The sequence below is a fragment of the Eleutherodactylus coqui genome, chromosome 8 (assembly GCF_035609145.1).
Source record: "Eleutherodactylus coqui strain aEleCoq1 chromosome 8, aEleCoq1.hap1, whole genome shotgun sequence".
NCBI lineage: Eukaryota > Metazoa > Chordata > Amphibia > Anura > Eleutherodactylidae > Eleutherodactylus > Eleutherodactylus coqui.
In genome coordinates, this window is record NC_089844.1 from 160166998 (window position 1) to 160302938 (window position 135941).

Genomic DNA, 135941 nt, shown 5'->3' on the forward strand with positions numbered 1-135941 from the left:
AGGACTTGAAATGTAAGCCCTTCCCTGAAAATCATCAATAAGTGGTTAAAAAAAATAATAAAAAAGTTACTCACCTCTCCTGCTGTCAGCCGCGTCCTCCTCCGGCTGGCTCCCCGGCACTGCTACTGAGCTCTATCAGCAGATGGGGAATTAAAAATCCCCGCCTCCTGAAAGGGCTGTGCGGATTGGCTGTGGGCTCAGCCAATAGCAGCTACTGCTTAGCTATTGGCTGCACGCTCAGCTAAGAGCTATCTGTCATTGGCTGAGCGCTCAGCCAATAGCTAAGCAGTAGCTGCTATTGGCTGAGCCCTCAGCCAATCTGCACAGCCCTTTCAGTAGGCAGGGATTTTTAAATCCCCCTCTGCTGAAAGAGCTCAGTAGCAGTGCCGGGGAGCCAGCCGGAGGACGCGGCTGACAGCAGAAAAGGTGAGTAACTTTTTAAAAAAAATGTTAACCACTTTTTTATAATTATTGTGGAAGGGCTTATATTTCAAGCCCTTCTCTGATAATCATTCTGCGGGGCTTGTCAGAAACCACTGCTTTCAATGGGATCGGCAGCATTGAAAGCAATGGGATAGCATGCCGCGGACTTCTGCCACAGCTGTGAAAGCTGTCACAGCTGTGACAGAGGATTCCTTCATCCCCGCGGTCCCCGCGGGAATGAAGGAAACTCCTGCCACAGCTGTCACAGCTGTCACAGCTATGGCAGAAGTCCACGGCATTCTCCATATCTTTTCAATGGGGCTAGCGCTGCTGCCGCTGGCCCCATTGAAACGACTGGCGATGTCGCAGCGATATCCAAGCAATTTTGGGATATATGCCTGCGTTTTTCTCGCAGTGCGATGCGAGACTTTAACTTTAGAATCGCATCGCAGTGGAGAAAAAAACGCCAGTGGGTGGGAGCCCTAAGGGTGACTACCCACTAGCGTTTGCGAATTTGCTGCGTTTTTTTTTTCAGGTGTCTGTGGGACTTTCTAATGTTAAAAACGCATCACGGCAAAATCACAATTTACCGCAAAATCGCGATTTTGCGCGATGCGATTTTAACATTAACAAGACCCCTGGAGAAAAAAAACGCTGCGAATTTTGCAGTGAAAAAGAACTGTATTGGGTAGTCACCCTCAATCTAGATTTTTGACTCTTCAAAGTAGCCCCCTCTAGGGGATATAGCAGACTTTACACCATTGAGGCATTCTTTCTACAATTGCATTCAGTTATTGTTCAGAAATTTCTTCCCAACATTGTTGCAGAAGTTCCCACAAATGTGCTGCACTTGGAAGTTGTTTTGCTTTCATCCTTCTGTCCAATTCATCCCAAACCAGGCACTTGACTGAAGGACATTTGGTCTCACAGCACCCATTACATTTATGGTCTTTGACACCCACCTTCACCTTTGTTTACGATGAAACTGGACTACTACGAAGTGGAAACGGGTTGTCTTCTGTGATTAATTCAAGTTTATTTGGGGCACTGACAATCGCTGTGTTCATGTCTTGAGACCTAGGGCTGTGCGCCTCAATCCTGCTTTTGCTGTGCAGAAGCACACTGCCCCCACTGCTGGTGTGATGGTCTATGGGGCCATCACATACGGCAGTATGACGGACAATGACAGCTCAGCGATATGTTCAAGACATGATGCAGCCACATGTGTTCCTCTCATGGCATGGTTTCCAAGAGGCATATTCCAGCAGAATAATGCTCGGCCACGCACAAGGTTGTCACAAGAATTACTCAACAATATTGGCACACTTTTGTGGCCTGCCTCGTCACCAGATTTATCGCCAATAAAGCATCCTATGTGTTTGCATAACCTTGAGGCTCAGTTACAGCAAATGTGGACCAATATGTCACAGGCTATCATACAGAATCTGTATGTCTCCATGCCCACCTGTGTCGCATTTAACATCCAAGCTAGGGGCGGCCTAACAGGGTATTACAGCCTCCATGCCCGCCTATATCACATGTTGTATCCTAGCTAGAGGCGGTACAGCAGGGTACTAGAGCCTCCATGTTACAAATTTGTGTATATTTATTAAAAGTACCAATATTGGAAACATTTTGAAAAAATTGTCATTTTTTCACATTTTCAACTGTAATATCTCAAATATGTCCAAATATACTGTACAAATTTTTGATCAGATATATATTTCCATCTGTTTACTTTATTCTGAATGCACATTTGAAAAACGTTGGTGTTTTTTTTAACCATTTAGATGACGTACAAATTTAACATTACTTTTCAGCATTTTGAGGAACACTTTGTTTTCCTGCACCAAGCCAAGTTTGCAAAGGCTCATGAGTGTCAGAATAATAGATACCCCCCCCAAATGACCCCATTTTAAAAACTACACCCCTTAATGTATCCACTGAGGGGTGTCATGAGTATTTTGACCCACAGTTTTTTTCAGGAATTAATTCAATTTAGAGGAGAAAAAATAAAATTTCATATTTTTGCAAATATGTCATTTTAAAGACAATTTTTTTTCCCTATAGTGCACATGAAAATGAGGATTGACGCCCCAAAATGTATACCCCTGTTTCTTCCGTGTTCAGAAATATACCTATTGTGGCCCTAGTCTTATGTGTGGATGCACAATGGGGCCCAAAACGAAAGGAGTATTCAGTGTCTTTCAGAACATAAATTTTGCTTGAAGGCGTTTTAGGCCCAATAGCACTTTTGTAGAGCTCTTGAGCGGCCAAAACCAAAGAGAACCCCAACAAATGACCCCATTTTGAAAACTAGACCCTTAACGATTTTATCTAGGGGTGCACTGCCCATTTTGACCCCACGGTTTTTGAATGAATTCAAGCAAAGCAAAAGGAAAAAATTGTGATTTTCGTTTTTTTGTCAATTCTGTCATTTTAAAAACAGGTTTTTTTTGTACAGCACACACATGAATGAAGACTTGCACTACAAAATGGATACCCCTGTTTCTCCCGTGTTCAGAGACATACCCATTCTGGCCCTAATCTTATGTCTGAATGCACAACAGGGCCCAAAATGAAAGGAGCAGTCGGTGGTTTTCAGAACAGAAATTTAGCATGAAGGTGATTTAGGCCCCATTGCCCACTTGTAGAGCCCTTGAGCGGCCAAAACGACACAGAACCCCAACAAATGATCCCATTTTGAAAACTAGACCCCTTATCAAATTTATCTAGGGGTGTACTGTGTATTTTTACCCTACAATTTTTGAATAAATCTAAGCAAAGCAGTAGGAAAAAATTACAATTTTCATTTTTTTTGCAGTTGTATCAATTTAAAAACTGTTTTTTTTTGTACAGCACACATATGAATGAAGACTTTCACCCCAAAATGGATACCCCTGTTTGTCCTGTGTTCAAAACCATACCCCTTGTGGCCTCAATCTACTTAAAGGACCCATGGCTAGGCCTATAATGGAAGGAGCACCCGTTGGATTTCAGGGTACAACGGAATAAATTCCAGGCCCCATTGCCCACTTGTAGAGCCATTGAGCATCCAAAACAATAAAGAACCCACACAGATGACCCTATTTTAAAAACTAGACCCCTTAACGAATTTAGCTAGGGGTGTATTGCGTAATTTGACCCTACAGTATTTGAATGAATCTAAGCAAAGCAGAAGGAAAAAATTACAATTTTCATTTTTTTTGTCAATTTAAAAACGTTTTTTTTTTTGTACAGTGTACATAGGAATGAAGACGTTCACCCCAAAATGGATACCCCTGTTTGTCCCGTGTTCATAAACATACCCTTTGTGGCCCTAATCTACTTAAAGGACACATGGCAAGGCCTAAAATGGTAGGAGCTCCCGTTGGATTTCAGGGTACAATGGAATAAATTCCAGGCCCCATTGCCCACTTGTAGAGCCATTGAGCATCCAAAATGATAAAGAACCCCCACAGATGACCCCATTTTGAAAACTAGACCCCTTAGCGAATTTGAAAACATAAGCTTTTTTAACTTTTTTTACTTTTTAAAACTTTTTTTTTACTTTTTAAAACTTTTTTTTTAAACTTTGTACACTCTTTTTTTACTTTAAATGATCACTGTTATCCATAGGATAACAGTGATCATGTCTCCAGTGCCATCCCTCTGCTCCTGGCTACACATGGCAGCCAGGAGCAGAGGGATTTTGAATTTCCCGGGGCTTGAGCCCCTTTGTGCACGCGCCCGATGATTGACCAGGACATCGCGGAGGACCTGAGGTGAGTATTTTCACCTCCCCTAATGGATCCGATCCGTGAGGGGAGGTGAAACGGAGACTTCTTTAAACTTTTTAAAAACTTTTTCGCGATTGCCGCTATCCACTGGATAGCGGCGATCGTGGGCCGGGGACCACTCACCACGGTCCCCGGGAACATCCCCTGGTTACCGGCTACCTTCAGGAGTCGGGAGATTTTGAATTTGCCGGGGACTCCCGGGCTTCTGCGCATGCGCATGACGTCATTCATCTGGCGCGCATGCGCAGAAGAGTGGCGGCGGGTCCGGGAGGACTAGATCTTCGGGGGACAAAGCGGAGAAGGCGGGTGAGTATTTTCAGCTGTCCTGATGGATCCGATCCATCAGGGCCGCTGAATCTTTAACTTTTTTTGACTTTTTTTTCACTGTATTGCGATCGGCGCTATCCATTGGATAGCGCCAATCGCAATGCCGGGGGGAACTGCCCGCAGCCCACGATGATAGCTCCATGCTGTCGGCTACCTGCGGGCACCGACAACATGGAGCTGTCACGTCCTCACTTAAGAGGGCATTAATCCTAAGAGGATGCATATTTCTACGTCCTCTAGGATTAAAGCCCACTTAGTGAGGACGTAGAATCCCGATGGGGCCGTCACTAAGGGGTTAAACCTCCATCCATGTTGTTGTGCGCAATGCACATAGAACATGTATTTTAATAATTATGAGCACAACCCATATTATACAACTATTCACCATCAATCCCTAACTACATAGCAACCCTGTCATGAATATGTGATCATCTAAATATAGTATATATTCAACCTCAGTTATAACTGATACATAAGATGCCTAGGTCTTACTCTATCAGTGCATCAATATTATATTTGTGGTACAGAAATCCCAAAGCTTGTTTAAAAAGAGGGAAACTTTATGAGGTGCAAATTTTTATTTATTAATAATTTAATGCCATATTAAACAAACATAGCCACAATTTAATGCCGAGGGGAAGCGGAGGAGATGGGCGATGGAACACATGGAAGGAAGTACACCGAACACACCTAAATATATATAAATAACAAAACATATAGACAATATTACATAATATTAAAATAATATACATTAACATATTCCAATATGGGTACACTAAAATTCATTCATATATGCGGCATGTATATATACTCTTGATTTAGCCCTTTCGGGGACATCGTGTCCAGTTGATAGATCCACTTGAGTTCACATTTTTTCAAAAGTGTCTCTCTATCCCCTCCTCTGGACAGTACGGGAATATGGTCAATAACTCTGTATTTAAATTGACCGATGGTATGTCTATTCTCAACAAAGTGTCGTGAGACAGGTAAGTCCATATTCTTTGTCCTAATGGTACTCTTGTGCTCTTGTCTGACCTGCTCGGCAAGGAGCGCCGCGTCTGCACACATTTCCGCAAGTCCACAAGGGACGCTGCCACCCTGAAGACCCTGCAACATCGGTTTCAGCTGCCAGAGCACTGACTGCTGTGCGACTTACCCACATGCTGGAGTTCTATGCTGCACATGTTGGCCAGGCTGTATGAGCAGCGTAGAGCAATAGTGGAATACCAGCTGCAACATGGGCGGCGTAGTGGTAGTCAGCCTCCGCAATTCTTTACTGAGGATTGGGCATGGGTGGCAGATATCTGCCAGGTCCTTGGAAACTTTGAGGAGTCTACCCAGATAGTGAGCGGCAATGCGGCAATCATTAGCGTTACCATCCTATTGCTTTGGCTGCTGAGAAGTTCGCCGCAAAGCATAAAGGCGGACGCTTTGCGGTTGGAACAGGAGACGGGGGTGACAGTATGTCGCTTGATAGCCAGACCACCCTCATGTCTATATCTCAGCGTGTTTTGGAGGAGGGGGAGGAGCAGGAGGAGGAGAAGGAGGGGGGAAGAGACACCTGGCCACATTGCAGAGGGTACCCATGCTGCTTGCCTCTCATCTGTTCAGCATGTATGGACTGTAGAGGAGGAGGAGGAGTAAGGTCAGCGATGTGTTGCATACTGGTACCCTGGCACACATGGATGACTTCATGTTAAGCTGCCTTTCTCGTGACCCTCACATTAGACGCATTCTGGCCAACACAGATTACTGGGTGTACACCCTTCTCGATGCACGGTATAAGGAGAACCTTTCCACTCTCATTCCCGAAGAGGAAAGGGGTACGAGGATGATGCAATACCACAGGGCCCTGGTGGAAAAAGTGATGCTAAAGTTCCCATCTGACAGCGCTAGTGGCAGAAGACGCAGTTCCGAGGGCCAAGTAGCAGGGGAGGCGCGAGGATCAGGCAGCATGTCCAGCGAAGGCAGGCGAACACTCTCCAAGGCCTTTGCCAGCTTATGGCTCCCCAGCAAGACTCTGTCACCACTCCCCAGTCAAGGCGGAGTCGGAGTGAGCACTGTAAAAAGATGGTGAGGGAGTACATCGCCGGCGGAGAGCAGCGGAACCTAATGATTCTTTTCGCTGCAACCCGAGAAAAAAGCATTCTCTATCACCAGAAAAAAAGGGGGAATTAGCTTTGTCAATCACTCGGATATTATTACTCCTTCTCCTACTACTCCTCCTCCTAAAACAGCATGTCATCATGCTGAACTGCCAATTTTTCTGAGGCCCAAAAGGCTCAGCTTAAATTTTTTTTACAATTTTTCAAAGTTTCAAGAGTATTGATACTTTAACAGAAACCAATTTTTTTCACAGGGCTGCCTCCAGGCTCTGTTACAAATTAAGCAACCGCGAGCTGTATCTTTAAAAAATGTTTATGGGTTTCACCTGCCCACGCGGTTGAGCAATTTTTCAGGGGTACACTTGTACTCTTGGTACACCAATTTTTCTGGCCCTCGCCTATACTGTTATCTAACTAATTTTCCGGCCTTCGCCTATACTCATGGTACCCCAATGTTTCAGGGGTTCGCCTATACTCTTGCTACAGAAATGTTACAGGGGTCTGCCTATACTTTTGCTACAGAAATGTTACAGGGGTCTGCGTATACTTCTGCTACAGAAATGTTACAGGGGTCCGCCTATACTTTTGCTACAGAAATGTTACAGGGGTCTGCGTATACTTCTGCTACAGAAATGTTACAGGGGTCCGCCTATACTTTTGCTACAGAAATGTTACTGAGGTCTGCCTATACTTCTGCTACAGAAATGTTACAGGGGTCTGCCTATACTTTTGTACAGAACTGTTACTGGGGTCCGCCTATACTTTTGCTACAGAAATGTTACTGGGGTCTGCCTATACCTTTGCTACAGAAATGTTACTGGGGTCTGCCTATACCTTTGCTACAGGAATGTTACAGGGGTCTGCCTATGCTGTGGGTGCACAAGACTTCCCATCACGGTGTTTTACCTATCTGGCACAAATACACTGACTGACTAGAGCAGAAATGTGGTCCGAGGCCAAGGTCCTTGGCCGGGTTAAACTCTCCCATGTTTGGGCACTCTGATTTCTTCCTGTGTAATACCATCTTTGTGCACTGACAGCATAGGCGAGCCCTAGGAACTCAAAGACTTCCCCTTGCGGTGTTGAGCTATCTGACACCTACACAGAATGAATTGTGTGGGAACACATGGATTTTTTATTGCTATGTAACTCAGGGGACCTTGGGTCACACAAGGTGGAGGCTGGGACCAAGCCTGACCCAGGGCCCGCTCACATACTTCCCATACAGACTATTGCGGGTCCTACCTCAGTCATGGTTTCTGGGCCTTGTTATGCCTCCTCCTCCTGCTGCTTGGGATCAGGGGATCAGCACTGGGCAACATGTATTTTCTCTCGTGTTACCACAGTTATCTGAGACACTGGTTTGGGCCAAACAAAAGGAGCGTTACTGCATTAATTTATACCTACGATTGCTGAGGGTGTGGGCAGAGGACAAAGTCCTAGGGGAAATGCAACTGCGCCAGGTTTGGCACATGGAACTTCTTCCTGGTTCATCCAGTCTTTGGAGCGATGAAAGCAACCGCAACTAATTTAATGAGACGTTCACAGCTGCACTAGCATCGGAATGATGATCGTACGTCAATCTATTATCAATTCTCAACAGCATAGTGGGCTATCGCCCACACTTTCAAAGAGGGTCGCTGCCTGGCCCTGCCAACCCTCTGCAGTGTGTGCATCTGGTTCCTCCTCATCGCAGACACACTTATAAATAGACATGAGGGTGGTGTAGCTATGAAGCGAGCGTGTGGCATGAGGGCAGCTGAATGCTCTGCAGGGAAACTTTTGGGTGTGCTGTGGATGCAGGGTCGTGCGGGGGGTTGGACAGCAATGTCAGCATGTAACCCAGGAGAAGAGGCAGCGGTGTCACCCGCAGGCAGTGATTGTCCTTGGTTGCAGGTAGTGTGGTGCTTGGCTAAGATGTGCCAGCGTGTGTGCCTTGCTAATGAGGGTTTGTCCCAAGTAAATTGTTAGGGGGGTGACCGCCAGGCTCTTGCCCCCATTTTGGCTTAATAGTGGAACCTGGGAGCCTCAGATGCAGCCATGCATGCTGCCCCTGCCCTTCCCTATCCGTTTCTGTGGTGTTTCCATGACTTTCTGATGTTTTCTGGTGTTTGACAAGTCATCAACTATGCGGAGCATCGGTCCCATACAAAAATGCTCGAGTCCCCCATTGACTTCAATGGGGATCGTTACTCAAAACGAGCTCTCGAGCATTACGAAAAGTTCGACTCAAGCAACGAGCACCCGAGCATTTTGGCGCTCGCTCACTTTTTTTCCCTTGCGTTTCATGAAGGGTACCTCTCCCCCTCCATTTTTTAAACTGCCATAGACTTCTACAGCAGCTTTCTGCATAAGACACAGAAAAATAGGGCAAGGCCTATATTTTCTCATACAGGATTTGCATGCAGTAAATATGCTTGTCAGAAAGAATCCAATGAAATCTATGGCTTTCCATCATTGCATTATATGAGCATGATTTTCACTCGCATAAAAACATATGCAAACACATTCCTAAGTACCACTTAGGCCTTAGTCACACGGGCGTTTTTTCGCGCGATTTGCGCATCGCATGACGGATGCGCATGCGCAAATCGCGTGACCGGCGCCGAAAAATCGGCCGAAAATCTGCTCCTAGCCGCGTTTCATTAGAAATGGGCCGGAGCTGTCCAGCGCATTGCATTCAATGGAGCCGGCAATGAATTCATGAATGGGTGTGACTGAGATCAGCCTCTGATTGGCTCAGGCTGAGCCAATCAGGGGCAAGTCTGAGTCACACCCCCTTCACACCCACTGCAGGACGGCCGCGGGGATCTCAGGCTGCCGGGAGCAGGTGAGTACATACATTTTTTTTTATTTAAACACTTTTCTGGATGAATTGCAGGGAAGGGCTTATATATTTAAACCCTTCCCGACAATTCATCCAGCGCTGTCCGGCAGCCCATTGCTTTCAATGGAGCCGGCTGTATTGCCGGCTCCATTGAATTCAATGGGCAAACATCGTTCTTCTCTGCCACAGCTGTGGCAGAGAAGAATGATTTGTCTTCCATATGTTCTCAATGGGGTCGGCGCTGCTGCCGCCGGCCCCATTGAGCGCATATAGAGAAGAGAACAGGAATCGCAGATAGGTGCGATCTGCGATTTCTGTTCTATAATTTATCGGACGAGCGCATGAAAAGCGCTCATGTGTCCGATACCATTGCAAAGCAATGGTTTTGAAAAAATAGCCGGACGCATGCGCATGCGCAAATCGCGGCTAAAAACGCCCGTCTGACTAAGGCCTAAGAGCCAACCCAACCCCAGAACAATGGGTAGGTGCTATGTCCCTCAACAGAGGCTACAAGGAAGTGATTGCACAGCAAGTACAATAATCTTATTTTATTGGCTGTTACACTAGTGGACACAGAAACAATAAGAGGTCCCAAAGCAGCCCCTGGAGTGGGAGACAAAAAGTAGGAAAATGTCTAGAAAGTATGTCTTACACTGCTTTCACAACTGCATTAAGGTCAGTTCAGGGTTTTCATCTCTCTGCTCTGTTTTTGGAGGAGAGAAACTAAAAAAAATCATCCTTTTTTCCCCTTTGACTTCATGGGGCTTCTGCAAAATGGAACGGCTTCTGCATACTTCCATTCCGGCAGGATTCAGGATTTTTTTTGGCCATAAAAATATTGCTGCCGACTGCGCTATTCTCCTGTCCGAAAAACTGAAAGTAAACAGAAGCCCTTCTATTTGCTTTTTTTTTTTTTGAAACCCCATTAAAACTAATGAGGAAAAAAACATCAATTTTTTTCAGTTTTATTTCAGTTTCTCTCCTACAAAAACAAAAGCAGAGAGACAGAAACCATGAACTGACCCTAACACAGGTGGGAAAGCAACATTACCCATATCATGTCTATCTTCTACTGAATAATCCTTAACTTTATTTGGTTCTAAAGAATATATCTGCAGTAAGCACAACTATTGGTGAGGTTTATCATGGTGGCCTTATTGCCCCCGACAGATGGCACCTACACATAATAATGGTGGTAAATGGTAGTTTTGTCAAGTTTGTGATGCCAGTCTGTATACCTGTGCCAGACAAAATAGTAAAAAAGGGAAATCTGTCCTTTCCCCTGGAGTGTAGTGTGGTACCTCTGTGTAAATGTTACAGTGGTGAGAAGGGACTCCAAGAGGCAGGGGTTGAACTTTAAATCAGGTGAAAAGAATTTATTTAACAAAAGGAGGATCTTCCAGACTTGATACATTTTTCCATACTTCATTACTTGAGAGAAATAAACACATCCAGTTACATACAGGAATTTAGGTACAGAAACCATGCCTGTATGGTTAGGGCACTGTGAGAAGTGAGGAGCATGGGGATTCTTTCTATCCCCTACACATTGCTCTACTGCTTTTCTCTCTGTCTTATGCCTTCTATGACTTTAAGTTACAAATCCTCTTCTTTCTCTAGTTACTATTCTATTTAGCTGATACTCTTATTCTTCTGTAATTACTATTACTGATTTTTTTCCCTTTCTCTATAATCCTGATAACTCCTACTCTGTTTGTATTCAAACTTGCTTCTTCTCACCGCACTATCCTCCTTGATGTTGCTTCTAACACTCCATCTTGTCTAAAACTGTTCTCCGTGTTCTCTTACTAACTTAAAGCCACACCCCTCTCTCCTTTTATCTGCTCTCTCTACACCAACCCGTGTGTGAGATTTACCCTCCAATCCCAGGCAGCTGTCTCCTAGCTATCTACCATGTTTCCCCCCAAAAATAAGACACTCTTTTATAAAGGGCACAGTGTCTTATGTTCGGGGGGGGGACTTATACTTACCTGGTCTCCGGCGACCCGATGGTGTCCGGCGGCAGCGCGGCATCCTCCTCGTCTCACAGCTGCCTTCTGCTGGAGACAGGGTTTTGAATACCCCTCCTCAAGCCAATCACAGCCATTCAGTGATGTAATTCTCAGGTGAGTATTGCTTTTTCTCTTTTTTGGGGGGGGGGGGGGCACCTGAAATAGGTCCTATTTTCAGGGGAGGCCTTATATTTCAAGCCTCCTCCAAAAACCCAATAGGTCTTACTATCGGGGTAGGAACTTTTTTCGGGGAAACATAGTAATCCACTGATAAAGCCAGGATTGGGTTTCTAGCATGAAATGAGTGACAAATGACCGAAGTTTATCTTTTTAAAGTGATACATACAATAAGGCAGTATGCACATTGCTTTTATAGATTGTATAACTCCTGTACACTAAATTTCCACCTTTTTTTTTTTTTTACCAAAGCCATCCCTGGTTTTACCTAGATAGAGAAGATCAATAAACAGTAGGATGAGTATGGGTATAAATTTAAACTTACTTACTCCTTTTTTAGCATAGGTGCCTAATAAGTAGAAAGGATAGGAAGAAGTCTGACTCTTTCCTGAGCATGAGGTAGCGCCACCTAGTGACTCACTACACTTTCCGTCTTTGTTGCAATTCAACCCACTCCGGCAATAAGGCAGTATTTGCATTGATTTTATGGAGTATACAACTCTTGTACGCTATAGTTCTATCTATATAATATAGCAAGTAACCGAATGCTATGTAGTTTATATCTGTGTCCTATTTTACTTGTAATTTTGGACTTTAGTATTTGGTATTCTTATCTAATGTCAAAAACCTTATACTATGTCAGATTATCTGATAAAGGTCTTGAATTGACTAAATCATAAAATGAATTCTGACTATTAATTGTGTACATGAAATAAAAATTAAAATAATGTTTCTGCAACATTGAAGAGACAGATTTTTATTGAAACTATCTGAGCACAAAAGGTCTCCTATTTTTGTTTTCTTTTTGTACAAAACTAATTTTTAGTCTAATCTCATTCTTAAGGAACCCACAAGCTCCTGAAGCCCACCAGCATTCCTGTATTTGGTCTTATTACCCAAGAACCCACAGATCCTGCTGCCCCCTCGTACTGAAGCCCACCAGCAGTCCTGTAATCGGTCTTATTACCCAAGAACCCACAGATCCTGCTGCCCCCTCGTACTGAAGCCCACCAGCAGTCCTGTAATCGGTCTTATTACCCAAGAACCCACAGATCCTGCTGCCCCCTCATACTGAAGCCCACCAGCAGTCTTGCACTCGGGTCACCCTCTACTTTCTTGCACAAAGACTGAAGTGTATTCATTACTCTGTAGAATTAATCCACATATTAATCTTTCTGGTTTAGTGGCCCAGGGGTCCTACAGGGTAGTCACCCAGTCACCAGTCCTGTACCACCTAGCTTTGTGCTCCTAGGAGTCATAAAAGGTGCCATATGTCAGGAAAAACCTGATTTCCCCTTTCTTCTCAAGCTCCAAGTAAAATGCTTGGCAACAGCTGGCTCCATATTGGCTGCTTCTCATGCAAACCTTGATTGGTTGAGGGGGATGGTGAGAGCCAAGAGCACGGAAAATAGCAGCAGAGCAAGACAGGATGTGGGGAGTGGTTGGAAAAAGTGCAGGAGTAGAGACAGGAAGAGAAAGGAGTTAGTTGGTAGTGAGGAGGAGTTGAAGAGAGGAGTTTGCAGTGAGCAGTCGGAGGAGTAGGACAAGAGGGGAGATGCAGTAGCGTGGGGTTAAGGTGGTCCAGTGGAGAAAGCAAAGACTTTACAAGTTTCCTAACAAGCTGCAGTGTGGAACAGTGAGTTACACAAGCCCCTGTTAACAGTGAAGCCAGGTAAGTGTAAAAAGGTCCATTACTAAAATAGCTTTACTAGTGGCATAGCAATCGCCAGAGTAACCTTACAGATAACTAGGACTGTGGGAATTACTCCGAGTAACCTTTAACCCCTTAGTGACGGCGCTATCGTAAAACTACATCCTGCTGTTGCAGGACGTGTATGGAGGGAGGTAGTGCCGCTATCTCCCTCCGTACAGCGTGGGCATCAGCTGTTTATTACAGCTGACACCCGTGGGCAATAGCCTCGCTCGGCCGTTCAGCCGATCGCGGCTATTAACCCTTTAAATGCCGCCGTCAATTCTGACAGCGGCATTTAAATCCCCCGAACGCCCCCCCCCCCGCGGTGAGATCGGGGGAGCCGTGCAGGTGTCATGGCAGCTGGGGGCCTTTAGAAAAGCCCCAGGGCTGCCTTAGCAGACTGCCTATCAAGCCATCCCCGTATGGTGGCTTGATAGACTGCCTGTGAATAAGCAGTATGACGTAATGCTATAGCATTACGTCATACTGCAGGAGCGATCAAAGCATCGCATGTTAAAGTCCCCCAGGGGGACTTCAAAGTAAACTAAAAAAATAAAAATCAATAAAGTTTTTTTAATTGTAAAAAAAAAGTTATAAAAGTTTAAATCACGCCCCTTTTGCCATATCTATTATTAAAAAATCTAAATCATAAAATAAAAATATGTTTTTGATATCGCCGCGTCCGTAAAAGTCCGATCTATCAAACTAGCACATTATTTTTCCCGCACGGTGAACGTCGTCCGAAAAAAAAAAAGAACGCCAGAAATACACTTTTTTAGTTACCCTGTCTCCCAGAAAAAATGCAATAAAAAGCGATCAAAAAGTTGTATGTATTCCAAATTGATACTATCGGAAACTACAGGACATCCTGCAAAAAATGAGCCCTTGCTCAACTACGTCGACTAAAAAATTATTGCGCGCACAAAATGACCGCGGAAAATTGAAAAAAATTAAATATCTTAAAAAAAAAATACAAGTACTACAGCAAAAAAAATACTATATAAGTTTGGTATTATAGTAATCGTACTGACCCATAGAATAAAAATATCAGGTCGTTTTTGTTTCAGTTTGTGCGCTGTAGAAACAGGACTCACCGAAAGATGGTGGAATGTTGTTTTTTTCCCCATTTCTCTGAGCTTAGAATTTTTAAAAAAGTTTTTCAGTAAATTATATGGCACAATAAATAGTGCCATTGAAAAATACAACTCATCCCGCAAAAAACAAGCCCTCATACAGCGACGTCGATGGATAAATAAAGGAACTACGATTTTTTTAAAGGGAGTAGGAAAAAACAAAAATGGAAAAAAGCAAAAAATCTCCATCACTAAGGGGTTAAGAGAGTGTTGAAGTAGAAATTGTCTTTGCATCATAAATGAAAGTGTGGAGCAACATTAGTTTTGATTATCTCCAGTTTTCCCATCAAGGCTACAAGGACTCGTGTCAATTATTTTTACACACATTCCAGGAGTCTGCGAACTTAGAGATACTGGCATCATGTGACACACCACCATGAGCAAATTCAAATTGCCATAACTCTTTTGCCACTGTCTGCCACCGAGCCAGGCACTTTGTTGCCATTGCCGGGAGAGATCACAGAGCCACCCTTGACATCCATCTTGTTTTCCCCATGGTCTCCCCCACTTCGGCGCGCCCCGCTCAGACGCTGCAACGGCACTTTGGCTCTGACAGATCATTGGTCTCAATTGTGGGAATCCATACATCACGCACAAACATCAACTGTGTTCTGTAGAACTGATTGGTCAGACAAGAATGACATTAACTTCCATTGTCTTTCTCAGGAGTCAGGTTTTCTCTTTCTTCTTGAGGATCTTCTTATATATCGTCATCTACCCCATGTGCTCGCTGATCCACTACAAAAGACAACGCCGATTATTTCTCCTTTTAACCCAATTTCCAAAGCCATAAAGATCAGGATGTTCCGTCATGTCGTCTGGTTCTGTATACTGGAGACGTCCGTCTACGGATCAGCTGCTCTTATTAATGGCCACAAGTCCTATAATAGTCAGGGGGCACAGAGGTAACTCCCTGGTCATTGGGGACTGAGAACAGGAGATCCCTGATGACTGTATATACCAGGAAATACTGAGCGCTGCAGAAATCATACAGTCACTCGGGACGCGGTGGGAATGGACTGTACATGGTGTAGTGGTAATAGTAATAACCTTTATAAACTGATACCAACATGATCCATAATACCGACACTCAGGGCACAATAGCATCTCACAGTAATGGACCTGACCCTAAAAGCTTACAATGTAAAAGAGGAGGTGATGTGGACTATACAAACACTCACTATACAGGGATTCAACATAAAGCTCAGTTCATGGTCGGCTCAGTAATCCCCTAACTGGAGAAGTTGTGGCCCCCCGCTATAGACCACCAGAAACGTCAGACAGTATCCCACTATAGAATCAGTGATGTCCGTGTAGAGATGTGACCGGTCAGTGATGGCATCCTCACCCGCTGTGACCTATATCACTCATCACACCGGACACCACTTACTATATAATAACTGCTGGATTAATAGAATGACTTACCTAATTGTGCCGATTTTAGTAAGTACACTTTATACACCTGAAACAGAAGGAGATGATTTAGTAGGAATTAGACATGAAGGTTATAATGTGACATAAGAATATTCCAGAAGCTGGTGATGCTGATAATTACTGGACTGCGGGGGGGATTTTGCTCCGTATGACCTGATCCCCACAGATAACCCCCCCATAAGACATCCCACCGTCTCCCTGTAATGTCCCCATTATACAGCACCGACATACTGGGATTATATAGTCATTACATCCTCGGGGACGGACGTCTCGCTGCGCTGTAGTGCGAGGCTGGAGATATCATCAGTAATCTCATATACTGCCAGTATGATTATATAACAGTTGTGTCCCCCTTTAGTGACAGACTCAGTGATACATTAGGGCCCATTCACAAAGCCGTATTGTCAGGCCGTGTGCGGTCCGTGTATTCCATGCTCAGCACACGGCTCCATTACAGATCATGAGGCCGTTCACAGGAATGATTTTTCACACTGACCAATAAAAAAATTCACATGGTGGGGAGTGTGATATGAGGGTGGGCTTCACAGCCCCTTGTCGCGCTCGCCTGTGTGAAGTTAGCCTTAGGGTGGCTTCAAACGGGTGTATTTTTGTGCATTTTTTGCACAAATGAAATCTGTGTGCACAATGTGCACGTAATAGAACCGTTGATTTCCATGGATTTGTGCACGTGACAATATTTTGCCTCGCATTTAGCACAGGCTGAAAAAACGCAGCATATTATACTTTTTGTGCGCACTAAAGATCCCGATGGAAGTCTATGGGGGAAGCGCAAATATGGTACAATGCACAACTGGATGCATGAAACACCGCGCCATTCTATGGCAAAAAGAGCAGATCTGGAACTCATTAAGATGAATAGTCATTTAAATCGGGCAATGGTTGTATCCGTGCACAAAAAAATGCACTGTGGGCGCAAAAAGTAAATTACGCAGATACATGCGCAAAACAACCTCGCTCAAGGCACAAATAACTTTGCACTGAGGTATGCACAAAACAGCACATACCCGTGTGAAGCCGCCCTTACTCTGTTTTTTTTTTATGAAGCTCCTGCAGTATTGGTTTTGTTAACTTTTAGACGGCCTGTCCACGGCCGAGGTGGAATATTGCTAGCGATATTCCGCTGTGGGGGAACAGGGGGGAGAACTGACAGGTCTCCGTAGGCTGACTGCGGAAAACCGCGGCATGCTGCAATTTGAATCCTGCAAGCGGAGAATCACTATGATTCTCCGCTCATGGACGTCGGGCTATGCTTTCCATAGTAAGCCTATGGAAAGCATTCACTGCGTTACCCGCAGCCGGATTATCGCGGGTAAGGCAATGACATATCGCCCGTGGACAGGCAGCCCTAATCGCATTGCTATCAATGTAACAGCAGATAAAAACTGATTTATTTGTCATTCTCTCCATAATGAATTTGCATAATGCAGAATAGACCAAGTTGGTGAGCAGGTCCTACATAAGTGTGCGGAGCCGGTACGCCATGGGTATTACATAGAGCAGAAGTAAGCATGAGGCACAGAGCGCTACAGACATTGTATATGTGGGGCTTATATTGTGTAACTGGTATATATACCGCACACATAAACCACAGGGCTCCTAGCGCACATCTCCATCGCAGTGTGGGACCCGTCTGCCAGCCACCTCTTGTAGATGGGACCCGACATTAAACATTCACCTCTCTTCAGGTCCAAGCCTCCAGATGAAGTCAGGGAAAGTGGGCTGCAGCTTTCTGCTACTGTGTGCCTCCTGTTTGTGTCTACGGCATGCAGCAGCCCTGGTGTACGAGCGCTGGCGCATTGATGTAGGAAGCGCTGAAGATCTTGGTCTCTTTAGCAGTATGCAGGTGGCGGAGGGCTGCCTTCTTTTGGTCCTGTCCCCCCATCTGTCCCAAAGCCTTTTCATTATAGTATCTTGTAGCCAGATCCAACTTTCTTTGAGTTGATTTGGAAACTTAGGCCTCATGTCCATGGGCGGGCCGGACTGCACCTGCGGGAGCCCACAGCAGAATCCCACTGCGGCCGAGGACACAATTACCTGTGCGGATCCCGTGCGGGTCTTCTGTGTCCCGGACGGATCTTCTTTCTTCTGCACAGCAGACATGTGTCGGCGCGCCGCATGCATGCGCATTACATATATTTTTTTTTAAAATCTCCTGCTTTCCCGCTGATCTGCGGCACATCTGAAGGGTCAGCTGCGGGTGTGCTGTGGATCAGACGGCTTCCATTGACTTCAATGGAAGCAGTACATGGGAGAACCTGCAGTAATTGGAGTATGCTGCAAATTGTATCCTGCACTTGCGATCCGCAAATTGGGAAAAATGACATCCGCAGGTATTTAATGACTTGAGGATGCCCAATGCTTCTCTATGGGCAGATTGAACTGTGGATCGCACACACGGGAGAGATGCTCGGATTCCGCAATTCAACTATCCCTGTGGACATGAGGCCTTAGGCCTAAAGAGAGGCGAGTCTGTTTAGTGCAGGGTCCCATCTATATAGGGTGACCTGGTCGCTGGCAGCTGATGGAGATGCGCACTACTAGCCTTATATATTATAAGCGCAGTAAATATAATAGCAATGTACTTTATGAACCAACATGTTCAGTGTTTGCAGTTTGCTTCTACGAGGGGGTGCTGATAAGTCTTTGGCTTTACCCAGAAAGAAACAAGATAAAACTTTACATTTATTCCACATACTCTCCACTGATGCCAACACACTTCTTACATCGGGATTCCAAGTTCTGTAAGTCTTGTAAACAGAAGGATTTCGGTTTTGCCTCAAACCAGTCATCCGTAGCAGCCATGGCATCAGAAATGGTGTGAAATTCGGTCCCCTTGAGGTGTTTCTTCAGGTTTGGAAACAGATGATAGTCAGAGGGAGCTAGATCTGGTGAATAAGGTGGGTGGTCAACCAGCTGGAAGCCTAGCTCCACCAGTTTTGCCGTGATCGCTTGTGCAGTGTGAGCGGAGCCGTCGTCTTGCGGGAACAAGATTCCTTTGGACAGCTTGCTGCGCCTTTTGGCCTTCAGAGCTGCCTTCAATTGGTCCAAAAGTTCAATGTAATACCTTGCATTGATGGTGGAACCATTTTGAAGGTAGTCCACTAGCAGCACGCCCTCCTTATCCCAGAACACAGACGCCATCACCTTAGTGGCTGAACGTCTTTGGGCGAGGAGAACCACTGTGCCTCAACTCTTCTGACTGCTCCTTGGTTTCAGGGTCATACAAATAAATCCAGGTCTCATCCATAGTGACCAGTCGATCCAGAAAGTTCTTATCAGTCTGGAACCCTGACAAATGGACCAGGAAGTTTTCACTCGCATGCTTTTCTGATCTGTTGTCAAACATTTGGGGACCCACTTTGCAGATCGCTTCTTCATGTTCCAATGTTCCTGGATAATGACGTTCACCAGAAATCCCCATGATGTCTGCCGATTCTCCAGTATGAGGTTGTGCACAGCATCGATCATCTCCGGAACAACACCCTCTCTCAGTCGTCCAGGACGTTCCTCATCATTGGTGCTGAAGTGGCCCGTTTTAAATTTGGCAACTCAGTTCTTAACTGTAGAATATGAAGGGCATTGATCCCCCAATGTCTGCGACATATCACCATGAATATCCTTCGCGGACTTTATCACTCCTCTGCTCTCATTTGCTGTGAATATCGCCTTAGACTCCGCCATGTTGTTTTCCCGCGTGCCTAGATCACTGCTGCCAAAAGCTACAAACACAACATTTTGAAAACATATATTAGACACATAAGGCTTTCATGTGATGTAACATTCGTTACCATAGAAACATAAAAAGAACACAAAGCCAAACACTTATCAGCACTCCCTTGTACATGCAGGTTTGCAGTTCCACTGACGTCGGGCCTCATTCACACAGGCATAGGCAACTTTACTCTCTAAAAAACGCCCCATTTTTGTTGTTTTTATGTCTGCGTTGCATCCGACTTCACTGCGTTTTTTACTCATGGCAAAAAAAAACCCAAAACACAAGATGCCCAAGCAATGCCTGTTTTTTTAGCGATACATGGAAGAAAAAAATAAATAAAAAAAAAAATAAAAAATCGCACATCACAGAAAGATAGAGCATGCTGCGATTTTTTTAATCTCTCAACATCGCATTAGTGAAAACATCACTGATGGGAAGGAAACCGTTGTAAATCATTGGTTTCCTAAATTGCCTTCTTACTAACACATCAGGCGAAAATGATTTTCGCGCCCATGTAAAACCACCCTTGGACTTTAACCCCTTAATGACATGGCCTATTTTGGGCTTAAGGACGCAACAATTTTTGGCGGATTTTCTTCTCCATTTATCAAAAGCCATAACTTTTCTATTTTTACGTCAACGCGGCCGTATAAGGGCTTGTTTTTTGCGTGGCGAACTGTAGTTTTTATCGGCGTTATTTTTGGGTACATTAACTATATTGTAAAACTTTTATTTTAGTTTTTTATGATAGCAGGGAGAGAAAACACATCAATTCTGCCATAGATTTTTTTTTTTTTTTACAGCGTTAATCATGCAACATAATGGAGATATTCCATTTTTTCTGCGGGTTGGTACGGTTACAACGATACCAAAATTCTTAAATTTTTTTTTAGGTTTTTTCCCTTTTCTGCAATAAAAAACCCTTTTTTTGGAAATCTTTTTTTTCTAAATCGCTGCATTCAAAGTCCTGTAACTTTTTTATTTTTTGATGTACGGAGCGCTGAGGGCTTATATTTTGCAAGACGAGCTGTAGTTTTTACTGGTACCATTTCAGGGTACATACGGCTTTTTTGATCACTTTTATTGGGTTTTTAGTGAGGCAAAATGCTAAAAATTAGCATTTTGCCTCAGTTTTTTAGCGTTTTTTAAAACGCTTTTTTCTGTGCACAGTCAAAGGCATGTGCAACTTATTGTATGCGTCGTTATGGACGCGACAATACCAAATATTTGGGGGTTTATTTTTTTTTTACCTTTTTTTATGCTAATCTGAGAAAAAGCATTAAAAAAATGTTTTTTTTTACATTTTTTTTAATCTTTCTTTTTTTTACACTGTTTGTGTCCATCTGAGGGACTTTCACCACAGCCCTGATGATCGCTGTGGTGAAAGTCCCTTATAAAGCGATCTCAGGCAATGGTAACACAGGACGCCAGAAGACACAGAGGGAGAGCGCTCCCTCTGTGAACTCTTTCCCTGTCGCGATCTACTTAGATCACGGCAGGGAAGGGGTTAACAGCGGGGGGCGCATCTCCGACTGACAGCCGGCTCCCGCTGCAGGATAGCGCGGGATCATATGTGATCTCGCTCTATCCCCAGGACGTAAGTTTACGCCCTGTTGTAGGAAGTACCCCCGCTGCCAGGACGTAAACTTATGCCCTGCAGCGGGAATGGGTTAAATCCTTTCCAATGCAGGGTGTACATTTACATCCTGCAGCTTTAGGTTATGAAGGGAGTTAACGTGGCGATCTCCCATCATACACCACAGGCGCCGCCTCTTTCTAATAGCTGACTAAGATGGCGACAGCTCTGATCAGCCATGGGGCTGATCAAAGCTGTTAACCTTTTAAACGCTGCTGCTAATTCTAACAGTGGCATTTAAATCCCCTGAACATCGTTTGGGAGTTCCGTATGGCCCAACACCCGCAGTGAGATTGCAGGGAGCCATTTGGGTGTCATGGCAGGTGAGGGCCTTCTGAGAGGACCCAGGGCTGTCTTAGCCGAATGCCTATAAAGCTGTGCCTGTGGGGTGGCTTGATAGACTGCCTGCCTGATCGCAGCATGATGTAATGCTATGATCCAAGCCCCGCAAGTTGCTGTCCCTTAGTGTATGTTCACACGAGCGTGTTTTTGTGCATACTTAGGTACATACATACGTCCGCACCTAGGTACGAGCAAAAACACGCGAGAACACAGATGCGTGCTTGTTGTCAATGGAGCCGCGGCTGCCAGCGGCTCCATTGAAAACAATGCTCTGCCGTCCCCCTGTATTCTTTTTCAGGGTAGGGCTTTACATATAAGCCCTTCCCTGAAAAAGAAACATTTTAGTGCAAAAAATAAAAAATAAATAAAATTACCTCTCCGCCGCTGCCATGACCCCCGTGGGCATGAAGAACACATCTCCATGCGGCAGATGTTTCCTTCACCCCTGCTAGTTAAAATAATTGCCTGCTGCTACATCTGCCACATCTGTGGCAGATGCAGCAAAGGGAATTCTTCAATTCTCAACCGCAGCTGTCACATATGACAGCTGCGGTAGAGAATCCTGCTGCTGGCATCCCGCCAATGGCTTTTCAGAGAAGGGCTTCATAAGCCCTTCCCTGAAAAGCCATTTAAAAACATATATATATATATATAAAAAAAAAAAAAACAATACTCACCTCCCTTCAGCCAATCACAGTGCTTCAGCCAATCACAATCAGAGCTACCAGCAGGCGGGGATTTTAAATCCCCGCCTGCTGATAGCTCAGCAGCGCTACAGAGCCCTGGCAGCTGTCAGTGGCTTTGCAGGGAAGGGCTTCACAAGCCCTTCCCTGAAAAGCCCTTTAAAATAGTTTAAAAAAAATAAAAAAATAAATACTCACCTGCGGGGGCTCAGCGTTGACTTCTGCCGCTGTCCCAGTCTCTGTAGCTCTCAGCTACCAGCAGCCGGGGATTTAAAATCCCCTCCTGTTGGTAGCTCTGATTGTGATTGGCTGAGCGTTTCAGCCAATATCCGCAATGTCAATTACAGATGGGACGCAGGTCGAATGACTTCCAATCTGCACAAAAATAGAGCATGCTGCGATTTTTCCTCTGTTTATGGAAGTGTGTAGGAAAAAGCGATTTTACATTGCATGCTCTGATTGGTATTTACTGCGAATCCGCACTGCGGACTCCGAAATGCAAATCTGTTTGGGTGCCACCAGCCTTACTGTTTATGAACGCACAGCCTGTTATACTTTCCTCTACAGCAGATGCCCCCAATAAACACATAATACATGGTTTACATTTTGCTTCCAACATAAGGCTTATGGATGATTATTAGAGATGAGCGAGCGTACTTGTCCGAGCTTGATGCTCGTTCGAGTATTAGGGTACTCGAGATGCTCGTTACTCGAGGAGAGCACCACGCGATATTCGAGTCAATTCAATTTCCTTCCCTGAATGTTTTGCGCCATTTTCTGGCCAATAGAAACGCAGGGAAGGCATTACAACTTCCTCCTGTGACGTTCCAGCCCTATCCCACCCCCCTGCAGTGAGTGGCTGGTGAGATCAAGTGACCCCCGAGTATTTAAACAGTCACACACTGGGAGAGATCAGGGAAAGTGCTGCTGCTTATTAAGGGATAGTGTTAGTGTAGGATCCTGTCCTCAAGAACCCCAAAGGTCCTTCTTAGGGCCACATCTGACCGTGTGCATTACTGCTGTGGCTGCTGGTAGCAGTTTTGCACTTTTTTTTTTTGTATATCGTGCGTGCAAGCTATATCGTTCTCAGGCTGCAGTCTGTACTATATAGTATAGTGACAGCGTTGTTGAGATAGGGAGAGTGATAGTGTAGGATCCTGTGTACAAGAACCCCAACGGTCCTTCTTAGGGCTACCTGCGACCATGTGCATTTTATAGGTTGTCTGCTGGGAGTTGTAGTCCATCATTATTGCACAGCTAGGCCTGTCTGCAGCCTTCCGTATAATTTTTTTCTGGCTGCACTTAGCGTTACATAGCCGCTGTTAGCCTCCAACTGTACGCCAATGATTCCAAAATTTTTTACACCGCTCTGTGTCTGCCGTCAACTTCACGCACAGCGTACAGCGACAGCCCCTGATAGAGGGAAAGTCATACACGCTATATAGCTAGCATTGTATTTCAAAAATTTTTTAAAATAAAAGCTCCTTCTTACGGCTACCTGTGACCGTGTGCATTTTACAGGTTGTCTGATGGGAGTTGTAGTCCATCACTATTGCACTTAGACCTGTTTGCGGTCTGTGTCTGCAGTGAATTAGAGACGCACAGCGTAAGGCCACAGCAACTGATAAAGGGGAAGTAATATACACAGTATATAGCCTGTATTATTTTACCAAAATAACTAAATTTCCTCAGTTGGGCTACCTTTGACCGTTTAAATTTCACTGGTTGTCTGATGGGAGTTGTAGTCCACCCCTATTGCACAGTTAGGCCTGTTTGCGGCCTTCCTGACTATTTTTTTCTGCCTGGAGTTTGCTTACTATACCGCTCTCAGCGACAAAGTCTACACACATAATTCCAAGATTATTTACACCAGCCTGTGTCTGCAGTGAATTAGAGACGCACAGCGTACGGCCACAGCGACTGAAGGAGGGAAGTGATATACACACTATATAGCCTGTATTTTTTATACCAGTCTTCTACGCAGTCCACTGCTGAAACTCTGAATCCTCTGGCTGCTGCTCCTCCTTCCTCACAGCCTTTACTGCTGCTACAAAAATGGTACTCGGGTCTGCATATGCTTCTGCTACACAAATGTTACAGGGGTCTGCTGATACTGCTGCTACAGAAATGTTACAGGGGTCTGCGTATACTGCTGCTAGAGAAATGTAACTGGCGTCTGCCTATACTTCCACTACAGAAATAATACTGGGGTCTGCCTATACTGCTGCTACAAAAATGGTACTGGGGTCGGTCTATACTTCTGCTACATAAATGTTACAGGGGTCTGTCTATACTGCTGCTAGAGAAATGTTACTGGGGTCTGTGTATACTGCTGCTAGAGAAATGTTACTGGGGTCTGACAATACTTCTACTACATAAATGGTACTGGGGTCTGCCTATACTGCAGCTACAAAAATGTTACAGGGGTCTGCCTATACTGCTGCTACAGAAATGTTCCTGGGGTCTGTTTATACCTTTGCTACAGGAATGTTACAGGGGTCTGTCTATACTATGGGTGCTCTAAGTCTTCCCGTCGCGGTGTTTTACCTATGTGGCACAAATAATACAGTGACTGACTAGGCCTGAATTGCTGGCCGAGGCCAATTTGCTTGGCGGGGCGAAACTCTCCCATGGTTGGGATTTCTTCCTGTGTAATACCATCTTTGTGCACTTACAGCATAAGCTAGGCCAAGGAACTCAAAGACTGCTCCTTCCAGTGTTGAGCTATTTATGCTGCGACACATGGATTTCCCATTGCTACGTAACTCAGGCCACCTTGGGTCACAAAGGTGGAGGCTTGAAACCAAGCCTGAACCTGGGCCCGCTGAGGTGCTTCCCACACAGACTATAGCGGGTCCTGGTCATGGTGTCTTGGGCTTGTAATGCCACCTCCTCCTCCTGCTTGGGGTCAGGGGATCAGCACTGGGCATCATGTATTTTCTCCCGTGTTACCACAGTTATCTGAGACACTGGTTTGGGCCAAAGAAGAGGAGTGTTACTACATTGATGAGACCTTCACAGCTGTACTAGCATCGGAGTCCGCTTTATGCCCACAATTGCTGAGGGTGTGTGCAAAGGTCTGTGTCCTAGGCACAGTGAAAGTCTGGCATGTTTGGGCACTATCATTTCTTCGTGTTACTGTCTTTGGGTTCCTTCGGCTCGCCTACGCTGTGGGTGCACAAAGACTTCCCATAGCGGGGATTTCCCTGTCCGTCACAAAGTCACTAACTGACTTGGGTAGGGGGCATAGTGCAGATGGATTTCCCCTTGCGGTGTCGATAGAGCTATCCGACACCTAGACAGAATGAATACTGTGTGGGCACATGGACTTCCCATTGCTATGTCAGTCGTGGCACCTTCGGTCTCACAAGGTGTTTGCTGGGACCGAGCCTTGCCAAGGGCCCGCTCACATCCTTCCCACTCAGGCTACAGCGGGCCCTGGTCATGGTTTCTTGGCCTTGTAAGGCCACCTCCTCCTCCTGCTTGGGGTCAGGGGATCAGCAATGCGCATCATGTATTTTCTCTCGTGTTACCACAGTTATGTGAGAAACTTGTTTGGGTCAAAGGAGAGGAGCGTATCTGCATTAATCTTACAGGGGTCTGCCTATACTGCTGCTACATAAATGCTACTGGAGTCTGCCTATACTGTTACTACAGAAATGTTACTGGGGTCTGCCTATACCGTTACTACTGAAATTTTACTAATACTGGGCTCTGCCTATACTGCTGCTACACAAATGTTACTGGCGTCTGCCTATACTGTTACTACAGAAATGTTACTGGGGTCTGTCTATACTGTTACTACTGAAATGTTAGTAATACTGGGCTCTGCCTTTAATTCTGCCATGCAAATGTTACAGGGGTCTGCCTATACTTCTGCTACAGAAATGTTACAGGGGTCTGCCTATACTTCTGCTATTGAAATGTTACTGGGGTCTGTCTATACTGTTACTACAGAAATGTTACTGGGGTCTCCCTAGACTTCTGCAACATAACTGTTACTGGGGTCAGCTTATACCTTTGCTACAGGAATCTTACAGGGGTCTGTGTATACTATGGGTGCACTAAGTTTTCCCATCGCGGTGTTCTACCTATCTGCCCCCCCCCCCCCCAAAAAAAAACACTGACTGACTAGAGCATGGAGTGTGGGCCGAGGTCAACATGTATTTTCTCACACATTACCACAGCTATCCGGGGCACTGCAATTGTATTTCTTTATGTGCCGTCTCTAGGTTCCTGTGAGCCACCCATGCTGTGGGTGCACACAGACTTCCCATAGCGGAGTTGTACCTGCCTGGCACTTAAAAAAAAAAAAAAGACTGACTTGGGCATGGAGTGTGGGTCGAAGCCAACATGCATTTTCTCTCATGTTACCTCAGCTATCCGGGGCACTGCAATAGCAATTCTTTATGTGCCTTCTCTAGGTTCCTGCGAGCCACCCATGCTGTGGGTGCACACAGACTTCCCATAGCGGAGTTGCACCTGCCTGGCACTTTAAAAAAAACCCAGACTGACTAGGGCATGGAGTGTGGGCCGAAGCCAGCCTGTATTTCCTCTCACGTTACCTCAGCTATCCGGGGCACTGCAATGGGATTTCTTTATGTACCGTCTGTGGGTTCCTGGGACCCACCCATGCTGTGGGTGCAAACAGACTTCCCATAGCGGATGTGTACCAGCCTGGCACTTAAAAAAAAAAACCCAGACTAACTAGGGCATGGAGTATGGGCCGAAGCCAACATGTATTTTTTCTCACGTTACCACAGCTATCCGGGGCACTGCATTGGGACAAACAAGAGGAGCGAAACAGCGCTAATAAGACGTTCACAGCTACGCTAGCATCGGAGTCCGCTCTATGCCCGCGATTGCTGAGGGTTTGTGCAGAGGCCTATGTACTTGGCGCAGTGAAAGTCTGCCATGTTTGGGCACTCTGATTTCTTTATGTGTACTGTTTTTGGGTTCCTTGGACCCACCCATGCTGTGGGTGCACACAGACTTCCCATAGAGGTGTTTTACCTGTCTGTCCCCAAAACACTGACAGACTTGGGTAGGGTGCAGAGTGTAGATGATTTACCCCTTGCGTTGTCGATGAGATATCTGACACCTAAAGAGAATGAGTAGTGTGTTGACACATAGATTCCCCTTTGCTATGTCACTCGTAGCACCTTGGGCCACACAAGGTGTTTGCTGGGACCGAGCCTGGCCAAGGGTCCGCTCACATCCTTTCAGCACAGGCTACAGCGGGTGCTGGTCATGGTTTCTTGGCCTTGTGAGGCCACCTCATCCTCCTGCTTGGTGTCAGGGGGTCAGCATTGCACATCATGTATTTTCTCTCCTGTTACCACAGTTATCTGAGAAACTCGTTTGGGCCACAGGAGAGGAGCATAACTGCATTAATGAGACCTTCACAGGTGTACTAGCATCGAAGTCCGCTTCCTCCTTACGATTGCTAAAGCTGTTGGCCGAGGCCTATGTCCCGGGGGAACTGCAACGGCGCCAGATTGGGCCTGTGGAACTTTTTCCTGGCTAATGCAGTCTTTGGAGCGGTGAAAGAAAACGTAACGGATTTACTGAGACCTTCACAGGTGTACTAGCATCGAAGTCGGCTTCGTCCCTACGATTGCTGAAGCTGTTGGCCAAGACCTATGTCCCGGGGGGAACTGCAACGGCGCCAGGTTGGGCCTGTGGAACTTTTTCTTGGCTAATCCAGTCTTTAAAGCGGTGAAAGAAAACGTTACGGATTTACTGAGACCTTCACAGCTGTGTACTAGCATCAAAGTCCTCTTAATGCCTACGATTGCTGAAGCTGTTGGACGAGGCCTATGTCCCGGGGGAACTGCAGTGGCGCCAGGTTGGGCCTGTGGAACTTTTTCCTGGCTAATCCAGTCTTTGGAGCGGTGAAAGAAAACGTAACAGATTTAATGAGACCTTCACAGCTGTGTACTACCATCGAAGTCCGCTTCATGGCTACTATTGCTGAAGCCGTTGGACGAGGCCTATGTCCCGGGGGAACTGCAATGGCAGCAGGTTGGGCCTGTGGAACTTTTTCCTGGCTAATTCAGTCTTTGGAGCGGTGAAAGAAAACGTTACGGATTTAATGAGACCTTCACAGGTGTACTAGCATCGAAGTCCGCTTCATGCCTACAATTGCTGAAGCTGTGGGCTGAGGCCTATGTCGTCGGCGCAGTGTAAGTCTGCCATGTTTGTCCACTCTGATTTCTTTATTGTTCATGTCTTGGGTTGCCTAGGACCCACCTATGCTGTTGGTGCACACTGACTTCCCATCGCGGTGTTTGACCTGTCTGGCACAAAGACACTGACTGACTTGGGTAGGGGGCAGAGTGCAGATGGCTTTCCCCTTGCGGTGTCGATTGAGCAATCCGACACCTAGACAGAATGAACACTGTGTGGGCACATGGATTCCCCATAGCTACGTAACTCATGCCCACGTTTGCAGTTCCTGACGCAGGTGGCACAGGATTGGTATGAAGATCGAACATCAATTTCTCATTGATTCTCTACAGCATTGTGGGCTATCACCCTGCCCCTTTTAAAGCGGGTTGATACCTGGCCCTGCCAACCCTCTGCAGTGTGTGCATCCGGTTCCTCCTCATCGCAGACGCACTTATAAATAGACATGAGGGTGCATTCACATGACCGTATATCGGCTCGGTTTTCACGCCGAGCTGATATACGGTGTCCTTGTCTGCGGAGGGGGGGGGAGGGTGGAAGAGCCAGGAGCAGGAACTAAGCTCCCGCCCCTTCTCAGCCCAGTAGCACTATTTGCAATGGGAGGGGCGGGATGGGATGGGGGCGGAGCTCCAGACTTAGCTCCGCCCTCATCACGTCCCCTTCTATTGCAAATAGTAGCAAGGGGCAGAGAGGGGGCGGGAGCTCAGTTCCTTCTCCTGGCTTTTCCATCCCACCCCCCTGCAGACAAGGACACTGTATATCAGCTTGCCATGAAAACCGAGCCGATATACGGTCGTCTGAATCCACCCTGAGGGTGGTGTGGCTATGCAGTGAGCATGTGGTATGAGGGCAGCTGAAGGCTGCGCAGGGACACTTTTGTGTGCGCTGCGGACGCAGGGTCGTGCACGCGCGCGCGCGCGGGGGGGGGGGGGGGGGGGGGGGGTTGGCAGCATGTAACCCAGGAGAAGAGGTAGCGGTGTGTCCCGCCGGCAGTGATTTTGCTTAGCTGGAGGTAGTGTGGTGCTTAGCTAAGGTGTGGCTTGCTAATGAGGGCTTGTCCGAAGTACAAATTGTTGGGGGGGGGGCACTCTTGCCGCTATTGTGGCTTAATAGTGAGACCTGGGAACCTGAGATGCAGCCCTGCATGTTGCCCCTCACCTGCCCTATCCGTTTCTGTGTCGTTTCCATGACTTTGGTAGGTTTTCCCGATTTTTACAAATGAAAACCTTAGCGGAGCATAGGTCATATACAAAAATGCTCGAGTCTCCCATTGACTTCAATGGGGTTCGTTACTCGAAACAAACTCTCGAGCATCGCGATAAGTTCGACTCGAGCAACGAGCACCCGAGCATTTTGGTGCTCGCTCATCTCTAATGATTATACGTCTGTGTATTATATTGTGGCAATCATTGAGGCTTTATGTTGGGGCATAGGTTGCAAGATTTTCCTGACATGTTTTCCGGACATAGAGTCCAAATACAATGTGAGTAGAGCTGGACTCTGGGGGTCGTTAAACTGAAGGATATATAAAGAGATATTTTATTTTAATTTATTTACTAAAAATGAATGAATAAAACTGATCCTTTTCTGTAAAGCTGGAGGCAGCTATATATGTCTATAAATGTATATACACTTACCGATGACTTGTAGCCTCCCTGTGCTTCTCTTTATGGGATCCTTCAGAGTAGGATGGAACACAAAACACACATATTCTGCCCCTTGATGTTCCTCCAGTGTGGGGGTGATGGGCAGATGGACGGTACAACTGTAGATAAAACTGTAGGTGTTATCGACTGTTGTCCCGGATATCACATCAGGGGCAGAATCTAAATAGAACTGCTGTCCAACATGTCTCTGCCATTTCACATCGATTGCATTGGGGAAATACCCTGAGATATCACACTGCAGGACGGCCGGGACGCCGTGAACTAGACGGGGAATCTGAATCTCTCCTACAACCGGACGCCATCTGTAATCTGCAGAACAGGACAGAGACATGTTTTATAATTTTAAACCAACTTTACCAAAGAAAAACCATCCCCTACATAAATATCACCCAGGTATGTAGTGTATGTAACATGTCAGGATGTGATGTGTAACGGCAGCTCATATTACATAGAAGTGGGGGGCAATAAAATATGTTTTACCCTCCGTTAAACCCAATTTCTGCCTCATTCTGCTGCAAAAATACCATCTCTTACTGCTGATGTCTTTAGCACAGGGATATAATATATGTAGAGTGCAATGAAATGTTGCAGCCAAACTAGAGCTCTAGTCTTCATGTGCCGGAGAAAGTTTCTTGGGTTTATCCTGCGCTTTCCATATATCTGTGCAATTTTTCGACTGAAAAAAAATAGTCTGAAATCAAAAGGAAATAGGGCAAGTTACAGGCAGATGGGTGCCATATATTTTATACTCATCCGCTTCCTGGTTCCTAACTAATTGAAAATCCAGAGCCCTCCCATAGACTTGTATAGGATAGCATAAGCACGACATTCTGGAAAGAGTCAGATTTTAATGCCGCGCGCTGACTTCATAGCAAGACACCACTGGATCAAAGGAGCGGGCGAGAAAATACATTACCCCTTTCATATCCCATAACAGCACTACAATTAGGCAGGTCTCACACTACCAGATTTGAATTCTGGATTCCACGATTGTACGATACGCGGTATTACGCTGTTCAATCATATGCATTGGATTACATAATTTCGCTCACATTAGAAAGCTTGAATTGCGTAATCTGCTAGCGGAAAATAGAACTCAGCATGTGTAGTGACCCGGAGGGTCAGACAGAGTAGGTAAAGGAGTATTAAGTCCTGGGGACCTCGCTATGTGACCTTAGGGGGACAAAGGAGGCACCCTTCAGGGGAAAAATACAGCTTTTTCCTGAATAAAGGGCGAAAGTTGATCTATCCGGCAACGGCGCTCATGACGATTGGCTAGCTTGCAGCTACTTTGCTGATTGGTCATCCTCTCTTTCAACAAGGATTTCTGTGATTGGAGGATACTGACCACGGGACACAAAGGGAGGGGTCATGTGCAGCTCAGGAAAAGTGGAGTCAGGTGGTAAAGAGCATAGAAAGCGGGTGAAAGTAGAGCAGTAGGGGAGGAGCAAAGGCGAAGAGGAGCGAGTGAGTTCTAAAGAGAAGCGGCAGCAGAGAGTCACAATCCAGCAGAGCCAGGAGCGACACCAGAGTCTCTTTAAACAATGTCAGAAGGAACCTGAGCTAGGGCAGACATGGCAGGGTTTCCTTCCGCGTAAGCTGGAAGTTAATCAGCCATCGCAACCAACTCATGGTTGCGATGGCTGGACCAGAGACAGTGTGTCCATACGAGAGCCTGCATTGTCCTCTCCATTCCTTCTCAAATAACTTTATAGTGCAGCAATCACTTAAGCTAGCCTAGCAGCCCCACCCTATTTAGCACGAGAGGCTCAAGGGATAAATGTATGTCACTCCAAATGCCTAAGAAGTTACTGTTTGTTGCAAGACAAGTGTAAACATTTGGTCTTCAAGAATTAAGTAAACTGTGTGCCTTCGGTTTGAATTATACTCTTATGGACTTGTCTCTGCATTTCGATATCGCAATGCATTTTCAAAGACACTGGCGTCACAACGAACTTACACAAACCACTCATTACTCTCGCAAACAACCCCTTTGCAATCCCACCTGCTGCACGATCCACCATTTCAGGCAGAGTAGTCACCACTGCGACCAGGACAGATTAGGAGCACCCACTTGAGCTACTCCTGCGAACTCCTGCTTGCTGCAGTACAGGATTTTTTGTATCACAAACAGGATTGAGACCCTTGTGACCCTTCCTGAGATTGTGTGCACAATTTCAATATTTAAAGGAAATAAGATCAATAGAGCATTCGGTGGTCGAGGTCCCAAATGGGGATGCAGATCATGTGGGAAGTGTGTAGCTTGTACCAATATCGACAGCATAACTCTGGAGGCAGACGTAGTTATGACATCACTCACTCTATGACTTGTACTATGGTGGGTGTTGCATATTATGCCACATGTCCGTGTGGTTTGATATACATTGGTGAGACCTCCAGAGAACTTAGAAGAAGGGTAAGAGAACATATAGTAAGTATAGAATCTGCAAAAGATGAGGAATGTGTTGATTATCTTAAAACCATTCCTAAACACTAAGGCCTCATGTCCACGGGGAAAATCAGGCCCGCTACAGATTCTCCATGTAGAATCCGCAGCGGGTCCCTCCTGCCACGCGGACATGAGGCATTAAATCAGAATAAACTTACCCGCAGCGGTCCGTGCAGGTCTTCTCTTCTTCCCGGCCGGATCTTCTTTCTTCGGCCCGGCGGATGTGCTCAGCACGCCGGCTGTGTGCCGCGCGCATGCGCCGGGCACATCCGCCGGGCCGAAGCAAGAAGATCCAGCCGGGAAGAAGGGAAGACACGCATGGCCCGCAGCAGGTGAGTATATTCTTATATTCTGATTTTAGGTTTCCCGCGGATCCGCACGGCTTCCATTGGCTTCAATAGAAGCCTGCGGGAGCCGTCCGCACGGGAGACCCGCACCAAATGGAGCATGGTCCGGATTTTTTCCTGCACGCGGATCCGCGTCTGCAGGGAAAAATGACATCCGCAGGTATTTAACTACCTGCGGGTGTCTAATGCAACCCTATGGGGCGCGGATCCGCGTGCAAGAAAAACGCTGCGGATTTTAAATTACAATTTGTAAGTGGACATGAGGCCTAAGATCCGCCGTGCATGTGACAGTTCTGCCTTCAGGGTTAGGGGAATTGATCACGTTGTCCAAAGTCCACGAGGAGGAAATTGTAAACCTCTACTGTCCAAAAAGGAATGTCGATGGATTTACCAATCTCACCATTGGGTCTTAATAAAGGCAATAGTTTTATATCATTCTTATAGAGCTCTGAGTGCTGCGGGTGTCCTTGAACATCCGCATATGTGCTTTATATATTGTTTTTAACAGTCTATTATCAGTGTGTATTCATTAGCATTTTCTCAATTTTCTCCTCCTTAGAATGCCAACGACCTCTGCAAGAGATACAGGTATATATAGAATGCCAACGACCTCTGCAAGAGATGCAGGTATATATATGATTAGAAGTAGAAAGAAGAAAAAATATTTTTTTCTTTTTTTCCCTCTACACTTCACATGGAGTGCACTTTTTACTTTGTCACTTATATCTCATACTTTTGAACTGTTTTGATGGTATATATACTTTCTATATTCAGCTGTAGGTATCTGGACTTGTAGTACAATAGATAAACACTGTGATCATGTAATGCTGGGGGACCTGGTTTGAGTCTTGCTAGGGATGTCATTGGATTTTTTAATTTTTAATTTTATTTTGATAATGTATTTTTGGAAGGGGTTAATGTGTGATAATAGACCTTTGGTCTTGTTGATATTTGTGTCTATACCCCCGTACGATAAATATCTACTTCACTCTTGACGTGGACAGATGAGAACTGATCTCAAGAAGATATCGTAGACTTATAGGAACATATATGTCTCAGTAGGAACCCTTGTTCATGAATTTGTTTTCTGTAGGGAAATACTTGGAGGGGACACAATTAAATCCCCACTTCCGTCTTACAATTTAGAAATATCTGCCCCACTTCCTGTAAGGGCGAAAAGAACAACTAATCAGTTCTCATGTGTGAGGTGCTGGCTGCAACAATGGACTGCTGGGGCAAAACAACAACTGCTAATGATGATTATTAGAGATGAGCGAGCACCAAAATGCTCGGTGCTCGTTACTCGAGTCGAACTTTTCGTGATGCTCAAGAGCTCGTTTCGAGTAACGAACCCCATTGAAGTCAATGGTCGACTCAAGCATTTTTGTATATGACTGATGCTCCGGATAGGTCTTCACTTGTGAAAAACCAGAAGACATCCGAAATCCATGGAAACACCACAGAAACAGGTAGGGCAGGGCAGGGGCAGCATGCAGGGCTGCATCTCAGGCTCCCAGGTCCCACTGTTAAGCCACAATAGGGGCAAGAGTCTGCCCCCCCCCCTCCCCTAACAATTTTTCAATTTTTACTTTGGACAAACCCTCATTAGTAAGGCACACTTTAGCTAAGCACCACACTACCTGCAACCAAGCACAATCACTGCCTGCATGACACTCCACTGCCACTTCTCCTGGGTTACATGCTGCCCAACCCCCCCCCCTCCTCCCACACGACCCAGTGTCCACAGCGTATACAAAAGTGTCCCTGCGCAGCCTTCAGCTGCCCTCATGCCACACGCTGGCCTCATAGCCACACCACCCTCATGTCTATTTATAAGTGCGTCTGCCATGAGGAGGAACCGGAGGCACACACTGCAGAGGGTTGGCAGGGCCAGGCAGCGACCCTCTTCGAAAGGGGTGGGCGATAGCCCACAATGCTATTGAGAATTGATGAGAAATTGACGTTCGATCTTCAAATGAGCGGGCCCAGGGTCAAGCTCGTTCCCAGCCTCCATCTTGTGTGACCCAAGGTGCCGTGAGTTACATAGCAATGGGCAATCCAGGTCCCCCCACACTATTCATTCTGTGTTGGTGTCGGATAGCTCAATCGACACCTCAAGGAAAAAGCCATCTACACTCTGTCCCCTACCCAAGTCAGTCAGTGTCTTTGTGCCAGACAGGTAAATCACCGCAATGGGAAGTTTGTGCACCCACAGCATAGGTGGGTCCTAGGCGACCCAAGACATGAACCATGAAGAAATCAGAGTGCCCAAACATGGCAGACTTTCACTGCGCCGAGGACATAGGCCTCTGCACAAATCCTCAGCAATTGCGGGCATAAAGCAGATTTCGATGCTAGTTCAGCTGTGAACGTCTCATTAAAGGGGTTGTCTCGCGGCAGCAAGTGGGGGTATACACTTCTGTATGGCCATATTAATGCACTTTGTAATGTACATCGTGCATTAAATATGAGCCATACAGAAGTTATTCACTTACCTGCTCCGTTGCTAGCGTCCCCGTCGCCATGGATCCGTCTAATTCTGATGTCTTCTTGCTTTTTTAGACGCGCTTGCGCTGTGCGGTCCTCTCCCCTTCAGCTCGGTCCAGGCATGAGCGGCGTTCTGGCTCCGCCCCCTGCTACGCGTCATCGCGTAGCTCCGCCCCGTCATGTGTGCCGATTCCAGCCAATCAGGAGGCTGGAAACGGCAATGGACCGCACAGAGCCCACGGTGCACCATGGGAGAAGACCCGCGATGCATCGTGGGTGAAGATCCCGGCGGCCATCTTGGTGAAGGAAGAAGTAGGAAGACGTTGCAGAGCTGGGATTCGGGTAAGTAATAATTTTTTTTTTTTTAACACATCCCTTGGGGTTGTCCTGCACCGAACAGGGGGCCTATGGAAAAAAAAAAAAAAACGCTTCGGCGCGAGACAACCCCTTTAAGGCAGTAACGTTCCTCTTCTGTGGAAACGAGTTTCTCAGATAACTGTGGTAACACGAGAGAAAATACATATTCGCCTCGGCCCACAATTCATGCCCTAGTCAGTGAGTGTTTTTGGGCCAGATAGGTAAAACACTGCGATGGTAAGTCTGTGTGCACCCATAATATAAACAGACCCCTGTAACATTCCAGTAGAAAAGGTATAAGCAGACCCCAGTAACATTTCGGTTGCAGTAGTATAGGCAGACCCAAGTACCATTTCTGTAGTAGAAGTGTAGGCAGACCCCTGTAACATTGATGTAGCAGCAGTATATGCAGACCCCTGTAACATTTCTGTAGTAGAAGTATAGGCAGACCCCTGTAACATTTATGGAGCAGCAGTGTAGGCAGACCCCTGTAACATTTACGTGGCAAAAGTATAGGCAGACCCAAGTAACATTTCTGTAGTAGAAGTATAGGCAGACCCCTGTAACATTTACATGGCAGCAGTATAGGCAGTCCCCTGTAACATTTATGGAGCAGCAGTATAGGCAGACCCCTGTAACATTTACGTGGCAAAAGTATAGGCAGACCCCTGTAACATTAATGGAGCAGCAGTATAGGCAGACCCCTGTAACATTTACGTGGCAGAACTATAGGCAGATCCCAGTAACATTCTTGTAGCAGAAGTATAGGCAGACCCCTGTAACATTTAAGTAGCAGCAGTATAGACAGACCCCAGCACCATTTCTGTAGTAGAAATATAGGCAGACCCCAGTAACATTAACGAGGCCGAAGCATAGGCAGACCCCTGTAACATTTATGTAGCAGCAGTATAGGCAGACCCCTCTAATATTTAAGTGGCAGCAGTATAGGCAGACCCCAGCACCATTTCTGTAGTAGAAGTTAAGGCAGACCCCAGTAACGTTTCTGTACTAGAAGTATAGGCAGACCCCTGTAACATTTCTGTAGCAGCAGTATAGGCTGACCCCTGTAACATTTCTGTAGCAGCAGTATATACAGCCCCCTGTAACATTTCTGTAGTAGAAGTATAGGCAGACCCCTGTAACATTTATGGAGCAGCAGTATAGGCAGACCCCTGTAACATTTACGTGGCAAAAGTATAGGCAGACCCAAGTAACATTTCTGTAGTAGAAGTATAGGCAGACCCCTGTAACATTTACATGGCAGCAGTATAGGCAGTCCCCTGTAACATTTATGGAGCAGCAGTATAGGCAGACCCCTGTACCATTTACGTGGCAGAAGTATAGGCAGACCCCTGTAACATTAATGGAACAGCAGTATAGGCAGACCCCTGTAACATTTACATGGCAGAAGTATAGACAGACCTCTGTAACATTTATGGAGCAGCAGTATAGGCAGACCCCTGTAACATTTACGTGGCAGAAGTATAGGCAGACCCCTGTAACATTAATGGAACAGCAGTATAGGCAGACCCCTGTAACATTTACATGGCAGAAGTATAGGCAGACCTCTGTAACATTTATGGAGCAGCAGTATAGGCAGACCCCTGTAACATTTACGTGGCAGAAGTATAGGCAGACCCCAGTAACATTCTTGTAGCAGAAGTATAGACAGACCCCAGCACCATTTCTGTAGTAGAAATATAGGCAGGCTCCAGTAACATTAACGAGGCCGAAGTATAGGCAGACCCCTGTAACATTTATGTAGCAGCAGTATAGGCAGACCCCTGTAACATTTATGTGGCAGAAGTATAGGCAGACCGCTGTAACATTTTTGTAGCAGCAGTATAGGCGGACCCCTGTAATATTTAAGCGGCAGCAGTATAGGCAGACCCCAGCACCATTTCTGTAGTAGAATAAAGGCAGACCCCAGTAACATTTCTGTACTAGAAGTATAGGCAGACCTCTGTAACATTTCTGTAGCAGCAGTATAGGCTGACCCCTGTAACATTTACGTGGCAGCAGTATAGGCAGACTCCTGTAATATTTCTGTAGCAGCAGTATAGGCAGACCCCTGTAACATTTACGTGGCAGAAGTATAGGCAGACCCCTGTAACATTTATGCAGCAGCAGTATAGGCAGACCCCTGTAACATTTACGTGGCAGAAGTATAGGCAGACCCCAGAAACATTCTTGTAGAAAAAGTATAGGCAGACCCCTGTAACATTTAAGTGGCAGCAGTATAGGCAGACCCCTGTAACATTTACGTGGCAGAAGTATAGGCAGACCCCTGCAACATTTTTGTAGCAGCAGTATAGGCAGACCCCTGTAACATTTACGTGGCAGAAGTATAGGCAGACCCCTGTAACATTTTGGTAGCAGGAGTATAGGCAGACCCCAGTCCCATTTCTGTTGTAGAAGTATAGGCAGACCCCTGTAACATTTACGTGGCAGTAGGATAGGCAGAACCCTGTAACATTTCAGTAGCAGCAGTATAGGCAGACCCCTGTAACATTTACGTGGCAGAAGTATAGGCAGACCCCAGTAACAATCTTGTAGCAGAAGTATAGGCAGTCAGACCCCAGTAAAATTTCTGTAGTAATATTTTGGCCAACCTCTGAAACATTGTGGTAGCATGAGTGTAGGAAAAGGCCGGGAAAATTAGTTGGATAAGAGTGTAGGTGTGGACCCGAAAAATTAGTGTACCTAGAGTACAAGTGTACCTCTGAAAATTTATCAACCGAGAGGGCAGGTGAAACCCATAAATATTTTTGGAAAGATACAGCTCGCTGGAGGCAGCCCTGTGAAAAAAATTGGTTCATGTTAAAATATCAATACTTTTGAAACTTTTAAAAATTGTAAAATATTGTTAGATGAGCCTTTTGGGTCACAGAAAAATTGGCAGTTCAGCACGAGGACATGTTGTTTCTGGAGGAGGAGTAGCGGGAGGAGGACTAATATCAGAGACAGATTGACAAAGCTAAATGCCCCGTTTTTCCGGTGATAGAGTGCTTTTATCTGCGGTTGCAGCAAAAAGAACCTTTAGGTTCTGCTGCTCTCCGCCGGTAGAGAAGAGAAGTCTGCGGAAATCCAGGCTTTGTTAATTTTTATGAGTGTAAGCATGTCGGCACTGGCAGTTGACAGGTGGCTACACTTATCCATGATTATTTCCCCAGCTGCACTAAACACCCTCTCTGACAAGACGCTAGTGGCAGGGCAAGCCAGCACCTCCAGGGCATACAGTGTAAGTTCGCGCTACGTGTCCAGCTTTGACACCCAATAGTTGTATGGACCAGACGCATCATGGAGGACGGTGGAACGATCGGCTACATACTCCCTCACCATCTTTTTACAGTGCTCCCTCCGACTCAGCCTTGACTGGGGAGTGGTGACAGAGTCTTGCTGGGGAGCCATAAAGCTGGCAAAGGTCTTGGAGAGTGTTCCCCTGCCTGCGCTGAACATGCTGCCTGATCTCCGCGCGTCCCCTGCTACTTGGCCCTCGGAACTGCGCCTTCTGCCGCTAGCGCTGTCAGATGGGAAGTTTAGCATCACTTTGTCCACCAGGGCCCTGTGGTATTGCATCACTCTCGTACCCCTTTCCTCTTCTGGAATGAAAGTGGAAAGGTTCTCCTTGTACCGTGAGTTGAGAAGGGTGTACACCCAGTTATCCGTGTTGGCCTGAATGCTTCTAACGCGAGGGTCACGAGAAAGGCAGCCTAACATAAAGTCAGCCATGTGTGCCAGGGTGCCAGTACGCAAGACATGGCTGTCCTCACTAGCAAGATGACTTTCAGGATCCTCCTACTCCTCCTCCACAGCCCATACATGCTGAACAGATGAGAGGCAAGCAGCATGGGTACCCTCTGCAGTGTGCCCAGCTGTCTCTTCCCCCTCCTCCTGCTCCTCCTCCTCCTCCAAAACGCGCTGAGATATTGACATGAGGGTGGTTTGGCTATCAAGTGACATACTGTCATCCCCGTCTCCTGTTCCAACCGCAAAGCGTCGGCCTTTATACCTTGCAGCGAACTTCTCAGCAGGCATAGCAGCGGGATGGTAACGCTAATGATTGCAGCGTCGCCGCTCACCATCTGGGTAGACTCCTCAAAGTTTCCGAGGACCTGGCAGATGTCTGCCATCCAGGCCCACTCCTCGGTAAAGAATTGGGCAGGCTGACTACCACTACGCCGCCCATGTTGAAGTTGGTATTCCACTATTGCTCTACACTGCTCATAGAGCCTGGCCAACATGTGCAGCGTAGAATTCCACCGTGTGGGCACGTCGCACAGCAGTCAGTGCTCTGGTAGCTGAAACCGCTGTTGCAGGGTCCTCAGGGTGGCAGCGTAAGTGGTGGACTTGCAGAAATGTGCGCAGACGCGGCGCACCTTGCCGAGCAGGTCAGATAAGTGCGGGTAGTTTTTCAGAAACTGCTGAACCACCAGATTGAAGACGTGGGCCAGGCATGGCACGTGTTGAGGCTGCCGAGGCGCCACCTGGTTACGGCCGTTGTCACAGACGACCATGCCCAGTTGGAGGCTCAACAGCGAAAGCCAGAGGTCGGTTTGCTCTGTCAGACCCTTCAACAGTTCGGGGGCCATGTGCCTCTAGTCACCTAGGCTGAGTAGTTTCAGCACGGCCTGCTGACGCTTGCCCACCGCTATGCTGCCGCGTCACGCCACACCGACTGCTGGCGACGTGCTGCTCACATTTCTTAATTGAGAGGTAGAGGTTGCATAGGAGGAGGAGAAGGGGGATGGTTTAGAGGAGGTGGCATAGACCGCCGCAGATACCAGAACCGAGGAAGGACCCACTATTCTGGGTGTAGGTAGGATGTGTGCAGTCCAAGCTTTGCCTCGGTCCCAGCCTCCACCAAATTCACCCAATGTGCCGTCAGGGAGATATAGTGGCCCTGCCCGCCAGTACTTGTCCACGTGTCCGTGGTTAAGTGGACCTTCCCAGTAACCGCGTTGGCGAGGGCACGATTGATGTTGCGGGAGACGTGCTGGTGTAGGGCTGGGACGGCACACTGGAAAAAATAGTGGCGACTGGGGACCGAGTAGTGTGGGACCGCCGCCGCCATCATGTTTTTGAAAGCCCCCGTTTCCACAAGCGTGTATGGCAGCATCTCCAGGCTGATTAATTTGGCAATGCGCATGTTTAAAGCTTAAGCGTGCGGGTGCGTGGCGGCGTATTTGCACTTTCGCTCCAACACTTGCACTAGCGACAGCTGGACGCTGCGCTGAGAGACATTGCTGGACGGGGTCGAGGACAGCGGAGGTGGGGGTGTGGGTGCAGGCCGAGAGGCGCTCGTGCCTGTGTCCTGAGAGGGGGGTTGGATCTGAGTTGCAGGTTGGGGCACAGTGGAAGAGTCAGTGGTGCGACCCGGAGGCAGTGAACGGCCTTCGTCCCACCTTGTGGGGTGCTTGGCCATCATATGCCTGCGCATGCTGGTGGTGGTGAGGCTGGTAGTGGTGGCTCCCCGGCTGATCTTGGCGCGACACAGGTTGCACATCACTGTTCGTCGGTCATCTGCGCTCTCACTGAAAAACATCCACACCTTTGAATACCTAGGCCTCTGCATGGTGGGTTGGCGCGAGGGGATGCTTTGGGAAACAGTTGGGGGATTCTTCGCTCTGGCCCTGCCTCTACCCCTGGCCACCCCACTGCCTCTTCCAACCTGTCCTGCTGCTGCACTTGCCTCCCCCTCTGAAGACCTGTCCTCAGTAGGCTTAGCAAATCAGGTGGGGTCAATAACCTCATCGTCCAGCTGCTCTTCCTCCGAATCCTCTGTGCGCTCCTCCCTCGGACTTACTGCCCTTACTATTACCTCACTGATAGACAACTGTGTCTCATCATCATCGTCCTCCTCACCCACTGAAAGCTCTTGAGACAGTTGCCGTAAGTCCCCATGCTCATCACCCGGACCCCGGGAACTTTCCAAAGATTGGGCATTGGTCACGACAAACTCCTCAGGTGAGAGAGAAACCATTTTTTCCCAATCATGGCAGGGACCCGAGAACAGTTCCTGGGAGTCTGCCTGCTCATCAGAAAGTGTCATTTTCATGGAATGAGGAGGCTGGGAGGAAGGAGGAGCAGCCAGAGGATTCAGAGTTGCAGCAGTGAACGGCGTAGAAGACTGGGTGGTCGATACATTGCTGGATGCATTTTCTGCCATCCATGACAGGACCTGCTCACACAGCTCTGTTTATAATAAAGGTCTACCACGTTGACCCATAAATTGAGATATGAAGCTGGGGACCCCAGAAACTTGCCTCTCTCCTAATCCCGCAGCAGCCGGCTGGGATTCACCTGGACCAGGAACTCGGCCTGTGCCCACACCCTCACTTGGACCTCCGCTTCCCGCCCGCGTCCACGGCCACGTCCTCGACCCATACCCCTCAGCATGGTGGATTACGAATAGAGCAGACACAGAGCGGTGTAAATAATTATGGAAGTATTTGCGTACACTTTCACGCTGACAGCGGTATGGTCACGCTAACTCCAGGCAGGAACAAAGAATACGGAAGGCTGCAAACAGGCCTAGCTGTGCAATAGTCATGCACTACAACTCCCACCAGACACCCTGTAAATTTCAAACGGTCAGAGGTAGCCCAACGATTGAGTTTTTTTTTTTCCTTTTTGAAAAAGAATACAGGCTATATAGTGTGTATATGACTTTCCCTCTATCAGTGGCTGTGGCCATACGCTGTGCGTTAAGTTCACTGCAGACACAGACCGGTGTAAATAATTAAGGAATTATTGGCGTCCAGTTTGAGGCTGAGAGCGGTATTGTAACACAAACTGCAGCCAGAAAAAAAATTATACAGAAGGCTGCAAAAAGGGCTAGCTGTGCAATAATGATGCACTGCAACTAGAGATGAGCGAGCATACTCGTCCGAGCTTGATGCTCGTTCGAGTATTAGGGTACTCGAGATGCTCGTTACTCGAGCCGAGCACCACGCGATATTCGAGTCAATTTCATTTCCTTCCCTGAATGTTTTGCGCCATTTTCTGGCCAATGGGCATGCAGCGAAGGCATTACAACTTCCTACTGTGACGTTCCAGCCCTATCCCACCCCCCTGTAGTGAGTGGCTGGCGACATCAAGTGACCCCCTAGTATTTAAAGTGGGGCCGCCTGCGGCTCGCCTTAGACACACACTAGGAGAGATCAGGGAGAGTGCTGCTGCTTATTAAGGGATAGTGTTAGTGTAGGATCCTGTGTACAAGAACCCCAACGGTCCTTCTTAGGGCCACATCTGACCGTGTGCATTACTGTTGTGGCTGCTGGTAGCAGTTTTGTACTTTTTTTTTGTATATCGGGCGTGCAGGCTATACCGTTCTCAGGCTGCAGTCTGTACTACATAGTAAAGGGACAGCGTTGCTGAGATAGGGAGAGTGGTAGTGTAGGATCCTGTGTACAAGAACCCCAACAGTCCTTCTTAGGGCCACATCTGACCATGTGCATTACTGTTGTGGCTGCTGGCAGCAATTTTGCACAATTTTTATTTTTTTTTATATCTGGTTGTGCAAGCCATTACAGCTATAGCGTTCTCAGGGTGCAGTCTGTACTACATAGTATAGGAAAAGTGCTGCTGAGATAGGGACAGTGTTAGTGTAGTGTAGGATCCTGTCTCCAAGAACCGCTACTGTCGTTCTTAGGGCCACATCTGACCGTCTAAATTTTACAGGGCTCTGCTGGGAGTTGTAGTCCATCACTATTGCACAGCTAAGCCTGTTTGCAGCCTTCCGTATAATTTTTTTCTCCCTGGAGTTCGGTTTACAATACCACTCTCAGCGACAAAATGTACGCAAACAATTCCATAATTATTTAAATCGGTCTGTGTCCGCAGTGAATTAGAGACGCACAGCGTACGGCCACAGCGACTGATAGAGGGGAAGTGATATACACACTATATAGCCTGTATTCTTTTACCAAAAAAACAAAAACCCTTCTTAGGGCTACCGCTGACTGTTTAAATTTTACTGGGTATCTGGTGGGAGTTTTAGTCCATCACTATTGCACTTACGCCTGTTTGCGGCCTTCCTGACTATTTTTTCTGCCTGGAGTTTGCCTTACTAGAACGCTCTCAGTGACCAAGTCTACGCACATAATTCCAAGATTATTTACACCGGCCTGTGTCTACAGTGAATTTGACGCACAGCGAACGGCCACAGCGACTGATAAAGGGAAAGTGATATACACACTATATAGGCTGTATTCTTTTACAAAAAAAAATAAAAGCTCCTTGGTTGGGCTACCTTTGACTTTTTAAATTTTACTGGTTGTCTGGTGGGAGTTTTAGTCCATCACTATTGCACTTAGGCCTGTTTGCTGCCTTCCTGACTATTTTTTTCTGCCTGAAGTTTGCTTACTATACCGCTCTCAGCGACAAAGTCTACGCACATAATTCCAAGATTATTTACACTGGCCTGAGTCTGCAGTGAATTTGACGCTCAGCGTACGGCCAACAAAGGTACTTAGAGGGAAAGTTTTATACACAGTATATAGCCTGTCTTTAAAAAAAAGCAAAAAAAAAAAAAAGCTCCTTCGTAGGGCTAACTCTTACCGTCTGCATTTTAATGGGTGCCTGGTGGGAGTTTTGGTGCATCACTATTGCATTGCCAGGCCTGTTTGCGGCCTTCCTTCCATTTTTTTCTGCCTGGAGTTAGTGTTACAACTCCGCTCTTTGCGTGAAAGTGTACGCATATAATTCCATAATTATTTACAGCGGTCTGTGTCTGCTCTATTCGTAACCCACCATGCTGAGGGGTGGGGTAGGGGTCGAGGACGTGGACGTGGGTGAGGATGCAGAGTTCCAAGTGAGGATGTGGGCACAGGCCGAGTTCCTAGTCCAGGTGAATCCCAGCCGGCTGCTGCGGGATTAGGAGAGAGGCAAGTTTCTGGGGTCCCCAGCTTCATATCACAATTTATGGGTCCACGTGGTAGACCTTTATTGCAAGCAGAGCAGTGTGAGCAGGTCCTGTCGTGGATGGCAGAAAATGCATCCAGCAATGTATCGGGCACCCAGTCCTCTACGCCAGTGTTCCCCAACTCCAGTCCTCAGGGACCGCCAACAGGTCATGTTTTCAGGATTTTCTCAGTATTGCACAGGTGATGTAATTATGGTCAGTGCCTCAGACATTGCCACAGGTGTTCTCTTTATAGGAGATCCTGAAAACGTGACCTGTTGGTGGTCCCTGAGGACTGGAGTTGGGGACCCCTGCTCTACGCAGTCTACTGCTGAAACTCTGAATCCTCTGGCTGCTCCTCCTTCCTCACAGCCTATCCTGCTGCTACAAAAATGGTACTGGGGTCTGCATATGCTTCTGCTACATAAATGTTACAGGGGTCTACTGATACTGCTGCTACAGAAATGTTACAGTGGTCTGCGTATACTGCTGCTAGAGAAATGTTACTGGGGTCTGCCTATACTGTTACTACTGAAATGTTACAGCAGTCTGCCTATACTGCTGCTACAGAAATGGTACTGGGGGTCTGCCTATACTTCCACTACAGAAATTGTACTGGGGTCTGCCTACACTGCTGCTACAAAAATGGTACTGGGGTCGGTCTATACTTCTGCTACATAAAAGTTACAGGGGTCTGCCTATACTGCTGCTAGAGAAATGTTACTGGGGTCTGCGTATACTGCTGCTAGACAAATGTTACTGGGGTCTGCCAATACTTCTACTACAGAAATGGTACTGGGGTCTGCCTATACTGCAGCTACAAAAATGTTACAGGGGTCTGTGTATACTGCTTCTACAGAAATGTTCCTGGGGTCTGTTTATACCTTTGCTACAGGAATGTTATAGCAGTCTGTCTATACTATGGGTGCACTAAGTCTTCCCATCGTGGTGTGGCACAAATAATACAGTGACTGACTAGGCCAGAATTGCTGGCCGAGGCCAAGTTGCTTGGCGGGGCAAAACTCTCCCATGGTTGGGCACTCCGATTTCTTCCTGTGTAATACCAGCTTTGTGCACTTACAGCATAGGCTAGGCCAAGAAACTCAAAGACTGCCCCTTCCAGTGTTGAGCTATCTGTGTTGCGACACATGGATTTCCAATTGCTATGTAACTCAGAGCACCTTGGGTCACAAAGATGGAGGCTTGGAACTGTGCCTGACCCTGGGCTCGCTAACGTGCTTCCCACACAGACTATAGCGGGTCCTGGTCATGGTGTCTTGGGCTTGTAATGCCACCTCCTCCTCCTGCTTGGGGTCAGGGGATCAGCACTGGGCATCATGTATTTTCTCCTGTGTTACCACAGTTATCTGAGACACTGGTTTGGGCCAAAGAAGAGGAGTGTTACTGCATTGATGAGACCTTCACAGCTGTACTAGCATCGGAGTCTGCTCTATGCCCACGATTGCTGAGGGTGTGTGCAGAGGCCTATGTCCTTGGCACAGTGAAAGTCTGGCATGTTTGGGCACTATCATTTCTTCATGTTTATTATTACTGTCTTTGGGTTCCTTCGGCTCACCTACGCTGTGGGTGCACAAAGACTTCCTATAGCGGTGATTTACCTGTCCGGCACAAAGTCACTGACTGACTTGGGTAGGGAGCATAGTACAGATGGCTTTCCCTTTGCGGTGTCGATAGAGCTATCCGACACCTATACAGAATGAATACTGTGTGGGCACATGGACTGCCCATTGCTTTGTCAGTCGCGGCCCCTTGGGTCTCACAAGATGTTTGCTGGGACCGAGCCTGGCCAACGGCCCGCTCACATCCTTCCCACACAGCGGGCCCTGGTCATGGTTTCTTGGCCTTGTAAGGCCACCTCCTCCTCCTGCTTGGGCTCAGGGGATCAGCAATGCGCATCATGTATTTTCTCTTGTGTTACCACAGTTATGAGAAACTTGTTTGGGCCAAAGGAGAGGAGCGCAACTGCATAAATGTTACAGGGGTCTGCCTATACTTCAGCTCCTGAAATGTTACCGGGGTCTGCCGAAACTGCTACATAAATGTTACTGGGGTCTGCCTATACTGTTAGTACGGAAATGTTACTGGGGTCTGCCTATACTGTTACTACAGAAATGTTACTAATACTGGGCTCTGCCTATACTGCTGCTACTAAACGTTACAGGGGTCTGCCTATACTGCTGCTACACAAATTTTACAGGGGTCTGCCTATACTGCTGCTACACAAATGTTACTGGGGTCTGCCTATACTCTTACTACAGAAATGTTACTGGGGTCTGTCTATACTGTTACTACTGAAATGTTACAGGCTTCTCCCTGGACTTCTGCAACATAACTGTTACTGGGGTCAGCTTATACCTTTGCTACAGGAATATTACAGGGGTCTGTGCAAACAATGGGTGCACTAAGTTTTCCCATCGCGGTGTTTCACCTATCTGGCCCAAAAAAAACCCCACTGACTGACTAGGGCATGGAGTGTGGGCCGAGGCTAACATGTATTTTATCTCCCGTTACCACAGCTATCCGGGGCACTGCAATGGGATTTCTTTATGTACCGTCTGTGGGTTCCTGGGAGCCACCCATGCTGTGGGTACACACAGACTTCCCATAGCGGAGTTGTACCTGCCTGGCACTTTAAAAAAAAAAAACCAGACTGACTAGGGCATGGAGTGTGGGCCGAAGCCAGCCTGTATTTTCTCTCACGTTACCTCAGCTATCCGGGGCACTGCAATGGGATTTCTTTATGTACCGTCTGTGGGTTCCTGGGAGCCACCCATACTGTGGGTACACACAGACTTCCCATACCGGAGTTGTACCTCCGTGGTACTATGAAAAAAACCCAGACTGACTAGGGCATGGAGTGTGGGCCGAAGCCAGCCTGTATTTTCTCTCACGTTACCTCAGCTATCCGGGGCACTGCAATGGGATTTCTTTATGTACCGTCTGTGGGTTCCTGGGAGCCACCCATACTGTGGGTACACACAGACTTCCCATACCGGAGTTGTACCTCCCTGGTACTATGAAAAAAACCCAGACTGACTAGGGCGTGGAGTGTGGGCCGAAGCCAGCCTGTATTTTCTCTCACGTTACCTCAGCTATCTGGGGCACTGCAATGGGATTTCTTTATGTACCGTCTGTGGGTTCCTGGGAGCCACCCATTCTGTGGGTGCACACAGACTTCCCATAGCGGAGTTGTACATCCCACCCCTCTCCAGGCTCTCCATATATAACAGTATTAGAGGTCAGCAAGGAGGTAACATCCTACTCCTCACCTGAATCTCTGATAGACAGATCCCTGGATTCCGGGCTCTCCATATATAACCGTATTAGAGGTCAGCGAGGAGGTAACATCCCGCACCTCACCTGAATCTGAGAGACAGCTCCCTGGATTCCAGGATCTCCATATATAACAGTATTAGGGGTCAGCGAGGAGGTAACATCCCGCTCCTCACCTAAATCTGTGATATATATGGAGAGCCTGGAATCCAGGGAGCTGTCTAACACTATTAGGGGTCAGCGAGGAGGTAACATCCCGCTCCTCACCTGAATCTGTGATAGACAGCTCCCTGGATTCCGGTCTCTCCATATATAACAGTATTGGAGGTCAGCGAGGAGGTAACATCCCACTCCTCACCTGAATCTCTGATAGACAGCTCCCTGGATTCCAGGCTCTCCATATATAACAGTATTAGAGGTCAGCGAGGAGGTAACATCCCACTCCTCACCTGAATCTCTGATAGACAGCTCCCTGGATTCCAGGCTCTCCATATATAACAGTATTAGAGGTCAGCCAGGAGGTAACATCCCGCTCCTCACCTGAATCTCTGATAGACAGCTCCCTGGATTTCAGGCTCTTCATATATAACAGTATTAGGGGTCAGCAAGGAGGTAACATCCCGCTCCTCACCTGAATCTCTGATAGACAGCTCCCTGGATTCCTGGCTCTCCATATATAACAGTATTAGAGGTCAGCGAGGAGGTAACATCCCGCCCCTCACCTGAATCTCTGATAGACAGCTCCCTGGATTCCAGGGTCTCCATATATAACAGTATTAGGGGTCAGCGAGGAGGTAACATTCCGCTCCTCACCTGAATCTCTGATAGACAGCTTCCTGGATTCCGGTCTCTCCATAGATTCATGTTCCCAGGTCACTCGTACTGTGAATCCTGGATCCTTGTGACGATCCTCAGGGATTTGGACCTCACTGGAGACGCTGTAGGTTCTGTCAAAATTATCGGCCAATGTGGGTGATTTAGTGGGTGATATCATGTCTTCTGAACCTCCCACTCCGCACCTCCATGTAATCCTGATGCTTTTAGGATAAATGTTCTCCAAGTTGAGCAAATACGTCATCTCTCCATTGATAAACAGACTTCTCATCACCGGCTGTGACAGCCTGGGCTTCGCTGAAATGTGAACACACAGCCTGTTACACTTCCCCTACAGCAGACGCCCCCAATAAACAAATAACACGTTTTTTTGTTTTTTTCCAACATAAGGCTTATGGATGATTATCCACCTGTGTATTATACTGTGGCAAACATTGGGGCTCTATGTTGGGGTATAGGATGCAAAGTTTTCCTGACATGTATGCCAGACATAGAGACCAAGCACAATGTGAGTAGAGCCGGACTCTGGGGGTGGTTTAACTGAAGGATATATAAAGAGATATTTTGTTTTAATTTATTTACCAAAAGTCAATGAATAAAACTGATCCTTTTCTATAAATGTATATACATTCACCGATGACTCGTAGCTTTCCTGTGCTTCTCTCTATGGGTTCCTCCAAGGCAGGATGGTGCACCTTACACATATATTCTGCCCCCTGATGTTCCCACAGTGTGGGGGTGATGGTCAAACGGGCGGTACAGCTGTAGGCAGGGGCGTTACTATAGGGGATGCACCCAGACCCATAAGCCTTAGGGGGCCCATCAGGCAAATCTTCTTGATAAATTAAACCTAGTGCAGATGAAAAAAGCATTGTAGTTGGGGGCCCTATTCCAAAGTCTTCATAGGGGCATGGAAGCTTCAAGTTACGGCAAAGGCTGTAGGTGTTATCGGCCACTTTCTTGGATGTCACACTCTGGTTAGCAACACTATCAGCTACCTCATAAATCTTACATCCAGCACTTCTCTGCCATTTCACAGCGATTGCTTCCTGGAAATACATTGAGATATCACACTGCAGGACGGCCGGAATGCCATGAACTAGACGGGGAATCTGAATCTCTCCTACAACTGGACGCCATCTGTAATCTACAGAGCAGGACAGAGAAATGTTTTGTAATTTTAAACCAAGTTTACAAACCCCCCCCCCCCACACACACACATAAATATCACACAGGTATGTACTGTATGTAACATGTCAGGATGTGATGTGTAACAGCAGCTAATATTACATACAAGTGGGGGGGCAGTAAAAAATGTTTTACCCTCCATTAAACCCAATTTCTGCCTCATCCTGCTGCAAAAATACCATCTCTTACTGCTGATGCCTTTAGCACCAGAATATAATATATGTACAGTACAATGAAATGTTGTAGCCAAACTAGAGCACTAGTCTTCATGTGTCAGAGGAAGTCTCTCGGGTTCATCCTGTGCTCTCCATATATACATACAATTTTTTGACCAAAATAAATTGGTCCGAAATTAAAAGGAAATAGGGCAGGTGACAGGGAGACGTGGCCATAAATTTCATACTTAGCTGGTTCCTGCGTTGCCTACTTCGAAAGTCTGCATGCTAACTGAAAATCTCGAGCCCTCCTTGTAGACTTGTATAGGAAAGCATGCGCACGGCACTTTGAACAAAGTCAAATTTTCATGCTGCGCGCTGTCTTCAACGCAGGATGCCACTGGATCAAGGAAGCGGGCGAGAATAAAAAATACATTACCCCTGTCAAATCCCATAACAGCCCTATAACTTAGGCTGGCCTCACACTACCAGATTTGAATTGTGGTTTTTACGATTTTATGATCCGCGGTATTACGCTGTTTAGTCGTATGCATTGGATGACATAATTCCGCTCACATAAGTGGGTTGGAATTGTGTAATATGCTACCGGAAAATTGAACTTAGCATATGAGAGTCATACAGGGTAGGTAAAGGGGTAATAGGTCCTAGGGACCTCACTATGACACCTTAGGGGACAGAGGAGGCACCCTTCAGGGGAGAAATACTGCTTTTTCCTGCATACAGGGTTAAAGTTGATCTGTCCAGCAAGTGCGTGCATGACGATTGGCTAGCTTGCAGCTACTTTGCTGATTGGTCATCCCTCTGTCAACAAGGATTTCTGTGATTGGAGGATACTGACCACGGGACACAAAGGGAGGGGTCATGTGCAGCTCAGGAAAAGTGGAGTCAGGTGGTAAAAAGCATAGGAAGCGGGTGAAAGGAGAGCAGTAGAAGAGGAGCAAAGACAACACAGGAGGCACCCTTCAGGGGAAAAATACTGCTTTTCCCTGCATAACAGGTTAAGGGTGATCTGCCCAGCAACAGAGCACCTACCGATTGGATGCCTGCAGCTAATTTGCTGATTGGTCTCCTCTCTGTCGAAGAGGATTTCTGTGATTGGAGGATACTGACCACGGGACCCAGAGGGAGGGGTCGTGTGCAGCTCAGGAAAAGTCGAGTCAGGTAGTAAAGAGCGCAGAATGTGGGCGGAAGGAGAGGAGAGTCAGCAGTAAGAGAGGATCAAAGATGAATAGGAGCCAGTGAGTTCTAGAGAGGAGCGGCAGCCGAGAGTCACGATCTGGCGAAGCCAGGAGCAAAGTTTTTTCCACCTTGCCAGAAGGAACCTGAGCTGGCGCAAACATGACAGGGTTTCCTTTCACGGCAACCGTGAGTTAACTTGTCCACAGGAGAGCCTGTACTCTCCTCCCTATTCCTCCTCAAATAACATTTTAGTACAGCAATCACTTAACCTAGCCTAGAAGCCTCACTGCATTTAGCAGGAGAGGATCAATAGACAAATGTCTGTCACTCTATATGCCTAAAAAGTTATTTATGAAGTTACAGTTTGTTGCAAAACAAGTGTAAACACTGTATTTGGTCCTCAAGATCTAAGTAAACTGTGTGCCTTCAGTTTGATTGATACTATTATGGACTTGTCTTTGCATTTCTTTATCGCAACGCATTCATTCAAAGGCACTGGTGTCACAACGAACTTACACTAACTACCCATTACTCTCGCCAAGAACCCCTTTACAATCCCACCTGCCACACGAGCTACCATTTTAGGCAGAGTAGCCACAACCGTGATCAAGGCAGAGTTGGCGCACCCACTCAAGCTATTCCTGCCAATTCCTGCTCGCTGCAGCATGGGGTTTTTTGGTTTCATGAACAGGATTGAGACCTCTGTGACCTCATAGAATCATAGAATGGTAGAGTTGGAAGGACCTCCAGGGTCATCTAGTCCAACCCATTGCTCAGTGCAGGATTCACTAAGTCATCCCAGACAGATATTTGTCCAGCCTTTGTTTGAAAGCTTCTATTGAAGGAGAACTCACCAACTTCTGTGGTGACCTGTTCCACTCATTGATCACCCTCACTGTCAGAAAGTTTTTTCTAATATCTAATTTGTGTCTCCTCCCTTTCAGTTTCATCCCATTGCATCTAGTCTTTCCTTGTGCAAATGAGAATAGGGCTGATCCCTCTGCTCTGTGATAGCTCTGTAGACAGCTATTAAGTCTCCTCTCATCTGTCTTTTTTGTAAGCTAAACATCCCCAGATCCTTTAACTGTACCTCATGTGATCTAGACTCCTTGCTTCTCTTAATACATCCCAGAATTGTGTTTGCCTTTTTGCCTGCTGCATCACATTGCTGGCTCATGTTCAGTCTATGATCTATTAGTGTACCCAAGTACACTGTCCTGAGATTGTGCACACAATTTGAATATTTAAAGGGCCAACTTCTCATTCTTACGATCAGGCCAAAAGTGAAACCCTCTCTAGATAACCTACCAAAATGTCCGAGAGTAGTGATTCAGAACAATCTAGCCCTCCTCCAGGCCCCTGCCATTGCTACAGTCATCAAGAACATGCCTGCTGGGAATTAAACGGGCATCCCCCGGCTGGACGAAATGTATGTCAAACTCCCTTCAAATGGCTGTTGAAGTATGCTGGCCGATGCCTTGAAATTACTCTATAAGTAGAAGGCATACCTCTCCCAACTCTGTTGGATACCGGCTCACAAGTAACCACTATAAAAAATTGACTTTGAAAAGTTCTGGATATTAGACGCTCTGATCTGCCCGCCAAGGCAGCTGATCAATGTTATGGCTGGCAATGGCCAGCCAGTACCTATAGTCAGGTATTGGTAACCCACGGTTCTCGCTGTAAGGGCTGAATTACTGAAACAGGACATACTATTAGTAGCTGTACCACACAGAAACGCTCCAATCATTACCTCAGGAAGGAAAATTTTGCGAAATTGCTACAGAGAAATGCTGGAAGTGTTGCAGAAGTCTGTTCCTGCAGCATCCCAGGCCCAACAAGTTGTGTTGAGGAAAACTATCAAAATCTTGTCAGCACAGCAGAGGTTCGCCAAGACAAGACCGATGGTGGTGCCCCCAGAATCAGAAATTCTGCTGTGGTATGAGACCAGGCCTGGGCTTCAGGGAAAAGACTATCATGCATTAGTTAAACCCATTCCGATTGAAGAGCATCCCTTTCTGATGGCTGCTAAAAGTCTTGTTACTGTAACTTCCGGGAGAGTTCCAGGTCATCTCATCAATCCTGGGGATACCCCAGTTCAACTAAAAAACTATGCAGCTGTGGCACAAGTGTCCCTTCTTCATCCTGAAGACATCCTGGGCCACAGCAGTGTAGAGGTACAGCAATGTACCCAACAGAACAATCCTCCAACTCAACATCATGAGTCATGGTTAGCTAGCTTGCATGTTGGAGACTCAGTCGTCTGAGGAACAAATTTAAGTGGTCCAGAACATGGCCCAAGAAAAGCTGTCTTTAGTAAGCACACCATGTTTCCACGCATATTACTTGGAATAAAGCGAAGTTCTGATCTACTTATCACGCAGTAATACTTGCGACCGGGAGAACTTTGAGGAGTCGGCATTTCAAGGAGGGGGCTTCTTGGCAGATACACCCCCCTCCTCCTGAGTAAGTGCCGTCCCTATTTCCTTATGTTCCTTGGATTGACGACCTGTTTGGGTTATCACCTTACATATTCTATGAGTGCAGACTTTTTTTCCATTCACGACTTGTTGTTTGTTCTCTTTCTGGGGGTCATTCTCCTTGAGAGAAACCCCCATCTTGTCATTGCAGCTCTCCTTATTTACAAAGGATACGGAAGTGTTAAGGCAGATAACCCACCATTAATCCTGGCGCTATCTGAACTGTTTTGAGTTTACCCAATCATCTGAGAGAGTTATAGGCCTTGGGCTGCACCCATAGTGCTGGTCAAGAGAAAGGATGGAGGTATTCGCTTCTGTGTGGACTATCGCAAGCTGAATAATATCATTCACACGGATTTATACCCGTTGCTCCAACTAGAGGGGTTTTTGACAGCCCTAGGTTCTACAGCTTATTTCTCAATGCTGGATTTCACTAGTGGCTGTTCGCAGGTCCCTATGTACTAGCCTGACCGAGAAAAAAACAATATTCACTACCCCATGGGCCTGTTTGAATTCAGCTGCATGCCCTTTGGACTGTGTAAAGCCCCTGGTACTTTCTAGAGACTGATGGAACGTTGTCTGGTCACAAGAACTTTGACACAGTACTTCTCTACCTGGATGATGTCACCATCTCTTCTAAGACTTATGAGGATCATCTGCAACATCTGGGTTAAGCATTTCTGATTCTCATCGAGAATGGGCTCAAAGCTAAGCCATCAAAGTATCACCTCTTACAGACCAAAGTTCGATAGTTAGGCCACATTGTCAGTGCCGAGGGAATGCATCCTGATCCCAAGAAAACCAAGGCCATTAAAAACTGGCTCACTCCTAAGACTCTGAAGGACCATCATAGTTTTCTAGGGTTCGTAGGTTACTATAGGCATTTCATGCCAGATTTTGACTGCATTACTGAGCCGCTGCAGGAGGTGCTAAGACGACATTCCAAAGAGCCCCATCGGAATTCCATTCCCATTAATTGGGAAGAAGAACAAGAACATGCGTTTTAAGCTCTTAAGGAAAGACTGATCACCCCTCCAATTCTGGCCTACCCTGATTACACTCAGCCTTTCAGCCTCTACACCAATGCCAGCTTTAAGGGGTTAGGTGCAGTCCTCAATCAGGTTCAGGAAGGCGAGGAAGTAGTAATTGCCTACACTAGCTGATCCCTGGAAGGCTCTGAATGGAACAACCACAATTACTCTTCCTTTGAATTAGAACAGCTAGCTCTGGTGTGGGCTATTATGGACAAGTATAAAGAGTAGCTAGCTGCAGCAAAATTTATAGCCTACACCGGCAATAATTCAGTAGCCCACTTGAAATCTGTGAAACCTGGAGCCCTAGAACAGAGATGGTTCTCCGGATTAGTCAATTTTAATTTCCCCGTGAAACACCGAGCTGTCAAAGCCAACAAAAATGCTGATGCTCTGTCCAGATTACATACAGCTGTAGACTACCTACTGAGGAAGTCAAATGGGAAGAGGTGGAAATCCCTAACTTCAGTGACCGGCAAACCCAACAAAGTGCAGTCACGAATGATTTGTCCAGCAAAGCTCAGGAGCTTCAAAATAAAAACCAGAGATGGCTCCTTCTCTAATAAGACAGTAGAACTTTCAGAGATATCCAGAAGTATTTACTGTCTGGTTCTCTTCCCAAGGGGATTCTTCTAAGAATGCCAGATCCTGAACTACAGCACCTCTGGAGACAGAGAAAAAGACTTTCTTAAAAAAAGAAAAAGTATTTAGTAAAAAATTCCTGCGCTCACAGGACCCACTTTTTCCTTAAGGTGGTACAGTAAGATAACACTTTCAAGTTCAAGTAACTTACTTTGAAGGAGGGGGTTATGATGTCCACAATTCCCCCTCCTATTTCCAAGTAAGTTACTTCAACTTGAAAGTGTTATCTTACTGTACCACCTTATGGGAAAAGTGGGTCCTGTGAGCGCAGGAATTTTTTAATAAATACTTTTTCTTTTCTTTGTATGGGGGCACCCTCTCTTTGGTGAACCCCAAGAATTCCAGCAGCTCTCCCTGGGATAAGCGGATGTCATTGGACACAGGACTACACAGTAATCAATCCCCAGGTGAGACGGCTGGTACTCTAGGGCGCCAGCAGTCTATACCAGGTGAGATTTTCTTGAATTAACTTCTATCTGGCGCTTCCTCAATGACACATATTATTTCTTTAAAAAGGCATTATCCTGAGAAATTCCACAGATCCTGTCTCAGGTAACAGAGTACATCAAATACTGATTCCCCGATGAGATGCTAGCTAAGTTCTTACTGCTTACCATGACCAGTCTGGGCATCTTGGCGTCCAAAAGACCGAAGCCAAGTCTAAAACTGATTCCCATTGAGTCAGGATGGGAGCCAACATAGAAAAAGGGTGTAAGGAATGTTTTATCTGCAAGACAAGACAGAGAGCCAAATTGGATTAAAAGGCCTGCCTCCATTCTATCATTGCCTCTCGACCTTTAGAACCCTAAGCCATTGATCACTTGAAAATCGAGCCTAGTCTTTCATGATACAGCTACGTACTGACCATCATTAACCATTCCACTAAACTCACGGTTGCAGTACTCGTCAAAGACCTGACAACAAAGACCACAGCTGCGATAGTCTGGAAGCACTTTATTCTCTGCTACAGGTGTTCAGAAGAAATTATTTTGGATAGAGGATCTGCCTTTAAATCCCAATTGTTTCAACAACTTTGTGGTGTGTACGAATGCAAGAAACTCCATATCACCGCCTACCATCCACAAGGGAATGTACTTTGTGAAAAAACAAACCAGACCAGGGGCGTAACTATAGAGGATGCAGGGGATGCGGTTGCACCCGGGCCCAGGAGCCTTAGCATTATTAAGTAAAGCATTATAGTTGGGGGCCCTGTTACAAGTTTTGCATCGGGGCCCGGGAGCTTCAAGTTACGCCTCTGAACCAGACTATTGGGGACTTACACCGAACTCTTTCATTGGCATCAAAAAGTGCAATGGCCTGACTTTCCAGAGCTTATCTAAAACTACCCTCAGATTTTGCATTAGAAATTCAGGTTCCTGATTAACTAAATCCCTTACCAACTACCGAATGGGTACAGGACCATAAACGACACCTCAAGGAAATCTAGCTTATTATTGATGCCTGGATGGAGGGAGTGCGACAGAAACAACAAGCCGACTTCAATAATCTTGCCCATGCTGCATCATTCCAAATTGTTAATCAAGTCTGACTCCTTGAGGAACATCGAACTGTCAAGCTTGATTCCCACTGGGTACTACAACCTTACATCATATCGTCTATACCTTCTCCGGAGAAGGAACAGTACTGTACTACCCAGACTAACAAGAGACCTCAAGTTTTTCATCACAATCGATTGCAGCTCTGTGCGAACATGCCACCTCCAGAACAGACGGATTTTGAAGCGGAAAGGACGGACACTGACTCTGAACCCGAGTCGAGTATGCCGCAAGACACTCTGCGTGCAACTACCTTTCACCTGGTTAATCTAATAACCTGGTACCAGAGTCCATTGATGATGCTACAGTGCCCAGCACTGCGGAATCAACTACAGAATCCACAGCAGATTCCTACTCATCCTACACCACCCCCAGGAGAAGACTCCCAGCAACCCCAGTTCGGGGCGCAAGAGGGTCCACAAGGAGCATGAGAGGACAGCTACCAACTCGTTATGAATAACTGCTTACCTCCCTATTTTTCCACAAGAATAGGTAATTTTTTGTGTTTTATTTCTTTTGTTTTTTGGCGTATTTTTCCATTCACCTGTGGATTACACATATTAAGAATTGACCTGAGAGACTACTCAAAGACTGTGTTACAAGGTTAGCGCCTTAAGAGACTACTCAACGAGGTTGCAACATTCAAATAAATTTGCAGCAGGAGACTACTTGGAGATATTTGTTTGGTTTCCTATTTGTTTGTGGAAAAGCCACTAGTGGACTGTCAGGTGCATCCTAAACTCATGGTCTGTGTGCCCCTTTCCACTTACCAAAAGGCGGTCACCTTGAAGCCTTCTACACCTGGACTTAATTGAATGTTTAGATATGCTTTATTCTTTCAGGTTGATCCATTAATGTGGACTATTGAAGTACTTATAATTCATAACTAGAGATGAGCGAACGTACTCGTTAAGGCCAATTTCGCAATCGAGCATCGCTATTTTCGAGTACCTGGCTACTCGGGTGAAAAGATTCGGGGGGCGCCGGGGGTGAGCGGGAGGTTGCAGAGGTGAATGGGGGGGGGGGGGGACAGAGAGAGAGGGAGCTTCCCCCTGTTCCCCACTGCTACCCCCCGCTCCACCACGCCGCCCCCCGCCCCCGAATCTTTTCACCCGAGTAGCCAGGAACTCGAAAATAGCGATGCTCGATTGCGAAATCGCCCTTAACGAGTACGTTCGCTCATCTCTATTCATAACCTTTGTCTGCTGCTAACCTATTAATTCTTCCCTTCCAGGTTACCTGCCTTACAGTTTGTTAAAATATAATTTTATGCATCACTATGAGATATGCAATTTTCAGAATGTGGAGAGAAGTATAATGTAGGGGCATTATAGCCTGGGATACAAGACTTCGTCCTAGCCTAACATTTCAATTCAAAAATACTATATACTCGCAAGTAGTCCAATTCTCTTTTAAATATAAATGAGCTGTTATAACCATAGGTCGGTAACCTGTCTAAGTCCTCAGATCACAGTTAATGCCAAGGATGGCTGTGTTTTAAGTAGGGGGCAACTGTAGTGATCCGGAGGTACTGGGAACCTCACTACAAGCCCTTAGAGGGACATAGGAGGCACCGTTCAGAGGAAAAATACTGCTTTTCCCTGCATAAGAGGTTAAAGGTGATCTACCCTGCAATGGTGCGCCTGCTGATTGGCTGCCTGCAGCTAAATTGCTGATTGTTCATCCTCTCTGTCAGAGAGAAATTCTGTGATTGGAGATTACTAACCATGGGAGGGGTCGTGTGCAGCCCAGGAAAAGTTGAGTCAGTTGATCAAGAGTGCGGAAGCAGGCTGAAAGAGAGGAGAGTCAGAAGTAAGACAGGAGCAAAGATGAAGAGGAGCGAGTGAGTTCTAGAGAGGAGCGGTGGTTGAGAGTCACAATCCGGTGGAGCCAGGAGTGGGAGCAAAGTCTCCTTCAACCCCGCAAGATGGAGCCTGTGCCAGGGCAGACCCTGCGTATGAAGTTCTTGATGAAGTTACTGCTTGTTGCAAGACAAATGTGAACACTGTATTTGGTCCTCAAGAACTAAGTAAACTGTATGCCTTCGGTTTTACTGATATTATTATGGATTCGTCTTTGCATTTGTTTAGCGCAACATATTTATTCAAAGGCACTGGCATCACAATGAACTTACACTAACCACCCATTATTCTCACAGGCAACCACATCATCACTAATCGATGGTGCAGGAAATATAAACAATCGAACAAAAACGGGTGTACTGCAGATGACTGACTGTATGGATATGTAGATGTGCGCAGAGTCACATCTAGAATGCATTGCGAGCCTCTGCAAGAAGATTTCGCATACAGCTGTGTGAGCCTAGCCTTAGTTCCTAGTGCTGTAGGGAGGAGACAGGTTAATGGATCTGCCTACAATCCTTCAAACTTATTTAGAAACAGATACCAAACTGAAACAAATTGAAACTAAGTTTTCCACTTTTTGACAGATGAGTCCAAAAACAGAAACATTAGTCTCTATTTGTATACTTTTGTAATACGTTATACTAAATCAGTCAACTGGAGCTTTAATTTTCTTCTACGCAGGCCAAGAATTGGATAAATGCTAGTAAGATAGTTCGTGCCCCACCGGACGGCTATATACCTCCCTGTTCACATGGAGAGACATACAGAGCCAATCAGAAAGCATCTTTATGTCCACTGAATACCAATGATCAGCCAGCGAGCGCTCACTCATTCGTTCTTTTTTACACGGCCTGATTGTCGGGTGAACAAACATTCAGAGGATCATTCATGCTGATATCAGGACCGTTTAAAAAGACCTTATTGTGAGGATCTCATTATCTACATAAAGTTATATCTAAGGCCATGTTCATTGTATCTCCTGATACATATGCTGAAGGGATCCGTGGACCGTTATTGACCTGACAGATGCAATAAGTGTTCTTTTGACATCCACTGAGTAGGTATATAGTACATCAGGATCCACTTTTTACTCTTCAGGCTGAAGGCACACAAATGGGTCAGAGTCCACATGTGGGAGCCCGCAGTAGAATCCGTCTCTGACCGCAGCTGGTGTCCTCGTAGAAATCTGTATTGTGGATAGAAATGGCGGCTCGCTGTCTGACATTCTCAGTACAGGGGTTTCTTTTAAATGCTTTTTACATATGCCGTCGCTAGTCAATGACGTTGGTACCCACGATTTATCCGCAATATTAATTGCGGGTGGGCCACGGGTCGGACGGCTTCTATTAACTTCAATGGAAGCCACCCATGTGGAATCTGCACGAAAACAGAGCATGCAGAGATATTTCCTCCACTTGAGGAAATTGCAATTTGATTCTCTGAGTGTGTAGGAAAAGGCGATTTTGCATTGCATGCTTCAAATGGTATTTACTGCGGATCCGCAGTGCAGATGCCGCAATGCAAATATGTTTGTGTGCCACCGGCCTTACTGTATAGGAAAGTACAGCCTGTTACACTTTCCCCTACAGCAGACGCCCCCAATAAACACAATGCACGGTCTACATTTTTTTCCAACATAAGGCCTATGGATGATTATATGTCTGTGTATTATACTGTGGCAAACATTGGGGCTCTATGTTGGTGCATAGGTTGTAACATTCTCCTGACATGTATGCCGGACATAGAGTCCAAACACAATGTGAGTAGAGCCGGACTCTGGGGGGAGGGGGGGGGGGGTTATCTGAAGAATATATAAAGAGATATTTTGTAATTTTAAATTTATTTACCAAAAGTCAATCAATAAAACTGATCCTTTTTAGGGATGAGCGAGTATACTCGCTAAGGCACTACTCGCTCGAGTAATGTGCTTTAGCCGAGTATCTCCCTGCTCATCCCTAAAGATTCGGGGGCCGCCGCAGCTGACAGGTGAGTTGCGGCGGGGAGCGGGGCAGAGCGGGCGGGAGAGAGGGAGAGAGAGATCTCCCCTCCGTTCCTCCCTGCTCTCCCCCGCAGCTCCCCGCCCCGCAGCGGCACCCAAATCTTTCGGGACGAGCGGGGAGATACTCGGCTAAGGCACATTACTCGAGCGAGAAGTGCCTTAGCGAGTATACTTGCTCATCCCTAATCCTTTTCCATAAAGCTGGAGGCAGCTATATATTTCTATAAATGTATATATACTTACCATTGACTTGTAGCCTCCCTGTGCTTCTCTCTATGGGTTTCTCCAGGGCGGGATGGTCCACTATACATATATATTCTGCCCCCTGATGTTCCACCAGTGTGGGGGTGATGGGCTGACTGACAGTACAGCTGTAGGTGTTATCGGCCGCTCTGATGGATGTCACACTCTGGTTAACAGCAGGGTCATGCTCTTCATATATCTGAGGTCCAACATGTCTCTGCCAAATCACAGTGATTGCATCTGGGAAATACCCCGAGATATCACACTTCAGGACGCTGTGAAGTAGACGGGGAATCTGAATCTCTCCTACAACCGGACGCCATCTGTAATCTACAGAACAGAAGAAGGAAATGTTTTGTAATTTTAAACCTATTTTACCAAAGAAAACCCATCCCCCACATAAATATCACACAGGTATGTACTGTATGTAACATGTCAGGATGGGATGTGTAACGGCAGCTCAGATTACATACAAGTGGAAGGCAGTAAAAGACAGGAATTGAGTTTACCTGTTAATTCCTTTTCTTGAAGTCATCCTGACAGCATACACATGGAGGATGTCCGCTGGACCCCTGTTGGGACAGGAAGCGGAAAAACATACAAAAGGCAACTCCCACCACCGGCTCACCAGTGTGTACCAAATAACTACAGTGACCCGGCTTTGCTTAACCAATCATTTTTAATACCGAAATCATAGTACAATACGTTACTTCACGTAAAGAAAATTAACTGAAGGGGAGGGAAAGCCCCTATGCTGTCAGGATGACTTCAAGAAAAGGAATTAACAGGTAAACCTAATTCCTGTCTTCCCCTCGTCATCCTGACAGCATACACATGGAGGAATACCAACAATCAAGGGCTTTAGGGAGGGACCACTGCCTGCAGCACCTTCCGCCCAAAGGCCGTGTCACGGCTGGCCCCCACGTCCAGACGATAGTGTTTTACAAAGGTATGGGTGCTTGACCATGTGGCGGCTCTGCAGATCTGGTCGGTTGTCGCCTGGGCTCTCTCCGCCCAGGAACAGGCGACCGCCCTAGTAGAATGGGCTCTAACTTCGCCCGGGAGTGGGATCCCTTGGGATCTGTATGCCTCTTCTATGGCCCTCCTGACCCACCGCGCTAGGGAGTCCTTAGTAGCGGCCCCTCCTCTGCGTGGACCCTGAAATTGAATAAAGAGGTTGCTAGATTTCCTGAAGGTATGTGAAACCTCTAAATACTTCAGGACTGCTCGTCTCACATCTAGGTTATGGAACCTCTGTTCCGTAGTGTTACGGGGTTCCTGGCAGAAGGAGGGGAGTACTATTCTTTGCTCTCTGTGAAAGTCTGTGAGGACTTTCGGTTGAAAGAAGGGGTCAGGCCTAAACTCTATTTTGTCTGGGAAGATGGTCATATATGGGGTTTTAATAGAGAGGGCTTGGATTTCCCCGATCCGCCTGGCGGATGTAATTGCCACTAGGAAGGCAACCTTATATGAGAAGGTCTTAACTGAGAGTTCTTCCAGGGGCTCGAAGGGGTGTGCGCAAAGGGCCTGCAAAACAAGGTTCAGGTCCCATGGTGGCATGGTTTTCCTTATAAAGGGGTGGAGTCTGACTGCCCCTTTAAGGTATTTTTTAACTAGCCTATGGTCGCCTAAGGGGAAGTCAAAGAAGGCTCCCAGGGCGGCCACCTGGACCTTAAGGGTACCAGGTTTTAGCCCCATGTCCAATCCATCCTGAAGGAACTCCAGAATCTTATTAATGTCCGGTTGTTGGAGGTCGTGAATACTATGCCCCAACCACCTAGAGAAGGTGTCCCACACCCTGGTGTATATATTCCTGGTGGATTCTTTGAGGCTCTCACATAAGGTGGTGGTCACCCTCCCTGATAGGCCCTGGTTCAGGTATTTTACCCGCTCAGCCTCCAGGCCGCCAGTCTGAACTGTCAGGCTTTTGGGCAAATCAGGGGACCTTGTTGAAGGAGGTCGTCTCTCCGCGGCAGGTGTAGAGGCTCCTGTGTCGATAGAGCGGCCAGGAGCGGGAACCAAGGTCTCTTGGGCCAGAATGGGGCCACCAGGATAACGGAGCCCGGGGACCCCTGGATCTTCTTTAGCACCCGAGGGATCAGGGGGATAGGTGGGAAGGCGTATGCTAGGTCCCCCTCCCACACTTGGGATAGTGCATCTATTCCCAGGGAGCCCCCGTCTGCCCCCCTGGAAAAGAACCCGGGACACTTGCTGTTCTCCCGAGAGGCGAACAAGTCCACCTTTGGTGTCCCCCATCTTTCTGTAATTAACTGGAATGCCTCTGGATGTAGCGCCCACTCCCCAGGGTCTATCCTCCTGCGGCTGAGGTAGTCTGCCATGGAATTCTCTGGGCCCCTTACGCGGAACGCTGATACGGAAGGTGTCCGCTGCTCTATCCACCGCGTGGATCCCTGGTGGTGAATGAGGGACACAGTTGTTATGTAATCTGAAAAAATCTTAATGGGTCTACCCCCGATCTCTGTCTCGAGGCCCCGGATGGCCCTCCAGACAGAGCAAAGTTCTTTGTAATTGGAAGATTGAGTGGCTTCCTTCTGGTTCCAGCCCCCCTGGACGTAGTGACGGCCTAAGTGGGCCCCCCAGCCAGTTGCGCTCGCGTCAGTGAAGATGGATACTGGGAATGCAGGGTCCCAAATCGTGGACCTGGCAAGGTTGGAGATAGATGTCCACCACCCCAAGGAGGACTTTACTTTGTGGGTAAGGATGACTTTCTGATCCAGGGAAGCTGGTGATTTGTCCCAGTTGCTCAGGATAAAGTCCTGGAGAGTTCTACAATGTAACTGGGCCCACGGGACTACTCCGATGCAAGCTGTCATGAGGCCGAGAACCCTCATGCCTCTCCTAAGGGAGACTTGGGTGGCTACCGAAAGTGCCTGGCTCTCGTCTTGGATCGTCTTTTGCTTTTCTAGAGGAAGGGAAGAGCACTGGTGGTGTGAGTCCAGAATAACTCCCAGGAACTTTTTCCTTTGTTCGGGCCGAAGACTGGATTTGTCGAAGTTGATGATCCAACCTAACGACTCGAACAGGCGGAGTGTGAGGTTGACCCAGCGCTGGAGTTCCGAAGCTGATCCTGCTATGAGCAGGAAATCGTCGAGGTATGGGACAATTAGCACCTTGCCCGTCCTTAGTGCCGCCACCATCTCTAACACTAGTTTGGAGAATACCCGAGGTGCGGAGGAAATCCCGAACGGCAGGCATGAAAACTGGAAATGAGAGACTGACCCCTCTATCACCAGGGCGAATCGCATAAACTGTTGGGAGTCTGAGTGTATGGGGACATGATAGTAGGCGTCCTTTAAGTCCACCGTGGCCATGACGCTATCTGGTGCGATAAGGGGGATCGCTGACCTCACTGATTCCATTTTAAATCTTTGGTATGATATAGATTTATTCAGGCATTTCAGGGTAATTATGGTTCTATAGGACCCGTTAGGTTTTTTGATGAGAAACAAGGGGGAGTAGCACCCCTTGAACCGTTCTTCTGCGGGAACCGGAGTGATGGCCCCTAGGGACAACAGGTCCCGTACCCCCGACTGGAGGGCCCGGGCCGACGCGGGTGACTGGCAGGGGGTGACCACAAACCTCTGGGGAGGCGGGGAGGAAAATTCAATTTTATAGCCTTCCGAGACCAGGCGTAAGGCCCAGGGATTGGAGGTTATTTCGCTCCATTTACTGGCGAACCCCCTAAGTCTACCCCCCACTTGCCGGATCCCGGAGGGCGGATTCTCACCCTTTCCGCCTTTGGAGTAGGACCAGCGTCCGGTTTTCCCCTCCCCCCTGTATGTTCTAGGGGGAATAAAGGGAGGGGAGAAGGCCGCTTGAAGGGTTTCTCTGATGGTAGTCCCTGACTCTTGTCTGATGCCTTCTCTAGGAGTGTATCCAGGGAAGGCCCGAAGATCCGGCGTCCTTGGAAGGGCAAGGAACAAAGCCTGTTCTTTGAGGCATTGTCCCCCGTCCAGGCCTTTACCCAGATGGCCCTCCTGGCTGTGTTCGAGAGCGCTGCTGAATGGGCCCCGAACCTTACTGACTCCATAGAGGCGCCCGCCAGGAAGCCGGTTGCCTGTTGGAGGAGGGGAAGGCAGTTGGAGATGTCTTCCCTCGAGCCCCTTTGAGTAACCAGTGTCTGGAGTTGGTCTAACCAGACCGTCATAGATCTCGCTACCGACGTGGCCGTGATGTTGGCTTTCATGGTGAGGGCAGCAGACTCCCAGGCCTTTTTCATTGCCGAATCCACTCGTGTATCCAGTGGATTCCGCAATTGGGAGATGTCCTCAAAGGGGAGGGCAGCCTTCTTTGAGACCCTGGCGACCGCCAAATCCACTTTCGGGACGGTTTCCAGGAACTCAATGTCTTCCGGGGTGAAGACCATGCGATCTTTAAATTCTTTAGACAGGAAAAACTTGTGTTCTGCCTGTTTCCACTCGGTCAAGATTAGCTGTTTCAAGATATCGTTGACCGGAAATGATGGTTTGGGCTGCGGTAGGAGTCCCCGGAACAGGCTATCCTGGAAGGATGGCTGCTGCGGCGTCTCTTCCTCCACCTGCATGGTGCGTCGGACCGCTGTTAATAGTTGCCCCAGGTGATGAGAAAAAGTACTTCCTTGCGTCCTCCATGGGCGGAATGGATTCTGAGGGGGAATCTTCTAAGAGCCCTTCCTCAGAGTCCGACTCTTCCATCCGTGACCACCTTACCCTTTTCGAGGGGGACGGAAAGGAAAGAGATGGGAGAGAGGCCTCGATCTCCTCGCGGATCATAGATCGGATATCCGATATGCCCGAGGAGCCTTCCTCACGGACCACTTTCTCCGTGCAGTCTGCGCATAAGGGTTTGGTGTGGCCCTCGTCTAGTCGCCGCAGGCAGACCGGACACTTGCGCACTCGCTTCTTGGCCTGTCTGACCTTTTGTGCTTCTCTGTCCTAAGAGACGGAGACAGCAAAAAGAGGGATTTCCAGCACCTGATATTATTTTCTTCCCCCTGGTGCGAGACCCCAGGAGGTCTACTCACCAGCAGGCTGCTCTCCGCGTCCTCTCTGGCCGACATCTTTTCCTTAAGGTGCAGACCGAAGACATGCGGGGAAAATCCAGCTTTCTTCTCTTTTTCTTTTTTTTTTAAATTTTCAAATTTTGGCGCCTTTTTACGAGGCCCCGCCCCCCCGTGACGCGGCCGCGCTGACGTCATGCCGCCGCGCCGGACCCGGGGGATACCCCATACGTCAGGACGCTTCTGAAGAGGACGCACTGCTGTTTGGAGACGCCGGCTCGAGCGCGCCGGTCGGCCCGCGCCGCGCGCTCTCCCCCCCGCTGGCATACCTGCTCAGACGCTCTGCTCGAAGGAGGATCCTCGCCTGGAGGCGCCGGCGTTCCGGAGGGCGCTTCCAAGCCCTGCAGGTACAGGGCTGTATCTTCCCAGTGCGACAACCCCACTGGGCAGCACACTGGGGAAGGATTTCCCCGCAGGGAACATGGTGCTGGTTGGATCCTGCGGGTGAGGGTCCCCACGTAGGGTCTCACCCGCGCAAGCTCTGCCAGCCCGACCAGAGAGTCATCCCCCCACGGGCGGGCAGGCTGCCTAGGAGTTTCCTCTCTTCTCCTTTTTCCTGCCTCCAGCATACACCTGGAGGCTTCCGCTTGGACTGTCCTGTAGGGACAGGAAGACACTGGTGAGCCGGTGGTGGGAGTTGCCTTTTGTATGTTTTTCCGCTTCCTGTCCCAACAGGGGTCCAGCGGACATCCTCCATGTGTATGCTGTCAGGATGACGAGGGGAAAATGTTTTACCCTCCATTAAACCCAATTTCTGCCTCATCCTGCTGCAAAAATACCACCTCTTACTGCTGATGTCTTTAGGACAGGGATATAATATATGTTGCATCCTGTGCTCTCCATATATAACAGTACTAGTAATTCTAATTACTTAATAATTATTAGAAAATTATAGTACCAGTGTTTCTGGTGGCACAATGCGCCACTTACATCGAGTGCATCGAGCAACTATAACATAATGAAAGGGACTGGAGTTGGTTAAAATTCTTCTCTACAAATAGCAGGCTATTGTCATTATTTGCAATTTGCTGAACAGTGCAAACACCTATGAATAAGAACATGTATGAAATAGCAATACTGATACTGCAACATTTAAACCTGTGAAGCTTCTGAAGGGATAATAGCAGTGTTCACACACAGTTCTGCTACACGCATGTCACACACACACTGAGCTCTGCTACATGCATGTCACACACATATAAAGGCCTGAAGCATACATATCTAGCCCCTCCATAAATGTCCATATATGTGTCCCTAAATGTCAATTCTTTAGTGTGAATGCACTGTGCAATTGTCTTGTCAGTGATTTATGTGTATTGCACAGCTGCAGCCTGCAAGAGGTTAATGTCTAGGTATGTCTGGAAAATATAACAGTTTGTGTGTAGCTAATGTTGTCGTGTGAGCATAGAAGATATGTGTTTGCAAGGTGTGCAAATGAGGAGTTCTAGTCAAGAAAGATAGAGACAGAGATCGGGTATTCGGAGATTAAAGCAGTCAGCACGCCAGACAGTCTCTGAGTAAGCCTGCATGTCTCCCTGTGGATTACAATCCGTCTGAGAGAAGTGTGAAAGTCAGGAGATAGTCCTTTCAAGCCTTTCCGAGATGGAGGAAGCGGAGCGGTATCCCTTCTACCTGGAAATGGAGAATACCTCGTTTCACCCCAGGTTGATCTAGAGTTTGTCAGTTACCATGGAAGGACTGAGTGTGTGCCCTAATAGACAACTAAACAGTGAGTGTTGGCCAGTAGAGAGAAAGAGAGAAGTTATCCGTGAGAGTGATGTTACAGATAACAAGGACTATATGTATCAAGATGGCCTGAGTTGCCTCCTCATGAAGAACAGTTGTCTTAAAGCTAATCCTCAATTGCAAGAACTGTTGTGTGTTACCCCTGTTGGATGTTGCAGTAAAGATGGACTTCACCGCCTATTCCCAGTTTATTCTATTTAAAGGATAGCCCTGTGTGTGTGGACTATTTATTGCCCCATGATCAGACTTCCCCGCAGCGGATGGAACAGTGGCGTCACCCATGACATATACTGAAGTTTCCACATGTTTATACAGGTAACCACACTACCAGTGTTGCCTGGAGAGGCCTGCCAGGAACTTTGCAAAGGGTTGCACATGTCCCTCATGGGAGGAGATGGTAGTGCCACTGTTACATCCCTTTCAGCTACCCAACCATCTCCTCAGCTGTTGGCCCTGCGCCTCCATCACTGCACACACAGCTCTGCTACATGTAAGTCACATACTGACAACAGCAATGGTTTGTTTCAACACTGGACAATGGTTCACACGGCTGCGGTCAGATTGTGCATTGTTTAGGACCTGTAATGACGTCACCATCATGATCAGGGGTGGAGCTCAGAGGGCTGGTACTGATTACATTACGGTGACATCATCACATGTAACTCACACAGTCACTCATCACTCACAGACAGGTGGTCATTAGTATTTTGTTTAGAGGTCAGCGAGGAGGTAACATCCCGTTTATCACCTGAATCTCTGACAGACAGCTCCCTGGATTCCGGGCTCTCCATAGATTCATGTTCCCAGGTCACTCGTACTGTGAATCCTGGATCCTTGTGACGATCCTCAGGGATTCGGACCTCACTGGAGACTCTGTAGGTTCCGTCAGGATTATCGGCCAATGATTCAGTAGATGATATGACGTCTTTTGATCCTTTCACTCCACATGTCCATGTAATCCTGATGCTTTTAGGATAGAATTTCTCCAGGTTGAGCAAATACTTCATCTCCCCGGGGATAAACAGACTTCTCATCACAGGCTGTGACAGCCTGGGCTTTACTGAAATGTGAAGGACAGGATGAGGTGAACATCTCCCCACATGTCACAACACCCTTCATCTCTTCATAACTACATCTCATGTCTGCTCATTCAACATCGGCAACCGGCCACATTTTACAGTTTACTTTAAATGGATTGTCCTGGAATTTCAACTTATCCCTTAACCACAGTACAGGGTTAGAGTACTGGGCTTTTTTTCAGTAGTCCCACAGGGATTAATGGAGCAGTATACTCAACTGCTAGCTCTATTCTTACGGGGAGGACACAGGACCAGTTTTTGTCAGCGGTGGGGCTTCAAGCAGTCGGACGCCCACCAATCTAGCGGGAAGGGGATAAGATGAAATCTTGGGACAACCCGTTAAATGTTATCTCATAGCATCAGGCATACATAACACATAGCACCACTCAGACATCAGCGGATTGTAATTAAGTAGAAAGATAAACATATATATAACATTCAGAATCTGTCTTTTGAACTATCCGGCCATTACAGTAATTTTTGAGGGGAAGTGCTGACAGATTTCTTTTAACAAACTAACATTTTCTGATGTTATATGTACCCCAAGATATAGCCATTAAAATATACAACTCATCACGGAAAGAACAAACCCTTGCATGGGTAGGTTGAAGGAGAAGTATGGATACGTCTCTCAGATCACAGAGATGCAACCCAAAAAAAAAAAAAAGAACACAGCAAACCGATGGCGATGGTCACAGTAGATCATTCTCTCTGCAGGTTTAAATACATTTTGTCCACAAGCTAATTGTGCAGAAGAGTATGTGCACCCATCCATGTGGTAAGTCATATATATGCTTTCTTAGTTTATATATATAGATGTCAGCATATCTTACCATAAATGGTCTTGCAGTGAAACATCTCGTCATTATGCTGATTGTTGACACATCTACAGATGAAGGTCACATCTTTGTGTCTTTCCATACATGGTTTGAAGCGCATTAAAGTTACGTACTGACGTCCCTCCCGTTGTGATCTGATCACATAAGATGTATCCAGTAAACTCTCTTCTTCATGTCCTTTCATCTGAGACGTCTGGATCTCCTGGTCCCGTCCATCTCTTCTTATCAGCCACATCACACTCAGGTCCTCGGGGCAGTGGTCCACTGCGTAGTACAGGGTGGCTTCTTCGCCATCAATCAGCTTAGAAGGACCCTCAATGTGTCTTACTATGAATGATACATTAGTTGTCAGAATGGTATAAAATGATCAGACATTACATGTAGAATAACATGAAGCCGCAGTATGGATTTCCATCTGTTATATTGTCACATGGACACACAAAAGGTTCTAATCTCTCACTGGTCAACAAAATAAAACTTTTTTCTCATCATAAACAATACATTTTTCTAGACCAACTTTTCATGCTGATTCCAAATATGCATTCAGTTTTCTCCTACTGCGTTCAGATTTTAAATTATGACCACCTGTGTTTTTTTTAACCGATTTTATGTATACACATAGTCCCCTACTTACGAACAGCTTCTGTTCCAGGCACAAATGCTTGTATGGAGAAGGATCACAGGTGGATCTCTCTCCATAGAACGCCGGGTGCAGGTTGTTTCTTAAAGCCGACACCTGGCTGCAGCAGCTCCAAGATGCTACGCTGCTCGTGGGTACTATTGACGCTTTCAATGCTGCCGTCAGAACTGACGGCAGCATTTAAATGTATCGAACAACCTCTGAGCACCAGCTTCATAAGCACAAGACTTATGGTTGCCCAGAAGGTTTTCACAAACCCATCTAAAAGCTGCCATGCTTCTCCTTCTTTAATGTTAGGAGCATCATTGAATTTTATATCTTGCAAAACCTCGCAAATTTGGGGTCCAACAAAAATTCCTTCCTTCGATCCTAACCAAAGATATGGGATCTCCAGATAATTCTAACTGTAACATCTCTTCACAGTGACTCCAATACCCTGAAGATGCCATTTTTGAACTGTTTGTAAAAAAGGAAGATGGAACAATACCTCTGCAGCGCCACCAATGGGATGACAACATTCCTTCAAATTAATGCATGACCCTTTTTTATAGGTCTGAGGAGCAATGAGTGGGAATTGATAACCAAGCCAGAATCCATACACAGACAGCTGTTTTAGGGTTTTTGACCCTAATCGGTGGGCATTGGGATCCTGGCTTGGCTAGTGATATGCCTATGACGTGGGTCGGGAGGGGTAACATCACTCCTTAGGGTATTGTTCCATGTTCTTTATTTGCATATTACCCGGAGGAGCATGGATGGCCTTATAAGTCTCCCCTTCTTGGTGCTCTCCCTAACAAGTAATGTTACCCCTCCCGACCCACGTCATAGGCCTTTTACTAGCCAAGCAAGGAGCCTTCTGATAAGATCGCGAGATGCTGTGCAGTTGCCACGGCAGCCAGGGGCCTTCTGAAAGGCCCCTGGATTGCCTATCCAGAGTGCCTATCAAGTTGTGCCTATAGCATGGCTTGATAGAAGCCTGCTCGGTCACTGCACATTATGATGTAATGCCATAGCATTGCATCATACATTATAGACAGGCTTTTTGTATCTTGTGACGTTCGTAACTTGAATGATCGCAAGTAGGGGACTATCTGTATTTTAGAATGTACCAGGAATGGAATCATTCCAAAGTGCACCTAAGTCACATATATCATGCACATTTATCATCAATTCAAATCAATTTTTATTTGTATTATACTTTTTACCAAACAAAACATTAAAATAGCTGTTAATATGACTTTCTTTTGTACACTTTGCCTGGATCATCATGATACAACATCCAGCAGTAATCTACCATCATGCTTTCATTCCAGAATCCTTGGTAGCGATTTAGCATCCGTTGAATATCTTGGTGAAGCCGCTCGCCTTGCTCATCACTCACTGCTACCAGGTTTTCGGGGAAAAAGTTGAGGTAGGAATGCAAAAAATGCATATTCAAAGACATACGAATCCCATTTCCTGAAATGCATCGAGCAATCTCTGAACACCAGCTTCATAAGCACAAGAGTTATGGTTGCCCTTTCAACCAAAGGAATATTTTGAACACTGTTCCTTCCCGGCTCATATTCACTTCTTTGATCCCAATTACGTTTGACAGTTTTGTAAACCCTGCTTGCATACCCATGAGCCTTCCAATGACTTTTACATCACCACAGATATTCCATTGATGTTTTTTAATTGATTGCATCAAGTATTATTTTTATACTTTCATATGTCTCGCTTAGATGAACGGAATACGCAATTGTTACACATTGTTTTTGATTCCCATTATTTAATAGAACGGCTTTCAAGCTTCGCTTAGATGAGTCCATAAACAGATGCCAGTCAGAAGCTTTGTATAACTCAGTAAAGAATTTAACAGCAGCACCAGCCAAATAACGCGCTCTGAGTAGAACCATAGGAAATGATGCAGCCAGCGAGGAACCTGAACCGCAGTTCACAGAAGTATTGCAGATAAAAAAAGAACTTGGCAGAATAAGTAGGGGGGAAAAGTGAAGCTTGGTTTATTCTCCCATAACAAGATACAGCTACGTTTCAACCATTTTGGTCTTATGCCTCACGGCTAATGGCAGATTACAATGCAATCTGCTGACTCCCGTATAGATAAAAGAGTGTGGTCTAGTAAGAGATAAAAGTGTTTGCTTTACTTCTCACTAGCTGAACGATGCATTTTAAGTTCAACTTAAAATCAACGTTCAAGCAAAAAGTGCACAATGCCCATGTAACAATTATCGGTCATTTTTGGTTTAAACAAATTTTGAACAATAATCGCTATGTGTAAATTCGCCTTTAGTCTTAATTAGAGATGAGCGAACGTACTCGGATAGGCACTACTCGTCCGAGTAATGTGCCTTATCCGAGTACCGCTGTGCTCGTGCTCAAAGATTCGGGACGCGCTGCGGAGCGGGGAGCTGCAGGGGAGAGCGGGGAGGAACGAAGGGGAGATCTTTCTCTCCTTCTCTCCCGGCCGCTCTGCCCCGCTCCCCGCTCCGACTCACCTGTCAGCAGCGGAGCGCCCCGAATCTTTGAGCACGAGTACAGCGGTACTCGGATAAAGCACATTACTCGGACGAGTAGTGCCTATCCGAGTACGTTCGCTCATCTCTAGTCTTAATGCCAAAGGCTCTGCCTTATCTCTTGAGAGAGATGAGTCCCTAATCAAATCCCTCCTGGGGAAATGTTTCTGGCTCTTTTTCAATATCAGGCCTTTAGTCTAAATCTGCAGGATCTTCACCAGCAGTGGCATGCATATCAAATTCAGTTTTTTCAGTCAATGGAATTGAAGACATTCACTGGAGGAACTGGAATTGGCAGTGAGGCATCATGAGAAACTGGTCTAAAGGCCAAATCCAAATTTGGATATATGATTTTATGCCTATTTTTTGTCGAAAATTGTAGTAATGCTGCAAATTTAGCAATCCTTGTCATGATCATTTGGCTCCCTCTATCATAAATATCGCAAATGGAAGTGAAGCCTTCCGCCCATGAAGCCAATCACACAATCCACTAGAACATGCTGAGCAGGTAACGTGTGGAGCCCATGATTTATCCTGATCACCCAGTGTGCACCCCAAGGACAATGCGTAGATTTTTGCGGGCCTAAAGCTGTAAATAAACCACAGATCTAGCAAATCATATCCGGGTGATTATTACATTTTCTAGGCATGCCAACAAATACATTTATGGCAAGTGAAATCCAATCTGAAATGAGAAATAATACTGATTGCATAGCAGTTATATTACAACCAATAGGAAACATAATGCATCTCATCACAGACACTAGACGGGCTACAAAAAAACTGAAAACAGATTTGAAATCGGCACAACAAGCTATATAGTCCACCTGAAACCGACTCGGATGAGGTTTGTTGACCAGATTTATGGGGCAGATCAACGTCAAATTTTTCCAAAATAGATTTTGCCCGTGTGAACGAAGCCTAAAAGCTCATTTACATGGGGGCATGCAAATACTGTGAAAAAAGGACAGATTTTATGTGTGTGTTCAGGTGTTCTTGTTGTCTATGTGTGTGTTCATGTGTTCTTGTTGTGTATGTGTGTGTTCATGTGTTCTTGTTGTGTATGCGTGTATTCATGTGTTCTACTTGTGTATGTGTTCAGATGCTCTTGTTGTGTATCTGTGTGTTCATGTATTCTTGTTGTCTGTGTTCATGTGTTCTTGTTGTCTATGTGTGTGTTCATGTGTTCTTGTTGTGTATGTGTGTTCAGGTGTTCTTGTTGTCTATGTGTGTGTTCATGTGTGCTTGTTGTGTATGTGTTCATGTGTTCTTGTTGTGTATGTGTGTTCAGGTGTTCTTGTTGTCTATGTGTGTGTTCATGTGTTCTTGTTGTGTATGTGTGTTCAGGTGTTCTTGTTGTCTATGTGTGTGTTCATGTGTTCTTGTTGTATATGTGTGTTCATGTGTTCTTGTTGTCTATGTGTGTGTTCATGTGTTCTTGTTGTCTATGTGTGTGTTCATGTGTTCTTGTTGTGTATTTGTATGTACATGTGCTCTTGTTGTCTATTTGTGTGTTCATGTGTTCCTGTTGTGTATGTGTGTGTTCATGTGTTCTTGTTGTCTTTGTGTGTGTTCATGTGTTCCTGTTGTGTATGTGTGTGTTCATGTGTTCTTGTTGTCTATGTGTGTGCTCATGTGTTCTTGTTGTCTATGTGTGTGTTCATGTGTTCTTGTTGTCTATGTGTGTGTTCATGTGTTCTTGTTGTGTATGTGTGTGTTCATGTGTTCTTGTTGTCTATGTGTGTGTACATGTGCTCTTGTTCTCTATGTGTGTGGTCATGTGTTCTTGTTGTCTATGTGTGTGTTCATGTGTTCTTGTTGTGTATTTGTATGTACATGTGCTCTTGTTGTCTATTTGTGTGTTCATGTGTTCCTGTTGTGTATGTGTGTGTTCATGTGTTCTTGTTGTCTTTGTGTGTGTTCATGTGTTCCTGTTGTGTATGTGTGTGTTCATGTGTTCTTGTTGTCTATGTGTGTGCTCATGTGTTCTTGTTGTCTATGTGTGTGTTCATGTGTTCTTGTTGTGTATGTGTGTGTTCATGTGTTCTTGTTGTCTATGTGTGTTCATGTGTTCTTGTTGTCTATGTGTGTGTACATGTGCTCTTGTTGTCTATGCGTGTGTTCAGGTGTTCTTGTTGTCTATGTGTGCGTTCAGGTGTTCTTGTTGTCTATGTGTGTGTTCAGGTGTTCTTGTTTTCTATGTGTGTTCATGTGTTCTTGTTGTATATGTCTGTTCATGTGTTCTTATTGTATATGTGTGTGTTCATGTATTCTTGCTGTGTGTGTTCATGTGTTCTTGTTGTCTATGTGCGTGTTCAGGTGTTCTTGTTGTCTATGTGTGCGTTCAGGTGTTCTTGTTGTCTATGTGTGTGTTCAGGTGTTCTTGTTTTCTATGTGTGTGTTCATGTGTTCTTGTTGTCTATGTGTGTGTTCAGGTGTTCTTGTTTTCTATGTGTGTGTTCAGGTGTTCTTGTTGTCTATGTGTGTGTTCAGGTGTTCATGTGTTCTTGTTGTCTATGTGTGTGTTCATGTGCTCTAGTTGTGTATGTGTGTGTTCTTGTGTTCTTGTTGTCTTTGCGTGTGTTCATGCTGTCTATGTGTGTGTTCATGTGTTCTTGTTGTCTATGTGTGTGTTCATGTGTTCATGTTGCGTATGTGTGTGTTCATGTGCGCTTGTTGTGTATGAGTGTGTTCAAATGTTCTTGTTGTGTATGTGTGTGTTTATGTGTGCTTGTTGTGTATGAGTGTGTTCAAATGTTCTTGTTGTGTATGTGTGTGTTCATGTATTCTTGGTGTGTATGTGTGTTCATGTATTCTTGTTGTATATGTGTGTGTTCAGATGTTCTTGGTGTGTATGTGTGGGTTCATGTGTTCTTGTTGTCTATGTGTGTGTTCATGTGTTCTTGTTGTCTATGTGTGTGTTCAGGTGTTCTTGTTGTCTATGTGTGTGTTCAGGTGTTCTTGTTGTATATGTGTGTGTTCAGGTGTTCTTGCTGTGTATGTGTGTGTTCATGTGTTCTAGTTGTATATGTGTGTGTACATGTATTCTTGCTGTGTATGTGTGTGTTCATGTGTTCTAGTTGCATATGTGTGTGTTCATGTGTTCTTGTTGTGTATGTGTTCATGTGTACTTGCTGTGTATGTGTGTGTTCAGGTGTTCTTGTTGCGTATGTGTGTGCGTTCTTGTATTCTTGTTGTGTATGTGTGTGTTCATGTGTACTTGTTGTCTATGTGTGTGTTCATGTGTACTTGTTGTCTATGTGTGTGTTCATGTGTTCTTGTTGCGTAAGTGTGTTCACGTGTTTTTGTTGTCTATGTGTGTGTTCATGTGTTCTTGTTGTCTATGTGTGTGTTCATGTGTTCTTGTTGTCTACGTGTGTGTTCATGTGTTCTTGTTGTCTACGTGTGTGTTCATGTGTTCTTGTTGTCTACGTGTGTGTTCATGTGTTCTTGTTGTCTACGTGTGTGTTCATGTGTTCTTGTTGTCTATGTGTGTGTTCAGGTGTTCATGTGTTCTTGTTGTCTATGTGTGTGTTCATGTGTTCTTGTTGTCTACGTGTGTGTTCATGTGTTCTTGTTGTCTATGTGTGTGTTCAGCTGTTCATGTGTTCTTGTTGTCTATGTGTGTGTTCATGTGTTCTTGTTGTCTATGTGTGTTCATGTGTTCTTGTTGTGTATGTTCATGTGTTCTTCTTGTCTATGTGTGTGTTCATGTATTCTTGTTGTCTATGTGTGTTCATGTGTTCTTGTTGTGTATGTGTGTGTTCATGTGTTCTTGTTGTGTATGTGTGTGTTCATATGTTCTTGTTGTCTATGTGTGTGTTCATGTGTTCTTGTTGTCTATGTGTGTGTTCATGTGTACTTGTTGTCTATGTGTGTGTTCATATGTTCTTGTTGTCTATGTGTGTGTTCATATGTTCTTGTTGTCTATGTGTGTGTTCAGGTGTTCTTGTTGTCTATGTGTGTGTTCAGGTGTTCTTGTTGTCTATGTGTGTGTTCAGGTGTTCTTGTTGTATATTTGTGTGTTAAGATGTTCTTGTTGTGTATGTGTGTGTTCATGTATTCTTGTTGTCTACGTGTGTGTTCATGTGTTCTTGTTGTATATGTGTGTGCTCATGTATTCTTGCTGTGTGTGTTCATGTGTTCTTATTGTCTATGTGTGTGTTCATGTGTTCTTGTTGTCTATGTGTGTGTTCAGGTGTTCATGTGTTCTTGTTGTCTATGTGTGTGTTCATGTGTTCTTGTTGTCTATGTGTGTGTTCATGTGTTCTTGTTGTCTATGTGTGGGTTCATGTGTTCTTGTTGTCTATGTGTGTGTTCATGTGTTCTTGTTGTCTATGTGTGTGTTCATGTGTTCTTGTTGTCTATGTGTGGGTTCATGTGTTCTTGTTGTCTATGTGTGTGTTCATGTGTTCTTGTTGTCTATGTGTGTGTTCATGTATTCTTGTTGTGTATGTGTGTGTTCATGTGCTCTTGTTGTGTATGTGTGTGTTCATGTGTTCTTGTTGTCTATGTGTGTGTTCATGTGTTCTTGTTGTCTATGTGCGTGTTCATGTGTTCTTGTTGTCTATGTGTTTGTTCAGGTGTTCATGTTGTGTATGTGCGTGTTCATGTGTTCTTGTTGTCTATGTGTGTGTTCATGTATTCTTGTTGTCTATATGTGTGTTCATGTGTTCTTGTTGTGTATGTGCGTGTTCATGTGTTCTTGTTGTCTATGTGTGTTTTCAGGTGTTCATGTGTTCTTGTTGTGTATGTGCGTGTTCATGTGTTCTTGTTGTCTATGTGTGTGTTCATGTGTTCTTATTGTCTATGTGTGTGTTCATGTGTTCTTGTTGTCTATGTGTGTGTTCATGTGTTCTTGTTGTCTATGTGTGTGTTCATGTATTCTTGTTGTCTATATGTGTGTTCATGTGTTCTTGTTGTGTATGTGCGTGTTCATGTGTTCTTGTTGTCTATGTGTGTTTTCAGGTGTTCATGTGTTCTTGTTGTGTATGTGCGTGTTCATGTGTTCTTGTTGTCTATGTGTGTGTTCATGTGTTCTTATTGTCTATGTGTGTGTTCATGTGTTCTTGTTGTCTATGTGTGTGTTCATGTGTTCTTGTTGTCTATGTGTGTGTTCATGTGTTCTTGTTGTCTATGTGTGTGTTCATGTGTTCTTGTTGTCTATGTGTGTGTTCATGTGTTCTTGTTGTCTATGTGTGTGTTCATGTGTTCTTGTTGTCTATGTGTGTGTTCATGTGTTCTTGTTGTCTATGTGTGTGTTCATGTGTTCTTGTTGTCTATGTGTGTGTTCATGAGTTCTTGTTGTCTATGCACATTTTTTAACGTCTCTGTGCCATCCGTTTTTCAAGCTTGCAAATAAAAAGCAGGGAGGCCCAATTAACGTCACCTTTCTTGTTTTCTCTCTTTTGGCAACACGTATAAAAGAACGCAGCGCATGGACATGTAACACCCATGTTCATTGAGCTTTTTATGCTCCTATAAGCTTTCAAGGGCAATTTTGATCCACTTGGAAAAGGTAATTTTAAGTGTGTGTATGCTGTCAGTTAGGAGCTGAAGATTAGCCGCAGAAGAGGACAGATGCAAAGACAAGAGCAGGAGAGGATTATAGTGCGGTGAGACAGCGAGTGTGTCATCAGAAGAGATAGAGGGAGGAAGCATGGTGAGTAGTGGAGTTTTCTCCTCCATCCTGAGTAAGGAAATTGGAGCCAGTCATAAAGAGAGGTCATCATAACAGTGAGTGTTACCTCCCCTTGCGCAGTGAACTAGCAGTGGAATATAATCTACCCTGCATTAGCCTTTCCAGCCTGTCGCTGACAGCCCCAGACAAGATAAAGGGAAAATCTTTATTGTATCCAAGTGAACAACTTTATTGTATCCAAATAACCTCCACCCTGAGAGTAGTAAGAAATCTGACACGGTCAATGTGGTACAAATGTAACTGTAGTTCTTGTTATCATTGCTCCCACATCCACAAGAGTGAACTGTCTATGACCCGACATTACATAGTAAACTGCATGCCTTCAGTTTACTGGCATCCAGTTGGACTGGTCTCGCTATTTCATTACCATAAATAAGGTTTTTCCCATATAAAGGCATTGGCATCACATATAGATATCAGCAATCAGTACCTAAACTATGCAGAGACTCTTACCAACGGCCTGCTGCACGAATCACCATATCTGTCAGAGTTGCTGCCACTGTGACAAAGTGTAAACTGACACCACCCACTCCAGCTACATCTGGCTCATTACAAATGGTGCAGCACTATATGCAAATAACCAATGCTAAGGACATGTGATCACCTTCCGTACATATCGGTGTCTTCTAGACTCACCCAGCATTTTGATTCCTGCTATGCTTTTCTTTATTGCCTTTGCCAGAGAAGGATGTTCTACTTGGCAAATATACTCCGCCCCCTGGTGGCTTTTTACTGCAGGTGTTATCATTAGCTGCGCTGTACAGCTGAAGGTGTTGTCTGCATTCTTAGTTGATTTGATTTTTGGAATGGAAGCATCATCGGTTTCCTCACATAACTCCAGAGTCCGCTTATCTTTCCTGAACCACTTCACGGTGACAGCGTCCGGGTAATATCCTGATATGTGACACTGTAGGATGGCGGGGACGCTGTGATACATACATGGTGGTGCCTGTATGTCATCCACTACTGGCCTCCAAGGGAAATCTGCCGGAGAGACACATTACATGCGGATGTAGAATAATCAAAACACCAGCGTGACAATCCCACCAAACAGCCCCAATAACTGCAGATTTCTGAATCATCTCCAGAGGGAAGGAAATAGGTATTAGTTGGTGATATACTGTTGCAAAAAATTAAGTGAACTCCCTGGAATTTCTAAATTGATCACTAATAAAATGTGGTCTGATTGTATCTAAGCCACAATTATAGACTAACTAACTAATAAGATGCGGACAGTTGTGCTGTTCATGACTTTTATTGAGTACATCAAGTACTCACCCACAGTAAATAAGTTTTACACAATGGTGAGTGTGAATTTTGGACCCTTCTGCCCTACAAATGTGTTTCAGTTTATCAATATTTCTGGGATGCCTTGTGTGCACAGCCCTGTTCAAGTCACACAAACACAGCCGATCAACTATTGATGACCTATCCTCAGGATAAGTCATCAATAGTTGATCGGCTGTGTTTTGCAGTTCAGGATCCATAACACAGTCTACAGAGCGGAAGCAGATCGCTCCACCTCTGGTTAAGTAGCTAGCATTGGTAATTAAAATCAATGGGTGCTGCATCTGCAATTACCAGCACTGCCCACCACACAGGGATCTGAGAAGATAAGTCATCAATAGAAATAGCCAGGAAAACCCATTAAAGGTCAGGGCTCTGATTCGGCCATTCCAAAACACAAATCATCTTACAACTATATTGTATTTGATAGCTCTTTATATACATCTTCCTACCTTGATCTCTGATACACCGTGTTTGCTGCCCCCTAGTGTTTGTATACTCGTGTTCCCAGCTGACGTGTACTTCAGACTCTGGACTTCGGAGGGAATCTTCAGAAATTTTGACTTGACTGCGCACTGAGAATGATGTTTGATCCGGACGTTCTTCGTAGAGCTCCTGGGATGATAACACGTCTGTTGACTTCTCTCTTCCACACTTCCATTCCATGCGGAGATATCCGGGGTAAAATGTGTCTAGGGTGACAGAGCACATCACCTCGCCCGTGTCAATCAGGCGTAGCGTCATGGGTCTGGCTGAAAACCACAAAATATCTTCATGTTCATTACAAACAATTATTTCACCTACCAAATATCCAATGATTCTGCATTAATAAGACCTCCATCGGTACTTCTGTACTTCCCTGCAGCTGAGGGATATTTCAATATTACACTTGGTTCTACTTGTGGAGAATGCCAAGATGTTGTATTGACTCTAATAGGTCATGCAGGGCTCCTTGGGAAAAAGGTATACAAATAGAGATGAAAAAATGTCTCTAGAGTGCCACTTATTGTAAAGTAGCTTTCCTATAAGTCAATGACTGACCTTTTAACAAGCCCTGTAACGTGACTTAAGTTATAAACCAGAGTCTTAACCATAAGTACAAGTCACCCATCTACAGACAGGTGTTTGGGGTTCTGGCCAACCCTATTGTGCACTGATGAGGGCCAATAACCCCAAAACAGCTGTGCTTTCTTATTCTTACCTTTAGGATCTAAACACCTCGATTCCACTACTTGATTTAGCCTTACAAATCGGTTCACTGTAGAGAAATAGAGGAAAAGGTTAATGGCAGCGAACAGGTGGGTCACATGACGTAATAATTAGTGAATATGCCAATGCTGTAATCTCAGAGCTTCCTTTGGATAGTTTTACTGTTAAAGGCATCCTGTTACCTTTTTGCAAGTCTTTCTGGAGCTCCTCCGCTACTTTCTTCTCATTGATCTTGTCTAGAACTTCCAGGGTCAACTCCACCCCATAAACGTCCTTGTAGTATTCCCTGATCAGATCAGCAACATACTCCCTGTCCTTGTCCTCCAGTTTGCCCCTCGGGATCCTCCAATAGTTCTGCTTTATGTCAATTTCAGGTAACTGATTGCAAAACTTCTTAAATGCCTTCTTCTCCAGATTCTCCAGAGCGTTGACCAGGACGTCTCTCACCTTCACTTCCATCTCCTCCTATAAGGGACTGACACAAAACATCCACCTTACTGTAAGTACTGTTTTTGTAAGACAACTCCATTAAAGACTACAATAGAAATAAATCTAGGAGACAGTAATGGACACTAAATGACCACTTTATTAGAGACCCCATTTAGTAGCATTGGACCTCCTTTCATCTAGAACTGCAGCAGTTTGTCATGGCGTAGATTCCCCTCTACTTTTGTGGACTACATAGAGCTCAATGAGTAAGTGGAAGTGTGGCTTCCATTCTTCGACCCAGTGATCACTTGATCATAGGGTGCTTACTGGCATGGCAGAGCTGCAGGGTCTTAGCAAACCCATATACCATGGTCACTACTGGGGTATTTTCCCCTGTAATGGGGGCTCCTATAGATTCCCCAGGTACAATGGAAAAGTGTGAAATAGAAAAAGAAATGGCAGTGTGAAAAACTTTTTTTTCTCGCTTTTTACCTGTAATAAAACAAAAGAAACAGAAAAAAAAACTGTGAAAAAAGATATTAAAAAATAGTCCTTATTATAATAAAAAAGAGAATGCAGCAAAAATAATTTTGGTAGCTGAAAGAAAAAAATAGGGCCTTAACACCACCACATGGGTAAAATCCCTGAAAAGTGTCTGGTCCTATAGGATCAAAACACCCTAGTCATTAAGGGGTTAAAATAGGCTCGGCCTTTCTGTATATCATATAATGACATTTCCGTTGACCTTTTCTCTGGATTTGTGTAGTAAGCTATTAATTTGGCGTGATGGTGAATTGATGGGTCACATGTAGAGATGAGCGAACCTACTCGTTTCCAGTAATTATTCGATCGAGCACCGCGATTTTCGAGTACTTCAGTACTCGGGTGAAAAGATTCGGGGGGGCGGGGGGAGGCGTGACAGAGCGGGGGGTAGCAGCGGGGAACAGGGGGAAGCCCTCTCTCTCTCCTTCTCCCCCCCACTTCCCGCTGCAACCCCCAACTCACCCACGGGGCCCCCCGAATCTTTTCGCCTGAGTACGGAAGTACTCGAAAATCGCGGTACTCGGGCGAAAAAGGGGTGTGGCCGAGTAGGCTCGCTCATCTCTAGTCACATGGTTTTAAGGCCCGTTTCACACAGGCAACAGCGATTTCACAGCTGTGTTCTGTGCGATATAGCTGCGTTTTCTCGTTGCAATATTGTGATTTTCTGGCACTACAAAGTTGCACGACTTTGTAGTGCTGTTTTACCGGGATTTTTTTTGGGGGGGGGGGCTTGAAATATAACCCCTAGCCTGAATATAAGCCCTGGTTACTTTAAAAGACAAACAAACAATACATCACATGACTGGCGCTGTCAGCTCCGATGCACTTCTCCCGAAGCTCCGACACTTGTCTGTAGGCTTCAGGCAGCACTTCTTATTGGCGGGGTTCAAAAATCCCTCCTCCAAGAAGTACTGGCTCTGATTGGTTCTTAATTGCCGGGGCTCAGCCTATCACTGCAGCACTTGATGAACCAATCACAGCAATCATATTAAATCACCGTGATTGGTTCATCGAGCGCTGCAATGATTGGTTCTTGAGCACCGTGGCTTATAATCAGAGTCAGCGCTTCCTGGAGACAGGGTTTTTAAACCTCTAAACCAGGAAGCACTGGCTGAAGACTAAAGACAAGTGCCGGAGCTTCAGTAAAAGTGCGGTGGAGCAGGCAGCGCCTGTTAGGTGATGTATTGTTTTTTGTTTTTTAATGTAGCTAGGGCTTATTTTAGGGACAAACAGCAATACTTCCTACTGCATAATTCATCGCACAGCACGAAAACTGGGTTTTGTGCGATGCAACAGAAAGGAAGAGTCCATAGGAAAACACAGGCTATAAAACATTGTAAATCGTGGCTGTATAGAGCATGCTGCCATTTTTTTAAATCACAATGTAGCAGCCTACAAAACATTGCTAATGTGAAGGAACCCATTGGAAAGCACTGGCTTCACATACGTGCGACTTGTAGCACTGTTGCATCGTGAGAAAATCGCACGGTTTTGTCGCCCGTGTAAATGCGCCCTAAGGGCTTATTCACATGGGTGTATTTTGTGAGCCAATTTGCTTTGCATTTCTTCTGTATTTTGGACCGGCTCCTGGTTTATATATAAGATACGCCTGTGTAAATAAGCGTAATTAATTATAATTATGTTTATACTTATGTGGTTCAGTAGATTTCTCTCTGCATGTAGCATCTAGTAATACAATGTATCTGAGGATCAGCTCTCTTCTCCCCTTCTGATGACTGCGGTCAGTACTAGTCTGTACGTTGGTTGCTGCATACAGAGAGGGCAAGCAGGAGTTAAAGATCCAGAAAGTTTATGGCGCAGATAAGCAGCAAACCCCGGATCCTCCACCCTCCTTACTGGTTTTGCTCATTTCAGGCTGAAGCATTTCCTGCCTGTAGAAGTCAGTGAGGATGTGAGTGATTCCATCACTGTATATGTTGTGCCTAGGCAAACAAAGCTTCAGCACTTGTCGTAGGAGCTTACACTCTAATATAATGCACAGTCACCTGCAGAGAGTTACTAGTTACAACCTGTGAGCTCTTCCATACCTGAGTGCTGTACATACAGAGAAGGCAATATTCCAGCCGCTGGAGTCACTTACATTGCTTCGCTCCTGCTTAACTTCCTATTTGCTAAACTTGTCGTTTTCAAAAGTGAAACTACATTCATCCCACCCATCGGGGAGGAGGCGATGGGGTCGGCCAGCTCTGTCTATTGTGGAGATATACTGGATGGGCTGTGAAGAGACGTCACTTCTTACCTGTGCTGGGAGGCTGTTCCATATACCTGAGTGCTGTTTGCAGGAGATCCATGTCCTTGCTGCAGAAATAAGGCTTTGTTCCCATCTGTGCTGCAGCTTATGTTCATAATGGAAGGCATGATGAAGTGTCAGATCCATCGTACTACAGATACCAGCGACCCTGGCCGGCCCCATTTACTGACAGGCTACACTTCTGGTTTTGGCTTGCAAATACCGCTGCAAAATACTGATATCAAAGCGGCCAGAAAGAAGAGTCCCTGAGTTGTGAGACATTATTATTTAGTCCTTTAGGTTCACACGCTGTGGTATATTTACTTATATTAGTGTTTCATGTGCTGCCCTTACCAAATTGCCCACCCAGCTATGAGCGCCAAATGTATTAAGAGTCACAAGCCTCATGTGGCGGCACCTCCGTGTGTCAGATGGAAACCTATGCTAGCCTGGAGTTTCTAATAGACCACTCCGGCAAAATGCCTTTTTTTTTCTTACCCTGCCACCCTCACCCGAATGCCTGTAATACTCTGCAAGTCTCCTCTGTATACTCCAGCCACTTACTACAATGCAGCTCCCTGTCTGATGCTTATCAGTGGCTATCCTGAGAGTGAGAATTTTTATTTTCTGTTTCACATCAATCTTATGATGCATCAGCACAGCATTAGCTGAGGCTATACCATTTCTGCCTGCTGGGGGACAGTTTAATTATTATTACCTTCTATATTCTCCTAAATAAGCTACAGGCCATAAGTTTATGGTCAGGCGGATGAGCTGTGATCTCTTCTATCATACTTGTGTGACAAGAGCTGTGTGATCGTCATCAGTAACTGTGATAGGAGGCCCATGTCCATCTATAGGCAGTTTCAGTCGTAGGTGCATATAACAACATCACACAGACTGATAATCTGACTATTAAATGAACACACAACCCCAAGTAGATCTGAGCTTGCCAGAATTGAGATCACATGACCATCTAAGGAGAAAGAGGCCAGGAGTTTAAGGCAAAAAGAAATAACTACCCAAGGTAACACTAGACCACTTATATATAAGGGGGGGGGGGGGGGGATAGCTACATAATGAATAAATAGAAAAAAAAATTACTCAAGTGGCCCTTTATTTATTACTATTGACTCTAGCCCACATGTGTCAAACACAAGGCCCGCCGGCCGAATCCGGCCCGCTGCCTCATTTTCTGTGGCCCGCCGGCTGGGCAGTTAGTTCCCTCACCTCCGTGCTGCAGTCAGTAGGCGATCTTCTATCGGCTTGTTCTGTCTAGTGCAGACAGTAATAGAGGAGTGCAATAGCACACTGACAACAGCCGCAGAGGAGGGAAGAAGACTGCACATAACATGATCTCTGCAGCGAGGAGAGCGACGCTGAGGAGGAGCAGCTGCAGAGTGAGAGCTTGGTCAGCGCTGACCTCCTCTCACCGGCCCTCCCTCTGTTCATGGCTGCAGGCCTGGGAAGACATCAGGGGTCCAAGAAGGACTGAGAGCAGCCAGTAAACCTGCCAGTGGGACCATATTAGATGCAGGTAAGTATAAAAATGCAGAAGTGTCCGTGTGTGTGTATGTATATATATATATATATATATATATATATATATATATATATAGTGTGTGTGCGTCTATGTGCATGGTAGTGTGCGTCTGTGTTATGTGTGTGCGTATATATGTGTGTGTGTATATATATATATATATATATATATATATATATAAAATTAGTGTGCGCCACTGGCCACTATGGGTGACCTTATTACCAATCGGGCCTCGGTGGGGTTTACTTTTACTTTACTGTCTTACAATTAGAATCGGCCCTTTGAAGGTAACCATAAGGCTGATGTGGCCCTCGGTGAAAATGAGTTTGACACCCCTGCTCTAGCCTATTAGGGTCACCTCATGTTCCCTCCTTTTCTCTTGTATTATAATTATTACCTTTTTACTATATAGTGCACGCCTTTCTTGAGCATTATGATATTACATGTTATAGTCACTGATTACTCAGATCTCTCTCTCCCCCCGTTCCCCGCCAACCCCCCTGCATGGTGCTCAGTCGAGTTATCAGTTACTTGACAAGACTGATGCTCGATCGAGCATCATCCTTAAACGAGCGTGCTCGCTCATCTCTACTCAGAAGGATTGGTAATCCAGGGATTATTCCGATTGCCAGACTGGAGCTGGAAAGGAATTTTGTTTCCCCTAAAATGAGGGAAATTGTCTTCTACCTCATTGGGGTTTTTTACCTTCCTTTGAATGAACAATGGGGTGGACAGTTAATAGACGGAACTGGATGGACAGAGGTCTCTTTTTCAGCCTTACACGCTATGGTAATATGTCAGGGTGCTTTAGCAGAAAATACCAAAAAAAAGCACTGCATACAATTATTTTTCTACTGGCTAAAAGCCAGGCAGCTGAACAGAAACCGAATGGACGCCGTTATAGTCAATGGGGTCAGCTTAGCACTGTTTGGTTCTGTCATAGGACAGTACTGTATATAGGATAGGGCTAAAAGAGGGGAGAATGAAAGATATGGATGATCAGAGAGCAACTGTGAGGGGAGGAAGGAAATATTGGCCAGGATGAAGAAGCCTTTTGTATAAAGGGTTAAAGGCGCTCTGTCATTGGAAAAAAAAATACTTACTTATTCCTCTCCAGGACTTCTGCTTACTGCATCTTTTCCTGCCTCATCTTCTCCTGGCTCCTCCAGTCCCCCGGGTCACCTCACCTCCAGACAGTTGGATGATATAGCGTACATGCACAGGCATTCTGTGTTCTGCAGGTCAGTGTACCCAGTCACTAATGACGTAACGTTCACTGCCTAGCGGGAAATGCTAAATCCTATGCTGGGCTATTGCTGACAACACACATGTGCAGTTGTCTCGCGGTAATAGTAGATGAACACTCGCATTGAGACACTGTGCATGCGCAGCCTTGGCAATAGACCGACATAGGATTCGGCATTTCCCGCTAGGCATTGAATGCTTTATCATTAGTGATGTACTGTACATTGACCTGCAGGAAGCAAAATGCCGGCAATGTAGACTTCATAACAGGAAGAAAAGGATCAGGCCGGCTGGAGGTGACGTGACCCCGGGTACTGGAGGAGCCAGGAGAGGATCGTCAAGGAGAAGATGCGGTAAGAAGACTGTCTGAGGAGGAATATGTAAGTTTTTTATTTTTTTTTCTAATGACAGAACGTCTTTTAGGGTGAACAAGGGGGGGTATATGGAAAGCCTGTAGGACAGTGTAGGTAAATCGGTGAGATAATTAACAGCCTGTTTCATGGTGTGGTGGCTTCTCCTCTTCCTTTCTTCTATACACCATCTACCCTCTAGGCCTTCTTTTTATCTACATTTAGCTGTTGACTATCATATGGTCAGTCCTGATTGGTCAACACAAAGGAGAATTGTGCATTTTCTGATGGAAAGTGTTTCTATATATCCAAATAGGGAAACTTTTACATTGTTTCTGGTATTTCTGACTGTGGCCAATCTATCACTAAGAGGTGTGATACTAGTCCTTGGGGAGTACACAAAGGAAGTGATATGATCAGCTGCCCGTGCATTCAATAAAAAAATAGCAGATACATCCAACACTAAAGATTATTTTAACATATCAAAACCCCACATCACTGTTTCCTGACTAGCATTTCACTTGGGACAAAAACAGGAATGTACTGACATGTGGTGGACAAGAACCAAACTAGTATCATCCAGGTGGGGTAAAAAGTTAACCACTGATGTGAAACCTTACACTAACTGCTATAACCTTCTTTGTACACTTCCCTTTACAGAGCTGAAGTAAGTTTCTGTATACCATGCACTCATTTTTGGAGTACATTGCAATAAATGTGACAAGCTGTGCACAGCCCTGCCCCCTAACACTATACCACTACCACTTTTTGAAAAAGTGATGGGGCCCAGCATAAAAGCTCCAAAAGTTGCAATTTTGGCACATGCATCGAAATTGTGAAAATATACCTTTGTGTTCAGAGTCATATCACTACCATTTTGAGCTCTCATTCTAATCATGGGAAAAGGAGAACATGTAAAGAAAAGAGGCAAGAAAAATGTTAGAATTACAAGTGCAGAAGCAATATACAAGGAGAAAGTAGTCACAAAAATTCCATGGATTGCTTGTTTTGATTTCCATTCTTCTATTTTATCATGGGAACAGAAAAACGGAAAGTCGGATCTGTCCTATGGTGGAACCAAATAACAGTAGATGGACACCATTGACTATAATGGAGCCCAACCAGCTTCCATTACATCCTCAGGCATTTCCCAGACAGAATGGACACAACGCTACACTATACCATCTGAGATTTTCAAACGGATCTACTCCGGAGACACAGAGCAGAACCTAACTATAATATTATTTATCATTTGCAATACATGTTTTATACTTTGTGCGTTTTATAATCCTGTATGCACTTTAGTGATAGCGTTACACAGATACATAGTGTGACCGGAGAAAAACTGAATATATCAATATGTAGTGACCTAAAATGTGACACTACAATAAAAGTGCTCAGAAATTGCTTTGGAGAAGTGCTGGAAACTCTCCAGAGTAAAGTCCCCTCTGCTTCCCAAGCCAAACAGATAGTGCTGAGGAAGGCTATTAAGGTTCTTTCTGCCCAACAGAAATTCACAAACCCCATGGGAAGAGTTGGAAGAGCAAGGATCAAAGATGTAAGACATGTCATCATACCTCCTGGCACAGAAATGTTGTTGTGGTGCCAAACCAGACCCGGTTCACAAGGAGAAGACTACCAGGCTCTTTAACAAGGAGAAATGCAAAGTCCTACATCTGGGCAAGAAAAATGAAAAAAGCACATACAGAATGGGAGGAATTGGGCTAAGCAGCAGCACATGTGAAAATGACTTGGGTATACTAATAGATCATAGACTGCCTTTTTGACTGCTGCATCACATTGTTGACTCATGTTCAAACACAATTCTGAGATGTATTAAGAGAAGCATAGAGTCTAGATCACGTTAGGTAATTATCCCCCTCTACTCTTCCTTAGGCTGCCTGTCTACGGGCGTTTTTGCATTGCGTTCCCCGCGACGATAATCTGGCCGCAGGGAACGCAGTGAACGCTTTCCATAGCATTGCTATGGAAAGTGCAGCCCCCTGTCTACGAGCGGAGAATCATAGTGATTCTCCGCTCGTAGGCAGCAAATCGCAGAATGCTACGAATTGCCGCAATTCTCCATGGTGAGCCTATCTGTCAGATAGGCTCACCGCGGAGATCTGTCAGCTGGCTCCTGCTCCCCGGCAGCGGCTCCTGCGGTGAAGATACGCCGCGGGATATCGCAATGCCTGTGGACAGGCGCCCTAAGTCAGACCTCATCTGGAATACTGTGTCCAGTTCTGGGCACCTCACTTAAAAAAAAAGCAAAGACAAACTGAAGCAAGTCCAGAGAAGAGTTACCAAGATTGTGAGCGGTCTGCAAATCATGTCCTATGAGGAACGGTTAAAGGATCTGGGAATGTTTAGCTTGCAGAAGAGAAGGCTGAGAGGAGACTTAAAAGCTGGCCTACAACTATTTGAAGGGCTGTCACAGTGCAGGGGGATCAGCCCTATTCTCATCTGTACAAGGAAAGACTAGAAGCAATGTGATGAAACTGAAAGGGAGGAGACACAGATTAGATATTAGAAAAAACTTTCTGACATTGAGGGCAATCAATGAGTGGAACAGGTTACCATGGGTGGTAGCGAGTTCTCTTTCATTGAAAGTCTTCAAGCAAAGGCTGGACAAATATCTATCTGGGTTGATTGAGTGAATCCTGCACTGAGCAGGGGGTTGGACCAGATGACCCTGGAGGTCCCTTCCACATCTTCAATTCTATGATTCTATTCTATGATCTTATTGGCAGGTTCCTAAGGCAGAACTAAATTGTGAGAAGACTGCGCGTATGCCTTTTGGCCTATGAAACACTCCAGGATCGTTTCAGAGATTTATTGAACAATGTTTGGGCCATAAGAATTTTGAAATAGTTCTGCTGTACTTAGACAATGTCATTGTCTACTCCAAAACTTACAAGAAATATCTGGACCATTTGGATGAGGTGTTCAAGATCCTGATCAAGCACGGGTTGAAAATAAAACCTTCTATATGGTGGGTGATGCCTGACACTGTTTTCCTATATCTCAGCATGGTGGCTGACACACTTTTTCCTTAAAGTAAGAACAATAGAACTAGCTATGGTTTACCATCTGTATGCATGTGAGCTCTGGGTGGGGTCCTGTTATATGTTGTATGCACAACCTGGTTTGTTGGTGTGAACAGCGATGTGTTTTGTATGTCTGTGCCAGTGGCCAGACATGTGCTTTATGTGCAGTCCTGTTCTGTGTGGTTTGCATAACAGTGCGTTGGTGTGAACAGCGACATGTTTTGTTTATCTGTGTACATGGCCAGACATGAACTTTATGTGCAGTCCTGTTCTGTGTTCAGTATGTGTGAACAGTGTCATGTCCTGTATGTTTAGTGCATCTCTCCAGGTTCCTAATTAGGGATAGCCAGGTCCCAGATGAAGAGAGTGGGACCAAGCTTATCGGGATGATTACACTGCTTTAAGGCAGGGGAACCGTGATTACTAAGGGAAAGGGGTCCTACCTTTGCCTAGAGAGGTGCTGAGGAGTGGCGCTTTAGTGTGCTGCATGAACGTAACATCGATGTTGCTAATCCAGAACTTGACCTTACTTCAGATATAGATGACCCAGTCTTTTTCATCTTTGACCCCTATGATATGAGGACCTGGTATCTGATGCCCGGCTTTATGGTACTACCTCACCAGCCTGTCTAATTTCCTTAAAGCACACCACAGACCATCCACAGAGTTCCAAAAAATCATCCAAGTTTCAGCTATGCAGAAGAAGAATTTAGCCTCAGACCTTTACAAAGAGCTGCCCTTTGCAGAGACAAAAGTTCAGACAACAATGTTTCAATTATTGTGACTGCCCATTCCAGTAACCTTCCTAAGGTTTGCATCTCAAGGTACAAATTGGTGATAACATTTTTAAGATTTGCACTCTAAGAGACTGCTGTTACATAATGCTTGTGGATCAACTGTGTCTCCCTCACCAGATGAAACAACCCAGCAGGGTAGACAGCTGACACAAAAGTGGAGACTGAACAGAATGTGAGAACTTGGCGCAAGAAGGGGCATAGGTCTTACCCTAAACTCAGATGGATTGGGTGTCCTTGTCCTGGAGGTACCCCTGAAGGTGGAGAGGTTCAGGCTGCCTTTCCTGACCCTGGCTCCTAGATGTCCCTACCTACCTGGTGACGATGGGAATTCAGGGTCATATGCACCGAGCCACGCGAATATGCAGGAGAACATAAAATAGGAACCAAAGATCATTCGGGGAGGGGGGGGGGGGGGGGAGAACACAGATACAGAGAATGGATAGACAAAACACAAAAAGCTGGGAACACACTAAGGAATACACTGGTTTGGGATACACAACAAACTGAATACAGGAAGACTGTACCAGCAGCTTGCATGCAATCATACAGGAAATGACAACAACACCAAACATTGTGGGTGAGTTTTGGAGGGTTTAAATAGGAAGTTGAATACAAATCTCCACAGGCTGGGCAGCAAAGCCAGCCACAGTAACCCTGTGAGTGCTGGAAGAAACCGAAGCATACTCAGGAGACACTCTGTGTCTCTGGAGGAGACAGAGAAAACTGCGCAGTGGTGGTATAGTACCTGGCACCAGCTCGATAGGGTAATCGTAAGAATGGTGTAGTGGCAGACATTCAGCCTCTCTTTTATCAAAAATGTCTGCAAAGTCCTGGTAGACCTCTGGGATTTTTTGCGGATTAAAGGATAAGTGAGCGATGCATACTGGACAGACAAGACGCAGGTATCTGGTATGACAGGACTTTCCCCACTCGAGCACCTCGCCTGTCCTCCAATTCAGGGAAGGACTATGATCCTGGAGCCATGATAACCCCAGAAGTAGCTGACTGGTAGCCCCTGGAAGAATAAAGTAAGAGAGTCTCGGAATGAGGAGCACTGACTCTCAATGGCTGACTCACTGACTATAATGGCTCTATGGTCTACTGAATGGTCTTTGACAGGGAACTGCCATCCACCGTGGTGACCACCAGGGGGCTCTTAAGACATCGAAAGGGGATCTGATGTTGGTCCCCACATTTCTGTTGTAAAGAATTCCCAGCGGCACCAGAATCCAGAAAGGTCACCACAGAAATCTGGACACCAGACAACCAAGGTTACCGGCAGATTCAACCAGGGAGTGGAAGCATCCTCACCTAGGGTCGTCTCAATGACGGATCCTAGGTGGCAGAGTTTTCCAGTCTGTGGGGGCACTTGCTCACTAGGTGACCAGGTGCTGCACAGTATAGGCACAAGCCTTTGCTTCACCTACGCTGCCGCTCCCTCCTGGACAGACTGAGATGGTCAAACTGTATGGGTTTGGGCTCGCTCAATTGGGCCGTATGTTAGGCAGATAGAAGTTTCCGAGCTCCAGGGCTCGCCCAGCAGGACCTTCTTTTTTTTGAATCTCCCTGGTCCTCTTCTGAAACCGCATGTCGATCCTGGGCCAAAACGATCAGGGCATCCAAAGAAGTAGGAACCTCATGCTCAGCTAACTCATCCTTGATTTGCCCGGTAAGCCCCCCCCAGAAGGCGGCCACAAGAGCATCAATATTCCATGCCAATTTTGAGGCTAGGGTGCGAAACTGTATTGCATACTGGCCCACCATCAGATCATTTTGACGGAGTTGTAAGAGCGTGGAGGTGGATGAGGCTGAATGACCCGGCTCATCAAAAACTTGGTGAAAAGTCTCAATAAAGAGAGCGAGGTTGTTCACTAATGGTTCATTCCATTCCCACAGGGGATTTATCCATGCTAATGCTTGACCTGAAAAATGTGACATGATAAATGCAATCTTAGAACGGTCGGACATGAAGAGATGTGGGAGGAGCTCAGAATGCAAGGTGTATTGGATAACAAAACCTTGGCACAAACTGGGGTCTCCCTCATAGCAAGATGGTACTGCCAATCATGGTTTGAGACCAGGAGAAATGCTAGCAGATGAACTGGTGTGGCAGCAGTGGCTGTATGATGGCGGGTTGCAAAGTCAACATGGCAGTTGAGACGCCATTGAGCTGAGTACTTACGCACTGCAAAAAGGTCAGGATCTTGTAAGGAGAATTTGTGTATTTGCCAAGGAGAAGACAATCTCGGATTCCGTGTAGAAAGCATGGGCTCTCAGGAGAAATACAAATCACAGCAGCCTGTTGCGGTATCAAATGATTTCTAATTTATTCAAAGGTTCATGTGGTTTATATACCATAAATGACATCACAGGAAAAGTATCTACCTCCAAGAATAATTAGAATCCATGATAGGCTACAACTAAAATGTTTAACATAAGTTACACCTTTTAAAGTGTAACTATAATATACAATGAAACCCTATGATTTTACTGGGAAGAAATGCAAGGAAGGGGGTCTGATGGACCATCTTATCCTCTGTCTTATCTCATACTACTCTCTGGTATATAGACATGGTTTCACTTAACCCCTTCACTACTTATACTAGCAGTATGCTATATCTTCCTAGTCTACAATCCAATAGCAAAAACAATTAACTGATACATTGATCTACAATTTTCTTAACAGACCTGTTCCTGTCTCTGTTGCTGCACTGCAAATTCCTGGAATAACTCTGGAAGATCTCTGTGGTGATATTTATCAGGATCTATAGCTTGTTGCACTGTTACATAATGCTTGTGGATCCACTGTGTCTCCCTACCAGATAAAACCACCTGGCAGGATAGATAGCTGACACCAAAGTGGAGACTGAGCAGAATGCGAGAACTCGGTGCAAGAACAGGAATGGGTCTTACCCTGAACTCAGATAGATGAGATTTCCCTGTCTTGGAGGTAATCCTGATGGTAGAGAGGTCCAGGCTGCCTTTCCTGACCCTGGCTCCTAGACATCCCTACCTACCTGGCAACTATAGAAATCCAGGGGAAATATACACTGAGCCATGCGAATATGCAGGAGTGAACATAAAATAAGAACAAGAGACAGTCCAGGGCAGAGAACAGGACAGATACAGAGAATGGACAGACAAAACAAGATCCAGCAGCCAACACACAGGAAGATGGAAACACACTAAGACAAGGAGTAAACTGGTTTCGGATACACAACGAACTGAATACAGACAGGAAGACTGTACCAGCAGCTTAAATGCAATCATACAGGAAATGACAGAAAACACCAAGCATTGTGGGTGAGTTTTGGAGGGTTTAAATAGGAAGTTGATTACAAATCCCCACAGGCTGGGCAGGGAAGCCAGCCACAGTAGCCCTGTGAGTGCTGGAAGAAACCGAAGCATACTCAGGAGACAGGACGATGCCTAAGTCTGCAGGACCTAACAACTGCTTAGAGAAGTTTTTTAGTTAAATGGTTGATTATCCTTTTTGTTAGCTCGTTATCTCTTTCAGGTTACTCCATCACCAGCATTAATTGACACTCAGTAGTTTCAGTTGTGATTCATGACTTGACAAATTTTTCCTCCTTTCCAGGTTGTACAGCAGTCAGTTTGTCTAATAAGTGTGTTGTATTTTATGCTGAAATGTAATTACATAATGCAGCCTTTGGGTAGAAGTAGCATGTATAGATTCCCATAGAAATTTCAGGCCTAAGGTTCCACTTTAGCTCAATCTATTGATCCAGGAAAAACAAACAAATTCATTCTTTAACCCCTGAGTGACAGCCCCATTGACTTTTTATGTCCTGCCTAAGTGGGCTTTAATCCTAGAGGACGTAAAAACATGCATTCTCTAAGGATTAAAGCCCCATGGGCTGTGGATGGGACAGCTACATGCTGTCAGCTCCAGAACGTAGCCAACAACATGGAGCTAACATAAGGGGCCGTGGGGAGCCCCCCCCACCCTACCCCATGGATATGTGATCGATTGATAGCGCCAATCGCAGTAAAGAAAAAGTTAAAAATAGTTAAAGATTCAGCTGCCCTGATGGATCAGATCCATCAGGGCAGCTGAGCATACTCACCTATGTCCTCCGTGATGTCTGGCAGTGATCTGGTCCTTCGGGACCCGAGGCCGCTCTTCTGAACATGCGCGCCAGATGTATGACGTCACGCGCATGCACAGAAAGCCAGGAGCCCCTGTAAGTTTGAAATCTCCTGGATCCCAGCTCCTGAAGGTAACCGGGAGGCAGAAAATGTCACGGGAACTGTGGTAAGTGGTCCCCGGGCCCGTGATTGCCAGTATCCAATGGATACCAGCGATCATGGAAAAGTTAAAAATAAAAAAAAAGATAAAATGTCAGCTGCCCGCATCGACCAGATCCATGGGAGCAGCTGAAAATACTCACCCCTGTCCTCTGTGATGTCCCACGGCGATGGGGACCTGCTGCGCGTTCCAGTGCATGCGCAGAAGGCCGAAGAGCCAAGCAAATTTAAAATCTGCCTGCACCTAGCTGTCAAAGATAGCCGAGTGCAGGGAGATGTGGGTCACATGATCACTGTTATCTACCGGATAACAGTGATCATATAAAGTTAAAAAAAGTAAAAATAAAAAGTTGAAAAGTTAAAGTTTCATCTCTCCTTACAGATCATAATCAAAATTACAGAACTAAGGTCACCGGATTTTTCCCACAATGAGATCTTTATCCGCGGACCTTACCCTGGCTTCTGCACGTGCGCTCATAGCCAAAATGGAGGACACATGCGCAAAAGTTGAGGATTGCCCAGGAAATTTTAAATTTCCCTGCTCTTGGCTACCAAAGGTAGCTGAGAGCCTGGGGGCTGCTGTATGCGGTTCCTGGTACGTGATCACTGTTATCCAATGGATAATGGCGATCACGTAAAAGTAAATAAAAGGTTGAAGTTTCATCTCCCCTTACCGATGCAATCGGTGAAATGAGATTAAGCTTTTTACCGGAGGCCTCCGTATTTGAACCTCGACGCCATCCTCCTCTATGGACCTTACCCGGATTCTGTGCATGTGTCTGTCGGCAAAATGCTGGACAAAATTGCAGGAGCCGGGGAGCCCAGGAAATCTAAAATCTCCTTGCTCCCGGCTGCTGAGAGCCTGTAGCAGCGACCAGTGACCTTGTTCCCGGTCACATGATAAAAAGTTAAAGGGGTTGTCCCGCGCCGAAACGGGTTTTTTTTTTTTTCAACCCCCCCCCCCCGTTCGGCGCGAGACAACCCCGATGCAGGGAAGTAAAGAAAGTTTACCGGAGCGCTTACCTTAATCCCCGCGCTCCGGTGACTTCTATACTTACCTGTGAAGATGGCCGCCGGGATCCTCTGCCTCCGTGGACCGCAGCTCTTCTGTGCGGTCCATTGCCGATTCCAGCCTCCTGATTGGCTGGAATCGGCACGTGACGGGGCGGAGCTACACGGAGCCGCTCTCTGGCACGAGCGGCTCCATAGAAGACTGCAGAAGACCCGGACTGCGCAAGCGCGGCTAATTTGGCCATCGGAGGGCGAAAATTAGTCGGCAACCATGGAGACGAGGACGCCAGCAACGGAGCAGGTAAGTAAAAAACTTTTTATAACTTCTGTATGGCTCATAATTAATGCACAATGTATATTACAAAGTGCATTATTATGGCCATACAGAAGTGTATAGACCCACTTGCTGCCGCGGGACAACCCCTTTAATGATTAGAGATGAGCGAGCATACTCGTCCGAGCTTGATGCTCGTTCGAGCATTAGGGTGTTCGAGATGCTCGTTACTCGAGTCAATTCCATTTCCTTCCCTGCATGTTTAGCGCCATTTTCTGGCCAATAGAAATGCAGGGAAGGCATTACAACTTCCTCCTGTGACGTTCCAGCCCTATCCCACCCCCCTGCAGTGAGTGGCTGGTGAGATCAAGTGACCGCTGAGTACTTAAAGCGGTCCCGCCCACGGCTCGCCTCAGACACACGCTGGTAGAGATCAGGGAGATTGCTGCTGATGAGATAGGGAAAGTGTTAGTGTTAGATCCTGTCTACAAGAACCCCAATGGTCCTTCTTAGGGCCACATCTGACCGTGTGCATTACTGTTGTGGCTGCTGGGAGCAGTTTTACACCAAAAATTTTTTTTCCATCTCGGGCTGTGCAGGCTATTACAGCTATATCATTCTCAGTCTGCAGTCAATTATACAGAGTATAGGGACAGTGCTGGTGAGACAGGGACAGTGATAGTATAGAATCCTGTCTACAAGAACCCCAGCGGTCCTACTTAGGGCTACCTGTGACCTATGCATTTTACTGCGTGGCTGCTGGGAGTTGTAGTGCATGACTATTGCAGAGCCAGACCTTTTTGCAGCCTTGCGTATACTTTTTTTCTGGCTGCAGTTTGCGTTACATTACCGCTGTCAGCCTCACAACTGTACGCAAATAATTCCATAATTTTTTACACTGGTCTGTGTGTGCCATCAACTTCAAGCACAGCGTACGGCAACAGCCCCTGATAGAGGGAAAGTCATATACACGCTATATAGCCGGTATTCTTTTTTAAAAATTTCTTAAGTAAAAGCTCCTTCTTACGGCTACCTCTGACCGTCTGAAATTTACTGGGTGTCTGCTGGGAGGTGTAGTGCATCACTATTGCACGGCTAGGCCTGTTTGCAGCCTTCCATATTCTTTGTTTCTGCCTGGCGTTAGCGTTACAATACCGCTGTCAGCCTCCACCTGTATGCCAATAATTCCATAATTATTTACACCGCTCTGTGTCTGCCGCCAACTTCACGCACAGAGTACGGCCACAGCCACTGATAGAGGGAAAGTCATATACACGCTATATAGCCTGTATTCTTTTTCAAAAAAATTTTAAATAAAAGCTCCTTCTTACGGCTACGTCTGAAATTTACTGGGTGTCTGCTGGTAGGTGTAGTGCATCACTATTGCACGGCTAGGCCTGTTTGCAGCCTTCCGTATTCTTTGTTTCTGCCTGGAATTTGCGTTACAATACTGCTCTCAGCCTCCAACTGCACGCAAATAATTCCATAATTATTTATACCGCCCTGTGTCTGCCGTCAACTTCACGCACAGCGTACGGCCACAGCCACTGATAGAGGGAAAGTCATATACACGCTATATAGCCTGTATTCTTTTTCAAAAAAATTTTCAATAAAAGCTCCTTCTTACGCTAACCTCTGACTGTCTGAAATTTACTGGGTGTCTGCTGGGAGGTGTAGTGCATCACAATTGCATGGCCAGGCCTGTTTGCAGCCTTCCGTATTCTTTGTTTCTGCCTGGAATTAGCGTTACAATACCGCTGTCAGCCTCTAACTGTACGTCAATAATTCCATAATTATTTACACCGTCCTGTGTCTGCTCTATTCGTAATCCACCATGCTGAGGGGTAGGGGTAGGGCTAGAGGATGTGGACGCGGGCGAGGATGCAGAGGTGCAAGTGAGGGTGTAGGCACAGGCCGAGTTCCTGGTCCAGGAGAATCGCAGCTGGCTGCTGCGGGATTAAGAGAGAGGCAAGTTTCTGGGGTCCCCAGTTTCATATCACAATTTATGGGTCCACGTGGTAGACCTTTATTACAAACAGAGCAGTGTGAGCTGGTCCTGTCGTGGATGGCAGAAAATGCATTCAGCAATGTATCGACCACCCAGTCTTCTAGGCCGTCCACTGCTGCAACTCTGAATCCTCTCGCTGCTGCTCCTCCTTCCTCCCAGCTCCTCACTCCATGAAAATGACACATTCTGATGAGCAGGCAGACTTCCAGGAACTGTTCTCGGGCCCCTGCCTTGATTGGGAAAAAAAAGTTCCTCTCTCATCTGAGGAGTTTCTCGTGACCGATGCCCAACCTTTGGAAAGCTCCCGGGGTCCGGGTGATAAGGCTGGGGACTTACGGCAACTGTCTCAAGAGCTTTCAGTGGGTGAGGAGGACGATGATGATGAGACACAGTTGTCTATCAGTGAGGTAGTAGTAAGGGCAGTAAGTCCGAGGGAGGAGCGCACAGAGGATTTGGAGGAAGAGCCGCTGGACGATGAGGTGACTGACCCCACCTGGTTTGATAAGCCAACTGAGGAAAGGTCTTCAGAGGGGGAGACAAGTGCAGCAGCAGGACAGGTTGGAAGAGGCAGTGGGGTGGCCAGGGGTAGAGGCAGAGCCAGAGCGAAGAATCCCCCAACTGTTTTCCAAAGAACCCCCTCGCGCCAAGCCACCGTGCAGAGTCCTAGGTGTTCAAAGGTGTGGATGTTTTTCAGTGAGAGCGCGGACGACCGACGAACTGTGGTGTGCAACCTGTGGCGCACCAAGATCAGCCGGGGAGCCACCACTACCAGCCTCACCACCACCAGCATGCGCAAGCATATGATGGCCAAGCACCCCACAAGGTGGAACGAAGGCCGTTCACCACCTCCGGGTCGCACCACTGCCTCTCCCTCTGTGCCCCAACCTGCCACTCAGATCCAACCCCCCTCGCAGGGCACAGGCAAGAGCGCCTCCCGGCCTGCACCCATACCCTCACCTCCGCTGTGCTCGACCCCATCCAGCAATGTCTCTTAGCGCAGCGTCCAGCTGTCGCTAGCGCAAGCGCTGGAGTGAAAGCGCAAATACGCCGCCACGCACCCGCACGCTCAAGCTTTAAACATGCACATTGCCAAATTGATCAGCCTGGAGATGCTGCCGTACAGGCTTGTGGAAATGGAGGCTGTCAAAAACATGATGGCGGTGGCGGTCCCACGCTACTCGGTCCCCAGTCGCCACTATTTTTCCCCTTGTGCCGTCCCAGCCCTACACCAGCACGTCTTCCGCAACATAAATCGTGCCCTCACCAATGCGGTTACTGGGAAGGTCCACTTAACTACGGACACGTGGACAAGTACTGGCGGGCAGGGCCACTATATCTACCTGACGGCACACTGGGTGAATTTGGTGGGGGCTGGGACAGAGTCAGAGCCTGGGACTGCACACGTCCTACCCACACCCAGAATAGCGGTTTTGGTATCTGCGGTGGTCTATGCCACCTCCTCTAAACCTTCCCCCTCCTCCTGCGCAACCTCTACCTCTCAATAAAGAAATGCGAGCAGCACGTCGCCAGCAGTCGGTGTCGCGCGGCGTGGACAAGCATCAGCAGGCCGTGCTGAAACTACTCAGCCTAGGTGACAAGAGGCACATGGCCCCCGTACTGTTGCAGGTTCTGACAGAGCAGACTGACCTCTGGCTTTCGCCGCTGAGCCTCCAACCGGGCATGGTCGTGTGTGACAACGGCCGTAACCTGGTGGCGGCTCGGCAGCTCGGCAGCCTCACACACGCGCCATGCATGGCCCACGTCTTCAATCTGGTGGTTCAGCGGTTTCTGAAAAACTACCTGCATTGTCTGACCTGCTCGGAAAGGTGTGCATCGTCTGCGCACATTTCCGCAAGTCCACCACGGACGCTGCCACCCTTAGGACCCTGCAACATCAGTTTAATCTGCCAGAGCACCGACTGCTGTGCGACGTGCCCACACGGTGGAATTCTACGCTGCACATGTTGGCCAGGCTCTATGAGCAGCGTAGAACTATAGTGGAATACCAACTCCAACATGGGAGACGTAGTGGTAGTCAGCCTCCCCAATTCTTTACGGAGGAGTGGGCCTGGATAGCAGACATCTGCCAGGTCCTCAGAAACTTTGAGGAGTCTACCCAGATGGTGAGCAGCGACGCTTCAATCATTAACGTAACCATCCCGATGCTATGCCTGCTGAGCAGTTCGCTGCAAGGCATAACGGCCGAGGCTTTGTGGTTGGAACAGGAGACGGGGGATGACAGTATGTCGCTTGATAGCCAGACCACCCTTATGTCTATATTTCAGCGTGTTTTGGAGGAGGAGGAGGGGGGGGGGAGCAGGAGGAGGAGGAGGGGGAAGAGACAGCTGGGCACACTGCAGAGGGTTCCTATGCTGCTTGCCTCTCATCTGTTCATCTGTTCAGCGTGTATGGCCTGTGGAGGAGGAGGATTCTGAAAGTCATCTTCCTAGTGAGGACAGCTATGTCTTGCGAACTGGCACCCTGGCACACATGGCTGACTTCATGTTAGGCTGCCTTTCTCGTGACCCTCGTGTTCGACGCATTCTGGCCAAAACGGATTACTGGGTGTACACCCTTCTCGACCCACGGTACAAGGAGAACCTTTCCACTCTCATTCCCGAAGAGGAAAGGGGTACGAGAGTGATGCAATACCACAGGGCCCTGGTGGACAAAGTGATGCTAAACTTCCCATCTGACAGCGATAGCGGCAGAAGGCGCAGTTCCGAGGGCCAAGTAGCAGGGGTGGCGCGGAGATCAGGCAGCATGTTCAGTGCAGGCTGGGGAACACTCTCCAATGACTTTGCCAGCTTTATGGCTCCCCAGCAAGACTGCGTCACCACTCCCCAGTCAAGGCTGAGTCGGAGGGAGTAGTGTAAAAAGATGGTGAGTGAGTACGTAGCCGATCGTACCACAGTCCTCCGTGATACCTCTGCTCCATACAACTACTGGGTGTCAAACCTGGACACGTGGCACGAACTTGCGCTGTATGCCCTGGAGGTGCTGGCTTGCCCTGCCGCTAGCATCTTGTCAGAGAGGGTGTTTAGTGCAGCTGGGGTCATCATCACGGATAAGCGTACCCGCATGTCAACTGCCAGTGCCGACATGCTTACACTCATAAAGATGAACAAAGCCTGCATTTCCCCAGACTTCTCTTCTCCACCGGCGGAGAGCAGCGGAACCTAAAGATTCTTTTCGCTGCAACCGCAGATAAAAGCACTCTTCTCTATCACCGGAAAAACGGGGCATTTAGTTTCATCAATCTGTCTCTGATATAAGTCCTCCTCCTGCTCCTCCTCCTCCAGAAACAACATGTCATCACGCTGAACTGCCAATTTTTCTGCAGCCCAAAATGCTCATCTAATAATTTTTTTACAATTTTTCAAAGTTTCAAAAGTATTGATACTTTAACATGAACCAATTTTTTTTAACAGGGCTGCCTCCAGGCTCTGTTACAAATTAAGCAACAGCGAGCTGTATCTTTCAAAAATTAATTATGGGTTTCACCTGCCCTCTCGGTTATTAAATTTTTCAGAGGTACACTTGTACTCTTGGTACACTTATTTTTCGGGCCCACGCCTACACTCTTATCCAACTAATTTTTCCGGCCTTCGCCTACACTCATGGTGCCCCAATGTTTCAGAAGTTGGCCTATACTCTTGCTACAGAAATTTTGCTGGGGTCTGCCTGCCTATACTTCTGCCACATTAATGTTACAGGGGTCTGCCTATACTGCTGCTACAAAATGTTATAAGGGTCTGCCTATACTTCTGCCACATAAATGTTACAGAGGTCTGCCGATACTGCTGCTACATAAATGTTGCAGGGGTCTGCATATACTTCTGCTACAAGAATGTTACTGGCGCCTGCCTATACTTCTGCCACGTAAATGTTACAGGAGTCTGCCTATACTGTTGCTCCATAAATGTTACAGAGGTCTGCCTGTACTTCTGCCATGTAAATGTTACAGGGGTCTGCCTATACTGCTGCTACAGTAATGTTAAAGGGGTCTGCCTATACTTCTACTACAGAAATGTTACTGGGGTCTGCCTATACTGCTGCTACATAACTGTTACTGGGGTCTGCCTATACTTCTGCCACCTAAATGTTACAGGGGTCTGCCTATACTTCTGCCACGTAAATGTTACAGGGGTCTGCCTATACTGCTGCTCCATGAATGTTACAGGGGTCTGCCTATACTTCTGCTACAAGAATGTTACTGGAGTCTGCCAATATTTCTGCCACGTAAATATTACAGGGGTCATCCTATACTTCTGCTACAAGAATGTTACTTGGGTCTGCCTATACTTCTGCCACGTAAATGTTACAGGAGTCTGCCTATACTGCTACTCTATAAATGTTACAGGGGTCTGCCTATACTTCTGCCATGTAAATGTTACAGGGGTCTGCCTATACTGCTGCTACAGTAATGTTACAGGGGTCTGCCTATACTTCTGCTGCAAGAATGTTACTGGGGTCTGCCAATACTTCTGCCACGTAAATGTTACAGGGGTCTGCCTATACTGCTGCTACAGTAATGTTACTGGGGTCTGCCTATACATCTACTACAGAAATGTTAATGGGGTCTGCCTATACTTCTACTACAGAAATGGTGCTGGGGTCTGCCTATACTGCTGCTACAGAAATGATACTGGGGTCTGCCTATATTGCCGCTACATAACTGTTACTGGGGTCTGCCTATACTTCTGCCACGTAAATGTTACAGGGGTCTACCTATTCTGCTGCTCCATAAATGTTACAGGGCTCTGCCTATACTGCTGCTACAGTAATGTTACAGGGGTCTGCCTATTCTTCTGCTACAAGAATGTTACTGGGGTCTGCTAATACTTCTGCCACGTAAATGTTACAGGGGTCTGCCTATACTTCTGCTACAAGAATGTTACTCGGGTCTGCCTATACTTCTGCCATGTAAATGTTTCAGGGGTCTGCCTATACTTCTGCTCCATAAATGTTACAGGCTCTGCCTGTACTTCTGCCACGTAAATTTTACAGGGGTCTACCTATACTTCTGCCATGTAAATGTTACAGGGGTCTGCCTATACTGCTGCTACAGTAATATTATAGGGGTCTGCCTATACTTCTGCTACAAGAATGTTACTGGGGTTTGCTAATACTTCTGCCGCGTAAATGTTACAGGGGTCTGCCAATACTGCTGCTACAAGAATGTTACTGGCGCCTGCCTATACTTCTGCCACGTAAATGTTACAGGAGTCTGCCTATACTGTTGCTCCATAAATGTTACAGAGGTCTGCCTGTACTTCTGCCATGTAAATGTTACAGGGGTCTGCCTATACTGCTGCTACAGTAATGTTAAAGGGGTCTGCCTATACTTCTACTACAGAAATGTTACTGGGGTCTGCCTATACTGCTGCTACATAACTGTTACTGGGGTCTGCCTATACTTCTGCCACCTAAATGTTACAGGGGTCTGCCTATACTTCTGCCACGTAAATGTTACAGGGGTCTGCCTATACTGCTGCTCCATGAATGTTACAGGGGTCTGCCTATACTTCTGCTACAAGAATGTTACTGGAGTCTGCCAATATTTCTGCCACGTAAATATTACAGGGGTCATCCTATACTTCTGCTACAAGAATGTTACTTGGGTCTGCCTATACTTCTGCCACGTAAATGTTACAGGAGTCTGCCTATACTGCTACTCTATAAATGTTACAGGGGTCTGCCTATACTTCTGCCACGTAAATGTTACTGGGGTCTGCCTATACTTCAGCCATGTAAATGTTACAGGGGTCTGCCTATACTGCTGCTACAGTAATGTTACAGGGGTCTGCCTATACTTCTGCTGCAAGAATGTTACTGGGGTCTGCCAATACTTCTGCCACGTAAATGTTACAGGGGTCTGCCTATACTGCTGCTACAGTAATGTTACTGGGGTCTGCCTATACATCTACTACAGAAATGTTAATGGGGTCTGCCTATACTTCTACTACAGAAATGGTGCTGGGGTCTGCCTATACTGCTGCTACAGAAATGATACTGGGGTCTGCCTATATTGCCGCTACATAACTGTTACTGGGGTCTGCCTATACTTCTGCCACGTAAATGTTACAGGGGTCTACCTATTCTGCTGCTCCATAAATGTTACAGGGCTCTGCCTATACTGCTGCTACAGTAATGTTACAGGGGTCTGCCTATTCTTCTGCTACAAGAATGTTACTGGGGTCTGCTAATACTTCTGCCACGTAAATGTTACAGGGGTCTGCCTATACTTCTGCTACAAGAATGTTACTCGGGTCTGCCTATACTTCTGCCATGTAAATGTTTCAGGGGTCTGCCTATACTTCTGCTCCATAAATGTTACAGGCTCTGCCTGTACTTCTGCCACGTAAATGTTACAGGGGTCTGCCTATACTTCTGCCATGTAAATGTTACAGGGGTCTGCCTATACTGCTGCTACAGTAATATTATAGGGGTCTGCCTATACTTCTGCTACAAGAATGTTACTGGGGTTTGCTAATACTTCTGCCATGTAAATGTTACAGGGGTCTGCCTATACTGCTGCTCCATAAATGTTACAGGGGTCTGCCTATACTTCTGCCGCGTAAATGTTACAGGGGTCTGCCAATACTGCTGCTACAGTAATGTTACAGGGGTCTGCCTATACTTCTACTACAGAAATGTTACTTGGATCTGCCTATGCTACTACTACAGAAATGGTGCTGGGGTCTGCCTATACTGCTGCTACAGAAATGATACTGGGGTCTGCCTATACTGCTGCTACATAACTTTTACTGGTGTCTGCCTCTACTTCTGCCACGTAAATGTTACAGGAGTCTGCCTATACTGCTACTCTATAAATGTTACAGGGGTCTGCCTATACTTCTGCCACGTAAATGTTACTGGGGTCTGCCTATACTTCAGCCATGTAAATGTTACAGGGGTCTGCCTATACTGCTGCTACAGTAATGTTACAGGGGTCTGCCTATACTTCTGCTGCAAGAATGTTACTGGGGTCTGCCAATACTTCTGCCACGTAAATGTTACAGGGGTCTGCCTATACTGCTGCTACAGTAATGTTACTGGGGTCTGCCTATACATCTACTACAGAAATGTTAATGGGGTCTGCCTATACTTCTACTACAGAAATGGTGCTGGGGTCTGCCTATACTGCTGCTACAGAAATGATACTGGGGTCTGCCTATATTGCCGCTACATAACTGTTACTGGGGTCTGCCTATACTTCTGCCACGTAAATGTTACAGGGGTCTACCTATTCTGCTGCTCCATAAATGTTACAGGGCTCTGCCTATACTGCTGCTACAGTAATGTTACAGGGGTCTGCCTATTCTTCTGCTACAAGAATGTTACTGGGGTCTGCTAATACTTCTGCCACGTAAATGTTACAGGGGTCTGCCTATACTTCTGCTACAAGAATGTTACTCGGGTCTGCCTATACTTCTGCCATGTAAATGTTTCAGGGGTCTGCCTATACTTCTGCTCCATAAATGTTACAGGCTCTGCCTGTACTTCTGCCACGTAAATGTTACAGGGGTCTGCCTATACTTCTGCCATGTAAATGTTACTGGAGTCTGCCTATACTGCTGCTACAGTAATATTATAGGGGTCTGCCTATACTTCTGCTACAAGAATGTTACTGGGGTTTGCTAATACTTCTGCCATGTAAATGTTACAGGGGTCTGCCTATACTGCTGCTCCATAAATGTTACAGGGGTCTGCCTATACTTCTGCCGCGTAAATGTTACAGGGGTCTGCCAATACTGCTGCTACAGTAATGTTACAGGGGTCTGCCTATACTTCTACTACAGAAATGTTACTTGGATCTGCCTATGCTACTACTACAGAAATGGTGCTGGGGTCTGCCTATACTGCTGCTACAGAAATGATACTGGGGTCTGCCTATACTGCTGCTACATAACTTTTACTGGTGTCTGCCTCTACTGCTGCCACGTAAATGTTACAGGGGTCTGCCTATACTGCTGCTCCATAAATGTTACAGGGTCTGCCTATACTGCTGTTACAGTAAAGTTACAGGGGTCTGCCTATTCTTCTGCTACAAGAATGTTACTGGGGTCTGCCAATACGTCTCCCACGTAAATGTTACAGGGCTCTGCCTATACTGCTACAAGAATGTTACAGGGGTCTGCCTATACTGCTGCTCCATAAATGTTACAGGCGTCTGCCTATACTTCTTCCACGTAAATGTTACTGGGGTCTGCCTATACTGCTGCTACAGTAATGTTACAGGGGTCTGCCTATACTGCTGCCACTTAAATGTTACAGGGGTCTGCCTATACTTCTAATACAGAAATGGTACTGGGGTCTGCCTATACTCCTGCTACAGAAATTTTACAGGGGTCTGCCTATATTCCTACTACCAGAATGTTACAGGGGCCTGCCTATACTTCTACTACAGAAATGGTACTGGGGTCTGCCTATACTTCTACTACCGAAATGCTACAGGGCTCTGCCTATACTCCTGCTACCAAAATGTTACCGGGGTCTGCCTATATTTCTACTACAGAAATGGTACTGGGGTCTGCCTATACTACTGCTACCGAAATGTTACTGGGGTCTGCTTATACCTTTTCTACTGGAATGTTACAGGGGTCTGTTTATACTATGGATGCACACAGACTTTCCATCGCAGTGTTTTACCTATCTGGCCCCAAAACACTCACTGACTAGGGCATGAATTGTGGGCCGAGGCCAATATGTATTTTCTCTCGTGTTACTACAGTTATCTGAGAAACTCGTTTGGGCCACAGGAGAGGAGCGTTACTGCCTTAATGAGACGTTCACAGCTGTACTAGCATCGGAGTCCGCTCTATGCCCGCGTTTGCTGAGGGTTTGTGCAGAGGCCTATGTTCTCGCCGCAGTGAAAGTCTGCCATGTTTGGGCACTCTGATTTCTTCATGGTTCATGTCTTGGTTTGCCTAGGACCCACCTATGCTGTGGGTGCACATACACTTCCCATAGCGGTGTTTTACCTGTCTGGCACAAAATCACTCACTGACTTGGGTAGGGTGCAAAGTGCAGATGGCTTTCCCCTTGCCGTGTCGGACCGAGCCGGACCAAGGGCCTGCTCACATACTTCCCACACAGGCTACAGTGGGTGCTAGTCATGGTTTCTTCAGGGGATCAGCACTGGGCATCATGTATTTGTTCTCGTGTTACCACAGTTATCTGATACACTGGTTTGGGCCAAAGAAGAGGAGCGTTACTGCATTAATGAGACGTTCAATGCTTTACTAGCATCGAAGTCCGCTTCCTGCCCACGATTGCTAAGGGTGTGGGCTGAGGCCTATGTCCCGGGGGAACTGCAACTGCGCCAGGTTGGGCCTGTGGAACTTTTTCCTGGCTAATCCAGTCATTGGAGCGGTGAAAGAAAACGTGACTGATTTACTGAGACCTTCGCAGCTGAACTAGCATCGAAGTCCGCTTCATGCCCGCGATTGCTGAGGGTGTGGGCTGAGGCCTATGTCCTCGGCGCAGTGAAAGTCTGCCTTGTTTGGGCACTCTGATTTCTTCATGTTTAATGTCTTTGGGTTCCTTAGACCCACCTATGCTGTGGGTGCACACAGACTTCCCATTGCGGTGATTTACCTGTCTGGCACAAAGACACTGACTGACTTGGGTAGGGGGCAGAGTGCAGATGGCTTTCCCCTTGTGGTGTCGATTGAGCTATCCGACACCAACACAGAATGAATCATGTGTGGGCACATGGATTCCCCATTGCTATGTAACTCGCGGCATCTTGGGTCACACAAGATGGAGGCTGGGAACGAGCTTGACCCTGGGCCCGCTCACGTGAAGATCGAACGTCAATTTCTCATCAATTCTCAACAGCATTGTGGGCTATCGCCCCCCTCTTTCTAAGAGGGTCGCTGCCTGGCCCTGCCAACCCTCTGCAGTATGTGCCTCTGGTTCCTCCTCATCGCAGACGCACTTGGAAATAGACATGAGGGTGGTGTAGCTATGAAACGAGCGTGTGGCATGAGGGCAGCTGAATGCTGGGCAGGGAAACTTTTGTGTGCGCTGTTGACGCAGGGTCGTGCCGGGGGGGGGGGGGGGTTTGAGTAGCATGTAACCCAGGAGAAGAGGCTGCGGTGTGACCCCCAGGCAGTGATTGTGCTTGGTTGCAGGTAGTGTGGTGCTTTGCTAAGGTGTGCCTTGCTAATGAGGGTTTGTCCAAAGTAAAGATTGTTAGGGGGGGGGCAGACTCTTGCCCCTATTGTGGCTTAATAGTGGGACCTGGGAGCCTGAGATGCAGCCCTGCATGCTGCCCCTGCCCTATCCGTTTCTGTGGTGTTTCCATGGATTTCGAATGTTTTTTGGCTTTTCACAAGTGAAGACCTATCCGGAGCATCGGTCATATACAAAAATGCTTGAGTCCCCCATTGACTTCAATGGGGTTCGTTACTCGAAACGAGCTCTCGAGCATCGCGAAAAGTTCGACTTGAGCAATGAGCACCCGAGCATTTTGGTGCTCGCTCATCTCTAGTCATTGATTCATGCTGCTTGCACCAAATTCTGACCTTCTATCACCATGTGGAACAGAAAACTGGATTATTCTGACATGGGGATCTTTTTCCTTTGCTCAATGATACAATTTTTGCGCTTTTTTCCCCCCTAGAGTCTTGCCTTTCTGTTTCTCTTAGACACGATGGTGCTACAATGGGTCATCTGCTGTTTTAGTCATCCATGCTAAGGAACAAGTTGTGTGTTCAGACACGTTAGTTAAAGCACCAGTGTTATTTTCAGTTACTCTTGACTGTGCACTAATCACAGTTATAGACTAAAATGTATATACTTTATTGAAAAATATCTTAAAAACATGGGCTGACACACACACGTTACGCATAGACAGACAAAACATCCACAATTATCACGGAAGAACGCCTCTTCCTTAAAAAAGGAAATAGATAGAGGCTGGAAAAAATCGGTGTTACCAGAGGACAATTAGCGTTGTGACCTCTGTTCTAACAGTCACACGGGGGCGAGGAGAGTTACTTAGTCCGCTGTAAGGGTACAGAAGGTCAGGTGCCCACAGCAGAATAATTTTTCGATGGAAGGTCTCTTCCTACCAGAATTAGCATCTATGTGATTGAGAATTCAGCGCACAGCGCTCAACAAGATGATTTAAATATCAAAAACTACAAGAGGAACAAACCCCGCTTGCGCAAAATGTATAGCGCAGAACGTGGTCATTCAATTGTAGTAAACTCGGCTCGACGCGTTTCTCCACACGAATGTGGTTCATCAGGAGCGCTTAGATTATTTTGAGAGGACAATAACCGATTTGACTTTTTGCTGTCCTTGTTTGTGATAAACTGAAGTTCGATAAGTATTAAAATAGTGAGAAGGAGTGGTTTGGGAAGAGAAGGCAGAATCAGTACTCTGCCATAACGCATCTAAATCCTAACAGATAGTTTGTATCAGGATCCAGAACGGCCAGAATGCCTTAGCGTAATTCTGTCACCTTTTTCGAGGACAGTAGCAAGAGTCATAGAATAGACTGATTCGCCACAGAACTAATGACAGATAGAACTAAAACTGCGCGTGGTAGCTGATGATCACTAGATCTACCTCAAGGGAAATTGATTTTCGCAGGAGATAGATATATATTATAGCAGGCAGCAGAGGTTGTTGCAGAATCAATGGAACAACCCCCGTGGCTAATAAGCCTTAGAGTCTTTAACCCTTCTTTTAAATTAGCCTAGGATGGTACAGCTAATTTAGAGAGTCAAAGTCCAAAAGATTAGATAGTAATTCCATTAAGTGCCCGATAAGCATATTGGAAATGCTATCTCAGCCTGCAGGTGATCAGCAAATAGTCAATGTCAAAGTATTCCCGAGACACCCAAAATATAAATCAAATAAACAAAAAGATAAAGCCTGTGGCTCTGATGGTGAGCCACAGGAGTAGTGTTAGGTTGAATGAAAGTGTGCCCATATATTGCTTTACTGGACCACCCCCTGGGAGGGGAGTTTGACATAGCCCAATCACTGAAGTCCGGAAGACAAAGAGGCCGGACTGAAGTCATTAGGTACTCCAACTCAGAAGTTAAACACTTTGGAGATTAATAGTTACTCTATAAAGGTAGCGGGCCAGCTCAGAGTGATAAGAAACATCTCTGATCGCTTACCTAGAGTCCCGATCACAGTATAATCTCCGGTGTAGCTCCGATAATCTAAGCGCTCCTGATGAACCACATTCGTGTGGAGAAACGCGTCGAGCCGAGTTTACTACAATTGAATGACCACGTTCTGCGCTATACATTTTGCGCAAGCGGGGTTTGTTCCTCTTGTAGTTTTTGATATTTAAATCATCTTGTTGAGCGCTGTGCGCTGAATTCTCAATCACATAGGGGCTAATTCTGGTAGGAAGAGACCTTCCATCGAAAAATTATTCTGCTGTGGGCACCTGACCTTCTGTACCCTTACAGCGGACTAAGTCACTCTCCTCGCCCCCGTGTGACTGTTAGAACAGAGGTCACAACGCTAATTGTCCTCTGGTAACACCGATTTTTTCCAGCCTCTATCTATTTCCTTTTTTAAGGAAGAGGCGTTCTTCCGTGATAATTGTGGATGTTTTGTCTGTCTATGCGTAACGTGTGTGTGTCAGCCCATGTTTTTAAGATATTTTTCAATAAAGTATATACATTTTAGTCTATAACTGTGATTAGGGCCCAACAATTTAATTTATAGACTCTTTCCGTCTCTGTGATTAGTTTCTCTTGACTGTGCAGCACCTATTTATCGGAACAATTCTTGACATCCTCCTCTGACCCCTTTCGGTGACTAGTGGTTTGCGTCCACTGGATCCCCTTTCTCTGCATATTTTTCCTTGATCACGGTTTTCTCAGTATAGTCTCCACACTGTTAAATGAGAAAACCCCACAAGGTTGACAGATGTTGCACAGATGTAAATGTCATTCGGGAACATAGCAATTTTTTCTATCAAATCTAAAATGAATTGGACAGTAAAACAATACTGTGTCTGACTTTATTGGATGGTATATGTGCAGAGGAAACATTGCTTTAAGGAAAAATATCAATATACATACAGCATTCAACAGAGCATATGCTGCAGCAGAAGAAGTCTGTAGGTTGTTTTCATGTATCATGGAAAAATCCACCATGGGCAACTGCACAACAAACCAACGTGTTTAACATGTGAATTTTGTCACAGACTTACTGTGGAATTGCTGCTGATTTTCGTCTTTGCAAATCCGCAGTAGCTACACACTGTGGGGTTTCAGCAGTTGCAACCAGGCCCTTAAACTGAGGCGACCTGTGGGCCGCACACAGCACACTATCTTTTCTGGTTGCTTCCCTACATGATGCATATGGGTCACAGAGACTCATGATGCATATGGGTTAATGACTCATCATGCAACTGTGAAGGGAATCTGGGACCCAGATTATGAATTATGAACACTATCTTCAGAGTTTATGGTTAGTTTTAAAACGGACATGGCTTAACTAATAAATTGCAGATTTTGTCAAATATATATATATATATATATATATATATATATTTATATATATATATATACATATACACAAAAAGGTTGTAACACGGGAGTATAAGTGTTACCATGCGGCAGCTGCGGGTCCTCCTGGGGTGGCTGGGCGCTGGGTCCCGCAGTCGTAATGCGTTCCCCCCGGCTTGTTGTCCGGCTGCCAGAGGAGCGGGTGGTTGGTCGACTTGGTGCTGTTGGTGTGTGCGGCGCGATGCGTGCGCTCGCGGGTCTGGGCAGCGCCATGCACATGTGCACCTGTAAATCATCCCTGTGCATTAGCACCTTTTAAATTAGTGCTGTGGGAGTGAGTGTCTCTCTCTCTCCGCCCCTGGGTGGAGGCTTGTGTTTTTAAGGCTGCCAGTGACCTGCATTCACTGCCAGTTATCTGGTTTCCTTCAGCGTGCTAGCATCCTGCCTCTGTTGGTCTCCAGCGTTGTCAGCTTGTTCTGTCATATCTGCCAGGTTTCCCCCATCTGCCTTGGTCTGCTTGTATTTTTCTGTTGGTTGTATCATCTGCCCATCCTGTGGGTATTCTACCTTCTTCCATCTTGGTATGCCAGTGCCCCCGCTCGGTCCCTAGTGAGAGTAGGGACCGCTGCCCAGTTGCCCGCCTGAGGTTAGCCAGGAGTGGAGGCAAGTAGGCGGGACAGGGGGTTGCGGGTAAGTTCTAGGGCAACCCGGGCTGGCGTATCATAGGGTAGGATACCGTAACATAATAACTGGCCCTTTAAATTACCCTGTGGGTTTTGTTTTGCTCTCCAATGTAGACTATGAGTGTCCTTGCTAGCCAGTTGCAGGATCTAGTGGGCGTGATCCAAGACCTGTCCAGTCGTATGGTGGCCCAGGAGCAGCGGGTGTTGGTGCAGGTTTCTGCCGCCCCGTCTATCCCTGAGCCCAAGTGTCCTCTCCCAAGGTGTTTTCAGGGGAGAGAAGCAAGTTTTTTGTTTTTCAGCAGGCATGTAGACCGTATTTTTGGATGTGGCCCTGTTCTTCCGGCTCAGAGTCCCAGAAAGTGGGATTGATTATGTCCCTACTGTGAGGTCACCCCCTCAGACATGGGCCTACTCCTTACCCAAGAGTTCGGCTTGCCTGCAGTTAGTTGATTCATTTTTCGAGAAATAGGAGGTATTTTTGATGAGCCGGATCGGGCGGGGTTGGCGGTGTCACAGCTCATGTCTCTGCATCAGGGGCAGCAGTGGGTAGATGACTATTTTAGCCAGTCCAGGCAAGCCTTTATTGATTCGTGTGCTACCGCCAATTTGAATAATTTAAATTTTGTCAGACCTCTGATGACTGAATTCTCACTGCTAAAGTTCCCCATACACTTCACTAGCATTGACTCTACCCTTCTGTCTGCAGGTGTTGTCCAATGGAGGACTACCATTCTGCAGTTCACTGTGGGTGTTCTCTACTCTGAGAATCTATCCTTCCTGGTTATGGAAAGGATGTCCATAGATGTGATGCTTGCTATGCCCTGGTTGGCATTGCTCAACCCCCGTATTGATTGGTCCACCCGGGAATTGACAAGTTGGGGGTTGTCCTGTCGTAATCATGTAACTACTGTATCCATTTGCTCAGCAGATACCGTACTTATCCCGGAGTATTTGTCCGATTTTCAGGACGTATTCTCCAAGAAACTGTCTGAGACTTTGCCTCCCGTAGGGAGTGGGATTGTGGTATTGATCTGATTCCTGACCATCCCATCCCTAAGGGAGCCCTTTTCAATTGGTCTGGGCGTGAGCACGAAGCCCTTAAGTCCTATATCTCAGAGCCTCTGGCCAAACGCCATATCTGGCCGTCCAGGTTCCCTGCCGGGGCAGGTCTCTTCTTTGTAGAGAAGAAGGACGGGACATTGAGGCCTTGGGTGGATTATCAGGCTTTGAATAAAATTACAGTGAAGAACCAGTGCTCCTTGCCCCTGATTCCAGACTTGTTGAATCAGGTAGTAGGGGCCCACTGGTTTTCCAAACTGGACTTAAAGGGGGATTACAATTTAATTCACATTCAAGAGGGCGATGAATGGAAGACCGCGTTCAACACCCCATTAGGACATTTTGAATGTCTGGTCATGCCCTTCGGACTTTGTAACGCCCACATCTTCCATGATTTCCTGGGGGTATATTCTCCAGACTGGGATTCACATGTGCGGCACCTGAGGTTGGTTCTGACCCATTTGTGCGAGTATCAACTCTTTGTCAAGTTGGAGAAATGTACATTTGGTACTAAACAAGTATCTTTTCTGGGTTATGTGATTTCACCCACTGAGATTCAGATGGAGTCTGATAAGGGGGTAGCAATTTCCCAATGGGTCAGACCAGACAACCTTAAGGCTTTCCAGCGGTTTTGGGGTTTCGCTAATTTTTACCGTAAATCCATTAAGAATTACTCAGTTATCGCTCAACCCTTGACCGATCTGACTAAGAAGGGGGCCAACTTGGTAAAATGGTCGCCTGCGGCCCTAGAGGCTTTTAGTCATCTAAAAAGTGCATTTACTACTGCACAGGTGCTAGTAAAGCCAGACGCGCGACGACCCTTTTTTATTGAGGTAGATGCGAGGTGGGGGCAGGAGCTGTATTGTCTCAGGAAGTCAGTGGGAGATCCGGGTAAGGTTGGGACATCGACACAAAAGTATCGATAGTCGACCGTATCGACTATCGCTGAACAAACTATCGATTATTGTAAAATATCAGTGGAAAACTATCGATATTTTGATATATCGACTTTTTTAAATGCTGTATAAAAATAAAACAGGTGTAGGGTTAATAAAGCAACACAATCAACTAAAAAAATTTAAAACTTTAAACTGTTGAATTTATTATTAACTTATAACTAGAGATGAGCGAACGTACTCGTAATGAGTACTTACGCACCCGAGTACCGCCATTTTCGAGTACTTCAGTACTCGCGCGTAAAGATTCGGGGGCGCCGGGGGGCGGGGAGAGGCGCGGCGGTGCGGGGGGTAGCAGCGGGGAACAGGGGGGAGCCCTCTCTCTCTCCCTCTCCCCCCCACTCCCCGCCGCAACCCCCCGCGCCGCCACGGCGCCCCCCGAATTTTTTCGCCCGAGTACGGAAGTACTCGAAAATCGCGGTATTCGGGCGAAAAAGGGGCGGGGCCGAGCACGTTCGCTCATCTCTACTTATAACTATTAATAATAACATCAGGAAAATATATTTAAGTTACAAATGAAAATAAAAAATTACAGATGAAACATATAATTAAAATTAGGTATATGAAAAGAAGTTTTTAATCATTGGCCCCAATAATCGTTATTAGAGATGAGCTTTCTCAAAATATTCACTGGGTATATCCCTTAAAATATAACTTTTATTAATCAATAAATATAAAATGATTGGGCCTCACAAAAAACAGACAAACTGGAACTAACAAACACAGAGCAAGAATTTTAAACCCTGGAAAAGGACCAGAGAAAATACATGCAATGGACACCTCTATTACAATGCAGAAGTATCCTGCAACGTGAGACACTCTAATGCACTCTTTTTCAGTCACCATTGGGGATGGATGTCACCCAATAAAGATTAGAGGACCATATTAGGATGCGTCCTTCACAAAAAGATGAAAGGAGGATGATCGTTCCATCAAGGTAAGTGGTTTACGGAACTCCTCCAATGGTGACGTACATTCGGGCTCCTATTGTGTCTCATCAACAAGGATCAAAATTATTAGAGGTGAAATGACAAGAGGCCACCAGGCCTATGTCTTCTTAGTACACAAACCCTCTTAAATAAGAGATAAAATCTGGTTCTTGACCAGGTAACTGCCCTATCTGGATAATAGCACCGGGCTAAAGATGCTGAAACTGTAGGACACCAGCAGCAGCCTATGATAGGTCCTTGTCCGTGATGAAAAAAGAACTGTATATAGTTTCGTTTAGAATGGACAAACCACAAGCAAAGCTTCTGCTGATGCCCCCCGAGAAAAAATACACAAGTGGCTGATAGACTATCAACCACAGGTTATCAATCAATGAAAAATCAAATTCTGCTAGAAATAACCAGAGAACCACCATTAAGGTACTGATGCGTTCTCATGCAGAATATAGCTTCAATAACCATTCAGGACGAGATTCAGAAAAACCTTCTGAGAGAATTATTAATGCAGAAATGGTTCGTACTGGTTCAACGCGTTTCTGTCATACACAGACTCATCAGGAACCGTAATCTATGATGGTGTCATCAAACACAAAAATGTCCTTGGTAGTTATAACGTTTCTCTAATCTATGATACAAAGGTGCCATACACTGAAAATAATGCTGTTATCAGGCAATGAATATGAAACCCTGAACTTCCCTAAGTAGTTAAGTCCTCCTAGATGAGAAGAGGAGGAATTCGCTCCTCTAGATAGACCTAACCAGATTAAAACGGGACACTAAAATAGAAGATAACGCGTCCCAAATAACCCAAAAATTGATTAAACCCCTAAAAAAGGGGAGTTTTGGGATAGAAATGACAAACTGGGAACAATATCCACAGAAAACCAGCAACCCCACGATATGTGGAGAAAGCTTCTAACAAAAAGGTAAACCCTAATCCGGTAGGAGACAGAGCAAAAAGTAGGAAGAAAAGAGTGAGAACAGCAGCTCCTGTCTTGATGGTAGACAGGAGGGAAATGATGACTGCACAGGAGTTGTGTGTCTTAAATGAGGAAAGGAGGCTAACGCCCCACTTGGGGGCACGTCCCTGTAAGCCAATGAGTGACCATCCATAATAAAAAAAAAAAAAAAAAGGAAAACCACCCCCTTGCAATGTTGTGGACAGGGCGGGGGCCTGCTGACGTGAGAGGGAGGGGTTAAGCCGCAGGATGGCACATGTGCTTGTGGCTAGTAGGTAAACAAACAGCAGTCCGTAGTCATGGAGACCGGAGAGATATGCTCGTTCGTTTATTCGGTGCTTATGACTATACGATAGAAGATGCACAGCAGCAGTAGATGATGTTAGTAAGCATATGGATGATTATTAATAAGTGTGGCTAAGCAGAACATAGCATTTCAATTAGTAATACACATGAGAACAGTGGCCTCCATTAATATGAAGGTTAACTTAGGATAATTGATGAAGTATGAGGATGTACCACTGTAATACAAAGCGATAAAAGAAAGGGAGATATGCATGATAAAGCAATATGAATAGGCTTGCAAGTGCTATAATTGAGAAAATTGATATTTATGCGCATCATTGGATATTGTGAAGAAAGAAAAAAGCCGCATAACTGATATTATGGACTGCAAGACCCCATCAATGCCAGGTGACATAGATAAGTGTGCATATATACTCAAGAGAAATGCCTACTGCATATTTAAAATGAATGAAAACAGGGACGCTGAATAAGACCTAAGAAAAAGTAACCGGGAAAAAGACAGTAAAAAGTAAAATAATAAATAATAATTAGAAACCAGAGAGAAGTTAGAGAAAGCACCCAAAGGGTAGCATCTCATTTAGACCCCTAGGTGCCACGGAATCCATCCGATATATCCACTGTGATTCCTTCTGTAAAACTTTGCGGTTAACGTCACCTCTTCTTCCATAGGAGCGTATAAGTTCTACACCTTGGAATTTGATATTGAGTTCGTCCCCCACATGTACCTGACGCATGTGGTTTGCCACCGGGGTGCTCTCTCCCCTGCTGATATTGCCCACATGCCCCAAGATACGTCTGCGGAATTGCTGAATTGTCTTGCCGACGTAATTCTTGGGGCATGGGCATGTGGCAACATAGACTAAGTTCGAGGATTTGCAATTAATGAAGTCCTTAATCACATACGAGGTACCTGTTGACACACTGTGAAATTTATCGCCCTTACTGATGTATGTGCAAGCTTCACACCTTCCGCATGCAAAAGTACCACTAGGTCGAGCCTGGCCCAACCAGGTGCGTGTGTTAACAGAGGGGTCCAGATGACTTTTGACCAAATGGTCTTTAAGATTCCTTCCCCTCCTAAAAGTGAAGAGGGGCCTCTCTGGAACGATGTCTCGAATATCCGGATCCTCTTTGAGGATATGCCAATATTTTTGTAGTAACCCTTGCATGAATGGTACTCCATCATCATATGTTCCAATGACCCGTACTTTATTATCTGATGGTCTAGTCCGTTGTTTGAGAAGAATCGTTCTGTCTTGTTTCACAGCAAAATCATGGGCCTGATCGATTATGTGTTTGGGGTAGCCCCTCTGGAGGAATCTGTCTGTTAAGTTAGCACATTCCCTTTGAAAATCAGATTCAGATGAGCAGTTTCTTTTCAATCTTAAGAACTGCCCTTTGGGAATGCCCCGACGTAGGGGAAAAGGATGGTAGCTATGCCACGACAACAGGCTATTGGTAGCCGTTTTCTTCCTAAATAGCGTCGTGGAAAGGTACCCTTGTGGAGATTTAGAGATGTTAATGTCGAGGAAAGACAGAGAATGTTCCTGTAGTTCCGAGGTGACTTTTAGATTGATGTTATTGTTGTTTAATCGATCAACGAAAATAGAAAAACTGGTTTTAGTCCCAGACCATAACAGAAATACATCATCGATGTATCTATACCAGACTAGAATGTCCTTAGTCCAGTTACAATTCTCCTCTGAAAAGACAAGATGCTCCTCCCACCAGCCCAGGAACAGATTTGCGTAGGATGGGGCAGCTGGACTCCCCATCGCGGTGCCCCTGAGCTGGTGGAAGATCTTGCCGTTAAACAAAAAGAAATTATGGGTCAGAACATAGTTGAGGAGGTCCAGAATAAATTGATTATGTCTGATGAAGTCACACCCTCTTTGCTGGAGGAAATGAAAGACCGCCTTAAGACCAAATTCATGCAAGATGGAACTATATAGCGACTCTATGTCCAAGGAAGCGAGGTAGACCCCTTCTTCAATTTGGATGCCTTCGATATGACGAAGGACATCGGGAGTGTCCTGAACAAAAGAGGGTAACGCTTGGACGAACGGGCGCAATACTTTATCCAAGTAGATGCCACAATTCTGTGACAGATTGTCCACCCCCGAGACTATGGGCCTTCCCTTGAGGGGGTGTAGGCCCTTATGCACCTTTGGTAAAGAATAAAAGGTGGCTATCTGTGGACTCGAGGGAAGGAGGAAATTATATTCAACTTGATCAATACAATGATCGTTTAGAGCTTGGTCCAGGAGTGATCTCAACGAATTTTTGAATGGATCAGAGGGATCATAAGGTAAAGTTCTATATGTATCCCTATCATTCAATATTCTGTTACACATAACAATATAGTCATCCCGTGATAGGACGACTATATTCCCCCCTTTGTCCGATGACTTGATTATTAGTTCATGATTAGTCTCAAGATTTTTCAGAGCTCTCAATTCATTGGAGGACAGATTATTCTTTTTCAATGGGGATAACGAACTGTTTTTTATTTCGTTCTGAATGATCTTTTCAAAAATATCGATATGTGGTGACTGTCCCTGTGGTGGAAACTTGGTACTGTTCAATTTGAGATCAGTAAAGGGTCCTGACCCCTTCTCTCTGAATTGATCATATTCGAGAGCCTCCAGATCCCTTATTGTTGTCATATCACTGGACTCAAGCCCCAAGCTGGCTGCCAACTTCCGATCTGCCATGGCAAAATGTTTCCTCCATCTCAATTTCCTCAAGAAGAGGGCCATGTCCTTCGTCCAGACAAACCTATTGAATTGGCAAGTCGGAACGAAGGACAGGCCCCTCTCCAGGAGAGCAAGTTCACTTGCCGACAAGATATGAGAAGACAGATTGATCACCTGTAATCTGTCTGTGGTGATAGAAGTAGATGAAGAGGTTGCTTCCCTAGAAGGGGACGCGGGAGATGAGGTTGTCATTATTGGGCTGGAATGATTAGGACTCATTGGGGATCTCGTCGTTCCCTCATGAAATAGTGCCCGATGGGCTGTCCTAGAAAGCCCGTGCCCCGATTCACTTGGGGGCGACCTCTGCCCCGAGTTCTGGGGGGATACCTCCCCTTGCCCCTTCCTAAAAAAGGAGCCTGCTGAGTTCTTTTAGAGGTTTCCCCTTCTGAGAAGTCACCTTCTGATGAGCTGATCTCAGTATCTGATCTAGTATGAGAGATTTTATACGCTCTTCTCTCCCTGAAATCTTGCAAATCTCTAGAGAATTGAGAGTGTTTCCTCTCTTTAATGAGCAAAGTATATCTCTCTATGTTTTCTTGTAACACTTTTTCTTTATTTGGAAATTCGGGATCAGTAGAGAAAGATTTAGCTTTCTCTATAGCCTCTGTCAAAACTCTAGAGCTCTTTTCGTATGTGCTTTTTTCCTCTTCAAGAAGAAGGCCGATCAGTCTCAACGAACTATCGGTCACCTCCTTTTCCCATTTGGCAAGGAACTCAGGTGTGTGGCATCTAGGAGGTGGGAGTAGTGGGGATCGAAGGCCTCTGGGAACAATATTATGTTCTAGATATTTTTGGAGGCCTTGGATCTCCCACCAGCTCCTGGTGTATTCCCTGTACGCTGTTGTCAGGTGTTTAAAGGTCGATCTGATGGTAGTGAATTGTGACTGTGGGCGAAAGGTCTTATCCGAAAATACAGAGTTAGCCTCTGATAGCCAAAGATTAGTATCAATATTAGTTGAAAGAAAACCTGCCATAGGTAACGTTTGAAAATATAATTCACAGAGGCAGAGGGATATAGAAGAAAGGCTTTCTCAAAATATTCACTGGGTATATCCCTTAAAATATAACTTTTATTAATCAATAAATATAAAATGATTGGGCCTCACAAAAAACAGACAAACTGGAACTAACAAACACAGAGCAAGAATTTTAAACCCTGGAAAAGGACCAGAGAAAATACATGCAATGGACACCTCTATTACAATGCAGAAGTATCCTGCAACGTGAGACACTCTAATGCACTCTTTTTCAGTCACCATTGGGGATGGATGTCACCCAATAAAGATTAGAGGACCATATTAGGATGCGTCCTTCACAAAAAGATGAAAGGAGGATGATCGTTCCATCAAGGTAAGTGGTTTACGGAACTCCTCCAATGGTGACGTACATTCGGGCTCCTATTGTGTCTCATCAACAAGGATCAAAATTATTAGAGGTGAAATGACAAGAGGCCACCAGGCCTATGTCTTCTTAGTACACAAACCCTCTTAAATAAGAGATAAAATCTGGTTCTTGACCAGGTAACTGCCCTATCTGGATAATAGCACCGGGCTAAAGATGCTGAAACTGTAGGACACCAGCAGCAGCCTATGATAGGTCCTTGTCCGTGATGAAAAAAGAACTGTATATAGTTTCGTTTAGAATGGACAAACCACAAGCAAAGCTTCTGCTGATGCCCCCCGAGAAAAAATACACAAGTGGCTGATAGACTATCAACCACAGGTTATCAATCAATGAAAAATCAAATTCTGCTAGAAATAACCAGAGAACCACCATTAAGGTACTGATGCGTTCTCATGCAGAATATAGCTTCAATAACCATTCAGGACGAGATTCAGAAAAACCTTCTGAGAGAATTATTAATGCAGAAATGGTTCGTACTGGTTCAACGCGTTTCTGTCATACACAGACTCATCAGGAACCGTAATCTATGATGGTGTCATCAAACACAAAAATGTCCTTGGTAGTTATAACGTTTCTCTAATCTATGATACAAAGGTGCCATACACTGAAAATAATGCTGTTATCAGGCAATGAATATGAAACCCTGAACTTCCCTAAGTAGTTAAGTCCTCCTAGATGAGAAGAGGAGGAATTCGCTCCTCTAGATAGACCTAACCAGATTAAAACGGGACACTAAAATAGAAGATAACGCGTCCCAAATAACCCAAAAATTGATTAAACCCCTAAAAAAGGGGAGTTTTGGGATAGAAATGACAAACTGGGAACAATATCCACAGAAAACCAGCAACCCCACGATATGTGGAGAAAGCTTCTAACAAAAAGGTAAACCCTAATCCGGTAGGAGACAGAGCAAAAAGTAGGAAGAAAAGAGTGAGAACAGCAGCTCCTGTCTTGATGGTAGACAGGAGGGAAATGATGACTGCACAGGAGTTGTGTGTCTTAAATGAGGAAAGGAGGCTAACGCCCCACTTGGGGGCACGTCCCTGTAAGCCAATGAGTGACCATCCATAATAAAAAAAAAAAAAGGAAAACCACCCCCTTGCAATGTTGTGGACAGGGCGGGGGCCTGCTGACGTGAGAGGGAGGGGTTAAGCCGCAGGATGGCACATGTGCTTGTGGCTAGTAGGTAAACAAACAGCAGTCCGTAGTCATGGAGACCGGAGAGATATGCTCGTTCGTTTATTCGGTGCTTATGACTATACGATAGAAGATGCACAGCAGCAGTAGATGATGTTAGTAAGCATATGGATGATTATTAATAAGTGTGGCTAAGCAGAACATAGCATTCAATTAGTAATACACATGAGAACAGTGGCCTCCATTAATATGAAGGTTAACTTAGGATAATTGATGAAGTATGAGGATGTACCACTGTAATACAAAGCGATAAAAGAAAGGGAGATATGCATGATAAAGCAATATGAATAGGCTTGCAAGTGCTATAATTGAGAAAATTGATATTTATGCGCATCATTGGATATTGTGAAGAAAGAAAAAAGCCGCATAACTGATATTATGGACTGCAAGACCCCATCAATGCCAGGTGACATAGATAAGTGTGCATATATACTCAAGAGAAATGCCTACTGCATATTTAAAATGAATGAAAACAGGGACGCTGAATAAGACCTAAGAAAAAGTAACCGGGAAAAAGACAGTAAAAAGTAAAATAATAAATAATAATTAGAAACCAGAGAGAAGTTAGAGAAAGCACCCAAAGGGTAGCATCTCATTTAGACCCCTAGGTGCCACGGAATCCATCCGATATATCCACTGTGATTCCTTCTGTAAAACTTTGCGGTTAACGTCACCTCTTCTTCCATAGGAGCGTATAAGTTCTACACCTTGGAATTTGATATTGAGTTCGTCCCCCACATGTACCTGACGCATGTGGTTTGCCACCGGGGTGCTCTCTCCCCTGCTGATATTGCCCACATGCCCCAAGATACGTCTGCGGAATTGCTGAATTGTCTTGCCGACGTAATTCTTGGGGCATGGGCATGTGGCAACATAGACTAAGTTCGAGGATTTGCAATTAATGAAGTCCTTAATCACATACGAGGTACCTGTTGACACACTGTGAAATTTATCGCCCTTACTGATGTATGTGCAAGCTTCACACCTTCCGCATGCAAAAGTACCACTAGGTCGAGCCTGGCCCAACCAGGTGCGTGTGTTAACAGAGGGGTCCAGATGACTTTTGACCAAATGGTCTTTAAGATTCCTTCCCCTCCTAAAAGTGAAGAGGGGCCTCTCTGGAACGATGTCTCGAATATCCGGATCCTCTTTGAGGATATGCCAATATTTTTGTAGTAACCCTTGCATGAATGGTACTCCATCATCATATGTTCCAATGACCCGTACTTTATTATCTGATGGTCTAGTCCGTTGTTTGAGAAGAATCGTTCTGTCTTGTTTCACAGCAAAATCATGGGCCTGATCGATTATGTGTTTGGGGTAGCCCCTCTGGAGGAATCTGTCTGTTAAGTTAGCACATTCCCTTTGAAAATCAGATTCAGATGAGCAGTTTCTTTTCAATCTTAAGAACTGCCCTTTGGGAATGCCCCGACGTAGGGGAAAAGGATGGTAGCTATGCCACGACAACAGGCTATTGGTAGCCGTTTTCTTCCTAAATAGCGTCGTGGAAAGGTACCCTTGTGGAGATTTAGAGATGTTAATGTCGAGGAAAGACAGAGAATGTTCCTGTAGTTCCGAGGTGACTTTTAGATTGATGTTATTGTTGTTTAATCGATCAACGAAAATAGAAAAACTGGTTTTAGTCCCAGACCATAACAGAAATACATCATCGATGTATCTATACCAGACTAGAATGTCCTTAGTCCAGTTACAATTCTCCTCTGAAAAGACAAGATGCTCCTCCCACCAGCCCAGGAACAGATTTGCGTAGGATGGGGCAGCTGGACTCCCCATCGCGGTGCCCCTGAGCTGGTGGAAGATCTTGCCGTTAAACAAAAAGAAATTATGGGTCAGAACATAGTTGAGGAGGTCCAGAATAAATTGATTATGTCTGATGAAGTCACACCCTCTTTGCTGGAGGAAATGAAAGACCGCCTTAAGACCAAATTCATGCAAGATGGAACTATATAGCGACTCTATGTCCAAGGAAGCGAGGTAGACCCCTTCTTCAATTTGGATGCCTTCGATATGACGAAGGACATCGGGAGTGTCCTGAACAAAAGAGGGTAACGCTTGGACGAACGGGCGCAATACTTTATCCAAGTAGATGCCACAATTCTGTGACAGATTGTCCACCCCCGAGACTATGGGCCTTCCCTTGAGGGGGTGTAGGCCCTTATGCACCTTTGGTAAAGAATAAAAGGTGGCTATCTGTGGACTCGAGGGAAGGAGGAAATTATATTCAACTTGATCAATACAATGATCGTTTAGAGCTTGGTCCAGGAGTGATCTCAACGAATTTTTGAATGGATCAGAGGGATCATAAGGTAAAGTTCTATATGTATCCCTATCATTCAATATTCTGTTACACATAACAATATAGTCATCCCGTGATAGGACGACTATATTCCCCCCTTTGTCCGATGACTTGATTATTAGTTCATGATTAGTCTCAAGATTTTTCAGAGCTCTCAATTCATTGGAGGACAGATTATTCTTTTTCAATGGGGATAACGAACTGTTTTTTATTTCGTTCTGAATGATCTTTTCAAAAATATCGATATGTGGTGACTGTCCCTGTGGTGGAAACTTGGTACTGTTCAATTTGAGATCAGTAAAGGGTCCTGACCCCTTCTCTCTGAATTGATCATATTCGAGAGCCTCCAGATCCCTTATTGTTGTCATATCACTGGACTCAAGCCCCAAGCTGGCTGCCAACTTCCGATCTGCCATGGCAAAATGTTTCCTCCATCTCAATTTCCTCAAGAAGAGGGCCATGTCCTTCGTCCAGACAAACCTATTGAATTGGCAAGTCGGAACGAAGGACAGGCCCCTCTCCAGGAGAGCAAGTTCACTTGCCGACAAGATATGAGAAGACAGATTGATCACCTGTAATCTGTCTGTGGTGATAGAAGTAGATGAAGAGGTTGCTTCCCTAGAAGGGGACGCGGGAGATGAGGTTGTCATTATTGGGCTGGAATGATTAGGACTCATTGGGGATCTCGTCGTTCCCTCATGAAATAGTGCCCGATGGGCTGTCCTAGAAAGCCCGTGCCCCGATTCACTTGGGGGCGACCTCTGCCCCGAGTTCTGGGGGGATACCTCCCCTTGCCCCTTCCTAAAAAAGGAGCCTGCTGAGTTCTTTTAGAGGTTTCCCCTTCTGAGAAGTCACCTTCTGATGAGCTGATCTCAGTATCTGATCTAGTATGAGAGATTTTATACGCTCTTCTCTCCCTGAAATCTTGCAAATCTCTAGAGAATTGAGAGTGTTTCCTCTCTTTAATGAGCAAAGTATATCTCTCTATGTTTTCTTGTAACACTTTTTCTTTATTTGGAAATTCGGGATCAGTAGAGAAAGATTTAGCTTTCTCTATAGCCTCTGTCAAAACTCTAGAGCTCTTTTCGTATGTGCTTTTTTCCTCTTCAAGAAGAAGGCCGATCAGTCTCAACGAACTATCGGTCACCTCCTTTTCCCATTTGGCAAGGAACTCAGGTGTGTGGCATCTAGGAGGTGGGAGTAGTGGGGATCGAAGGCCTCTGGGAACAATATTATGTTCTAGATATTTTTGGAGGCCTTGGATCTCCCACCAGCTCCTGGTGTATTCCCTGTACGCTGTTGTCAGGTGTTTAAAGGTCGATCTGATGGTAGTGAATTGTGACTGTGGGCGAAAGGTCTTATCCGAAAATACAGAGTTAGCCTCTGATAGCCAAAGATTAGTATCAATATTAGTTGAAAGAAAACCTGCCATAGGTAACGTTTGAAAATATAATTCACAGAGGCAGAGGGATATAGAAGAAAGGCTTTCTCAAAATATTCACTGGGTATATCCCTTAAAATATAACTTTTATTAATCAATAAATATAAAATGATTGGGCCTCACAAAAAACAGACAAACTGGAACTAACAAACACAGAGCAAGAATTTTAAACCCTGGAAAAGGACCAGAGAAAATACATGCAATTGACACCTCTATTACAATGCAGAAGTATCCTGCAACGTGAGACACTCTAATGCACTCTTTTTCAGTCACCATTGGGGATGGATGTCACCCAATAAAGATTAGAGGACCATATTAGGATGCGTCCTTCACAAAAAGATGAAAGGAGGATGATCGTTCCATCAAGGTAAGTGGTTTACGGAACTCCTCCAATGGTGACGTACATTCGGGCTCCTATTGTGTCTCATCAACAAGGATCAAAATTATTAGAGGTGAAATGACAAGAGGCCACCAGGCCTATGTCTTCTTAGTACACAAACCCTCTTAAATAAGAGATAAAATCTGGTTCTTGACCAGGTAACTGCCCTATCTGGATAATAGCACCGGGCTAAAGATGCTGAAACTGTAGGACACCAGCAGCAGCCTATGATAGGTCCTTGTCCGTGATGAAAAAAGAACTGTATATAGTTTCGTTTAGAATGGACAAACCACAAGCAAAGCTTCTGCTGATGCCCCCCGAGAAAAAATACACAAGTGGCTGATAGACTATCAACCACAGGTTATCAATCAATGAAAAATCAAATTCTGCTAGAAATAACCAGAGAACCACCATTAAGGTACTGATGCGTTCTCATGCAGAATATAGCTTCAATAACCATTCAGGACGAGATTCAGAAAAACCTTCTGAGAGAATTATTAATGCAGAAATGGTTCGTACTGGTTCAAGGCGTTTCTGTCATACACAGACTCATCAGGAACCGTAATCTATGATGGTGTCATCAAACACAAAAATGTCCTTGGTAGTTATAACGTTTCTCTAATCTATGATACAAAGGTGCCATACACTGAAAATAATGCTGTTATCAGGCAATGAATATGAAACCCTGAACTTCCCTAAGTAGTTAAGTCCTCCTAGATGAGAAGAGGAGGAATTCGCTCCTCTAGATAGACCTAACCAGATTAAAACGGGACACTAAAATAGAAGATAACGCGTCCCAAATAACCCAAAAATTGATTAAACCCCTAAAAAAGGGGAGTTTTGGGATAGAAATGACAAACTGGGAACAATATCCACAGAAAACCAGCAACCCCACGATATGTGGAGAAAGCTTCTAACAAAAAGGTAAACCCTAATCCGGTAGGAGACAGAGCAAAAAGTAGGAAGAAAAGAGTGAGAACAGCAGCTCCTGTCTTGATGGTAGACAGGAGGGAAATGATGACTGCACAGGAGTTGTGTGTCTTAAATGAGGAAAGGAGGCTAACGCCCCACTTGGGGGCACGTCCCTGTAAGCCAATGAGTGACCATCCATAATAAAAAAAAAAAAAAGGAAAACCACCCCCTTGCAATGTTGTGGACAGGGCGGGGGCCTGCTGACGTGAGAGGGAGGGGTTAAGCCGCAGGATGGCACATGTGCTTGTGGCTAGTAGGTAAACAAAGAGAAGTCCGTAGTCATGGAGACCGGAGAGATATGCTCGTTCGTTTATTCGGTGCTTATGACTATACGATAGAAGATGCACAGCAGCAGTAGATGATGTTAGTAAGCATATGGATGATTATTAATAAGTGTGGCTAAGCAGAACATAGCATTTCAATTAGTAATACACATGAGAACAGTGGCCTCCATTAATATGAAGGTTAACTTAGGATAATTGATGAAGTATGAGGATGTACCACTGTAATACAAAGCGATAAAAGAAAGGGAGATATGCATGATAAAGCAATATGAATAGGCTTGCAAGTGCTATAATTGAGAAAATTGATATTTATGCGCATCATTGGATATTGTGAAGAAAGAAAAAAGCCGCATAACTGATATTATGGACTGCAAGACCCCATCAATGCCAGGTGACATAGATAAGTGTGCATATATACTCAAGAGAAATGCCTACTGCATATTTAAAATGAATGAAAACAGGGACGCTGAATAAGACCTAAGAAAAAGTAACCGGGAAAAAGACAGTAAAAAGTAAAATAATAAATAATAATTAGAAACCAGAGAGAAGTTAGAGAAAGCACCCAAAGGGTAGCATCTCATTTAGACCCCTAGGTGCCACGGAATCCATCCGATATATCCACTGTGATTCCTTCTGTAAAACTTTGCGGTTAACGTCACCTCTTCTTCCATAGGAGCGTATAAGTTCTACACCTTGGAATTTGATATTGAGTTCGTCCCCCACATGTACCTGACGCATGTGGTTTGCCACCGGGGTGCTCTCTCCCCTGCTGATATTGCCCACATGCCCCAAGATACGTCTGCGGAATTGCTGAATTGTCTTGCCGACGTAATTCTTGGGGCATGGGCATGTGGCAACATAGACTAAGTTCGAGGATTTGCAATTAATGAAGTCCTTAATCACATACGAGGTACCTGTTGACACACTGTGAAATTTATCGCCCTTTTAAAAGTCATCTGGACCCCTCTGTTAACACACGCACCTGGTTGGGCCAGGCTCGACCTAGTGGTACTTTTGCATGCGGAAGGTGTGAAGCTTGCACATACATCAGTAAGGGCGATAAATTTCACAGTGTGTCAACAGGTACCTCGTATGTGATTAAGGACTTCATTAATTGCAAATCCTCGAACTTAGTCTATGTTGCCACATGCCCATGCCCCAAGAATTACGTCGGCAAGACAATTCAGCAATTCCGCAGACGTATCTTGGGGCATGTGGGCAATATCAGCAGGGGAGAGAGCACCCCGGTGGCAAACCACATGCGTCAGGTACATGTGGGGGACGAACTCAATATCAAATTCCAAGGTGTAGAACTTATACGCTCCTATGGAAGAAGAGGTGACGTTAACCGCAAAGTTTTACAGAAGGAATCACAGTGGATATATCGGATGGATTCCGTGGCACCTAGGGGTCTAAATGAGATGCTACCCTTTGGGTGCTTTCTCTAACTTCTCTCTGGTTTCTAATTATTATTTATTATTTTACTTTTTACTGTCTTTTTCCCGGTTACTTTTTCTTAGGTCTTATTCAGCGTCCCTGTTTTCATTCATTTTAAATATGCAGTAGGCATTTCTCTTGAGTATATATGCACACTTATCTATGTCACCTGGCATTGATGGGGTCTTGCAGTCCATAATATCAGTTATGCGGCTTTTTTCTTTCTTCACAATATCCAATGATGCGCATAAATATCAATTTTCTCAATTATAGCACTTGCAAGCCTATTCATATTGCTTTATCATGCATATCTCCCTTTCTTTTATCGCTTTGTATTACAGTGGTACATCCTCATACTTCATCAATTATCCTAAGTTAACCTTCATATTAATGGAGGCCACTGTTCTCATGTGTATTACTAATTGAAATGCTATGTTCTGCTTAGCCACACTTATTAATAATCATCCATATGCTTACTAACATCATCTACTGCTGCTGTGCATCTTCTATCGTATAGTCATAAGCACCGAATAAACGAACGAGCATATCTCTCCGGTCTCCATGACTACGGACTGCTGTTTGTTTACCTACTAGCCACAAGCACATGTGCCATCCTGCGGCTTAACCCCTCCCTCTCACGTCAGCAGGCCCCCGCCCTGTCCACAACATTGCAAGGGGGTGGTTTTCCTTTTTTTTTTTTTTATTATGGATGGTCACTCATTGGCTTACAGGGACGTGCCCCCAAGTGGGGCGTTAGCCTCCTTTCCTCATTTAAGACACACAACTCCTGTGCAGTCATCATTTCCCTCCTGTCTACCATCAAGACAGGAGCTGCTGTTCTCACTCTTTTCTTCCTACTTTTTGCTCTGTCTCCTACCGGATTAGGGTTTACCTTTTTGTTAGAAGCTTTCTCCACATATCGTGGGGTTGCTGGTTTTCTGTGGATATTGTTCCCAGTTTGTCATTTCTATCCCAAAACTCCCCTTTTTTAGGGGTTTAATCAATTTTTGGGTTATTTGGGACGCGTTATCTTCTATTTTAGTGTCCCGTTTTAATCTGGTTAGGTCTATCTAGAGGAGCGAATTCCTCCTCTTCTCATCTAGGAGGACTTAACTACTTAGGGAAGTTCAGGGTTTCATATTCATTGCCTGATAACAGCATTATTTTCAGTGTATGGCACCTTTGTATCATAGATTAGAGAAACGTTATAACTACCAAGGACATTTTTGTGTTTGATGACACCATCATAGATTACGGTTCCTGATGAGTCTGTGTATGACAGAAACGCCTTGAACCAGTACGAACCATTTCTGCATTAATAATTCTCTCAGAAGGTTTTTCTGAATCTCGTCCTGAATGGTTATTGAAGCTATATTCTGCATGAGAACGCATCAGTACCTTAATGGTGGTTCTCTGGTTATTTCTAGCAGAATTTGATTTTTCATTGATTGATAACCTGTGGTTGATAGTCTATCAGCCACTTGTGTATTTTTTCTCGGGGGGCATCAGCAGAAGCTTTGCTTGTGGTTTGTCCATTCTAAACGAAACTATATACAGTTCTTTTTTCATCACGGACAAGGACCTATCATAGGCTGCTGCTGGTGTCCTACAGTTTCAGCATCTTTAGCCCGGTGCTATTATCCAGATAGGGCAGTTACCTGGTCAAGAACCAGATTTTATCTCTTATTTAAGAGGGTTTGTGTACTAAGAAGACATAGGCCTGGTGGCCTCTTGTCATTTCACCTCTAATAATTTTGATCCTTGTTGATGAGACACAATAGGAGCCCGAATGTACGTCACCATTGGAGGAGTTCCGTAAACCACTTACCTTGATGGAACGATCATCCTCCTTTCATCTTTTTGTGAAGGACGCATCCTAATATGGTCCTCTAATCTTTATTGGGTGACATCCATCCCCAATGGTGACTGAAAAAGAGTGCATTAGAGTGTCTCACGTTGCAGGATACTTCTGCATTGTAATAGAGGTGTCAATTGCATGTATTTTCTCTGGTCCTTTTCCAGGGTTTAAAATTCTTGCTCTGTGTTTGTTAGTTCCAGTTTGTCTGTTTTTTGTGAGGCCCAATCATTTTATATTTATTGATTAATAAAAGTTATATTTTAAGGGATATACCCAGTGAATATTTTGAGAAAGCCTTTCTTCTATATCCCTCTGCCTCTGTGAATTATATTTTCAAACGTTACCTATGGCAGGTTTTCTTTCAACTAATATTGATACTAATCTTTGGCTATCAGAGGCTAACTCTGTATTTTCGGATAAGACCTTTCGCCCACAGTCACAATTCACTACCATCAGATCGACCTTTAAACACCTGACAACAGCGTACAGGGAATACACCAGGAGCTGGTGGGAGATCCAAGGCCTCCAAAAATATCTAGAACATAATATTGTTCCCAGAGGCCTTCGATCCCCACTACTCCCACCTCCTAGATGCCACACACCTGAGTTCCTTGCCAAATGGGAAAAGGAGGTGACCGATAGTTCGTTGAGACTGATCGGCCTTCTTCTTGAAGAGGAAAAAAGCACATACGAAAAGAGCTCTAGAGTTTTGACAGAGGCTATAGAGAAAGCTAAATCTTTCTCTACTGATCCCGAATTTCCAAATAAAGAAAAAGTGTTACAAGAAAACATAGAGAGATATACTTTGCTCATTAAAGAGAGGAAACACTCTCAATTCTCTAGAGATTTGCAAGATTTCAGGAGAGAAGAGCGTATAAAATCTCTCTACTAGATCAGATACTGAGATCAGCTCATCAGAAGGTGACTTCTCAGAAGGGGAAACCTCTAAAAGAACTCAGCAGGCTCCTTTTTTAGGAAGGGGCAAGGGGAGGTATCCCCCCAGAACTCGGGGCAGAGGTCGCCCCCAAGTGAATCGGGGCACGGGCTTTCTAGGACAGCCCATCGGGCACTATTTCATGAGGGAACGACGAGATCCCCATGAGTCCTAATCATTCCAGCCCAATAATGACAACCTCATCTCCCGCGTCCCCTTCTAGGGAAGCAACCTCTTCATCTACTTCTATCACCACAGACAGATTACAGGTGATCAATCTGTCTTCTCATATCTTGTCGGCAAGTGAACTTGCTCTCCTGGAGAGGGGCCTGTCCTTCGTTCCGACTTGCCAATTCAATAGGTTTGTCTGGACGAAGGACATGGCCCTCTTCTTGAGGAAATTGAGATGGAGGAAACATTTTGCCATGGCAGATCGGAAGTTGGCAGCCAGCTTGGGGCTTGAGTCCAGTGATATGACAACAATAAGGGATCTGGAGGCTCTCGAATATGATCAATTCAGAGAGAAGGGGTCAGGACCCTTTACTGATCTCAAATTGAACAGTACCAAGTTTCCACCACAGGGACAGTCACCACATATCGATATTTTTGAAAAGATCATTCAGAACGAAATAAAAAACAGTTCGTTATCCCCATTGAAAAAGAATAATCTGTCCTCCAATGAATTGAGAGCTCTGAAAAATCTTGAGACTAATCATGAACTAATAATCAAGTCATCGGACAAAGGGGGGAATATAGTCGTCCTATCACGGGATGACTATATTGTTATGTGTAACAGAATATTGAATGATAGGGATACATATAGAACTTTACCTTATGATCCCTCTGATCCATTCAAAAATTCGTTGAGATCACTCCTGGACCAAGCTCTAAACGATCATTGTATTGATCAAGTGAATATAATTTCCTCCTTCCCTCGAGTCCACAGATAGCCACCTTTTATTCTTTACCAAAGGTGCATAAGGGCCTACACCCCCTCAAGGGAAGGCCCATAGTCTCGGGGGTGGACAATCTGTCACAGAATTGTGGCATCTACTTGGATAAAAGTATTGCGCCCGTTCGTCCAAGCGTTACCCTCTTTTGTTCAGGACACTCCCGATGTCCTTCGTCATATCGAAGGCATCCAAATGAAGAAGGGTCTACCTCGCTTCCTGGACATAGAGTCGCTATATAGTTTCCATCTTGCATGAATTTGGTCTTAAGGCGGTCTTTCATTTCCTCCAGCAAAGAGGGTGTGACTTCATCAGACATAATCAATTTATTCTGGACCTCCTCAACTATGTTCTGACCCATAATTTCTTTTTGTTTAACGGCAAGATCTTCCACCAGCTCAGGGCACCGCGATGGGGAGTCCAGCTGCCCCATCCTACGCAAATCTGTTCCTGGGCTGGTGGGAGGAGCATCTTGTCTTTTCAGAGGAGAATTGTAACTGGACTAAGGACATTCTAGTCTGGTATAGATACATCGATGATGTATTTCTGTTATGGTCTGGGACTAAAACCAGTTTTTCTATTTTCGTTGATCGATTAAACAACAATAACATCAATCTAAAAGTCACCTCGGAACTACAGGAACATTCTCTGTCTTTCCTCGACATTAACATCTCTAAATCTCCACAAGGGTACCTTTCCACGACGCTATTTAGGAAGAAAACGGCTACCAATAGCCTGTTGTCGTGGCATAGCTACCATCCTTTTCCCCTACGTCGGGGCATTCCCAAAGGGCAGTTCTTAAGATTGAAAAGAAACTGCTCATCTGAATCTGATTTTCAAAGGGAATGTGCTAACTTAACAGACAGATTCCTCCAGAGGGGCTACCCCAAACACATAATCGATCAGGCCCATGATTTTGCTGTGAAACAAGACAGAACGATTCTTCTCAAACAACGGACTAGACCATCAGATAATAAAGTACGGGTCATTGGAACATATGATGATGGAGTACCATTCATGCAAGGGTTACTACAAAAATATTGGCATATCCTCAAAGAGGATCCGGATATTCGAGACATCGTTCCAGAGAGGCCCCTCTTCACTTTTAGGAGGGGAAGGAATCTTAAAGACCATTTGGTCAAAAGTCATCTGGACCCCTCTGTTAACACACGCACCTGGTTGGGCCAGGCTCGACCTAGTGGTACTTTTGCATGCGGAAGGTGTGAAGCTTGCACATACATCAGTAAGGGCGATAAATTTCACAGTGTGTCAACAGGTACCTCGTATGTGATTAAGGACTTCATTAATTGCAAATCCTCGAACTTAGTCTATGTTGCCACATGCCCATGCCCCAAGAATTACGTCGGCAAGACAATTCAGCAATTCCGCAGACGTATCTTGGGGCATGTGGGCAATATCAGCAGGGGAGAGAGCACCCCGGTGGCAAACCACATGCGTCAGGTACATGTGGGGGACGAACTCAATATCAAATTCCAAGGTGTAGAACTTATACGCTCCTATGGAAGAAGAGGTGACGTTAACCGCAAAGTTTTACAGAAGGAATCACAGTGGATATATCGGATGGATTCCGTGGCACCTAGGGGTCTAAATGAGATGCTACCCTTTGGGTGCTTTCTCTAACTTCTCTCTGGTTTCTAATTATTATTTATTATTTTACTTTTTACTGTCTTTTTCCCGGTTACTTTTTCTTAGGTCTTATTCAGCGTCCCTGTTTTCATTCATTTTAAATATGCAGTAGGCATTTCTCTTGAGTATATATGCACACTTATCTATGTCACCTGGCATTGATGTGGTCTTGCAGTCCATAATATCAGTTATGCGGCTTTTTTCTTTCTTCACAATATCCAATGATGCGCATAAATATCAATTTTCTCAATTATAGCACTTGCAAGCCTATTCATATTGCTTTATCATGCATATCTCCCTTTCTTTTATCGCTTTGTATTACAGTGGTACATCCTCATACTTCATCAATTATCCTAAGTTAACCTTCATATTAATGGAGGCCACTGTTCTCATGTGTATTACTAATTGAAATGCTATGTTCTGCTTAGCCACACTTATTAATAATCATCCATATGCTTACTAACATCATCTACTGCTGCTGTGCATCTTCTATCGTATAGTCATAAGCACCGAATAAACGAACGAGCATATCTCTCCGGTCTCCATGACTACGGACTGCTGTTTGTTTACCTACTAGCCACAAGCACATGTGCCATCCTGCGGCTTAACCCCTCCCTCTCACGTCAGCAGGCCCCCGCCCTGTCCACAACATTGCAAGGGGGTGGTTTTCCTTTTTTTTTTTTTATTATGGATGGTCACTCATTGGCTTACAGGGACGTGCCCCCAAGTGGGGCGTTAGCCTCCTTTCCTCATTTAAGACACACAACTCCTGTGCAGTCATCATTTCCCTCCTGTCTACCATCAAGACAGGAGCTGCTGTTCTCACTCTTTTCTTCCTACTTTTTGCTCTGTCTCCTACCGGATTAGGGTTTACCTTTTTGTTAGAAGCTTTCTCCACATATCGTGGGGTTGCTGGTTTTCTGT

At 45.7% G+C, this 135941-nt stretch overlaps 2 protein-coding genes across 2 annotated transcripts; both read right to left on the reverse strand.

Annotated features, from left to right (window-relative positions):
• Positions 1-18613: 18613 nt before the first annotated feature.
• LOC136577976 (uncharacterized) lies at positions 18614-49107 on the reverse strand. Its single transcript, XM_066577886.1, has 4 exons — positions 48816-49107; positions 30134-30472; positions 27344-27408; positions 18614-18775 (listed from the first exon to the last, which is right to left on the reverse strand). Exons 1-4 carry the CDS (start codon positions 49105-49107, stop codon positions 18614-18616), a joined length of 858 nt encoding a protein of 285 aa, XP_066433983.1.
• A 484-nt stretch (positions 49108-49591) lies between these two features.
• Positions 49592-84369, reverse strand: LOC136577080 (uncharacterized). The gene is made up of 10 exons (XM_066576792.1): positions 84292-84369; positions 81454-81746; positions 81264-81320; positions 80515-80814; positions 79412-79759; positions 69913-70245; positions 68749-69060; positions 61196-61525; positions 49835-49983; positions 49592-49686 (listed from the first exon to the last, which is right to left on the reverse strand). The coding sequence occupies exons 2-10, from the start codon at positions 81728-81730 to the stop codon at positions 49681-49683; spliced, it is 2112 nt and encodes a 703-aa protein (XP_066432889.1). The 5' UTR covers positions 81731-81746; positions 84292-84369; the 3' UTR covers positions 49592-49680.
• Positions 84370-135941: the final 51572 nt, after the last annotated feature.

Coding starts and splice junctions, on each gene's coding strand:
- LOC136577976 (XM_066577886.1), bottom strand. CDS start 49,107: ATGAGAAGTCTGTTTATCAATGGAGAGATGACGTATTTGCTCAACTTG. Junction 30,473..48,815: donor GCTGTCTATCAGAGATTCAG/GTGAGGAGCGGA, acceptor CCTGTTCTGCAG/ATTACAGATGGCGTCCGGTT. Junction 18,776..27,343: donor TCTGCACCCTACCCAAGTCT/GTCAGTGTTTTG, acceptor CCAAACCTGAAG/AAACACCTCAAGGGGACCGA.
- LOC136577080 (XM_066576792.1), bottom strand. CDS start 81,730: ATGGAAGTGAAGGTGAGAGACGTCCTGGTCAACGCTCTGGAGAATCTG. Junction 81,321..81,453: donor CCAGAAAGACTTGCAAAAAG/GTAACAGGATGC, acceptor ATTTCTCTACAG/TGAACCGATTTGTAAGGCTA. Junction 70,246..79,411: donor AGCAGGAATCAAAATGCTGG/GTGAGTCTAGAA, acceptor TATCATTCATAG/TAAGACACATTGAGGGTCCT.